At 39.3% G+C, this 113,797-nt stretch overlaps 3 protein-coding genes and 1 long non-coding RNA gene across 9 annotated transcripts; 2 read left to right on the top strand and 2 right to left on the bottom strand.

Annotated features, from left to right (window-relative positions):
• Positions 1-9,500: 9,500 nt before the first annotated feature.
• smox (spermine oxidase) lies at positions 9,501-25,876 on the top strand. 4 transcript variants are annotated; one of them, XM_081607967.1, is made up of 8 exons: positions 9,551-9,658; positions 17,088-17,263; positions 17,340-17,574; positions 18,144-18,370; positions 19,812-19,985; positions 20,957-21,695; positions 23,786-23,946; positions 25,346-25,876. In XM_081607967.1, the coding sequence occupies exons 2-8, from the start codon at positions 17,222-17,224 to the stop codon at positions 25,463-25,465; spliced, it is 1,698 nt and encodes a 565-aa protein (XP_081464093.1). In that variant the 5' UTR covers positions 9,551-9,658; positions 17,088-17,221; the 3' UTR covers positions 25,466-25,876. The 4 variants fall into 4 exon arrangements, with proteins under 4 accessions (XP_008410067.1, XP_081464093.1, XP_081464096.1 ...); XM_081607970.1 differs by lacking the exon at positions 17,088-17,263 and adding an exon at positions 10,924-11,083 and having other exon boundaries at positions 9,554-9,658; positions 25,337-25,876; XM_008411845.2 differs by lacking the exon at positions 17,088-17,263 and having other exon boundaries at positions 9,501-9,658; positions 25,337-25,876.
• Positions 25,877-28,256: 2,380 nt separating this feature from the next.
• On the bottom strand, positions 28,257-65,938 carry fbxo41 (F-box protein 41). 3 transcript variants are annotated; one of them, XM_017305978.2, is made up of 14 exons: positions 65,746-65,938; positions 56,470-57,240; positions 54,772-55,001; positions 44,759-44,966; positions 40,154-40,227; positions 38,540-38,769; positions 35,557-35,795; positions 35,354-35,469; positions 34,678-34,830; positions 34,412-34,507; positions 34,194-34,312; positions 33,518-33,676; positions 33,217-33,332; positions 28,257-32,437 (listed from the first exon to the last, which is right to left on the bottom strand). In XM_017305978.2, exons 2-14 carry the CDS (start codon positions 57,016-57,018, stop codon positions 32,375-32,377), a joined length of 2,352 nt encoding a protein of 783 aa, XP_017161467.1. In that variant the 5' UTR covers positions 57,019-57,240; positions 65,746-65,938; the 3' UTR covers positions 28,257-32,374. The 3 variants fall into 3 exon arrangements, with proteins under 3 accessions (XP_017161467.1, XP_008410095.1, XP_008410087.1); XM_008411873.3 differs by having other exon boundaries at positions 38,390-38,769; positions 65,746-65,936; XM_008411865.3 differs by lacking the exon at positions 65,746-65,938 and adding an exon at positions 65,535-65,661 and having other exon boundaries at positions 38,390-38,769.
• An 8,804-nt stretch (positions 65,939-74,742) lies between these two features.
• Positions 74,743-81,066, top strand: LOC103466376 (uncharacterized). The gene is made up of 3 exons (XR_014087851.1): positions 74,743-78,660; positions 79,546-79,634; positions 79,707-81,066. It is a non-coding gene; the product is annotated as an uncharacterized LOC103466376 (long non-coding RNA).
• Positions 81,067-93,896: 12,830 nt separating this feature from the next.
• Positions 93,897-97,653, bottom strand: LOC103466383 (uncharacterized). The gene is made up of 2 exons (XM_008411903.3): positions 96,865-97,653; positions 93,897-96,677 (listed from the first exon to the last, which is right to left on the bottom strand). Exons 1-2 carry the CDS (start codon positions 97,022-97,024, stop codon positions 95,386-95,388), a joined length of 1,452 nt encoding a protein of 483 aa, XP_008410125.2. The 5' UTR covers positions 97,025-97,653; the 3' UTR covers positions 93,897-95,385.
• Positions 97,654-113,797: the final 16,144 nt, after the last annotated feature.

Raw genomic sequence — 113,797 nt, 5'->3', positions numbered from 1 at the left:
AATGACAAGCAGAAAAGTGAGTATTTTCTTTGTCAGTTGCTTCAAATCTCTCGGCAACAGGGCTTTTTTGTTTTGTGTCATTTTGAATCTACATTGATGGTTATGTTTTGTGTTTGTTCTGTGAACAGTGTTGCATTCCCAGACTCATAAGTTCATGTCATGCTGTAGCTGTTCAATGGTATATTTTAATTGCGAGACTCCAAAAGGTCCCCGTCAGATTTTTCAAATATGTGGATTTGCTTCCCTCCAGTGGTGATAGTTTTGAATTGCATGTGACGTAGAATTAAAACCACAAGAGGGCAGCATTTCAACAGCGTGAAAAATCGAGCACTCTTTCAGAACTTTAACAGTGCGTGCCGACTTTACTCTTCCCAACAGAAAACATGAAGGATGTCACAGTCTAAGATAGTACCTTTATATGTAGCTGTTTGTTTTCAGATATCTTAATGGAACTGACTAGGCCTTTGTCAAATGCTGTAAATCCAAGGATAACAGTTTGGTGTTTTTAAGTCAGCTGAACTGTTATCAGCTGCTTGACTTACTGATTTTTTGCGGATATTATCCCCTTGCTCGTTGTTAACTTAGCCTTGTTTTAACTATGCAGTGAATAATGTTGTGCACAGTTCCTGAATGTAATCTTTTACTGTATTATCCCTGTTCCCTGTTAATTCATGAACATGTCACTGCCCTTTCCCCCTTTAACAACACTGCTTAACGTTCACAGGCCCAAAGGGGTCAACATTCCTTCCACTCCAAGTCAGCTCTTGCTGCTGGAGTTACACACCAACCACGGTTCAACTTTGTTTGGAAACCTGCTGCTGCCGCTGAAAGTTAGACGTCCTGCATGTACTGTATCCAAGAAAGTCAGCGTCTCCTGCAGGCCGCATGACATTTCGAGTCAGCAAGGTTGCTCAGCTGTAGTGTGTGTTTTGTAATAGGACCACAGTCATAACTCTGGCTGCTCTCCCACCGCGGCAAACATAGTAGAGGGTTCAGTGGAAAGATGGGATATCCAGTGACAAACACTGACCAGATGAGCATCGGAAGATTTCTGACTTCACAGGGCAGGTACATCAAATAAAATTCTGTTCTTTTAAGTAATTTCTTTTCAAAGGACTGGAGGTTTATGTGCAGCAGTTATTGCTGTTATAAAAACTCACTGTTATTGATCTTAATGAACCTTTTTTCATTAGTCTTAACTGTGATTGATATTGCTGTTTTATTGTAGTTCATATCCAACATATTTAACTTACTGCTGATTTAATCCTTTCTGTTTCCTTTTTCCACTACTGTCTTGACTTATATACTAATAGAAGTAAAATCTAAAGTAATCATCATCATAAGTGTTCTCGATTCTTATTATGATGATTACTTTAGAGGAATGTGTTACATTGCTAATCAGAAGAGCAATGTAACACAAACAAACACAATAAAAACTCATTCCCAAAGTCAAAGCTTCAGAAATTACACTGTCAAAAACATTGTCAAAATTCAAGACCACAAATCGCTTTTCCAATAATAAAACTTTGCTATTTTTGATTGCAAGATTGAATAAGATGATGAAGTATATTCTTTTTTCTTATGTTTTATTATTGTGAAAATGACTGTGGGAGTGAACATAAAATAATAATTGAGGACAATATTTTGGTTACACTGAAATTCTAAGTATTGGAAATGTTGCTGCTACTTTTAAGCCGTGCTTTTTATTGAGCTACCAAAATGGTAAAGTGTTAAAAGCACATATATACTTTTGGTTGGAAACGTGGCGGTAAATAGGTACCCGCTCTTCCTGTCCTTTAGTAATGGGTCATTAAAACGACTATCTCCAGCTGCAGTTTGCTGAATGAGTCAGTGACACAGTCACACATCCTCTTCCTGGACTTCTAAAATAAACCACAAACACGCACAGGTCGGGTCAAAGGGTTATCGTTCACCTTTCGTTCCTTACTGTGTGATCACCGGATGAGACCCAGGGAACACAGACACAAAAGAACTTAAAATACTTTTAAAATTTTTTTTTCAAAGGGTAAAACTAGCATCTGTATTTATTATAAGGCCCCTCCTGCTTTGGTCTATCTTTGTCTGCTTCCTCTTGTAATCTAAACATCCATTTTTATTGCTTGTTCTTCCTACTCCATCTGCTTTGGTGGTCTAACTAAAGCTCAGAGCAGGGTTTATGTTTATTTAAATCTTTGATTTTAAACTTTTAGAGTGATGTATTTGCTTGACTACCTATGCTGTAGGTTCTACGGTATGGTCAATCAGTGTTTACTAGCAAAAAAGACAATATTTATGTCAAAGACAACATGATGAAATACAAAATGATTTTAGGACACAATTTATGACTAATTATTTCAGTTTATTTAAAGTTAGTTTTTTCAGTGTATTGTGGCTAATGGTATAGTGGTTCAATTGCAGTTCTTAAATTAAATGTTTTGGTCAGACACCCTTGAGAAAGCCACAGTGTAATTAAACGCAGATTGACAGAACTACATTATATGCAGCAAACCTGTGGCATCTGTATGTACCTGGAGTGCTACACAGGTGAAGTTGTCATTTGTCACTCGTCATGTCAAATGACCAGCGACCAAACTCTCAAATCATCAGTTTTCTGTAGGTTTCTTCAGCACCGAGGTGTGTGACCCAGAAAACAGAGTTTAAGAACTGAAACTGAATTGTCCAACAGAAATTGAAAGCAGAATTTTCAATTTCTTGTGTATTTGCCCTCAGTCCATTTTTAAACAAAAACTTCACTTAATAATTTATTTTAAAACTATTATGAGATCTCTGATTTTGCATAGAAATCAAGCAGAATTTTTTAACAATCCAGGATGTGGCTGCAGTCACATGACACATACACATCAGGCTGAAATGAAATAGCTTTACTGCGAATTCTTTCGAAGCAGTACAACTCTTGCTATAGATACAAGATTACATTTATTTAAAGCATTTTTGATTTACACGGAGAAGAAAAAAAACAATAAAGTACTGCAGTATTCATAGTTTTAAGCTTAGATGAAAACAAAGTTCACTTTTTTTTTAGCGTGTTTGCAATTTCTTTTTTTTTGCTTCCTCCATCTGGCCAGACATGGAGGACATCTGGTGCCTATAGTGCTGATTCCAAAGGAAAAGAAGAAAAGTACTAAGGAACAGAATATGCTGAGCAAAAACAAGCAGCCAGATAAAAAGAACCACGGGTCTGCTTTGAATGTCTTACTTTGAATGTGTGTCATTTACAGTAACTGGAAAAAAAAAAAAAAGACATGGCTACGATGTAAGACAAGGGCTATCCATCAACCCAGGCAGAAATTCACCTTTCGGCTAGGCGCTCTCTTCATCACAGCAGAAGAGTCGCTGCATAAGTTCAGATGCTGCACCAACCCTCCAACTGATCTTCCACTCCATTTTTCTTTCATTTGTGAACAAGAAATTCTTAAACTCCACCAGTTGGGACAGGATTTCATCCCCAGAAGAGAGGAAATCGTTCCAAAATTATTATTTTTACCTATGTTGATAGTGACTTTTTTTTTTTTTTGATAAAATTGTTTTACATTTAATCATATTTACAAAATGTTTCATTTTAATCCCTTAGGCAAACATGTTTTCAGAACATCCAGGAACATATATTTCTAAGCACCTGCTATGGCTTTTTATTGCTATAAATGTAATTATAGGTTTCCATAATCCAAATAAAATGGAGACGAACTCCTTATTTTTAGGTACTGTGTTAGTTGCTGTCTAGTAGCTCTCAGTTTTAAGTGCCACACATTTTACGTCCTACACAACAAATGTTTACAGCATGTTAATACTCGAATAGTTTGCCTTCCGAGCCAAAGCTTTAAAAAGTGGCACTACAGCTTGCTGTGTTGCCTTTAATCGGGTTCTGGGACAAATAGCATGACTTATGTTTGACCTTCTTTCTTTTTTATTTTTTTTACAAACTTGGCTTTAATTTTGTCTTAAGATGTTTTATTTCTTTGAGCGTCTGAAAAAGGGAGCTCATGAGTTAACATGTCTGATAGAGAGACTTCAGAGTGGAGGAGGAGGAGGAGGGGTGAGAGAGAGGGAGGCATCTTTTTCAGTGAGGGAGGACAGATTTTTCCCCAACACGTTGTGACAGCGCTCCTTGTTACGATGCAGCAACAGAAAACGCAGACTTCTGGCCAAGATCCGTTGCGCAACACATGGTGTGATAGTGTAGAGAAAAGAGGAGTGGAATAGTTAGATTTATTAAATGTTGTTTATGCTCTGATAAATTATTACACAATTTCTGTGACATGTCCTTAAAATACTATATGAAGAGAGCGAACAAGGTGAAAGTGGAGATTTAAGGCTTTAAAAACATCTACAGCAGGCTGAGTATTGGAAATGAATATTTTTAGGAAAAAAAAAAAAAAAAGCCAAACATCAAACACTCAACTTTAGAGATACACCGGAATTCAACCAGGCTTGGTTGATTTGCTGGAACTGAAATAAAATTTTATATCTCTAAAATTATGCGTCACTCAGTACTTTTTAGGTTAGCTTCACAAAGGGTTCTGCTCCCAGTTGATGCCACTCTGAGTTGAGTTTAAAATCCTTTTTTAAGAAATTAATTCTTGGGAGGAAAAAGGGTATACAGTTCCTATGCTAACAGCATTTATCACTTTTGTAACTGTTTCAGACTAGAAGAGTTCAAAGTCCAGGGCCCAGTCTTCCTAGCATGGTTCAGACTGACATTAAGGAGGGCCAGAGAACAGAAGTGAAGAAAAATTACACATTGAACCCCTGTAAGTGGTACTAAATTAAAAGATTCCTTGGTAGTTGAACGCTTAACAGTTTTAATCACTATTACAGAAACAGAAGCTAATAACACTAATGAAAGAACATTTTAAAACATTTTTAAAAGCCTGGTTACAGTTCTTAGATTGATGTATTAGTTTATGTCCCCCAGTGAATACTGAGTGAACTTCAAACCTATAATGTCAGTAAATAAAAACATCCAATTAATACTGAAAAATATAAAGTAAATTCTGTCCAATTATGCAAATTCAGAGTCAGTTACATACACTCCAACTAAATTCTTGTTATAAAACGATGCAGTTGAGTTCGGTTCATTTTTCCAATTTGTTTTCTGTCTGAGGAAACTCAGCCGACTGCATCAAGTCACTGACTGCAGCAATAATTCCTCTTTAGTCATTATGTAGCGACGGTGGAGAGTATATTGCTCCGAGTTAGCTCCAACATAGGAAAAATGCTTTGATGAATTGATGGAAGGAATAATAGATAGATAATATGGGAATGTGTTAGTTGTGGAGCCTCACAGGGTTTAGGACTGAAGCCATTGTACTTTGCTTCATTTGTTAAAATTAATTAATTAGATTGGTTGGATTTCCCTCATTTTTCTGATGCTGCTGAACAGTATTTTATCAATCTGTTAGTAAGGAAGCAAGCATGTGTAAACTGTCTTATGTCTAGTCTGTCAACCCCAAGTTGCCGGACAGCCATCTTCCCTGAGCTTGTTTCTGCTGGAGGTTTCTTCCTGTTTCTAAGGCGTCGCTCACTGTGCTTACTCAGGACGGGGGACTGCATGGAAATGAGAAGTTGATGTCATCTACTTTTTTCCTTAGATAGACAGTTTCACTAATTAGAATGAGCAATTTGCTTAATCTTATTTTTCTTACAGTTCATTTGAGCACAATGAAAATACTTATAATTGTTACTGGCTTACATGAATATGTTTAATGTTTCTAAAAAAAAAAACAATATTGTGAAAGAACGTTGATGCTTTTTTGCATGCAGGTGACATGAGATTTGTAAAAATAAAAATAAAAATGAGCGAAATAAGCAGAGAAAACTTATTTATTCATTCATTTATAATTGTTATCTGCACATTCTGACATAATTTGACCTCTGTGCAAACTTTGAAAAGAAATGTCTCGTGCAAGCAAGGATGAGGAAAGCTAGTAATCATCGTTCTCTCGGTCCGATCAAAGGAATATGAAACTGGCCAGCAATTTGCAGCATCCTCATTGGTCCGCTGCTCCCTCCTCCTCAACGCTTCATGTCGGTACTTGGAGGTAATGAGCCATTCTGTAGTATTCATGATTGTTGGCTGTTGCTGGGAAATAGTTCAAGATAATGAAAGGCCATTGCAGCCAGCTGAGCGACCATCCCCCTCCCTCCTCCATGCAAACCCCCCCCACCTCGCCTCCTCTTGGTTCCTGTGCATGCTCCAACTGACCCATCAATGAAAAGCCACTTTCTTCCCCATCTCTGGTGCATGGCTGTGCAGGAGAATGAGAGGGAGGTGTGGACGGACAATAGCAGTAACCCAGGCGCTGGCCGGACACACAATGTGAGGTCTCTGTGCACCAAGGGAACAGCTAACAGAGGGGCCATTCTTAAATGCTTCACCGATCCCACGCCAGCATTTCTCCTCACTTGAATTACACAGCAAACACATGCATATTCACGTGCTGATCAGATCACCTGATCCGAAACACTCTGCTGAGTGATTAGAATAGCAAGGGAGCATGTGAAGATGGACATATGTGGAAGGTGGATTAATTATCTTGTGATTACATAATGCTGTCAGTGAACAATTGGCTGATTGTCTAATCTGTGCTGATGGTGCTGTTGGGCACTGTGCTGTTTTAGCTTCAAAAACAATCTGTCAGTATACATATTAGTATGTTGCATGTTTGCAATATAATGCAAATTTGATTGGTTTTGTAACTCCTGGCCAGCAAGTAAAAACGTTTTGGCATGTTTGTCTATAGATTTATGTGATGTTTAATACCTTTGGGTGAAACCTAGAAACAAAGATTATTTCTGCCTCCTGTGAATTTGTTATTTTTAATTTTCCTGACCTTTTGTTAAATGGTTTTGTTCGATTCTTCACCTCTAACCTTTGTGTGTGAACCAGTTTTGCAGTGGAAACATTATTATGTTGCTCTCAGAGGTAACAAATCTTTTCATAGTCAAAACATCTGAAGCAGAAAAGCATGTTTAGATGCAGTGCGTGTGGAAAGTATTTACGGTGTCTCACTGTTTCCAAATTTAATGCTACAGCCTGATTTTCTTGTTTTTAAAGAAATTCCCAAAACACTAAAAACATATTTTCTACATTGTCATGATGGAGTATTTATGTGTAGACATTTAAGGAACGGTTAATACAATTCGGAATAAGGCTGTAACGTAACAAAATGTGGAAAAATTGAAGCAGCATAAATACTTTCCGGATGCACTGCATCTAGAAATATTGTTCTGCTTCAGATGTTTTCACTGTGAAAAAGGTTGTTACCTCTGAGTGCAAAGTATTAGTGTTTCCACTGCTGGCAGTAAAACTGGTGCTCATAAAAGACTAGAAGTCATTACATTTATAGGTTTGATCTCTTGAAGCAAGGCTGCATATTTTAGGGCATTTTCTACGTAAACCTGTATATCCAGTGGTTATGTACACGCATGGTGTCATTCAATGACAAAACAAATGTAGGTCATCCTTCCTCAGCTCAAACATTGTCTTTTTATGCAGTATACATTCAAATACAGGTTTCAAGATTTAAATCAAGACCTTTTGATTGATTTGCATATGCAACTGCCAGATGCAATCAAAAATAGGGACAACGGAAATTAAACAAAAGCAGCACAGTTCTTTTTGCTTTTAATATTTATAATATATGCAATACATAATGTGTATAATGGCAAACCTTGCACTGAAAACATGTTTCTTTGAACCAACTTTTAAAAATTTGCTCTAATTTGTTACAGCTAGTTAAAATAGTTTTGCTCAAGCTGTAACTCTGATGTGAATAATTCTCGCGTGTTTTTATGAAGCCGTCCCGTTGATTGTGTCATTTTCTGCTGGTTATTTCAGTAACTTTAAACCAAACGACCTTGTTTTTTTAAGGGGAAGAGACAAAGTGGAGAGCAGGAAGGGAGGAAACCCAGCCTTCAGCGATTATTGTACACAAGCAAAAACGTTACATCCAAGTGGTGAGTCACCTCATGAGTCGTCAACATCAGTTTCCATTTCATTTCTGTGGAAAATGATGGCTCAACCTAACCATCACAAATATTTGCACTGAAAAAAATTCTTTATTTGAACCAACTTTTGGAAAGTACTCTTATTAGTTACAGCCACATTTATTAGTTTCGCTCAAGGTATAATTGTGATTTCAGAATGATTCAAATCAGAATTATACCTTGAGCAAAACTAAAACAGTTAGCAATAACAAACTGGAGTATTTTTTTTTAAGTCGGTTCTAAGAAACATTTTTTTTAGTGTGCTCTACCACATGAAACGACAGCCTGTGTGTCACTGAGAGAGAATAGAGGACACTCCCTACCCAATTCTCTCCTGGTTGAATGCACTGACTTGAGTAAAAAATAAAAAAATGCTTTATGGGTGTGACATCAGAATGAGCAAGTGAATACATGTGATTTTCCTTTACAATTTGAACCTTTACTTTGAGTGCTTTGGAGTCACATTGTCTTTGTATCTTTTACTTTGTATTCTAATTTGCCGTAGCTTCCTCTTGCCTAGCCCCATTGATGCTGGGTACTATCACAATATGTCCTTTTGTGAGTCATGTCCTGACACCCACATTTCTCATTGCATGGTGCAATTGACCATGAAAACTAGTGCGACCAGAAATACTTCCTTGTAGCATTTTGAATTAATTTACTTGTCCTCCTTTCTGTCTACTTGCTATTTCTTCTTTATTTCCCTTCAGTAAGTTTTATGAATTGAATGTTGCTTTTGCTTCCAGTAATTCTTAAATTTCTGCTTTTGCTTGTCATTCTCATTCAGACATTTCCAGTAAAATCCCCATTTTATATACAGCTTACCCTAAATATGTACTTCGATGTATTTTACTGTGATTTTATATAGAGCAACACAAATTAGTACATAGTTGCCTAGGATAAAGGAAAAGATTATGTGGTTTGCAAAATGTTTAAAAGTATAGTACAGTCTTCTCCATGCAGTCTACTTTCAGTACCACCTTTCAAAGGGGTTACGGCTCTGACTCCTTTTGAAGTTCTTTTCTACAAGCTTGTACTCTATGAATATCTTTTTTTTTTTTACCATTTTTTCCCTCCTTGCAAGACATTTAAACACAGTCAGGGTAGATGAAAATCTTCTGTTAACACAACTTTTCATTTGTTGCCTCAGTTGGATCAGGACAAAAACACAGATAAAGTGGTAAGTTTGTCTTTCAATCCTTTCATAGTTTGGTGAAATCCTTCATGAACCTTAAAAATGCTGTCGTCCGGGCCTGCAGATATAATAACCTCGGCACCTAAGGGTTTAGCGATCCCATGGTGTTTTGAAGCCAATGAAAACCAACACGCGGTGTCAGTCATCACACCATAATACCACGAGCATGATTATTGATCGACTGTGAAGCGAAGGGATTTGTTGTGGCTGGCAGGTCGTGTACCAGCAGCCAGCCCTGTGACAGCAGGCTTTACTCAACGGAGGGCTGGTCTGCGTCGTCATCGTAGCTCATGTTTAATTAATGAGGAGGCAGCGGCCACGAGAAAAACTGGCTGCTTCTGGTTTCCAGACATAAATACAAAGCCGAGCCGGTCGGTCAGAGAACCAGAGAGGCACAAAAGGAGAAGCGGAGCACTCTGAGGGGGATTTTATACAGAAGAAGACCAAGAGAGTCAGGTAAACAGCTGCTCCGCGTACAGCACATTCACTCCGGTTATTGTTTGCAAAGCGGGTCGCTGATGGTGAGAGCGTTCATCCTCTAAAACCCAGGCTGCGTGTCGCTGGCAAATAACGGGAGATAATCTTGTTTACACGTTTTTACTGAATGTCAGCCAGGTGTTTGTGAGGATAAACACTGGACAAACGCCGTACAAAGACAAACTGTACACAGGAGCGCCGCTCTGACACGCTGATGTGTGTCAAACAGAGCAAAAGTGGTTCTGGCTTTGAACGGAAATGGAGTTTTTCACCCTTATTTTTCCGCTTCAAGGCGCGTTTGTGTGTTGTCACGTCACCGTCGCTGCCCTGTCTTCACAGATGAACTCTGTGAAGTGGTTCGCTTTGTTAAGAGCTGCTGCCACTTTGGCATCACAGCCTATAGACGTGGCAGGCTTTCACGACACAGCTGTGGCGCGCAGCATAGAGGAAACATCTGATTTCAGCTGTCTTTGTTCTTACAGGCGACGAGCGGCTCTCACTTCTTTATTCTGCTAGGAAAAGTTTCAGCTTCCCAGTTTGGTGCGCTTGTAGAACTAGTGTTACAGTGACATCCTGAAAAACTAATTAGAACAAAGACAAGAGATTTCTTTGGTTGAAACTCCTGTCCCAATGTTCTGTTCTCATCGTTTACAACTAAGTAATATATTTACAATATTGGTCTTTGCTTTGGTCGAAATTCTGTGTATATCCACCTCGTAAAGTCATGCATTTGTTTCAAGCTTCCTGGCATAAATACATTTTCTCATCAGGAACTGATGAGGTGAAGGACGAACACACACAAGTGATTATCTCATTCTTAGATTAGATTAGTTTTACAAAGTAATTGAAATGAAATACAAGACTTTTTTTTTTCTAGTCAAACATAAGTTTACAGGAATCTCTTTATTATTATTATTATTATTATTATTTTATTATTATTTTTTTTTTTAGAATTTGGTTGTAAATACCATATTTTCCGCACTATAAGGCGCACCTAAAAGCCTTCATTTTCCTCAAAAGCCGACAGTGCGTCTTATAATCCCGTGCTCCTTATATATGGACCAATATTGAACCACAACAGGTCTAGCAACTACGGTAAGCAGCCGCCGACTTCATTTTCGCCCGTAGAAGAAGAAGAGCGCGGTGCATGCTGGGATAGTTGTCAGAACGCTGGTTTGTAATCAATTAATAAAGTTTGACTGACCTATCTACCTACCAACCGTCTATAATCAGGTCGTCTGCAGGTCATTTAGCACCACGTTCTCCACGAACATGCTGTGCGCGAACGGAGAAGGGTGACCATCCACACCCCGGCCCAGTCGTGGAAGGCTCTCCTCGCCGACCGGAGTCGGACTGTTTTGTTGACATTCCGGTTAGTGCAGCTCCATCAAGTGGATGCATAAGGTAACTCCAGCCTCTGCTGTAACGTCTATTCTATGCGCTTTATAATGTTTTTTATCCTCACAAATGCCTTATATATGAAAAAAGTTTTAAAATAGGCCATTCATTGAAGGTGCGCCTTATAATCCGGTGCGCCTTATAGTGCGGAAAATACTGTACATTTTACAGCTATTTGGATTTTGTTAGGTAACATTTTGTGATTTATGACAGTATCGATAAACTCTAATTGATGACATTTGCAAGCAGAAAAATATGAATAGTGTGCTGGGGTCCTCACTTTTACTACATTCTTCCACTGTAGGGTCCATAAGAGCATTAATAAATCATAATGTGTCCAAAAATCTTAGTGGTTCCTGTGTTCTGTTTTATGACAAAAACCTGTCTGTTACCCAGGGGTGAAAGTAGTTTTAAATTCTTAGGGGTACTATAACAAATATGTGTGTGTGTGTGTGTATATGCATATATATATATATATATATATATATATATATATATATATATAATATGCTTCTTTGTGTGCTTTGGAGTTTCTGTGCTTTTTTTTGTGTAGCGATAAAAGCTGGGTAGCTCTTGAATTGCTACAAAATAAAGCTGTATTTCCTCCTTCAGCCCACTGGCTGCAATGTTGACAACTTGAGATGCCATGAGATCTAAATTCTGAACATCATGGCATGGAGTGCATCCCAGTTTTCCATGTCTGGCATATAACCATTAATTTAGCTTTTAAACTGGTTATATTGATGCTGTGTCCAGACAGAGGGATAATCAGTAGCCTAGCATCATGACCTATTTGTTCTGAAGATCCTACAGCTTCCACTTCGTCTTCCTAACATGGTGCCTCCTCATCCTGACTCTCATACTGATAGGAGGAACCACAGAGCTCTGTTAGGTGAAAGCACATCTTCTGAAGTTGGGATATTTTTCCTCCATGTTCTAGAGGAATCACCTCAAACCAGGTGATTCCTCTTAATTGTCTATTAATTGTCTATTAATAGACAATTAATAGACAATTAATTGTCTATTTTTTATATTAGACAATTAATTTAATTACACATAATCATCGCGGTAGAAGCCATTTGTTTGTTAAATACTTAATGAAACATATTTACCGTGTTTGATGTTTGTTGTAAATGACAAATACTCACAAAGAATGAGGTAATTAGTCCAAGTTTGTCGTTTATTGAACGTTCAGAAATTACAGCGGCTGTGATGAGTCACAGCAAAGGTAAAACAACCCAAACAGGTGATCAACTCTAAACCACTCGCACCTTTTTACTCTCCGTCTCTCTTTGTCATTTAAGCACACCCGTTGCCATGGCAACCTCCTGCGCTCCACAAGCCGAGCACAGATTACTTTAAAAACATAACATTCAGTCCGTTACGATATTAGGTTTGCAGGCTTGATATTTATTTTGCGATCATTAATAAACGCTCCCTGAACACAGCGGTGATTGATTAGTTCATTTTAAACTCCTGCTCTGCTCGTTATTTTAGTAATGGAACCAAAACGCACAGAATTGCGCAACACCATGTCGAAACAATAATCACTGAGATTATTATTGTTGTTGGGTCATTAATTTGAACACGTTTTGTTCATTTTTGTTGTTGTTGCTCTTTAATAAAGTTACGAATGTTTTAAGCGAGCCAGAGGAGGACGTGCTGCTCACAGCGTCCTGGCGACGTTCAGTTTGTCACCTAATGCCGAGATCAACTCAAAACCTTCCGTGATCGACGACTCAAAACCTTCCGTGATCGACGTATTGCACCTCTGCTCTAGCAAAGCACAAACAGTTCAGAAACAATATGAAATGGAAAAAAAGTTATTTATTAACTGATTAAGTCGCATTTTAGATTGTTCTTGAAAAACTAATCAGTCACGGCTGATTAGTGAGTGCACTCACAGCTGCACAATGGACCCATTGATTTTTTTTTTTTTTTACAGCGGACAGCCGCTCCTCTCTCTTGCAGGTACTGCGTATCCCCGCTAAATCTCTTAGGGGTACGCAGTTCCCTAAGGTACCCCCCTACTTTCACCCCTGCTGTTACCCTGTAATGGATTGGTGATATGTCCAGCCGATAAAAATTGCCTCGTGTCCAATCACCCCTGGAGATAGCCACCAGGCCCCGTGGGGTCCTGCAAGGACAAGTGGGTATAGACAATGTCAGTACAATTTGGTTTAGTCTCTTTTGTAAATTAATACATTAGATTTTATAAGCAGTAGCTGTGGAGCTCAGGTTTCTGTGCAAAAAAACCTGAAGTAAATTTTTTTAATCACTTTTATCAGTAGCACAATACATACCACAAAATATTGTGATCAAATTCTAAATCCTCAGCACTCATCCCTACTTTTTTATGTAGAACAATAGAAAACACAAATTACTGGCACAGTAAAAAAAAAAACAAAAGAAAAAAAACAACTTTTTCTCATATTTGGACTGACTCCTTTTGTAGGTTAAGGACGAACATCAGGTTTACACGCAATAAAAAAATAGATGAGATTATTGTACAGTGCTTATCCTTGTTCAGTCTTGTCAAATCTTTTACAGACAGATGAGTTCTGTATGTCCTTGTTCATCTGTATTTGGTTCATGAGAAAATAATTACATCAGCGCACTTCAGTCTTCAGTGACCACTGAATCAAATGTCAGCGTAGTTTAAAACCTGTTTTTTATTATTATTATTTTGTTTTTAAAAAGCAAAACACAAACCAAACGTAAACCTCTGCTAATCTGTTTTTGAGGATAAAACAGCTCACATTTCATTTCAATCTTAAGTATTTGGAAAAATAAAAAAAATGAAATGCTTTTTGTTTATTCTCATGAGAAAATTTTGTTAGAAAATATGTTCAGTCCTTCAAAGCTATTTGCAATTTTTATTTTATTTGAGTTTATTGTTATTTATGCAGGTACATTTCTGTGATAAACAGATGAATGAAAGAAGCAACATAATATTGCTATAAAACAGCTGATGGTCCAATATGAAAACCATGTTAACTGAAAGCATAAAATAAAACCAGGAGTTGTCAGCAACACATACAACTTAAAAAAAAAAACACAAACAACAATTCAGTGCTTTTTCATTTTTATGATTCTGCTTTAGATTAAGACGACATTCTCCGTCAGGGAGCCAACCGGTGTGATGCGCTGCTGCAAAGCTGTGAAATGCACACGCGCATTTGCGTGCTTCCACTTGATCCCTGCAGCATGGGAAAATCAGAGTTGGGAGAGAAATGAGGAATGACTGACCCTTGGCATGCATTCGCAAGACTAAACTACAAGTTTTTCATGTAGAGATGTAGAAATGTCTGTTTCCCTGCCCCTGGTCTCATGGGGCTGAGAGAGGAAATGCAGATGTGTGCACACACAGCTGGAAAGAGCTGTGTCTGCGGGTGAAAGCAGGGAGGGGAAACGGTTATGACGAGATTCAGGAGCTCAGACACAGTCCTTTAAAAGAGTTCCTGCTGAAGGCCGGTCCCGCTCTTTGAGAGTCCGCTGGCAGACTCGCTTCTCTGTAAATTGCCATTTGTAGGTCAGCGTTGGCAAACTCCCTTCCCTTCATCCTCACTCCACCCCACCCCTCCCCGTAGCCACCTGTCTAACCAAGGCCAGCCCACACAGTAATCTGTGGTGCTAGGGTAAAGCATGGAGCGGCGACATGTGGTGACTGTATTAACCAGCCATGGAATTACAAGCAACCAGGAACGGATGCACAATCTGTCAGAGTAATGTGTGCGAGAGGCTCAGAGACGGTTTGTGTTGAATATTGATCGCCTTACATGAAATCACATGAGATCGTGATGTAGAGAAAAATTCCTTTACATGTATAGCACAGTGATAACGCCCCAGAGATATTGAATCGTTGAAGCTTGTTTACCACAAAATGCATGAAAACTGCAGCTATAGTGTTTTAGTTCTATATGTAAAATGCTGAAATGTTAGGAGTGGAATAAATTCCCTGCTGTACTTCTGTGATTTAAAGTCACATGAGGGAAGATTTATTGCTTTTAATTTTCCAGAAATACTCTTTATTTAATTGGTAAGGAAATTAGCTGGCTGTTTGGTAAACAGAAAATAAATGAAGCGTTATTGCTTGAATCCTTTTCATTTTTAAAATATACAGTTTTGTAGGAATTATTGTTTATGCACGGAATTAATTTCTGATTGCCCTATAAACCTGCAGGGTGTTTAAGGTGAAATTAGAGCCAACGTCATATGCTGACTCCTGCATATTATTGGGTTTAGCCCATATCTCCCTAAGGGGACAGCAGTCAACCAAAACTCTATTTCCAGTAAACGTCTGCATGTTCTCCATAAACAGACGTCACAGTCTAATTTTGACTTTACAGAGTGATTTTCACATATGTTTTCCTGAAGTCCTGGCTTGTGGTTTCCTCTGTCTTTGTTAGTCAGATGACGTCTGTGGACTCTTCTGCTGCGGGAGTTGGAAATCAGTCACGATGGCTGTCTTGCATTTGCAGTGATTGTATTTGCAGGCGCCCCTGTGAAAATTGACATAGCCTGAATCCGTATGTTGTTCCATGATGGTTCAGAAATTGATGAAATTTGGTAAGACTTCGTGGCGCCTTGAGCAAATTTGAATTTGTAGTCCCACTTGAAGTTTAGTTCAAATGCTAACAGATCTTTCTAACATTAACATCTCTTGTTTGATCATTTGTACACTGTGCCTGTAACACTACTTGTTTTATACTTGACTAGCGAGTCAACAACAGATTCTTTCATTTCTCTGTGTGAAGAACTAAAATGTAAAATGTATGAAATAAATATAGTTAAAATTTGATAGAAAACTGTTGTGAAAATGGGTTTCAAAAGTATTCTTTACTTTAACAGTCAGGTCATATGTTTCTTTTTGTGGATTTCTTGAATCAGTTTGCTTTAAATGCACATTAAATGATGTACATTTAGAACCATATTTAGACTAGGAGAAATATATTTTTGATTAGAATTTAACTCTTAGATATATTGCATATCTATATTATTTATGAATGCAATACTGTAATGGTAAACATTTTGGTCAAAATCATCAAACAGAGTAGAATTCTCTGTTATTTTTTGTATCAACTTTTAAAGAGGTACATCTTTAAACCAATAAACTCAATTTAATTCTATTCTATTCTTTGTATATTTTCCACTTACTGCTTACTGGGGTACATTTAGGGATCTTTGTGTACACATACAATCAGACAAAGCAGGATTATTTCGAAGAATTAATCAAACCATTTTACAATGCTTCCTTATAATGTAGGAGACGGTTTACTGTTAATCTTTGATAAAAGACTCTAAATGTTGGTGCTGAGTAAACGTCTCTATTATGTTTTCAGTCAAATGTCCTCGAGTTGTTTTTACACGCAGCTGTCCATACATTCACAGCAAAGAGCCTTGTGCTGAAGCGACAAGGTCGGCTTTGTGCGCTTTCTTCACCAGGGACTTTGCCATTTCTCTGTCTGAGAAATTCAGGAGGCTCTAATAAGAAATGCTTCTCTTTTGTGTACACTCTGTTCTCTGACAGAAATAACTCAGTTCTCCAAAGACCTTCTAATTTGGCCTCACGCTTAATAAACAGTAATACAGAGTCAGGGGACAAAGCAATATAAACATTTCACAAAATGAAGACTCTAAATTAAGTTAATGATGGTAATAAACTGTGCTGTAAATGTGGGTCATTGTAAGTTGACTGCCAACTAACAGCACAGGTCACCTGTTCAATAGGCTTTTGTAGTCGTGGCTTGATAAACAGCTCAGCGCAGCTCCAAATCAGGCCAGAATTATGTGTTGAGCCTACGGGTGAAAATATTTTAAGGATTTACTCATTTAGCAACAGTAAACAACAAACTCTTTGGTGCCGGTTTCAACAGGTTTCTAGATGCCTCCCCTTAATTTAGGTCCTAGTATGTAGGTCTTTGCAGCACTGATTTTACTCATTTGTAGAAAGAACATCAGCATCAACATCGCTATTGTTTAACAGCTCATCTCTCTTTTCCTTTTTTAGATAACGAACTTCCATGACTGAGGTTGAAAGGCATCCTTGCCATCATCCTAATCTTTAGCTCCGCCCACAGACTCCAGTCGAGACTCTGCCCGGTTAAAATAAAAGATTATTTTGACTCGTAATCTGCCAGGGATATGAGTAATTGCGGCCATACCTCCATATCTTGGCATAATACTGTGAGACAGGGCTCAACCAGATATAACTCAGATGTTGTGACTACTACTAACCCTGTTTTGTATTTGTCCCCTCCAGACTCAACCGAAGAGGAGTTTAGACGGCATGCAAAGTTGTGAAATTTCCTCAGACAGCACTGATGATCCTCTTAGTAGCGGCTTTCGCCCTCATCGACAGCCTCGAATAGTAGTAATCGGTGCTGGCTTGGCCGGCCTTGCTGCAACAAGGGTCCTACTGAAAAACGGATTCACGGATGTCACCGTCCTAGAAGCATCAGACCACATTGGTGGGAGAGTTCAGAGTGTTAAGAACGGTGAGATCATGTGTTGCTGTTTATTTAGCCAAATATTCTCGCTTTGAAAACTTACTTTTAAACGTAGAGCACGACTCAGTCAGTGGGGGGCTGGCTATTTTAAAAATGCTACATTTTTTCATTTTAGAGCCATCGGCGATGTTCAAATCTGGTCTTAAAGGGCCAAAGCCCTCAATCTTTGTTTCCTTGCTGAAATTAAATGAATGGCTCATTAGCAGAACTCAGTGATAAGGTGAGCAGCTGTTTGACACAGGTGTGATGGAGCTTTATTACACCCAAAACAAGCTGGAAGAACCGCACTTATGAAAAGATTACATAAATGAATTTAAAAACTGTATTTACCATGTAGTAAATCTATTATGTTATCGAACTTGACTTTCCAATTACCTGATTGAAGTGGAGCTACTCAGACTTTATATGCAGTGCTGTTCATTCAGACACATCCGAGTAAACAACACCAAACAGAGCTCATGTATTTCAGTAATCCAATTCAAGTGTTTTTTATTTATTATTATTATTATTATTATTATTATTATTATTATTTTATTTATTTATTTATTTTTTTGCAGGAGAAGCAACTTTGGAACTTGGAGCTACCTGGATTCATGGTGCCAACGGAAACCCAGTGTACCACCTGGCAGAGGAAAATGGGCTGCTGGAGCACACCACAGACGGCGAGAGGAGTGTGGGACGCATCAGCCTGTACACCAAGAACGGTGTGGCTCACTATCAGACCAACATGGGCAAAAGGATCCCCAAAGACCTGGTGGAGGAGTTCAGTGACCTGTACAATCAGGTGAGACTACACAGAGATGGATAGGTGCACATCTGAATTTGTATTACTGTGTAGAAAAAAATTGTGCTATGCATGGTTCAGCCTGTAAAGCAACAGAAGAAACTGTGTGCTAATCTCACAAAGACCATTCTGCAGGCAGTCACAGCACAGTAAGCAGGTTATACAAGGTCACCAGTTACTTTTTAAAGTAGGTTGCTGTGCTGTAAAAAAAAATAAACTCTAACCCTTTGCTTAAAATTCAGAAGGGGAAATTTCCACAGATGCAAATTGTGGGAGTTTGGGGAAAAAAAGGTACAATAGTAAAAACCTAAAAATGTAAATATAGTCATGTACTGGGAAGTAAGGAAATGTTAATACATAAAACAAAGAGGAGCTGTGATGTTCACATGATTTCTTTTATGGTTGTATATCATCACTCTTTATCCAGTTAATTAAATAGAGATATGAAAAACATAATAATAATAATAATAATAATAATAATAATAATAAAAAAAAAACCTCCTGGAAGCAAGACGTCATGCATCTGATGCGTCTGATAGTTCAGGATGTCTCCTGGTTGTTCACATAACGTATACATTTCTGTGACAAGATCTAGGTCTTTTAGGACAGAATCACTTCATTTGTTAACAAAGTGTTTATTATTATGTGTTCACTAGCAGCTCTGAGCAGAGTGAACTGGTGGGGGCGACACTGCAGTAGTGGCCTCAACATTCAGACTGATAATATCTTTTAACACAGTTTTGATGGTTATAATATCCACAATGGTTGTAACTTTCCATCCATTTTACTAGGCACAGCACTCGATATGAATATTTTACCTCCGTACGTCTGATGTATTCTGGAAGTGAGTAATGCAGGTTATTCTTTCCAAGAAATCCAGCTTCATTAACTGGAAGTTGAGACATTGTGGCATGGCACTGGGATTGTTTTTCCTTGAAATATGTTGAACCATAACTGATTGCTGTTCATGAGAAAGGTGTGTTTAGTGACACAAACCAGCTTTTTTTAAGAGTCAGTAGGTGTGATTTCTCAGGACTCCTGTCAAGATTTTTAAGCAACACTGCATGACACGACCCAATTACTTCTTTTTAAAACAGAGAAAATTGACAATCATCCTCACTTCTGTGAAAATAGCATACCATGTTGGTTTTTACAGTTAATAATAACGCCATCCATACCCTTTATTTGTTCTATTTCCTTAAAAAAAAACACATTGGTATACTGTAACCCAGGTAACCAGATCATACCTGGTCATGTTATATATATATATATATATATATATATATATATATATATATATATATATATATATATATATATATATATAATTACATCGTTTTGTCTTTTACAGTTTGACATAATTGAGATGCGTTTCTGACTTTCTGCCTTTACATTCCTCCTCTTTCTCTTGTTGTGAATGGCTGATTCCTCCCTCCTTTAGGTATATGAACTGACTCAGGAGTTCTTCCAGAACGGGAAACCAGTTTGTGCTGAGAGCCAGAACAGCGTCGGCGTTTTTACTCGAGACTTGGTGCGCAAGAGGATTATGGAGGACCTTGATGATTCTGAAAGCACCAAGAAGCTCAAACTCTCGATGCTTCAACAGTACCTCAAGGTATGTTTGGGTTCTTCACATCCATCTGTGGATTCTGACAGTGAAAAAAAATATTCAAACTGTTTTTAATATGTTTTTACAAATAAAAATTGTATTAAATAGTTTGTTTTGCATTTGTGCTCTGATACCATTTAATAAACAATTAAATTAATGCCTTTCAGTTTACTGTGTTCCCCTGTTTTAGCTTTTTTGGTCACATTCTGGAAAACATAAACAAAATTTTGTTTGTCCCCATTGTTAGATGGTGTTGTATTATGTGAAGTTGGTTAAAACATGTCAAAAAGTTGCCCCATTTTATGCCCCAGTCTAAAGAACTAAAAGAACAGATGAGGAAGGGTTTCAGGGACTCAACCAGGAGGTCACAAACAAATCCAGAACCTCATCTAAAGCCCTGCTGACCTCACTGGTCTCCATTAAAGTAAGAGTTCACCTTTAAGAACCAACTGTGCACAATGACATCATTGGGAGAGTTGAAAAAGAGCTGACCAAAATTAACACAAATGACTGAAATGCATCTTGATGATCTTCAAGATGTTTGGAAAATATTAAAATTCCTAAATGAAAATAACATTTTGATATTAGACCAGTTTGGTTTGGTAGGATTACATTTTTTTTTCTTTAATGAATGAAAGCATCATTTAAACACTCCTTTTTGTATTCACCCAGATTATATGTGCCTGATATTAACATTTGATGATGATCTGAAAAAAATAAATTAATTAAATGAGTGTGACAAGCAAGCAAGATAGAAGAAATCTGTAAGGTGATAAGTACATTTTCATAGCTGAATGTTTGCTTTTTTGCAGGCAAAATAGTAGTTTTGTTGTAAATCACAACAGCGTGCGAGTTCTGGCATGTTTGAAGCGATTCCTCTAGGCTAATTTCTGTTGGGGTAACAACTTAATTGCTTTTCAGTCTTGTTGTGAAAGGGACTTGATGTTTACACGAGTGATATGATGTCTTTCTTTAAGGTGGAGAGCTGTGAGAGCAGCTCTCCCAGCATGGATGAGGTGTCTTTGAGTGAGTTCGGAGAGTGGACAGAGATTCCTGGCGCACATTATGTCATTCCTGAAGGCTTCATGAAAATTGTGGACCTCCTGGCCCAGGACATCCCGACACACACCATCTGCCTTTGCAAACCAGTCCGCTGCATCCACTGGAATTACTCAGCCCAGCATCGAGAAGTCATCGGCAAGAGCAGCCATGTCAAGATGGAGGACAACCACAACGACAACAACCACCAACGTAACGAGGACCCCCTGATCCTGGGTCAGCCCATTTTGGTGGAGTGCGAGGATGAGGAGTGGATCTCAGCAGACCACGTCATCGTGACGACTTCCCTAGGCGTGCTGAAGCAGAACCATGAGGCCATGTTCTCTCCATCTCTTCCTGAAGACAAGGTGCTCGCCATCGAGAAGCTGGGCATCAGCACCACTGACAAGATTTTCCTAGAGTTTGAGGAGCCCTTCTGGAGCCCAGAGTGCAACAGCATCCAGTTCGTGTGGGAGGATGAAGCTCAGCTCGAACAGCTGGCGTACCCCGAAGATTTGTGGTACAAGAAAATCTGCAGCTTCGACGTCCTCTACCCGCCAGAGCGCTACGGCTACATGCTAAGTGGCTGGATCTGCGGCCAAGAAGCGCTGCACATGGAGCGCTGCGATGACGAGACAGTGGCTGAAACCTGCACCGAGCTGCTGAGGCGCTTCACAGGTCAGGACACACACATGCAAGCACAGGGAACCGGTCATCTGTTTCCTCACTTCATGAGCCTTCTCTAGACAATCTTTCAGTGAAAGCGATTGTCTGGAATTAACCTTGGATGACTAAGAGTGAGAATCTTTACGAAGTGAGTCATGAGTGGGTCATTATCTGGGAGTTGTTGCAGCATAATCAATGCTGTGATATAATTTGTGTTCCTAGAAAAACAAAGTTTTGCAAAGGAATCAGCTGAATGACTCAGCTGTACTACACCCTGAAGAAATATGTTGCTTCGTTACATTTTGTCACACTACATCCACAATCTATTTTAATGCGATTCCGTATGATCGACAAAAAAGGCAGAGGAAGAAAACTCACACACGGTTTCAGCATTTTTCACAACTGAAAAGCAGAAAAAATAAAGTGCTGTCTTTTGTATGGGACAACTGCAGATACAGAGCAATAATCAAATCAAAGCAGCCAAAAGTCCCGGCAGTAACTGGAGAAATAATGGAGGTCCACAGCTCAGATGGGGGAGTCTGTTTCTCTAAAGAACCTCTGTAATGATCACAGACGCAGAACTGAACACTGAGTAGATAAGACAAGCCTTGTTCATATTTTTAGACGGTGAATAACTCGGGGAACAGTAGCGTAAGGGCACCACCATGATTGCAACAGAACATGTAACCTGTTCTCTGGGCTGATTTACTGTGTGCTGAATGGCAGTAGGTCAGAAAGGAAGTACAGAACACGCACAAGTCTGGCTTCTTCCTCTGAACTAGGTCACAGTCCAAGTACAGAGGCTGTATGTGTCACTTCATGCTGAGGTCATTGTACTTCCTATTTATGTGTAATGTGAATTACACAAAAGTCATTCTCACACACACACACTCACAGACACACAGAAAAATGGACTTTATAATGTATCAAGTACAAAGCCGCACGCACGCACGCACGCACGCACGCACGCACGCACGCACACTCCTCAATTAGGTCAGTGTGTTTTTATTTATGCAGCTGTTGTTTAATTACATATATCCTCACAGTGGGGAGCCTCTGTTTGCACTCAAAGTTCTAAGCAAATGACTTCGACTCGTTGAACTTTGTCTTTCTTTGCCCACAGCGGTTTGATCATGTGATATGCTGGCATATAAGCGACAATATGGCTACAGCTCTTTACGCCACTTTTTTGTTTTTCTCATCTGACTTGTCTGTGTCAAAATACAAGATTACAGCATCAATCCCCCTTATATAACCTGATTTTAGATTAAGTAGCCAAAAACTGTACTCAAATAACTTCAGTAGAAGAAAAAGAACTAACACAAAACATTAGCAGAAAAGTATAAGGGTACTTGGGTATTACTGTGTAATCTGATTTAATTAGTAAAAAATACGTAATTATACAGAAATAATACAAATGTACTTGGTACTTAATTATAATAAACGAATAAGTAAATATAAATAACATCATCATAAGAGGAAAAAATGGGCAACAAAACCACAAACTCGGAATATATAAAATAACATGAAACTTTTTTAAAAACCTTAAGTCTCACCCTTCACAGCACTGTGATTCCTGGCTATATTTCTTGCTTTACTTTGCGCAACAAAATCTAAGAATTCAAATACATAGCAAATACACTTCATTTTAGTGCTTAAACTGTTTTTCTTGTACTTACATTCTTCCCTTTTACTGATCTGTACCTTGACTACAGTTAATGATTCAGCACAACGTCACAGTGAGTCATATGCTGACAAACCCATGATGGTAAACATGCGTATATCTACACATGCAGTTTTAAGAGAGATTAGCAGAATCTATGCCATCGTAACAGTCGTGTCCTCATTTCTTCATCACCCATCAGTGCTACAAACCTCGGCCCTCACTGCAGCTTCCTCTGTGTCAGGATTGATTTTATCACTATTGATTTAAGAAATACGATCTTAACATAATCACCATGCATATACCCTTTGTACATTTGAACCTGTCCCAAAACACCACCTGTTTGAGTTTTAGTATTTCATGGAAAGCAAACTCTATTTAATTTGAACATTCAGCAGTACATATGCTGACCTTTTCCCTTCATGTTGTTTGTTGATAGGGAATCCTGACATTCCAAAGCCCAAGCGTATCCTGCGCTCATCTTGGGGCAGCAACCCCTACATCCGAGGCTCCTACTCCTTCACCAGGGTCGGGTCCAGTGGACAAGACTGTGAAAGGCTGGCCATGCCGCTGCCTTATGCCAACAGCACCAAGGCTCCGGTAAGACAACTGCACAAAGTACAGCTCATGTTTTTCTCATTTGCCGGGCACTCAAACAAATTTTTTGTTAGGACTCACAATCTAAAAACATTTGACCCATTTGAAACCTTCAGCGTGTTTAATTGGAATTTTATGTGACAGGCCAACACAAAGTATTACATATCGTTGTGAAATGGAGAAAAAAAACTAACATTTTCAAAGGTTTCTTACTGAGAAATAAGAGTGCGTCACGTTTTCCGCGCTAAATAAATTCTCATGCAATCAATTGCCTTCAGAAATCTAAATACTACAGAATGTTAACCTGTAATTTAATCTCGGTCTCGATCCAGTTGTTTTGTGAAGGCCTTAGATGCTTATTAGAGAACATCAGTGGACAAACGGCGTTATGAAGACGAAGAAACAGCAGACAGGTCAGGGAGAAGTGGAGATGACAGCAACTAAACTGACAGACCAGGCAGAGACTCTTAATCAGGGGGTACCTCTGGAGGAGCTGCAGAGATCCACAGCTCAAGTCTAATTTTTTTTTTTTGATTGAACAACTATTAGCTATGCACTACAGAAATCTGGCCTTTATGGAAGAGTGGCTTTCTTCCACTAACAAAGACATTAGTGGAAGAAAGAAAGACTTTAATGTTTAATGTTGTCAAACCATCTGCAGGTGTGACAGCAGCAAAATGTAGTTCAGCTAATATTGATTCAGGAACACTGGAAAACTGAACACCAATTAAACACCAGCTGGAAATGCACACCACACCATTCAGTTTTTTATTTATATAAAAAAATTTAGAACTATGTGTCATTTTCCTAATTTTGCACCACTGGGGTTTGCAAAACAAAATGGTTGTAAAATACATAGAACATCGTGATTGTAATGTGTCAAGATGTGGAAAAGTTAATGTTCAGTTCAGTAAAGTTCAGATAGAGTCATCCTAAACTGGGTAAATATATGCATAGATCTAATATATCTTTACATAGAGATCAACAACCGTCACACTGCCACCCATTTAGAGCAATTGCTGATTATTATCCACAAGGCCAGAGCATGAAACCTGATGATTCTGGGTGAAGAGGAAGAGGAGCTAGAGGTGTGTTTGATTGGTGGGGAGTTCTTCGTGTACATTTGACACTCCTGCAGGAACAGCATGACCTCTCTTAGCTGAGAGAGTCCTTCAGGCCAGCCAGGCTAAAAATCACACTCAGGTTAGCTAAAGCAGCACTTCAACAAGTGAACCTCCAACGAGGGAAGGAGAGATAGAAGACGGTGCCTCTGGGAAGGCCAAAACCATGTCTATATGATACTGACAAATGTTGCTATTAATCTGAATTTGTTCTCTAACATGTTTTCCCTTTTGTCTCTACCCTCCCCCGCTTTCTTCTGCTCCTTTCTTAGCCGCTGCAGGTCCTGTTTGCAGGAGAGGCCACCCACAGAAAGTACTATTCCACAACACATGGTGCTTTGCTCTCAGGGCAGAGAGAGGCCACCCGCTTGATGGAGGTGTACCACGACCACAAAGCCTAATACAATCTATATAAAGTTATTGAGCCTCCAACTAGTGAAAAAAATTACAAACCATTGACTTAAAGCTTTCTGTCTTAACAATTAGGTTCCATGTGTAAGCATAGCTCGGGCATTATTACACTGATGAGTATTTTTCACGTACTGTAGGTTTTAAATCAGCTTAATTTCGTTTTAAATGTTTTGTTTAAACAGTTATCAACGGTGCTGTAATTTCTTGTCTTGGCCATTCTTTCATGATGCTGTTACTGTTTGTTTTTTTTCTAAATCAGGAATTTCATGTTTATAGCAGCAACATCTTTAATTTACCTTTTTATAAGTGCCTTCTGTATTTAATATCATGTTTCTTTGAAAATAATGGAGATAATTAACAAAAAAGTCAAATTTTAACAAAATAAAAGTTCTATGATCATTCTTCAGCTTCATAACTTTTTATATGAAACTGTCTCTGTTTACCGATTAACTGTTACATATAACACCCAAAACATCAAAAGAAGGTGTTTTAATTGACTGGAAAAAAAAAAAGTGACAAATACCAGTGGTTTTTCTAGAAATAATAAAATCACCTGAGAGTATTAAACATTAATACGACACTTTGTTGCTATATTTTAAGTTCCACTGAAACTCTCAGGAGTTTTACAACGTTCACCATTTTGCCTGAGATTGTTAAATCAGTCAGATTAGAGGATCGTTTGGATGAGTGTAAGCTGAAACTTTGTTTTGTGTCGGCTGTGCACCCTCCTCCTCTATTCAGACAGGGAGAACAAGGAGAGGAGAACCCTGGGACAAAGTTCTGGCATGAGTCCTGCTCCGGCAGAGGAACACGTGAGGCTGCAGAGGAATTAGCCATTCAGCTGCAGCTTCACCATCACCAGGCGGTCAAGTCTCCTGGCTTAATAAAGTTAAAGACACAGTTTTAACAGCTTCACTCAATGTCAGCTGAAAAAAAAAATTACAAATATCTGGGCTTAAAATGATATGTGTTTTATACTTAGTGAAACCTAAATGATAAATTTCTCTTGGTTAGTTTTTGTCTGAAAGGAGTATTATTCTACATTTTTTAAAACTGACACAATTAGATATTTTTTAAGACTTTGTTGTATTAAGACAAAAGTCAAGGAAAGTGAACATCTGTGGAATACGCCAACTTTTTGAAGCAGCAAAGCTTAAAAAAAGTGAACTTATTCACATTTATGCATTTAACATGTTAAAATAAGGATTTTTTTTTCGGCTCTTTGTTTGGTGGTGAAGCAACAGGAAAGCAGGTTGTGAGAGATGGGGAAGACGTGGCAAAAGTCAACGGGCGGGAACTCAAAACCCGTGACGGCATGGGTCATGGGTCATGGGTTTTTACCCTTGCGCCACCACCGCACCCAAAACTGTCATTTTTTTCTCATTTTTTTCTTGCTGCCCTGGTTTCATCACGTCATCTTGGCAAAAGTCATTTTCATTATTAGCTCTCTGTTGGAGGGCCATATAAATCAAGTTTATTTGTATCACAAATTTCAGCAATAAGGCAATTCAAACTGCTTTAAATGATAAAAACATGCAACGGCAAAGGGGCATTACACTCCAGTGGCAAAGTAAAGAAACTCAGCATTTTTTGCCGTTTCCTGGAAGTTTGTTCCAAATTAGAGGAGCATAAAGACTGAATGCCGCTTCCCCATGTTTGGTTCTGGCTCTGGGGATGCGTAGCAGACCAGAACCAGTAGACCTGATACAACTACAACAGATTAAGGTATTTTGGTGCAAAGCTACTCGGTGATTTATAAACCAGCAAAATAATTCTAAAGTCTTGAGTGATGAGCCCTATTTTTCTCGATTTCCTTTGCATGTATTACATGGATTACACTGAATTAAGTGCCTGAGGGTAAAGGGGACCAGACCTGTGTGGATGAAACTCTTTTCAGCCTTTTGTTTGTATTAATTTTATTTGACATTATTCACTAATTGGACCACTTTAATACCTCATAACGTTCCAACTAAATGCGTTGGTGTTTGCTAAAGCGTGACACAATGTGTATGTTCAAGTGCATGACTACTACTACTAAGGGAAGGTGCTGTAAATAGCAGAACTTTTGATCCTTTCACAAATGATTTCCTCACAAGAAACCAGGAAAAACCCCAGACAGGGCGGTCTTTGTGTGGCAAGTGACTCGCACAAGTCGAGCTCTTTGTTGTTTCCTGTGTGACATGCAGCCGGGCTTCCTGAATGCGGCTTTCAGGCACACCACCAGCACAACTGCCAAGACACATTGTTAACTTCCTGCTCGTCTGTACATGTCCACTTTTTTTTCTGCAAATAACCAGACTCAAATTAAAGCAAGGCTCACAGCTCAGATTTACTGTACACACAATGCTTGTAGCTTCAGGGAGCAGAGTTAGATTTAAAGTTAAATTCGGATCTCGTGTGGCAGACTTAGGTGGATGGTAAAGTTTTGGTGGGTTTGCAGTCGTGTCATGATCTTTCCATTTTCTGATGAAAGAACAGCACTCCTTCACGTGGTCAAATGTTGAGACATTGTTTTTTTTAAGGCAACTCCACTGAACATTTATTTACAAGATTTACAAGATTTAGCCTGATGTTTAAGATTATCTGATGGGGCCGTGAGTTTCATGTTAACGTCTACGTTCTTGTATTGCAGAGTTTCTACTAGAATCCCAGAAAGGTTGCATACCAAGTGTTTTTGGGTCAAATAACTGGAGTAATGCAGTCAAGGCCTCAGACATATATTAAATATAGTTAATCTCGGATAAATATATATGCATATATTTAAAGAACAAAAAGAGGAAGTACAATTTAAAGCAGTTTTATTGATGACATCAAATGAATGAAAATCCATCTATTGCAGTCATCGTAGAAGGCCGTTTGATCTTTTTGGAAAAAGTTTTTTGTTCTCATCAACAGAATTCATGTGTTCGCAGAAATTGGGATGAATCACCTGTCGATGGCAGTAAGAAACAAATTAGAAACTTAAAAAGAAAAAAAGAAAATGCATTAATAATTGCCCTGTTAAATGTTGAGGTAATGTGTAAAACACACTTCAGATGAATGGGCAGAGTACAATCATTCATACATAAAATATATACAGAAGTACATTAACACTCACGCAGCTTTCTTCTCCTATTGCACGGCATGTTAAAAATGTTAACAGAGGACACTTGAGTCAAAAATGTTACGGTTCAAGCATGATGCGTTGAGATAAGGTCAGTACAGATGGAAGCCAAAGATTCAGGTTTTTCCAGTGTCACTGGCACCTTTACACCATAGTTTTATGGCCTTACTGGGCCTGCGGCGTTTACAAAGAGTCCGTATTCACAACCAAGCGAGAGTACCGTTGAGTGTGAAATTTACAGGGTAGAAATAAAGTAAAGATGGCAACAAATACAAATATAAGGTCATACTGGCAACTTAAAAAGCACTTAAATGTAGTTAAACGAGAGCGATAGGTTCCAGTGTGGGAGATGTTGCCTGTTCTCAAACAGAGATAAGCAATTTTTATTACTGTTATTTCCAACAATCAAGCAACAGACATCCCAGAAACGTCTGTCCAAATGGATGACCAACGGCCATGAAAAGTGTTCAAGAAAGGAAAGTGCATCTTTTTTTTTTAAATACCCGAAAACATTCAAAACACTCTTATAATAAACATCTGAAATAGTGTTTTTCTCTATAGTGCAACAACAGACAGGATCAAATGAAGATTATTATTAACCTGCAGGCAATCAAAGCTCTTTAAACATCTAATTGTTTTTTTGTTTTTTTTGCCACAGTAGCAGAACAGTTAAAAAGGCAACTCAATGATTGATGCATGAACACAAACATGCCAACATTATACTGTACACAGCGCTCTTTTTATATAGAAATAAATAGCTGAAGTATCATCTTTAACCTTTTTAAATAATCTCCATCTCTATATGAATCTGATGCACATTTAATATAAAGTATCTAGTACACAACTGCAATTTTAACACTACTGTTAGACATAATATAGTTCTCTATGCGTAATTATTCATTGGACTCTAAATGAAGACCTGTAAACTTCAGTTTTTCCGCTCCGACTCATCACCTTATTATAATAACATCAAATGTCGGTCTTTTTTTTTTGTCAGGAGTTTTTTTTTCTTCTTTTTTTCTTTTTTTATATACAAACATTATATACAGAGTAGCTGATAATGAATGCAGGATTGTCTGAAACTCAAAATCAACAAGTGCTTTGTGGGGAGTTTTCTCTACTGTGAAGTTTATCTCATCTATGGTGAGCCTTTTCCCTTCAGGTTAGCCAGCAACCAATCCACATCAGAGTGGAATAAAAAGAGGGAGAGTCACAGCTATTATATGTGACCATACATATAATTTAACATGTGCTCGTGGTGAGCATGTCAGGCAAAGGGTTCCTACAAACTTTTCCTTTCAAAACTCCGGACTTAAGATGTTCAAATTTCTCATTTTATCTTCAGGCAGTTTTCCACAGGAAAATGAAAAACAGTGTGTTTGTTTTTTCCATTTAGAGAAGCTCAAACTTTTTGTAGCTTGATTGGTCAAGGTGAAAACTTCACCACCTCATCATATTGAGATAAAAATCTAGAGCTGATTTTATTATGTTCAAATGTTACTTTATCTGAAGATATCAAGATCCTGAGCTCAATATACTATGATAGAAATTTTTGTCTTGTTTTGATAGAAAAATGCCTTGAAGATTTTTTGTTGCGATGACAATATCAGTGCTTTATGCTCTTGTCCTAAGCTCTGTGTCTCATTTTCTCATTATAATGCTTTCAGTTTTTCATAACCTCAAGAAATATTGAGTTTTTTTAACAATTAGGGTTTCCCTGTCTCATTATCTAGAGATAATAACATTTTAAGCTTGTTTTTGATGCAGTAACAGTTTTTGTGTCTTTATTTTGTCAGTAACGAGATTTTAAACTCACTTCTCATTAAATATTTTTGATCCTACTATGCAGAGAAAAATGAATCTCAGGATACTTTGTGCTTAAGATATGGCAGTTGTGGTAACAGTTTTCATCACACCATTATCTTGAGATAATGAGACCATGGGCTTGATTTTGCTATCGTATCATTTACCTGATATCCAAAGCTCAAACGTTTGAAATAATTGGGTAAGATGTTTTTATCAATCCCCCCAAAAATAAGTCATAACATCTATTAGCGCCATAAGTTTTTGCAAATGTCATGCAAACTCCACACTTGTAAAGATTATGTCGGAACCCTCTAGGCAACCTGCAGCAAAGGAATGGGAAGGACTGTTATGTTCATCCTGTAAAGTGATTTCGTTTCAATCTGCAATCAGATTTTGTGCATGTTTTAGAGAAAGATAAAATATTGCACATTATTAAAGTTCGAGATAAGGAGAAATCAGTGCACCAGAATGCAAAACATTTTTGGTCCGAAGTAGGGATTACATTCTATCAAATAAAACAGTGAATCCTTTTTAAGGCCTGGCAAACACACACCTCTAACATCCAAAACTTTGAGCTCAAGACAGAGCCATCAGATCAACGGGCTCATTGTTTCACTGCAGTAAAGCGGCACTGGACCCAGAAAATGTGTAGAGCAGTGCTGTCTTCAACCCACCACCCCCAAAAAATACAGCTAATCAAAGTTTGACAAAATTTCTGCCAAATCAATTTCCTAACTTGAAGGGAAGTCCTGAAGACCTGAAGCAGAATATTTGCCCCGGATCCCTTATCGTACAGGGATCAGCTCCCTTCACTCTAGCTGTGATACCGTGTGGAAGAAAACATCAGAAGATGATTGGAGGATGTCACCTAAGGAATTAGAATGCAGAGAATAGCCCCTATGATGCAAATGGCACTGTTCAGTATGAATACAAACACTAGAACACCTGTACACACCTGGATAATTTGCTTTATAGGAAACACAAACACATTATATTCAGTTTGAGCTGCTTCTGCTCACAGCAAACTTGGGTCCAGTAGGGACACTGGTGACTTGCCTGGTCCCTCATCCTTTTATAATTAGCACACCGGAGAAGGAAATACTGGAAAAAAAGACCAACGTCGCTACAAAATGCAGCAGCGACTTAGGATACTCCGTACATGTCCTCTGACGCAAACAGGTCCAGAAATTACAACAAAGTTCATAAACACTGAATCCAGTTTGGTTGACATGGATATTCTCATACAAGGAAGCAGAGGACGGTACTGGAGGCAAAACCCCAGAGCTACCATGCACTTTCAAGATAACATGGTCTGTGTGTTGTTGCAGGGTGGGAGACCCCTCCCCCACCACCCTTTCTGCAGTGCTTGGAAGCAGTGCATGTTCACACACTTGGATTTGGCAAGTTTTGGGGACAGAGAGCGATAATCATTTATTTCCTCAACATCACACCTAAGCATAAAGCTCCCGTTGCAACCCCTTAGAAAAAAAAAAAAAAAAGCCTCAGCCTCTTGTGAAAACAGACGCTTGATGGACGTCTGTGGAAAATACGCACCCATCTTGTTTCTGCGGTTGACGTTGAAGCTAGTTTGCATTAAGCAGATGCGGAAAGTAAGAATGCAGCGTGGAGACATTCCAAGTGGCTCCACGTTTAGAGAGAGGTTGTGGATGAGAGACAGTTTTGAACGCAGCTGTGTTTCTTGAGTTAGTGAGGTTTATACAGGCTCTCGGTTGGGTATTTACTGCCACTGAAGATCACCAACACGTAGCACATTTTCATCAAATCTGGTTCTGTTTTATGATTTTTTTAAATTTTACTTAGTAAAATATACTTGGTAATCCTGGGCCTTTATTCATCAATAAGATCTTTCTTGGTTCTGTTTCTTGTGCTCCAAATGCGCAGAGCCACCAGGAGGTGGGCTCAAGCTACCTGTGTCTTGCAGATCAACTCATACTGTGGTCGCACTCTCCAGCAACCTGCACAAAGAATGTTAGCAGAGGCTGTCTGCTTTCACATGGAGGATTTTGGAGAAACCCGGTCTCTTCTTTAGAGCCTGAAAAAAAAAAAACAGAAAACAAAAGAGAGGTAAAGGATAAAAATAAATCCCTGTGAAATTTATGGAGCACCACTAAGAGATTCTCGAAATTTAGCTATGGTTTGCTGTAGCTCTACAGCTACCAAGGGCCTCTCGCCTGATTCTCTGTCCATTCCTGCAGGATATTCAGGATTATTGATGTAAATGAGACTGAGAATGATTTCCATGTCACAATTTATTTATATATATATATATATATATATATATATATATATATATATATATATATATATATATTTTTTTTTTTGTTTGTTTGTTTGTTTGTTTGTTAAAGCAATACAAAATCATGCATCATTCTTAAAATTATGCACTACCTTGTATCGGTCTGCTGCATAAAATCCCAAATAAGTTCACTGAGGTTCACTGAACATGACACAGACATGTGTCGACTTCTGTGGCAACACAGAAGCCAATGCAAGTAGGCATTGACTTCATTGCACCACACGTCAGTCTGACACATCAAGACAAAGTCTTTCATGTCTCTAGTCATGGGTGTTATGGAACCAGCTCACACAGTCAGTCCCACTCATCCAACACCAATAGATTCAACAATTGAATCCAGAGTCAATTCTGCCAAAAACAGATGTATAATTTCTAGTTTGACACAGGAACATTTTCTTTGCACACCAGGAACTATTCGCTGACACGTAAAAGGTCAGCTTCTAAAACTAAAACTACGCCATCAGTGTTTTGGAATGTACAGGGGAACCGCTGTGAGACACAGAGGTGTTGTTTACCTGCAGCTTGTTAACCATTTCATCAAACAGCTTTCTGGCTTCTGGGCTGTTGGGGTCCTCAAAGTAGTCTTCTATACCAATCTGAACCACAATGGATTTCAGGTTGCGGCAAACACCTGGTTGGAAGGAGGATTTGTGGATGTAATTCACATCTGAAAGTTGTGCTTGGTTGGGAATGTTTAAATGACTCAAAAGAGCTCTAAAGATAAAGCTTTGACACAGAAAAAAAATAAAAAATAATTATTGACTGCATAGTCCAGAATTTGACATTGAATCGTGTTACACATCAGTCTCAACTCACTGTTGAAGTGGAGCAAGGCTTTAGGGGTGACCGGTGTGGATGAAAGCACCAGCATCTCCAGACCCTTCAGGCCCTCCCTGCAAACCTCTGCTGCCACCTCCTGGTTGATTTCGCTCACATGGTCCAACTCCAACACCTGCAGGCGCATGCAGTTTCTCGCTGAAAAAATAGGAAAGAGGAACAGCCCACATTCAACACAAGGATCAAGTAGGAACACGTTTTGGTACAACACATTCACCCAATTTATTTTTATGATCTACATTTTCAAGAAATCATGAAACAACGCGATCCCTGAAGTCGGTTTGTGATTCAGCAGTGGATGGATTATTTTACACTCGGTGTAGATGGAACTGGAAGAATCAAAAACTAAAGTAAACAATATGTTGACACAACTCAAGTTCTGAAAAAATGAAATCAAAAGTAAAAGGCATTGGTGACATATAATCAAATCATTTTCTTTAGTTCAGATTGGATTTTTTTTATTTTTAAAGCCATATTTTTAAGAGTACACAACAAATGGTTGCCTTGTCAACAGATGCTCCCAACTGAGATCTCTGATTAATGTTCTCAGGGCAACCACAGAGGTCTTGTGAAAAGCATCACACTATAAGAATATTTTTCCAGGGTATTAAGTAAAACAAAAACACTGTAATTCTGCTGTATGTTCAATATTTACCCAGTGAGGCGAGTCCCTGAATCCCACATCCAGCTCCACCCACACCAAGAGCACGGAGATGTGGCCAGCATCTTCCAATCGTCTGCAGGCATCGGTTGCTGAAACGTGCTGGTTGTTGACTGAGAGAAACAAACACTCTAATGAAAACATGATCACCGGATTGGTCTTTCTGTTATTAATCTCATGTCTGATTACTAATTAATGTTCCATCATTTTACCATGGATGTAGGGGCGCCACCTGCAGAGAAATAATATCTCTACACCCTGCGCCAAGGGCCCAGATAACCTCCTGGCCAACTGGATCTGTGGCGCTCCTGCAGACAAAAAAAACAAAAAAAACCCCGATGTATGTTTGAAGATACAATTTGAAGAAAGCGGCTTCGTTTACCTCACGTGAAATATAAAACAAGTTTAAAAAAGACAATGAAGTGAGATTCATGCTGTAACATTTTAAGACAGCTGGGATCTGATGGCAACGGTTCACCTGTAGGTTACGGCCTGGAGGGCTCGGCAGTAGCAGCTGGCCAACCATAGGGAGCGATCAGTCAGAAGGTTGGGACAGTGTGAAATCTTTAGTATCAGCAGGTTACTTCCTGTGGCCTTTAACAACGCCTCCAAACCTTCCTCAAGACAGCCACTTTTGACCGAAATATAAGAGAAGGTTACGAGAGAGAGAGAGAGAAAAAAAAAAAAACAGACGTAAAAATAAAGGTCACTTTTAATCATACTTCACTTCTAACAATGTCAGGACATGCTCCTGGGAGCTCTGCTGCTACCGCCTTTTGTTTGCAACAATCATCAGATGCATTCAGCGGCATACAGCATTTAAGAGAACTTTATGCAACTAAACGCGTGTCCTTCATACAAACAACAATCCACTCGAATCAAACCTCGTTGCGTGTTTTCTTCCGGCAAATAAAAGCTGATATCCACATGCTGCGAATAATTAAACCGCACACAAACGTCAGCATACATCATTCGTGTTCTCTCTGCTGGCTTTCCTCTCATCAGTCACTGTTCAGGAAATCACTCGGTGCGTCGCTCGGCCACAACAGTCGGGCAAACAATGGGGTTAATCAAGTCAAGGCAGCACACAGAGCAGGAATAAATACCCCCGGAGCTGTAATCTGTCTACAACAGTGAACGTGTCGGTGTCTCACCGTGTGCTTTTAAGGTAGTCCTCCTTGGATTCTTTCTTGCCTCGCTGCCTTGGTTTAAGGTTTTGCAGAATGAGGGAGTGCGTCTGCGTGCACCACTGAGACAATGTGGTCAAAAACTAGAGAAATACATACACTTACAATAATTACACTGTTCCACAATGATTTCTCTTTGAAACAGAGGACAAAGCGCAATGACAACGCACCTTGGAAGAAATGCGAGCGTTTTCCAGCAGCACCCTGGTCCACACAGCTGGGTGTCGGGCCACGAACCTCCAGTTGCGGCAGACCTCGGCGGTTTTCAGGAGGGTTTTGGTGTCCAGGTAGGTAAAGATGCAGAAGAGCGCTGCACGCATCTTCAGGATTTCTGGACTTATCACCTCGTTGGATTTTGATGGGCTCTTTTCGTGGCGGCATGGCTTGCTGTAAACCACGTCAGACCGACCTGTAGCAACAACACAGACCTTTAACAGATACCATCCAGAGCCTCAGGAAGGTTTCCATACCTCTTGAAATTGATCCCATTTTGTTATTACAAAATAACACAAAGATCCATCATGCTAATAAAGACTGAAATAATTGTAAATCTACAAAGACCAGGGAGAGCATTACTCACTGCACACTAATTCTGGTGGGCAAAGATTTAGTCTGATTTAATGTCAGATAAAGAGGAAGAAAGGGCTATGTGGTTTTGTGTGTATGGAAATATCTGGTTTCAGGAGTTCCTAAAATAAAACACTTTTAATACTCGAGTTGCTTTGTAGAACAGAACATCTTAAAAGGTTAACATTCTGTGCCATAAAATATAGAAAACTGCTTCTCAATTTAGATTCCGTTTGACTATTTTATACATTTTTGCTTTAACTAGTGCTTTTGTTAATTAAGGTCGTCAGCATGTGAGACTTGTGGAGTGGCCCATGATGATTAACTGATGATGATTAACTAGCTTTAAGATGAACAAAGTCAAACTATTCTCAAATGAGAATTTGTTTTGTTTTTCTAACCTGGGGAAATTTAGACACATATTGCAGGTAAGATATTGACTGTTATAAGTCACTACATAGAACCCCATATATAAAATAATTTAATCTATTTCAGTGTAGTAAAACTGAGAGCCTTTTGGAAACAAACCATAATAATAACTCTGTTATATATTTTAGATAATGTACAGTTTCAAAGCTTGTTTTTAATTTTTTTTCCCTTTCTGGTACATTTTGAACTTTGCTGCAGTTCTAAAAGTTCCTTTTTTTATTATTATTATTATTTCACTCATTTGTTTTTAATGGGATCTCCTTATTCCTGAACATTATGAGTCGTATGCCCCTTAAGGTGTGCTTAAGCAATCGGCTAAATATCTATGAGATAAACGTTTTGTCTTCACCATCCTGTGGTAAAACAATTTTTGTCACATGGTGGCGCTAATCTCTAACTAAAAACAACAGAACCAGATTGCATAATTAGTTTTCAGCATTTTGTGCTTTTTATCCTATCCACTGCTGTTGTTACAATGTGTCCAATCCCAGCCTGCCATAACCCTCACAGCAAAATTTATCCTCCATGACTCACTTCATCTTTGGCCTTGGGAGGCATCTGCTTGAAACCATCAGGGCTGTGAACCAATGCATACTATTTGACTCTTTCTCTCTCTCCCTCACTCACGCACACCTCCTACACTCAAGACTGCCAAATGAACTAAAAAAACAAGCCTGTGTACTTGCAGATACATACCACACAAACAGCTCTGGCAGAGTCTCTCCTAATAGGGAGAACTACGTCAGAGTAGAGAGGCTAGCAACATGTTACATGAGACAAAAAAAAAAAAAGAACTTTTCAGCTAATGAGGAGACCAAATTTATACATGTGAATTTGTCACTGAGCCCCGGCCCAGTTTCTTTCAGTTCCAGACTGCCACGGTCCAACCTGATATATCCACAGCAGACGGGGAACGCAGAGTGCAGCAGCAGGGTTTGTAAGGAGGTTGGCATGGGATGATGCTAACAGAAAAATGCACAATCTGTTGTGCAGCTGAGCTGTGCAACAACAACTGGCTAGCTAGTCTCTTACATAGGAACTGTAAGAGATGGTTTATTGAGTTACTTCCTTGTGTTCTTGAGAGCAAAGCTGGTTAAATAATGGATGCAAAAGTTGGATCATGACATAAATACAGTCAAGTGCAAAAGTATACATACCTCTGTGACTTTTTTGTCAGTTTGTGAAGTTACAACCACAAACTTCAGTGCACAGCATTTTGATTTAATGTTATCAATTACACATGATTGAGAAGTGGGAGTAGAATGTCTTCACAAGTCATGTACACAGAGTTCACTTGTGTATAAGGTAATCTCAGTGTAAATCCAATGGTTTTGTGAAGGCCTCAGAGGTTTGTTAGAGAACATTAGTGAACAAACTGCATCATAAAGAACAAGGAATACAACAGACAGGCCCTAGAGCCCAGTTCTGGAAAGCTTCAGTCTGGGTAAGGTTAAAAAAAAAACAGTATTCTAAGCTTTGCACATCTGACATCTGCTTAACTTATTTAAAAATGGAGAGAGGGTGATGCAACTCCAAACCTACTAAGACAAGAAGAAGAGCGCTGAAAGTTCAGTCCATTTACACTAACTTGAAACAGATAGCCAGAGATACAGTGGAGTCGTTTAGGTCAAAGCATATCAATGAGACCAAATGGTCCAGTTAAAGTGCAGACCTAAATTAAAATGAAAATCTGTTGCAAGACTAAAAGGTAGATGTTGTCCTCCATCAAATCTGACTCAATCTGATTAAGCGAGAGGCAAAGGTTTAATCTCTAGATATGCAACGCTGGCAGACACATATCCCAAACTACTAAATGATAAAATAACATCTCAATACCGCTGTTAGTCAGGACAGCACAGCAACTGCCAGTTCTACGGTGTTCCACTAACCCTTCAAGTCAGAGCATCGACTTGTTTTAGCCTTTTATTGTTCGTATCATTAAACTCGCCTTGGTGACGGGTGAAGAAAATACCTCAAGATTGTGACTATTTTGCAAACAACTGTTACCCGTGTTAGGGCGATACGCTGCCCTGCTGTGGTGAGGATAGGGTACTGCAGACTGCTGAACCTCAGCCACAGCTCTCCGCTCTTGCTCCCACATCTCCACTTCAGACTCGGTGGTCCGCGAGCCCACGTCCGACACGTCCCCCTCCTCACCCTCGGTGCTGTTCCTGTACGGTCGCCGCTGCCAGTTCTGAATGGCCTGCTTGCGAAGACCCCAGTTTCTAGACCCGCATCCCGGGGAGCGCTCGTAGCCACCCTCGCCCATGCGGCACTGCATGTGATAGTATTGCGCCTCGGGACAATCCTCCATGGGATGCATCTCGACGCTGTCGCTGTCGTAACCTCCAGAACCCTGCGAGACAGACTTTATCCTCCCTGATGCTCTGCAGAGGAACACAGGGTATTTAAACATTAAACACCTTCCTGCTTCGAGCCAAACACATATATAACATCTCATTCTCAACGTTCACTTTAGTCTTACTAAATAACAAAATAAGCTTGACTGACCATTAGCATGATGAAAGTTTAAGAAACATAAACATGAACATGCACAGAAACGTATAAGAATCAAAACCTCTCTGAAATCTGCATTAGAAATATAAAGCCACAAATTAGAAACGAGAAAAATTTATTTCTTTACTCAAACCAGAGCATGTAAATCTCTGCTTTGCACAGAAAAATCTGTCTGAAAATGACAGATTGTGTTTTTAATGGGGATCAAGTGAAAAACGGTTTCTTGGACCAGCATCATTACCACAAGTTTGCTTGGCGACAAACATAAGGAAGCATTCCTCTAAACTGTGACAAAACTACCAACATCTACCATAATTTAATATGCGAACACAAAAACCTAATCTGGAATTAGAGGGCAAATGTAAAACACCTGAATAAGTACAGAAGACATGTTGTCTTATTTTGTCTTGGAAGAAAAGCCATGGATATAATCTGCACCACATGCCAAAATATTTTCCATTTCTCAGATTTATCTTTGCAAGCCATGCTTGCACTGATGAAGTCATATTGAATAAGTCGCAAAAACTGCTCCCTATTTTCTAAAATGATGCCTAACAACAGCAAGGGTATAGAATGTATTGATCCTTAGCGAGGAGCTATTATTAACCCAAGACAGGAGGCTCAGACGAGCGCTTCTGGCCACAACGTGTGTCTGTGTCTGTTCTGCTGTCAGTGATTCAACGGGGAAGGCCTGACGTCACGACAGGAAATACATTCACTACCAACTGGGAATGATAGTTGGGTTAGTCAGACTACTACGGTACAGCCATGTGTCTGAGGTTGGTGCCAGAGACCCAGAAATAGTTCAGTCACACCTCAAATCGGGACATCAACCCTGTATCTCAGTGCTGCTACTGAGGGAGATGCAAAAACTCCAGCACACTTCCCAGGACCCAACAAAATCCATCATGTAGACAACACAAAACAATAAATCTTAAAGGTTTATCACATAACAGCATTGGGTAATAGGTCGAAACCGCTGCACCTCCAATAAAGAGAGATTGTCCTTCTGACAACAGTGAACAGCTATGGTGTGATGCTGTAAATTGTATTGTTGTTTTAGATATTTTCAGTCTCACGTCAGATTTGGGCAAAAAAAACTGTCTATTGGCCAAATTTAGTACATTTAAAGGTTCTGACTATTTTCCTTATCTCTTTTTTAAATAAATAAATATATAAAGGAAGCATGAATTACCTATTGTTTACATGTGTAAAAAACAACCTGTTTTTCTTCTGTTTTTGTTTCTGACCTACCCTGTGCTGGGAGAAGATCGTCTCTCTGACACTTGGTACATTCCTCTTGTGCTACCAGAGAGGCTGGAATTTCTCTGAAGAAAAATGACAAGTAAGCAAGTGAGAACAAAGAGTTAATTTGTTTGGAAGAGATGGAAATCTGGAAAAAAAAAAAAAATCCAAAATGTTTGTTAGTTTTGGAATCTGGAAAACGTCTGAGGGGCAAGTGTATCGTTTTTCAGTATGGTGCTGATTCACAACTCAGAAGAAAGTGCTGACCAAGATGGAACACCAACATTCCTGGGGCTAAGCATTATTAATGCAGAGATCATTTTGAAAGAAATAACTAATCAAAAACAACAAACCCCCCTCCCCCTAAAAAATATGAGTATTGAATATCCAGCAAGAATCGTAATGAAGTGTGAAGGATAGTTTCAGTTTTAGGTGCCATGAAACAAAACCTCTTTACTGTAAAAACACTTATAAGACTCAGCTGACACCTGCTAATACTTTCTACTTTCTGTTATATTTTCCATGACCCCTGCCAGTAACAAACTCAAAAATCCTTTTTTTTTTTTTTTTTTGTATGCAGTGAACACACCAGGTCTAAGTACAACCAGGCTGTTCTAAACAAAACACCGTTTGTTGTGGGAGTTGCTACTGCAAGAAGACGCAAGCATAGCTTTTTCAGTGTCTGTGAGGTGTTTATAAATGAGGACAGAAAAAACACAAAGTGTCAGAAATTCTTTAAAAGAAAATTATTTTATTTGGAGTATGCCATCTGTTTATTCAGCTTCAACAGAGAGCTAGACTCTGGTGCTTTGAGTGTCTTTCACTTAGCTTTTTTTTTTTTGATAGCCTGCAACAGGCCATCAATTTACATCTAGCCTGGAGACATTAAAACTGGGGAGGGAGCGAACTGACCCAGAGCAAGGTTTGCCAGACAACAGGAAGGCTAAACAAGTGACACAGAAGTTGCTCTCTTTTGAACTCAGCCTCTGTCTATTATGGTGAAAGCTGAATTTGGAAATAGAGGCAGAAGAGTTCAAGTCAAGATATTGCTTCTCAAAAAAATAAGCATGGATACCAATGCTTAAAGTTAGAAATCCTAATGTGCTAATTATGCTAATTGCTAGTAAAAACAAAGCAGGGTTAAATGTCAACTTCCTTATCTGTTTGTCTTTGGATTAAAATGGCAAAACCCTGTTGTTCTCACAAATACAGTGTCCAATGTAATGAGCACTCATGGCAGGAAGATTAGGAAGAAATATTCTGAAGTTGGTTAGTATGTTGATGAAAAAGTTCAAAAGGAGATAAAATCTGTAATGGTGGATAAAAGCTCTACAAAAACTTAAAAATCTGCATACAAATTCTGATGGATGCATATTTAACTTTTTTTTTTTTTTTTTGCCTTTTTCAATTAACCATTAAGTCTGATTATCCAAAGGACATCCAACAAATGTCTACATCTGTTTGATTTTACTGAAGACCCAGGCCTGGTGTCTGCTGTAAATGGGTGCTGTGGGACACACCCTGGACAGGTCACAGGTCACACACACACACACGCACGCACGCACGCACGCACGCACGCACGCACGCACGCACGCACGCACGCACGCACGCACGCACGCACGCGACAAAACAAGACAATCAATCTCTTGAGCCTACAGGCAAATTTAGAATCTCCAATTGAACTAAAATGCATATTTTTGAACTGTGGGAAGAAACTGAACATGCACAGGTATGCAAACTGTAGACAGAAAGGCCCCAGAACCTTCTTGCCCTGAGAAATCTGACCCTCTATGCCACCCCATCAAGTACAAATAAGAAAGTAGGGCTAGCTGAAAATTTATGCAGCATACTGATCATCAAGACGGTAGCTGTTAGAACTCAAATTCTGAAAAAAAAAACAAAAACAAAAAACTGATCAATAAATATTTAAATCCATAAACTGTAAAATTTATGAAAAGCATATCTGAAAGCAGATGACAATTTGGCATGTTCACATATCTTAAAAGCTGATTCTCATGCTGTTTTCTTTGAAACAAATTCCTCTTGTCACTCTTTCACACATCACTCATCCCCAAAGCACTCGCTGTTTGCACGAGACTGCGCGTAGGCATGAGTGAAGCAGAGCCAGGTGTAGGTCTGTGTACTGACATGCCTCAGAGGCAGAGCAAACACAGGCACAATTTCTCCTTTTTTCCCCTTCTTCCCACTTCTTGTCAGTGGAAATGGTCTATACAGGAAATAGATCAAACTGTCTGAGGCTCTGAGTCCGAGACACACTGATGAAAAACAGAAGAAGGGCAAATCTTCAGAACATGGACGAAATAATAATGCATTCATCCATAGAGGTTTGGATGAAATTTGAGTAGGTTTCCGCTTCGAACTCTTGGTGTAACGAAGCCAAAGAAATTTCAGCAAACGCTGACATTTGATTCAAGCTGTGTTCCCTTTGTTTTCTGTGAGAAAACACTTCAAATCAGCCTGGAATTAAAATCACAGAGAGAGAGCCGGAAACAAGTCCACTCCGAGTGTCAGCCCTCAAATACGTGTTTGGCTGTGAGACCCGTCTCCGTGGAGATGAGGGCGACCCCGCTGCCACCGGATGGAGGGAGGAAGAGAGGCTGTGAGGGTGAGTGGCTGCCTGGGTAACATCTCCAGGCTTCCCATTCACGGCGCTACAAGGTGTCAGACAGTTTGAACTCTACTCTGCACTTGTGCTCGTCATGCTGATTTTTTCAAAGTCAGACAACACTGCACATGCATGCAAACACGAAGCTGAGATATCTCAACTTTTAACACAATGCATCTAAATGTAGGCAACAGTATTGATCAAAAATGGGTAACGCTGCATTTCTGAATGACTATTAGGGTTAGGGTTAGGGGTCCTGAAAATATAATTAGCAGGCATTTACAGGTTATCTGAGCTTATATTTAGCTGAAAATAGCACTATGCTCTCCTCTCTTGAGCTCACCTCACTAGTTTTCTATAACACCTAGGTTTTAGGACTTTCATGGCCTTGGAAAAAGGTTGACCAGTGAACCATAACTGTATTGATTTCACCATATGTTTTGGATCATAAACTTACTAAAAGACACGATAACATATAATAGCTTGCTTGTACAGACCATCAGATTGCGATTTAAAAGATTTCCTATTGTACCCAGCAATGTGTGCCACACATTCATCATTTATTTCATGCTAAATAGCCCTGGACCGTTTGTTGCAAAATAAATTGAATGTTACTCTCATTTGAGTCCCATTAGAGTTTAGCAAACTGCACATGTTTACATTCGTTATGGTAGGAGGGGAAAAAGCACTTTGCTAGCATATCTCCAAAACAGCTATTTGTCTTGTGTAAGACATCAATAAAAATATACATTTTTCTTAAAGGGACTCATAAGTATTCCACTAGTGACTTTTGTTAAATTATCTTTTAGAATATTTAACTAAAGAATGCAAGTATTGGTATGAATGCAAAGAAATTGTTTAACAAATTAAACATATATAGTGTAACCTTTTAATTTGAAGTGCCTGTAAATTAGTATATGGAGCAGTCATATGGATATTAGGATATTGATTGATCAAATGTACAAATTAAAAGTCAGGGGAAAAAACTGTGAAAGTATGCTGCAGCGAGAAAAGAGAAGCATCATTTTAGGATTAATTTGCACCTTTACAAGGGATGACAACAAATTTGTCAGTTTCTGTGCATCATGAACAATGGCAAAACATTGCACTGAGTGAGGGATTAATAATGCCTCTGTACAGTCGCTGATGGTCTTTGAAGAAAAGGATTTCCACATAGAGTCTAAGAGAAAATTTGGTCTCGGGCAGATCTGAAGCACATCTGATTAAAAATCCTGTTAAAACCTTGATGGAAAGCAGGAGTTAGTTTCCATGGCAGCACACACATTTGCAGAATATGAAGCAGGTCACCTCTTTCTCCACAGGTGTTGGATAATAATTTAAAAAGGTGTCATTTTAAGAACAACCTTTTGGATATTCTTTTTTTTCTCTCTTTTTTTATTGCATCGTTGTGTAATAAGGCAAAACACAAGGGGAGAGTGGCACAGTTCAAGCCCTGATCCCGGAGACAAAAGTGCTGGATGTCAGTCTAAAGCTGCAGAGGCTCCTCTTTGTCCATTACACTCTCCGGTAAGGATATATTGCAGCAGAGACTCAATGTTCTGACTGATGTGGTGCTGAATGATAAGCAGACAAGGATCATGCTTCCCGTTTATGTAGTCTCCTTGTTCAGGAAGCATCAGCTGATCAAAAGATAATAACTCCTGTTGGAGGAACTTAATCCAAAAACGTCACTGATCTTTCGCTTTAGGAGATCTGAAGACCTGCAGGTTTAAAAAAGCAAACTATGTCCGTGACTACCCTCATTGATTCAAATTGACATTGTAATTAGAAAAGGTATACACGTGTGTTTGAGGCAAAGACTGACAGTTCAGCATTCCCGATAAATTGTAGCAGCCTTTTGATCTCTATGACTCCAGCTGTTTTATTTACCCCTGAAGCACATTTAAAACGGAACCAAAACGATCCAACAGGAGTGCATGAATACTACATTAAGACCACAAACTAAAAATATGTTGAAAGATCCGAACCTGGCGCCCAGTGCCCTTCGAGGCCTGCAGACTGCAGCGTCCCAGGCTGCCGTTCGGTGTGGTGCCGCAGCTGCTGATGATCTGCAGCTGTTTCTCAGCACGGTCAGCTCGGTCCAGAAGCTCCTCAATGAACTGCTGCAGGCGCACCTTAGCGTTGGCTTCCCGTGCCGCCGTCTCCTGAAGGAACTGGTCGATCTGGGAAACCTCCCTGCACACACGGAAGGAGGAGGCAGTTTTATAAAGACAGTCTTTAAACTAGAAGCTATTTCCCAATGGGACAGGAGTGTGAGGACAGAAGCAGCTGTCCTAGTAAATCCCAGATTCTCTAAGTGAATGCAACTGGAGCAACAACCATTTGTCTTTGTGGCACCACATCATTTAAACATTTAGGTGACTCGTCCAGTGTGAACTGATGATCTTTACTTGTTTGGTATATTTTCTTTTAAGATGTTGAAATGTAGACAGGCGCATTTCTTTTCTGCGCAGAAGAGCTGCTGCAGAGAATTCAACTGAGGATGAAAAAGGAGTCACTGAAAATGTCCCAGCTATTAAATGAAAACTGGGTCAGCAGTCTGTTTGTTTGTGAGCATAATGGTCATTAGTTTGGATTGTTTATGTTTAGCCGAAATCCATCAGTCGATGCATCGAAACATCATACATCCCAGAATCTACTCCTCAGCAGCAGCAACACGCATAATGAAGTTTTCTGAAATGGGGACATTCTGAGATAAAAATAGTTTGGTGTCTGGCACAGTTAACTTTACTCCTCTCCAGGCACAGCTGACAAGAATTGTGAATCCAAAATTAGTCAAGGTAGCTGACAATCAGCCAGACGTAAAAGCTGCATAACAAAACAATGAATCAGCAAATGAAATGAAAGTGAACTGTTTCAGGAGGGGGTTTTTTTTCTTTTTGATTTCACTGAAATTTGCCATTTGAGGTTTCAAATGGTTAGAAAATACATATGCATTTTATTCAATTTAAATAAGTCAATTTATTTCAGTGGGTCAATTTAAAAACTGAAACTTAAATATTTATTTTAGGGCGATATATTTCAAATTATATTCATGGCAATTTTGATAGCTATGGCTTACAAGAAATGAAAATAATGTGTTGTAATTTTAGAATATTACATAGCACCAATAAAACAAAAAAATACAAAACAACATCTTTAACACATTAATGTTATGTTATGGTTGAGACAATATGGGAGAAAATTGCAATCAGGAAAAGGTAAATGTTAAATTAGCTGTCTGTCCATGTGATGCATCCAAGCATACCAAAGGAAACTTAAGAGGAGAAAAAAAGTTACGTTTGTCAGAATGCCTGTTTCAGAAAAATTTATCCTGAAGTCAGAATTCAGATTGGCCAGTCAAAGAGTCAGTCACAGCAACAACCTAAAAAAATCTAACATGGCTGCCTTGCTTGGTAGGACTAATGACAGCAGCAGTTATAACATTTTATAACATTATATAAAATATGTCAGACGCACAACACAATTCAGCCACTGACTGTTAAAAATATATTCGAGCATATAAATAACGGCCCCACAGTTTATCACAAATTCATCGTTACCACTGCACAAATTAAACATAGCGTGCAGAACTGCTTGAAGTTCAATAAATGTTTGCAAACTATTTAGGTACCATGCTTTCAGGCAATGACTGTAAAACATTGGTGAGGCGTGAGGTGGCCACATCATTATGAAAATACAACAGACATCAGTCAGAAGAAACTTTTTCAACAATATCTGATTGTTGAGATGGACATAATGTTTTTCTTTCTTTCCAGTGGCTGGACAAACTACTCATTACCTGCAGTCTATGTCTGCTATGAACCTGTGGCAGTAAGACTTTTTAATTATTTGTTTATGCATCCCAAGTCATATTGTTATTTGTATTTCACCAAAAATAATCACAAATTGACATGTTCCAAATTTCTGGCAATGATAGTTTGAAAATATAGACAAATACATTGTTATCAACTAGTGTTAGCTAGTCAGATTGGTTAGTGAGCACAATTAGCAAATCTGACTGCTTTTCCAACAAGCAGCCGGAATGAAGTACGTCTCATGTAGGTAAACAGAACACTGCGTCATTTGTCAGACATTTTATTATATGTTATTTAAAAATTCCAGTGTAAGAACAGGGACAAATTATTCACCCCATTTATGTGAACCAATGAAAGCAGCATAGAGGAAACATAGAAAAAGGTGTTTTTGTTAGCAACCAGTAAGTGAAAAAAGCATTTTGTGCTTTGGCATCAGCGTATTCATGCAGCTTGTCTTCATCAATTATTCAACTGTATCAGAAATTTGCTTCATATGACGATAACAGGAGTAGCCAATACTTTCCTCCCCTTACAGTATGAAAGGATGAAATGTCTGACAGACATAATATTTTAGCAACATAAAACTGTTCACAACGTTGACAATTTTATATTGGTTGACCTTGTTTATTGTATCCAGGAAGGGGGAAAATAGAACTTTTTTTTTTTATCCTTATGCAAGAAGAGGTTTGTGAGAAAGCAGAAGGTGAGACACAGTGGATTGTGTCTGTTAAAGCAAAGAGAACAATGACTGGGAAGGAGAAAAAAAAGAACATACTGCAGCGGCTGAAACAACAGGTGAAAATCTGCAGCCATGTGGAAGCAGAAAAAACAGGATGTTTGTCAGTAAAGGGGATGAAATGATGCAGTCTTCCTGTTTTATTCCATATTTTGCTCCATACAAGCACAGAGATTTTATGATGACATATGGACACTTTTATCTCAGCAATATTCACACAGATCTCTGAAATACATCTAAACACACTGTCTTATGCACCTGAAACACTTCTACATGTCAATCCTAACAATGAGAACTGAGAACTGGAGAGACAAACACCCCCAAAAAAGACAAAGTTACCCATTCTTTTTCTTTTCCTCACTTTTAAAATAGCTTCACAAAACTTGTAAGACACTCGTCTTAGCTTCTTATTGCTAACCACAGACACACAATGTCCCTCTGCTCATAAATCCTCATCTAAATGTAGCCCAATATCGACCAGGCCATCCATTCACTTCAGTCTGAGTTATCCATCAAATTCGATCATAAGTGCCTTCATCTCGACAGAAAGCCGGTCTGTACTGTCAGAATACAAATACTTGCTGTTCACAGAACATTCCCTGAAGATTTTCACGACTATTGCGCACTCCAGATACAGTCACATACCTGCAGATAAAAAGGACAATTAAATGAGGCCCGTTGATACCTAATACTTTATGCATGGTATTCTTTCACAAATGATTAATGACTAATATTTTTAATAATGAAAACCTTCCCAAATATTCCTAAAGAAAACAGTGCAGGCATCTGCAAAACAAATTTTTCTGCCATCAAAACCACTTAGGGACTATCTAGGTTTGGGCAATACTTTCCATAAAGATAAAATGCAGCATTTTATTCACTGCCATCCAGTAGTTATTTGTTATGGATAACTACTGAATTGCAGTGAATAATGACCCTGGAGCTAAAATTTTTCAATATCCATCTTTCCGACTCCAAATCCGTTCCATGTTTCTGAGGGAGAAATAAAATCCCCATATTATGGTGCTGCCACCACCACATAGCCTTTGACAAGATACCCAAAAATGTTAATTTGTCCTTATCTGACACGAGCACCTTCCTCCACACATTTACTGTGCGGCCTGCATTGTTTGTAAGCAGTCATTTTCTTTCAAGAATGGCTTCTTTTTTGCCACTTTTCCATAAAGGTCAGATTTCACAACCAGCAGAGATCTCTGAAACTTGTCTGGAGTTACCATAGACCTCTTGGCTGCTTCTCTTAATAATAATAATAATAATAATAATAATAATAATAATAAGAAGAAGAAGAAGAAGAAAAAACTCTTCACCTTAAGGAGTCTGTTAAGTCAGGCAGAGGATTATATCTTTGTGGATTGGAGCTGATATTTTTTAATAGTCACAAAATTGTGTTGTTTATTTATTGATTCCATAGCAAAGCAACGCAGTAGAACTAATTATATCCAATTATGACCAGTGATGGGTTTTGCTTGAACGGATTTTGATCATCCAGCAAATTGCAAAGACAGATAAAATGAGCTGATTTCCTAAAGTCTGAGGGAAAATTTTAAAGGCTGAAATTAAAATGTTCCAGCATTTTCATTTGTCCGCAAGCCGTAGATTTTTTTTTTTTAATGATTCCAGCTGTTCTTAATTTTTCCAGCTGCTATTAAGCCAGCTAACAGCCACGCCCGAGCAACTTCTGTTTGTTTTCATCCCAGGGAGTTTTATCTTAATTATGTATATACAGTGACTATTTAAATAGCTGTTTGTGGTGCATAATTGTTCTGTGAATGATTCTCTCCATAATGTCAGCTGCATACAAAGTAATAAATGAGCAACTGTGCGTGAGGCATTGTGCCTGCTCATCATCCTTACCTACAAAGGTTTTGAGCTCAGGACAAATGATCAGACGGGTGTCATTTTATTCTCAGTGCTGCTGAAGGCAAAATTCAGGTCCGGAAAGCTATTTGTGAACGTAAAAGTCACAGAAGTTAGACCTCTGATGTGAAACATTACTCCTGTCTGGAGTTTCTGAGGGCCTTAGCGGCCGCTGATGTCTTTGTGACCTTGAAAAACTTGGGGATGAGTCAAAGAAAATGTTTATTCAATGTGTTATTCAAAGGCAGTCAGCTCATTGGAGTCTGCCTAGTCATTGGGCTGGCAGTAAATGTTCTTACTGTGATGCCCTTTTTCCACCTCAGACCTATGATGTACTTTAGAGTCTGAATAAGCTCCCTGTTTCACTGCCAGCTTTTCCTCAGAGACACAGACACATAATATGTGCATGTGTCCGCATGCGTGTGCATGCGTGTGTGCGTGTGTGTGTTGTGTGTGTGCGTGTGCACGCTGGAGAAGAGGTTGCTTTGGATAGGATTTTAAGGAAAGGCTTTTGAGGAAGTAGTTTCACAATTTCATTCTCATTCAGCCAGGAAACACATGAGCAGCAATTTTTCATTTCATAAGAGAAATAAAAGAAAAGCAGATCTCATTCAAATACATAAGAAACGTCTATGTATTTCAGTGTCACTGGGTTTCCTGTATCTAGAAATTACAATTAGATGTAACCTTAAAGTGGCAGGTGTCTTTGTGTATTTTCTTTCTCACATTTAGTTTTGAAATGAAAAAATGCTTACGCGCTATTTAGGTCACCTATTGACGTCTTACCTAAAGTTTGCACAGGAACCATCCTGATGGTAAAGTGTTAGCAGGAGGGTTTTTTTTTACACTCATCTGTGCATAAAGCCAGGTCAACAGGTCATTTTTCAGCGTGCAATGGTTTAACAAGTTACAACTTCTAGAATTATTAAAAACAAAAATTTGGTGAACAAGCTTGGATTTATTGCAACATTTCTCTAATCCACACAGGATCCACACAAGTGTGCATTTTGAAAACATTAAGTTCCTTTCATCATTGTAACTGAATATTTGTCCATCATTTTTTTCTTTTGAAATGGTGGAATGTTTTTTAGCCCAGCAGAGGCAGAGTAATGAGCCATTTCAGCCTTCTCAACTAAACAGTCACCACAAACCAAAAGGTAATTGCCTATGATGCTCACAAATAACCCAGCAATTCCCAAAGCTCAAGCTGATCAATGTGTTGATGTAAATATTGTTTCTTAAAGAAACCAAGCTGGCTGGATGCTTCACACTGTCAAACAGCAACAGCCATTTTTGACTGCTGGCATTTTATAAACCAAACAATTTTTTTTGCAGTCAACAGATGACACCACTATCTGATACCGATAATTATAGCCTTCTATTAATCATCAATAGGCACTAATGCATTTAGTGTACATTTGAATGTCTGTTTGTTATCTACATGGTATTTAACAATGCCATTAGTGAGGGTTGGTAAATAGCCCGTGCATTATTTCTAGACACACAGAATAGTGATGTGTGGAGCTGTGTTTGTACAGAATGTTTCAGCAGTTTAACCTCTTTTTTTTTTTGCACTGGGTTTTTTGCATTAGTTTTGAAACAGCTGTTTGAATAAAAATGTAGCATTTTATGATAGAAAGCACTTCTATATTTAAATATGCGGAAGAGTCAAGAAAGAGATAAAAAAAAAATGAAAGGAGCCACAGTTTGTCGTGTAAAGACGTCTTTTTAGACTTAAGGCTTTTAGAAAAGTAAGACATTTCTTTTTCACTTAGGTTTTGTTTTTAAATGTCTCTGTTTCACAACATGCAGGATCTCCCTTAATTTATCAATAAAATAGAAAACAATATTTTATTATTACTATTATGAAAGTATGCTTTTGGAAACTTCTAATAGACTAACTGGTATGTGAGCTGATTGGACGCACAGCTGTGGATGTATTTTAAGGAAACACGTGCTTTCTTGTTTGACACAAGAAACAAACAAATCTGTTTGTCTTGTTGCGTTCTTGGGTAAGACACTTCACACAGCCGGTGGCACTGGTGCATGGCAGGCTGGTTTCTGTCAGACAGCCCCAAGGCAGCAGCTGTGGCTATAATACAGTACCTTATCATATTGTGTGCATGGTTGGGTGATTGGGTGAATGACTTAATACAGTGTGCAGTACTTTAGAGTTCAGTTCTCTGGACTACATGAAAGTGGCATTCAAATACATTGGCCATGTTCAATGAGAAAGTCAAAAGAAATCAGGCAAATTGTGAGCAAGAGTGAAGTCTGGTTCTGTGACCCAGAGATGAAAATGTTTTGGTCAGAAATGTTTAAATTGACTTGTCTCCTGTTGAAGCTGGAGACAAGGCACCGTTATCCACTGTAAAATGTGTCTGGTACTTACCAGAGCTAAAAGACCACTCAGCAAGGTGGAAGCCACTAATAAATAAATCTCTAACACATTATTTCTCATTATGGTGTCATTTAGAACATACAAATAATTTTGGTCTAATTTAACTTTATACAATGAAAAAAAAAAGTTTTTTTATTCACTATATGTAAAGTTCTGGTTTACTACATTCTGCAGGTCTTGCCATCCTCGGTTCCTTTCTCTGTGTTCATTATGCATTAGGTGTTGCCACATCAGTTCCTTCCTTTGTGTTTGGTTTCTTGGTTTATTCTTCTGATCATTTGGATTTATTTCTCTGAGGTTAGTGTTGTTTTTTTCCTAGGTTTGTGGCTCTTGTTGAGTCTTAGTCTTTTTTTCCTTCAAGTTTCCTGGTGTCATTCTACCACAGCTGCTTCACATACATCTCGATTAATTCGCCTGCTTTCAATGTCAATCTCTGCTCTTTCCTTCTGTATATAAACTCATCGGTTTTCATTGTTCTTCATTGGTTCCTTACTTTCCTCTGTCTCTTCTAATTGACCTGTTCTCTCCATGCCAGACCTGTACGTAACCCATGAACACTCCAATTTTTTGTCTGCATTTAAGGCCAACAATCAGCAAACAAAGGTGAGAGCTTTACTAAGATCAGTGTTTGGACCTCAGTCACGACATCTCTGATCAATTAGTCTAAATGAGACATAAATTTAATTTCGCTTGTTTCTTAACAAATGTAATGGATCGGACGGAGAAGGTTACAAGACTTACTCTCCGGTAAAAACATTTTTTTTTGCACAGCTTACAGGTTGCAACTAAAAATAACATCAGGGTCTGGAAACAAACAATAAATCAGTCTGGGACTAATTTCAATAAAAGCTCTGAAAGCGTTGCAGCTCTCACTTTCAGTGCCAGACTGCCAGACGGCTCCAAATCACGTTCAACTTGCTTCATAATGCCATGATTTACGTCCAAGTCCATTTACAGAGCAGAAGTGGCACTAGTTCATGAAGGAGCTTGGCAGCTTTATGGAGAGACTGGCAGGATGCAACGAGACGAGTTTGCTGCTACCTGCCCAGCTGCTTCTTTCCAACCATCCAATCAGCACCTGATCGGTCCTGAAGGGCAGCGGTGTACAAGAGGAAGAGGACAGATGCAACACTCATCTGCTGAATCAAAACATCAACAAGGGTGAGGTGAGAGAAACAAGGGTAACGGGTCTTTCTTTTGAGGATAATATTGCCTGAACCAAGGCATTATGGTAAAACAGAAAAAAAAAAAAGACAGCATGTTAAAGTTGTATTAGTGAACTGATTTGTTTATTTTTACCCTTTCTTTAAACAGGGTGCCAATAAAGGTGCAGCACATTGTACCATTATTGTTCGGCTAATTGTGCAACACAAAGCTTAATTTGAGCCAACACTTTACACCTTACAGAAGCTGTAAGTGTTTTGGGATATGTGTCTGAATGTTTTGCAGGGTTCTTCAATTAAAAAAAAAAAGCCAGACTGAAAGTTGAGCATCTGTGGACATCAATGTACAAGTCTTGCCACATATTTTTAATTCCTTTTGGATCTGGACATTTGACCAGGCCATTTTAACACACCACTATGTCTCAATCTGAACCACTGCATTGAAATATCAGCTGTATGATCAGGATCATCGTCAGGCTGACAGTTCATTTCTTTTTGCAGTTTCTATCAAGTTTTGTTTAATTCCATCTTAATTAAATCCACTGGGAACCTGGTCTCCACTAACACTCTTAAGCACATCACTCACTCACCTGTGACAAGTGAAACAGCCCAGCAAAAGTTACTGAGTTTTAAGAGTCAGATATATTATGTCTACTTATTTCTGAAGGAAAAAGGTTTGAATCGGGCTTTGCTTGGGTTTTGTGAAAACTACTGTTTGGCCTATAATCTTGCAGAAGGAGGAAGAAAAAAAACCTGAAAAACTTAGGAGGTTGCAGGCTGCTGTGCAACAGATGGACTCATGGAGTTGTCAAGGCACCATGATATGAGATCGCTGTGTGGCATGCAAAGAAATTGACAAACGTTTTGGTTGAAAATGGATACATAATGCAGCTCTTTGTGTAATGACTTTGACTCTGATCTCTGCCTGCTGTCTTTTAGGCTGTCTCCAACTTCATCTGCTCTTGGTCACATGTGCCGTGTTTATTTTAAGCCTAAAAAAAGCAGCCTGCGGTGAGGACTTTCTCTACCAAGATGTGGTTAAATGGCTGCTCCTGAGATCACTGGAAACTAAGGAAACTAAAGCCTGCTTGTGCACATGCAGGCTCATACCGTATCATCTTTCTGTTTGTTCATTTTTTGTTTGGCATTTAATAAACTTCTGATTTGTTCAGTTAGGTGTTGTCCAAGTCTCTGATTGTACTTAAAAAGTTAAAACGTATTACATATTTTATTATTATTTTATAGATTTTCATAATGTTATCTGTCTCGTTTGTCTCCCATTAACCATGAAAAAAACAAGAACATAACTGTATTATTATTCAAAATTAATGTACTGACAGAGAAAAGCCTGATTGGCCTTTTTTGAAATCAGATTTGTCCTGATTAACGTTCTGCTTTAATAAGAGCTTTCCCCACAGTAATTGTGCCATTTCGTGCTAATATGGCCTGTTTTGTACAAAGAGGAAAAGCTTTTATAGTGTTGTTGGTAAATTACAAGCTCCTGGTTATTAACAACTCCACTTGCTTGTGCACTAATTTGTAAAGCAGCAGTTTGCTTTGGTCTTCATTTGAAATGAGCAGGTAGCAGCTGTGGCTGTAAATCAGGAGCTCGCCCACACAACGGGTAACTCCCATTAGTATTAGCAATCATTTGAAAAATAAGGTGCCATTTTATCCAACAATTCTTAAAAATGTTCCTATTTACTCCATCCATCCATCCATCCATCCATCCATCCATCCATCCATCCATCCATCCATCCATCCATCCATCCATCCATCCATCCTCTGTACACCCTTGTCCCTAGTGGGGTAAGGAGGGTTGCTGGTGCCTAACTCCAGCGAACATTTCGGGCGAGAGGCAGGGTCACCCTGGACAGGTCGCCAGTCTGACGCAGCCTATTTAGTGCAATCCATGTAAAATTTAGAAAAAAAAATACTCCTGTACAAAATAAGACAAACTAACTTTGTTGCAAATGAAATCTTTGAAAACTGAAAACCCTCTCACTGCTGTTTGTGGTTTAGCTCCGCCTCCTTGTTCACCAGATCCTGCTTGAGGTTGGCCAGCATTTCCACGGAGACGTCCACCTGCCGAGAGAGCTCAGAGGCCTTGTCCTCCAGGTCCTGTTTCTCCTGGCTCAGCCGCTCGCTCTCCTGCTTGGCCCTCTCCAGCTCGGAGCTCTTCCTCTCCAGCTCCGCCTGGAGACGGCCTACACGGGCCGCTATTTTCTGCTCCACCTACAGAACAAGAAGGCCAACAGTTTCAGCTGCTTCATGTCCTTTTGAAATTTACATACTGGAGAGAGAAAAAAACTCGGCATGATATGCAAACAAACTTAACGCAAAGTAACTACCACATCAAAAATTAAGGGCTTCTGCTAGTAAGCATCTCACAAATATGGAATTGATTTACAGTTTTACGGTGTAATCAATTTAATGTAGTCATGCAATTTGTTGTTGAAAGAAAACCATAAATAGTTTTATTTCCTCAAGCAATTATGTGGAAGATTGTGTCCTGATCTGATGAGATCCAACCTTAACTGTATTGAACTACATGCATGTTTCAGACATGGTGGTGGCTGTATCATGCTTTGGGGATGTTTTCATTCTGCAAAGAAAGAAATGCTGGTTGGAGTTGATTTTTTTAAAAATGGACAGAGTTTAACAGAGGACAATCACGAGAGAAAACTTTCTAGTGGCTGCAAAACACATGAGACTGGGGCAGAACAAGAGTGGCAATTTTTTTTTTTAGATCAAAGTACATTCATGCGTTAGAATGGCCCCCATCACACTCCAGATGTAAAACCAAATAAGAATCTGTGGCAACACTTGGAAACTGTCGTTCGCAGGATTCTCCATCACGACTGACAGAGGTTGAAATATTTTGGAAAGAATGGGCAAAGATTTCAATTTCTAGATCTGCAAAGGTGAAAAAGTAAACAGTAAAAGAGCAGCTATAGTCACAGAGAATGTTCTGCAAAATAGGGATGTGAAATATACACCACACTTTTCAGATTTCCATTTGTAAAGTATTTTAAAACCCAATTTTCTTTTCATCTTACAATTCTGTATGTAGGTCTATTAAAGAAAAAGTTACTTTTTGGTTGTATGACAAATTATGGAAATATTGAAGCTGAAGGCTTCTTTCTTATGCAACCCCACACCCCCCCCAACACAGTCAAAAGTAAAAAAAAACACATAAATAATAAATAAATAGGAGTATTAGTATGCTCACATCGAAAATCTACTTTCCCACAGGCTAAGAAATATGCATTTCTGGTGGTTGGGTAACCTCCTCAAATTTCCTGCATATTCACTTTGTTTATGAGAGTTTCTGATTAAAGATGTAGAGACGCTATGCCTCTAACATGCAACATATTTGTACATGTTCCAAGATTGTTACCTTTAGAAGGACTGGATCACATTCAGATTGTGGCTCTAATGAGCTCCTTAGTTTCCTGTCTGCTGCTGAGCTCAAGGTTCTTTAAAAGCAGAAGAGTGTCAGGAGAAGTGTTGTTGACGGTTTAATGTCCAGCCTAAGGAGGGAGGGGTATAAGTATTTCCCTTGATTGCTTCTGCACTTTGCAATTACCCCCTCCAGAAATCAGGCTTGCACTTTGAGCAAGTACATGGCCACCAGAGTCAGCCTGTTAATACACCTCCTGCTGATAAAGTTTATTCTGATAACAGCGGCAATCCCACTTACCTCCTCCGACAACTTCTCCAGCCTCTCGTCCAGCTCCAGCCGCTCGAACGCCCGCGCCTTCAGCCTCGCCAGGCCCTCCTCGTAAGCCGCCTCTACAGCACTGGCAGCCACATTTGCAGCCACAGCCACAGCAGTGCTGGGGTTTCCATGGCTGCCTGGATCCGTGGATGTCATCGCTTTCTTCATGAAGATCTCCCCCAGGGGGAACTCCACATTAGGAATGTACCTGGCCGCAGAGTTGGAGTTAGCTGGGGTCAAGCTGAGGTCGTCGGCACAGGGAAGCTCCCGGCAGGGAAAGTGGCGCTCCTTCAGAGCCGAAGGCCGGAGCGCTTCGAAGGGGTCGTTGTTGTTGGCGGGCGTGAGGAGAGCTCCCTCGGCCACTAGGGGCAGCAGAGCGGCGGCGTCACATACACTGTTGGACTTGGAGAGGACATAAAGGGTCTCGTACGTGTGGTTGTACTCCAGGTGGGCTCGTAGGGACGAAAGGCTTCGGAAGCGCTTGTGCTCCCCGCAGCGAGGACAGCGGTATGGCAGGTCCAGAGAGGCCATTCCGTGCAGTAACTGCCGGAGGGGAGGGAGGCGCTCATGCGGCACGATGGCAGCGCCAGTATGAGGGCACGGAGGTCAGACCTCTCATGGTGAGAACGGGGCAGACTGGGTTAGTCAGCATGAGGAGGAAAAGATCCCACCGTAAAATGGAAGAGCCAGGTCAGTCACATGACTGCGCAGGGAGGGAACATTCAGTCTCTGCACTTTAGAGGTCCTGAGTACCTGAATGGAGGCAAAAAAACCCCAAAAGAACACAAGTCACAGTTTGAGTTTCATCAAGTCACATTCATACCGTTAGGCACAATCTGAAAATGTTCAGCTAGAGATGTCCAGATGACTGGACTGGTCAGAACCTTGGTATTCAAATTTTTTCCTAATCGGTAGATGTTCACCATTGACCATAAACTGCACAAACTGAAACACCGACTTGGAAAGACTTTTTGTCTGCTGAAAAAAGCTGAAAGGTTGACTTCAGTAGCTATCAGGTAAACTTTATGTTTACAGCAAAGTTGCAATTTTTGTCTTTTAGGTTTTCAACTTCTGTCTGTCATGAAGTCTTTTGGTTTTGTAATTGTTGGTATTTTATTTATTTATTTATTTTTTTACAAATGTGAGAGTTAAGGTAAGGGTCTGTATTCTGTAGGGAATAATCACTTGATGTTTAAAGCTGACTTGGACAAATCACACTCTACTAAAATAAAATGCTAAAGACCGTTTAAAATGTCAATTCCAAATCATTTCATTTTTATCTAAACCTCTCACGTATGGTGGGACATCTTCTGCTCCTGATATAGTAAATGACCTCTAACTGTAGGAAGACTAGAGGGTTTTGAATGTGACTAATTTTAATAAAGAACTTTTAAAAAGTACTCTTTTTTTTGTTTGCTTTTCTGCGACTCCTAATTGTTTCAGATCTGTCACACACTCAACACCTCAATGGTCCTCACAAAAGTTGGTGTTAAGGCCTTCCCCAAACTTCCACACCAAAGAGTAAATGCCTCAGGTAGGATTCCGGTATGAGGCATTCACTGACTGATAAAGATTGGGATTTTTGAGTTTCCAACCAACAAGTCAAATGTGAAATTGTCAATTTCTCTGTGCTTTAGTCTTAATCTTATAAAATATATTCTGTGGTGCATTTTAAATAAATAAAAAAATACTATCTTGCAACTAATATCCTTTGATTGGTGTTGCTGTCTTGTCACTTAAGATTATGTTATTATTGTTTAAAAAAACATAATTTCTGTTTTTATAAATAAACAAATAGTTTTATGTCCCTTATACTGTTACTGTTTCAGTGTTTAAACTCAGTTTTAGCAATTTGAATGCTATTATTCACAACACAAACTCAAGAAATATGCTTGCAAACAAAAGAGAAAATAAATAACAGTCCTTAACAGTCCTCTGGATGAAACTGCAACATCCAGAGGTCATTTAGTCACTGTTTATATCATTTCATGTCATCATTGTTGGTAAAGGTCCACACATTTAATAGAGCAGAAACATAAGAGGTTTAGTTCGAGTTTAACATCACACTCCTGAACTTTGTCCTCCTATGTAGAGGGAAAACTCTTAAGAGATCCAGGAAATGAAAATGGATCCATTAAGGAGAGTGCTCACTGGTGCCAACATATTTTTTCTGGGTTGCGTCTCTGAGGTCAAACAAGATAATATTAAGACCAAAAACCTAAATGTGTAAATTATCTGACTTGCAACCATCTGCTCTTCTCCGTGAGTCGCGAAATTCTACACCCTGTTTAAATTCCCATATTGAAAAATGAAAACGGACACAAATAACCTGACCAACTCTCTGAAGTATAAATACTGTCTTTTTCTCAAATAACACACACTTCTTCATTCACAAAATTTCAGTGGATGAAAATTACTTAACATTCTGTTCCTCCTTCTCATATATGCTACTTTAAATTAGGATTATTTGAAGACCTGCCAGAACATTACATTTCTGGTCTGTCTGGTAACGCTTGTTTTTCTTTTGTTGTAACAATGTCTCTTGACACTAAATATTGGATTTATTTTCCTGTATATGGCGCCGCATTTGCCAGGAAAATGCATCTGTGGGTCAAGCAGTAGAGCTGAGGTTTGGGGTTACGCCCATGAAAAAAAAAATCCTCTTTGCCAAACAGCTTTTGGTCGAGGTAGTGTGATAGTAGTGCAACCAAATAGTGCAGCATGCACTGTTTTTATTTTAAGATTGGCTACTTTACATCTGGGTAGAAATTACAATCTAAGACTGAAGCCTGAAGCAGTGGAGATTTGTCTGAACTCTTCTACATCCTACAGCAGCTGTGAATGAGGAAAACAGCCACCATTAGACATTTAATGACAAGTCACAGACGCAGACCATTCATAGGCTGGAAATCCCCTGAAATCACAGAGACTGCTATTAGACGTCTGGTGAGGCTGAATCGGGGAGAGAACTGGCAAGCTGTGCCCACTTATTAAGCAGGCAGAATGTCACAGACCTATTCACCAAACTCAAGTCAGCAGGCAAAGCCATTACAGAGTTGGATTGTTCACCGTATTCCTTTCTGTTATGACAAATGATGCGGAAGAAGCTTTTGCATTTCCCCTCACTGTTCCAATTATTCTTGCACAGATACATGAAACAGACATCGAAGTTGCATTCACTATCGTAGAACTGACGTAAAAGTAGGGAATGTTTAACTCGATTGGAACCAAATAGTCGTATTCTGGCTTTGAAACAAGTTGAAATCTTTTCTTTCCTTTAACTAAAGTGAAGGGAATAAAACCGATCCATGCTCATTTCTGCACTGATCACAGGCCGATTTGCAGCTACATTAAAGTGGAAGTTGTACTGCAGCACTAATCTGAGATGCAAACAAGCGCTAAGTGAAACAAACAATCTCCACAAAGCAGCCACCTGGTGGTGAGGCAAGACTCCCCTCTGTGTGCCACAGTGTGCAGCATTAGGAAGTGCACCATGTGTATTTTGTTCAGTTATGTTTTGTCTAATATTTGGATAAACATCAATATTCCCAACTTATAAGACTCCCCATTAGAAATGTCCATAAACTATTTTCCTTTTGGGGGGTCTCTTCTGTCAATATTTATTGAAAAGCTATTGTTCGAAGCTCCCTGCAGAGATGTAATCTCTTCTTCCTCTGTCGTATCTCCACATTTGCAAACTGTCTAATGGTCAAACCGAGCAATGAAATGTAGCAATATGTAGAGAGACTTGCAGGGGTAGCCTGTTCCCTGCAGCAAGGTCACAAGTGACACAGATAATATTAAAGGTTCAGTAAATGTCTCTTTATCAGCAACTGCGTACATGAGGGCTGTGACCTGGAAAACTGTCGACTCCCAATCCATTTATCACACCCAGGAAAGGTTTCTGAACATAAAAGAAGGGATCAAAGCTGGGTAGCACAAACAGATGAAGAAAACCGCAGCTTTGATAAAAAGAAAGTAAACCTTTGTCAATTTTAGGATTGTACATCAGGCCATGATAAATAAAAAAAGGGCTGCATGGTAGTGGAGTTGGTCACATTGTTCCCTTTCAGGGATCTCATCCTGACCAAGGTTTGTTCCAAATGTTCTTGATGGCTCATGACCGCTTCAGACAGACACGAGAGATGGCCACCAACTCCCCCATCATCCAGCAAGGTTCTTGTTTTTACCAGGTCAAAAGAATCACTGAGTATTCCACTGTGTTCTTATTGTTAAAGAAAGATCAATCTAAAATGGCTAGAGCTGTATAGAACAAATTACTCTCATGATATAACTTCTAAACACCTTCTAAAGGAAGAACATGAAGTTCCTGTTTTCTCAATGCTGTTAAAGCATTGCCTCACTTCATTTCAATGAATCCTACCAAAGGGAAGGGAGTTTATGGCAGTGTCTTGATTATTTATTTATTTATTTTTCTTCTTATTTTTTTCTTCAGCCTTGCTGTCAGAGATTTGGTGTTGAACTTGAGACCGTTGTTCTGTTGGTAACCCAATTCAGGCCAAGCTTCAGCAGACAATGTGTTTGGGGTCAAATCAATGGCTGCATGGTTCTCAAGTCCCATGATTGTGAAAGAGTCCCAAATTATTACACCTCCCCCACCATACTTGACAGATGAGAGTAGGTATTCTTGCTGATGTAGTTTTTGGTTGTTCGTTACAAATGGATTCTCTTGTTTTGTAAAGAAATCTTGCCTCTAATCCTAAAGACCTCGTTTTTGACTTAGAATCTACACCAGCATAACACTAAGATTTTTTTTTTTTTTTCTCAGCACGGAATGTAAAGTTATTTTTAACAATAAGTCTGGAGCAGTAGAATGTATTTACATAAGAGATGTACCCATAATCCAAATTAACTTGGACCAAATGTAAATTTCATGGCTAGCAAATTAATTCTCCCGAATTCTAGACCTTTCTAAAGAACAAAAACTGTCACCGTGAACAAACCTTACTGCATTTGCTTTTCACTAAAAAACTAAGCAGAAATTTTCATATTCAAACATTGAGCAGCTGAAAAATCGCCATGTCTTACAGGGCCTTTTTTCCTCGTTCTCAAGTGGTACAGGTTAATGCAAAAATCATAAAACGAAGGAGAGAGAAAACATCCAGAAGATTCCAAATCGCTTGTTAGTGCTACATGTTGTTGCTGTCATTGATTTGTCCCTACAATGCTTTCATACGTCTCGTCTGTGTCCAGTACATTTGCACTGTTTCTTTATTGTCTGAGTGATAAAGAAACACTGCAGGTTCTTTATTCTTGATAATTATCTGCATTGTGAAGCCCATACTATTCATCTCCCTCCACCTCCCTTTTTGCTGAAGGCCTAAAGCTTTGGCTTCTAATAAACTGGTAAAAGAAAACTATGCCTCTCTGTTTCACACAGCCTCTGCTCAGTATTCTCTCTCTCTCTCTATCTCTCTCTGTAGCTCCATCATGCAGTCCGGTTAAGATTTATTTCTGCGAGCCAGCGGTCTCTGACACAGATTTTTTTTGTTTGGGGGTGTGAGAAGGAGAGTGACTCAAGGTGCATCACAGCTAGCATGCCAGGCCTTCACCCAGACATGCTGCAGCTCTCAACTGGCACGTTGCAGTGCAACACCGGAGGTGGCGGGCGTTCATGAGAGGTGTGACACGACCATCGTCCCACAAATTGAGCCATTTTCTCACCTGGCATCTCCAGTTTCGAAATGAATCCCTTTCACAGCCCAATGATTTATTTTTCTAGTTGATTTCAAGTAAATAAAACAATTGGTCGAGATGATACAAGAACTGTTATCTTATCTATGTTCTTACAATAAACCTGATCCAATAAAAGCTGGAAAGTATCCTCCAGAGCAGCATTATAATGTCCGCATTATTAATGCCAGTTAATAATGTGTGCCTAAATGTAATCTGAATTATTTGCACAACATTTTCACCAACTGACTCTCACTGAATAGTGAATTTCCCCAGAGATATCTTGTCATTTTCTCTTGTGGGCGATATTAACTTGCACCACAGAAATAAACTAAAACGCCAATTCTGTGAGGTTGGTAGGAAAAAATTATAAGCATCTGTCCAATCAACATAGCTGAATCTAGTGTTTTTGGGCTGCTGAAAATTTCTGTCTGGTGTCATTAATTGATTTTCAAATGTTACATTATCATTGAATTTAGCCTGTTTGTTCATTGACAGGGACTACACAGTGGTGCAGTTGGTAGAGCTGTTGCCTTGCAGCAAGAAGGTTCTGGGTTCGATTCCCGGCCCCGGTCTTTCTGCATGGAGTTTGCATGTTCTCCCTGTGCATGCGTGGGTTTTCTCTGGGTATTCCAGTTTCCTCCCACAGTCCAAAATCATGACTGTCAGGTTAATTGGTCTGTCTAAATTGCCCCTAGGTGTGAGTGTGTGTGCATGGTTGTTTGTACTGTGTGTCTCTGTGTTGCCCTGTGACAGACTGCCGACCTGTCCAGGGTGACCCCGCTTCTCGCCTGGAACGTTAGCTGGAGATGGGCACCAGCAACCCCCCCGACCTCACCAAGGGACAAGGGTGTAAAGAAAATGTATGGATGGATGTTCATTAACAGCAATCATACAATAGCTTGGTATTTAGCGTTAGCTCTTGACACTGATTTATTGACTAAATACTGTATACTTTGCAAGTTTCTGAGTAGACATTTGTATCATTTTGTCGACTTTATGATTTTAAATTCTGACATGACAGAAATTCTTGTCTTTAGACCAGAAAGACTGAGAAATAAACTGCTTAGTCAATCACTGAATCCAGGTGTTATAAATCGGCCTTCGGTAACAAAGCAAAGTACCTCAGTGTTATTTTTGGATTTGCCATTCATGTCCCAAATGAAACAAGTTTCTAGATCGTCCTTTTGCCTCCATAATATTGCCAAAATTACAAATATTTTGTTCAGGAGTAGCGCTGAAAAACTAGTCGATGCATTGTTTTACTTGAAGGCTGTAATGTTGTAATTTTTTGCCATCAGGAAGTCCACAAAATTCAGTTAGAAGCCTTTAGCTGATCCAAAATGCTTCAGCAAGAGTTCTGCTGACAATAAAAATGGCAGATCATATTTCTCCTATTTTAGCTTCCCTTCATTTGCTCATTGTTAAATCCAGAATGCATTTTCAGACTCTCCCTCTTATAGCCAAGCTTCATTATACATCAAAGATCTGGTTGTTCCATATGTTCCTAATGGAGCAGTTCACTCTCTGACTGCAGACTTGGTGGTTCCTAGAATCTCTAAAAGTAGCTTAGGAGGCACATATTTTAGTTATCGGGCTTCTCTCCTGTGGTACCAGCTCCAAATATTCAGACTGTGAGGCAGAGTGCATGTCTACTTTTAAGACCAGACTTAAAGCTTCCCTCTCTGTCGATAGAGCAGCTTAGCTTGTCCTGAGCTGCCTGTGTAAAAAACACAAAATCTAACTAAGCATTCTTGATCTCATTTCCAGTGCAAATATCTTAGTAAACTTGAAATAAGACAAAACTACTTTAAAAGTAACTTTTCGGCAAGATGTAGGGGTTTGTTTTAAGTAAATAATTAAATAAACAATTTACCCTTTTCAGATATTTGTAAAGAATTTTGAAAATCCTTTATTATTTTCCTTCTATTTTACAAATGTGGATTACTTGCTTTGGTCTATTTTACACACACACACATATATATATATATATATATATATATATATATATATATATATATATTGGTCTGTCACATTGGTCTGTCACATAGCAGATGAAAAAAATTAGAGGGGTTTGACGGCAGAAAATAATGCCAATAATAAAATTATTAATGCAACAACTGTAGAAGGAAGTTCAGATCTTGCTTCTGCTATATTTCTCCTGTCTAAAGATAGAAAAGAGGTGGCTATGCTAGAGCAGCATCATAGTTTGATTTATGCAGCTGGCTACAAGACACCCAGCTGTTCGTGAAGAGAGAGAAATGTTTGTCCAAACGTGTTATTATGGGGAAATATTTGAAGCACCAGTTTTGATGGCACGGTGAATAATTCTTGATGTTAGCGTCTTTATGCATATGCTTGACTTTGAACCAAAGCATTGGTAGTTTTTAGCATGAATGCCGCCTTGGGAAGGCACTCCTTCTGCTGCCCCACAACTAATCTAAAAACTAGAACAATATACATTCTGAAGCAGGATAAAATGCAGTGCAGTCTAGGACGTCACATGTAAAGCACTCTCCCTATTCCTATCAGAAGGTATTCCAACTTAACATTGACTGTAAGTTCTGAAATAAAATGAAAAGAAACTGACAGCTTGTATCTGTCAGTTGTAAATAAATGGCCCAAATCAGATGCCACCACTGAACTGAAGCATGATTTGTAGGTTTGCATGCGTTTTCTGCTGGAATACTGCAACTTTTGTCAAGGGATTTTTTGACTGAGAGCTTTAAGGCCCACTGTTCCCAAAACTCCAGCAGCTTCTTCATTGTAGCGTAAGAGCCAATAGCTTAGCGGGACAGTGTGAAGAGTCCCAAGGGAGTATTATTGTTTGAATGTTAAGTCGTTTCCGCTCTTATTTTTATTCATGTCGATGATCTTGGGTTTACAGAGTAAAATAGCCTGTTTTACAGTGTACAACGTGCACTGTAAAACTGGCATATAAAACTTGCACATATTGTACAGAGGATGCCCATTATTCTAAATACAGCATCAAGTCCCGTTTCAGCACACACACACACACACACACACAGGCCGTGCAGACCGGCCACGGTCCCCCTCTGAACACACTGACAGCAGCTAAAAGGGCTCCCAGTAAACACTGCCACATCCAGCGGTAACAAAAATCATCGATCCTCATTTCTGCACTGCACACAGATCAATCACAAGCAGCGGCTCATGTGGGTGTGGACGAGTGGCATCACCAAACTGATGCTACAGCAGCAGCGAAAGCCGCCGTCATGACAGAACGCATAAGCAGGCCGGGAGGCAGGTTCATTCACACCCATGCTGATCGCAGCGGCTGCGCTCTCCCGGGAGAAGAGAGAGGCAGAGGGGAAAAAAAGAAGGGTGATAACCTGGCGTGTACACGATTCTCTCTCCGGGTCCTAGCAGCGGCTCTGGGCTCATCGCTGGACAGGACCACGCAAATCAGACCGCTGAGCAGGCGCACCGGCGGCGTCAATGAAGCGACACTTACAGAACCTGCACCGGTGTGAATGATGAAGGGAGGACACGAGGTTTTTTTAAAAAAGAAAGAAGAAAGAAAGAAACGTGCATCTTACTCACCTCACAATCTTCTCCCCATTTTTTTTTTTTGTCTTCTCCAATCAACGAGCCGCTGGAGCCGCCAGTGACGTCACGAAGCCCCTCTCTGCAGCAGAGAGCGGTAAGGCCTGCAGAGGAGGACCAGACCCGAGGTAAGGCAGACCGTTATGACATTTAATCTAACCCCACGCTCCATTCACACAACAAACTACAACACCCAGCGTTGCCCATGTAAAAAGTTTTTTTTTTTTTTTTTTTTGGTGTTGTCGTTAATTTGACACACCCGAAAATGAAATAATTCATGTTCATTGTTCAGTACTGTTAAGGAAGAATTTTTATATTACTGTTAAATTTAGCAAAACTCTGGCTCTGATACTTCCTTTTGATCCCGGGTTTTCTCGCGTGACCACGTGCGGGGACAAAAACACAACAATGCGTGTTGACGTCACAGAATTACAGGATTTAATCCAATCAGAAGAAAATATAAGATAGTACAGGAAACTAAAGAAAGACAGATACAAACATTGTTACCTGAGACAAGAAGACAAAGAAATATCAAGGACGTCCTTGGAGAAAGAGCTGGTGCAGAAGTAAAATAAATCAGCTTTTTTCTGAATTGTTTCCCTTGTGCACAAACTTTTATACCTGTAGGTGTGTTTACCTCTTTAATGTATTCAAATAAGGCGTATCTCTACTTGACCAATTGGAAGGCATCTCTGGCCCTTTTAAATTTTAGAAAAAGTCCCGCAGTTTGGTCGCAAGATCAAACACCTTTTGTTAAATAAGGTGGAAGCAGACTCTCCGAATTCATGGTGGTTTATGGCTTTTCACAGATCAGTGTGAAAAGCTAGAACTTCCTACTGATTCTTTCCCAACAGACAAAGAGCAGATCAGAAGATCTTGGCAAACAATCTGCTTTAACTACAGTAAAATATATCAATAGGTCAGAATATGTTATAATTTTAAAACTATAATTATGGTATTTCAATCAAGTCATGATAAATTCTAAAACTAACTTATTTTAAATTTATTTTCTTAACACTATCCGGCCTCCTGTGGCTCTACAGCCATCTGGGCAAAGAGAAACAGATGCAGGAACCTCACAGGTAGCTGTGAAATTCTGGTTTCTCTTCTGCTCTGCCAGGAACAAACCTTTAAATCTGTACTTTTAATTCAATGAAAAGTTCTCCAAAAATCCAATTTGTTCTTCTGCACTCAGCATCTCCAAAGTTTAGTTCTGATATCAAACCAAAAGCAATAGATAATAAACAGAAAATAATGAAGTACAATTCCTGTTTCTAATTAGGAATTAGAAACAAATAAGAATTAAGACATTCATTCACCATAAACCTAAGTATTTCTAATACTAAACAAAACCTTTTCATGTGACTCTAATATAGTCAGAAATAATACAATTTCAAATACATTCATCATTAACTAAATTAATTCTAAAACAAGATAATAGAATTTTTAGTCAAAACATGTTATTAATAACTAAGAAAAATGTCTTACAAATTAAATGTTAGTGATTTAAAACATTTTATGTTATATTCAGTTTTTGCACCATGTCAGATGTTAGTTCTGGAAGATTTCTCATCCTGGTTACGTGAACCGACCAAAGTTCCCTTTCTCACAGTAATTCAAGTGATAATGTCCTCTACCTTCCTGCATATGTTAATTTATGACCTCCTGTCTTTAATGATAAGACCCCAGGGGTCTGAGCCGAGGCTCTCCTGCAGATCTATTTCAATACTTACCCAGCAATAGTATTTGTTTCAAATCACTAACAGAAACCTGTTCAAACTTAAGAAATTGGTTCTAAAAGGTTTAAACTGTGTTAAACACTCAAAATAATAATTTTTCTCAACAGTACCTAATTCTGAACTAAGTTTAATGTCCAAATATGATCTTGTTCTCATTCAATTATCTTTTTTTAATATTATTAATTATTATTAATTCTTAAAATGTACATCTCTTTGGTTGTGAAGTTGATCCCAAGCACAGACAAGAGAATGGCAGTATTTTATTTTTTCTGGTGATGATTAATCAAGAAAAAGAAACTTTAAAAGGGAGACAGAGATAAGAAAGCACCAGGAGAACTCTGGACAAGTTCAGATTGAATAACAGTGCAAGGCAAGCTAACATGAAGACAGGCGTTTAGGTGAGACAGCAAATGGACATTAGAAGGATCTCACAAAGAGGTAAAGAACGTGACGGTATTTTAGTAGTGTTAAACTTTTGTGAAGTAGAATGGGTTAGGGCAGATCTCCACTGTGGAACCAGCTCTGTTTTGTCCATGATTCAGACACCTTTTGATAAAGCTCATAACCTTGTCTATTTCCTAAACAAAGCAAATGAAGGAGTCATTGCTTGGTCTAATTGTATGAGCTCCCTTTTATCTTACATACTAGGGTTCTCCAATTGATTACCTTAAGATCTATTGTCCAGCAAATGTTAGGCTAGGCGCTGCTCTAACACACCGGAATCAAGCAAACTGATCCTTTTCCACACTTGATGGCATGCTAAAAAGCTAATTTAATAATTTGATTTAGCTCACCCACTGCCTGCATCAGACTCCTCAGCAGTAACAACCAAAACAGATGCAGCTTAGGTGTTCAGCACTCAGGCCTTCAGTTTGTGTGCACACCTAGTCAACCTCCCACAGAAAAAAAAACTTTTTATTAATTTTGTAAAAATGTTGGCCATTCTGCTCTTTTTTAGAATTTGGTTGTAAATATCTCAAATATGAGTTTCTGCTGGTACAAGTTGGATTTCAGATATGTGTAATATTGATTATATACAACATGTACTTTAGAATATCCTAAGGTAAAACTCCAAAACACAGCAATGAGACAAAGTTATTCCCTTTGTCTCCTAAAGATTGATACTAGAGATATCTGAAATGTTAAATGTAGACAGGACAAATGTGAGATTGTCCTAAGAAATATATAATAAATCAGAATGCCCTAGACAGAAGAGGGAGGAGAGACAGAGTAAGGTGGAAGAGTCCTTAAAAGCAGCCCCCTTTCCTTCATCAGGAGGAGGATATTGTATCTGAGCGTTTTCATGTTGTGAGTTTGAAGGTAGATCGATTACATCTGCCCACTAAAGATAGAGGGAACAGACAAACTGAATTTCCTCCTGCGTTACATTACAAGCAGGTCAATTTGGTCTTGTCTGAGATCATTCAAAGTGGACACATATGCAAAAGGACCACAACTAAATGGTCATTACCACAAAGAGACACAAAAAACAGACTCAAAAGACAACAAAGGTGTAAAAATACATTAGCAGAAGCTTTTCAGCTGCTATTAAAATGTAATGAAACATATGAACTTCTGTGTACTGTTTTGAATATAGAGTTGAACTGTTAATGTGTTAATTTTGTTCTTGGCAATTATCCATGTCGTTTGTAACTGTCTTTTTTTATTTATTTATTTTTTTTGCTTTTATATTTTCTTGGGGACTTTCATTGACATGTTTGTGGGTCACTGATAGCAATTTTGTTTGTGAATGTCTCCATAAACAACACATCATAAAAGTATGCTCAAAGAAAACAAAAAGAAAAACTTAACATCAGTAGAAAACCTTTGAATATTGAATGTGTCTTGGGATACAGAGTGGAAAATTATCCTTTACTGCATCAAAGTTCAGTAATTTTTTATGTGATTTTGCTGTTTTCCTGTTTTCAATATATAATAATGATTTAAACATTTCAGAATAGAAGTCAAATCTTCTATATAATAAAATAGGGTCACAATTTGAAAGTGATCCCAGGTCATTAGTTCATTTTTAACTAGATTTATCAGGAAAGAGGTTACGTGCCTACATTATCCTATAGGTACGTGCTGAACTGCCATCAATTAGAGCCAACTTAAGCATTTGAAATGTTGAGGTGAGTAAATTTTATTTTATTTTTTGCGTAGTTTAGCATGTCTGTGGATTTTTGACATGATAATTGATTATTGTAAGGTGATTGATGCACAGTAGTGTAGTTTGAAGCACTGTTGCTTTGCAGCAAAGGCCCTGGGTTCAAATACTTACCTTGGATCTTTCTGCATGTAGTTTGTATGTTCTCCCTGTGCATGCGTCGGTTCTCTCCGGGTACTCCACTTTCCTCACACAGTGCAAAATAAATGACTGCCAGGGTAATTTGTTCCTCTTGGTGTGAATGTGTGCATGGTTGTTTGTCCTATATGCCTCTGTGTTGCCCTGTGATGAACTGGTAACCTGTCTATGGTGTACCTTGTCTCTTACAAAATGGCCAATGGAGACAGGGACCCTGCATGAACAAATGGGTACAGATAATGGATCCATTATTGTAACATTTGAGTAGCATTTGCGTAAATACTGTATCAAATTTGCACATATTTTTTTCATTTGTTTATATGCCCTCTCAAAGTTGTGATGTTCATGCCAGAGAATTTCATCACATTTCCAAGAAACTCTTCCCGGTTTACCTAGAGATCTCTCTGCTGAACCATAAGCATTAGTGTACAGTACTATGATGCTTGAGAAATTTTTACAAAAGCCAGTGGTTGTTTACGACACTCAAATATGCAACAGTGTAATGGGAGTGTAATGGTATTAATTTACCCTTTTTCCCCTTCTGATATTAAAATAAGGGTCCAGACATATGCTGATACAGAAACTGGTTCCTGCATGTTTTAGAAACATCCTAAGATAAAAGATATGATCTACATTGACAAAAAAAAAAGCTCCATACTGTTTCACGTCTTGGGTCTTAAACGCTATAGGTTGGATATGAAGAATATTCTATATAAGATAGGGAGAAGGACGTTTATTATCCCCAGTAATTATATGTAGGTGCTTAAGCACCACTTCCTGGTCAAAGAGAAGCAGTACAACTTCCACTGAAAAAAACATAACAGTTAAAATGCAGCGCAGACTCCAATGCAATGTGAACAACGCTAGTTTTTAAGATTTAAGTGTCATTAAGAAGTATGTAGATACATTTTATTCAGATATCACATTTTAAAAAACATTAAAACTGACTTGAAAAAACATGTGCAAACATTTTGTGAACATTTTAGCTAATCTTTAACAATGCACTTTATTTTCAATTACAGTTCAGCATTAATTAAAAAATAAAATAAACAACTAAGTCTCACAAAAAAATGTAGATTAAAATAATTTAATATTTGGTAGGAGTGGGGTGGGGTTCTGATGGTGGAACATATTTTTTTTTTCCTGATGGGGAGGATAAAACATTTTTTTTAATCAAAAGTGTTTCTCTAATAAACATTTCTGACAATAAATGTTTGTGTGTGTGTGTGCGTGTGTGTGCATGCGTGTGTGCGCGTGTGTGTGTGTCTATATATTTGTGAAACATTATTCAAGACAAATAGAAAAGTATATCAAGATATCTAGATGATGTCACTGGTATGTTTAGTATCGTTCTGTTGGGGAAATTCACTTATATCTAGTGTGCATTTAAGAAGTATTGACTTTTTCCACATTTTGTTATGTTACAACCTTATTATTAATTGTAGTAAATTAATCTCTGTCTTCAAAATTCTACAAATACCCCATTTTAACAATATGGAAAAAAAAACTTTTGAGATTTTTGCAAATTTAAAAGTACTGTATAAGGCCAAGAAATAACATTTACATAAGTATTCATAACCGTTGCTTCATACTTTGTTGATGATGTAATGGTTTCTAAGGATCATTCTTGAGATGTTTCTACAACTTAAATGGAATCCACCAGTGAAAAATTCAGTTGATTTGACTTGATTTTGAAAGGCACACACCTATTAATATAAGGCCGCACAGTGGACAGTTAAGGTCAGAGGTCAAACACCACGCATAAAATCAAAGAAATTGTCTGGGGACCTCTGAGACAGGACTGTTTTTAGGCACAAATCTGGGGAAGGAACCAAAAATATTTATGCTGCTATGAATGTCCCAATGAGTTCAGCGGCCTCCATCATTAGTAAATGGAAGAAGCTTGGAACCAGGAGGTCGTCATCATATCTGGGTGTTTATGTACAATTTTGACAAAAGAAATGAATACAATTTGCAGTAAAACTAGCTGTAGCATAACAAAATGTGGAAAAAGTAAAATACTGTGAATACTTTCAGGATTCATTGTATATTAAAAAAAAAACATGAGTTGGCTCATTATTATTTTTAGCCAGTTATTGTGAAAGGTTCAACGAGCCACAGGTAGCAGACCCCCTTTACAAAATAGATGGATGCCTATTCACGCAGAATCCGATTTCATGCTTTTTCTTCATTATTTTATGTATCTAAGCTTGCAACCAACAAAATATTTTTTTTTTCTTTTCTGGTGGTGTAAGACCTTTTAATGGAGAAAATTGGGTGTATTTACTTTCTTCTGTAACCACATGTAATTTCTTGCTATTGACAGGCAAAGCCAACAACTTCAGCCTCTATAATTCTTGCCATATGTTTTTTTTTTTTTTTTTTAAGTAAAACATCTAAACCTGTTACGTCTGTCTCTTACCCCTCTACGCCCTCTACATGCTGCACATATCCAGTCATGACAGAGAAAGACTGACACACAAAAGCTTAGAAATTCTCTCCCTCGGGAGATTTTGATAGGTTGAATGTGATGCCGGGCCGTTTTTCTCGCTCTCACGTCAAAAAAACCCTGGCAAATTTAGACCGAACACCTTTATCCGTCCCCCCTCATTCATATGTATGAGAGGTGACTGACAAATTCATTGTTGTGTAATTACAGTGTGGTGAACCTTCATTGTCTTTAGATTGGTAGAGACTGAGACATGCTGTGCTTTGGCTTGCTGCACTAATGCAAACCTCTTCCATGTAGATATTATTAGTCACTGTTTGCTTAGCAACCACAGCACATGTCTGCAAATGTTGTACAATGAAAGTGTTTCACCTAGGGTTCAGTTTATTTTTGTAGTGAGAAAACAGAACATATAAAAGATGATTAATATTTTCATATTATTTTTTTGTTGTTGTTTTGCATTTTTATGCCCGTTATTAGAGGAAAATCGATATAGAGATTGTACTCGACTCCACTCATTTGTACAGTGGATTGTAAAGCTATAGTCCTGTAAACTTTTAGCATTTCGTCACGTTACAACCACTTTCACTGGAGATTTATCAACATAAAGTAGAGTGTAAATGTGAGGTGAGGAAAACAACTTTATGTCGTTTTTTTTATGAATTGAATAAAATATGTTTTCAGTGTGGCAAGCAGGTCCATCTCTACATGTCAGAGTATCATCAAAAGTTTTTTATTTATTTATTTTTATTTTTTTTTCAGTTACATAATTTAAAAAGCGAAACTCATTTATTATGTAGGTTAATTACACACACTTGTATATTTCATGCACCAAACAAAAACAGCACTTTATGCATATATAGTTTTACAACATAACCCTTGTTTGAGGTAAACTAGCTTGACTGTAATCCAACAGACAATTACAGAAGCCTCCTACAAGAAGGGTAAGGCACAAAGGGTCACTGGTAACGATGTTCGTTCTTTACAGAGTGCTGTGTAATGTGTAAGTGTATTAATGGAAAGTTTGATGGAAGGCAAACCTTTGAAAGAAAAGTACAAGCAACAGGGTTGAGTGTAGCCTTGAGAGGTCTATAAAGATATGTTTATTTAAGAGTTTGGGGGAGATTCCTTTTGGTTAAGCCACTGGTGAAGCAGAAACAGCATCAGAAGCATCTTAACCTGCATAAGGAGAAAAAAGGGACTGGGCTGTTTCTCAGTGGTCCAACGCTTCAATCGGAAATCACGGTGTGAGATTGGAGAGGTTCAAAATCCAAATTCCTTGAGTGCGAAGTTTCTATCTACCTCCAGTGATTTTTTTCTGTCCGACAGATTCCTGTTTGTTCATGTGAATGGCAATCTAAGAGTGTACGGCCGTATCTGACAGAGGTGGGGGAGGGGAACAGTCTAGAAAGCTGGTTCTCCTTGGCTCTGCCTATTTCATGGCTCATTTTAAGGACTGAGATTATCCTGAGCTCTCTGTAGTTATGCTGTTACAGGCTGCCGGAGGACTTTCTTCTTCTATTACTCCTCGACTTGCATGATTTGCTATAATTTAAGCTGCTAATTTCTCTGTTTTTTGTTTTTTTCTCTCCATAGAAACTACTCCTGGTCTGGCATTTTGCTTGGTTGTGCTGCCTTCCTGGAGGAGGGTATCGGCTGAGATACCGCTGCCAACAATTAAACTTTGTCCAACTCCTGCTTCTAGCATTTTACTTCTGATGAACATAGAAATTACTCCTACATCAGTTCTTCTGTTTCTCTTATGTGTATTCTTCTGCTCTGTCTTCTGAAACTCCCAGTCGATCATGGCAGATGGCCACTCGCACTCAGGAAGGTTCTGCTGGAGGTGATTTCTTCATTTGAAAGGGGAGTTTTTCCTCCCCCTTACATTTGCTACATGAATGGTCGTCATAAGGGTTTTTAAGTCAATGACGCAGTCCAAGCGATTGCCTACTGTCTCTATATGTGCTCGTCCTGGAGGAGTGAATACTGCAAGTCAATGTCTCAGTGCAACCTGCCGGGTTTCCTGCACAACATTGCAGACAAGCTGAAGGTCGTTATCAAAGCAACCTGGGCTTCCTTTACGTTTCAGCAGAGACACAGACTTCACTGTGTTGATGGAGTAATTTATACAAAAGAAGCCCTGACCGAGTATTGAGCGCATATACAATGTGGAAATGCTTTCGGTTAGCTATATTTTGTCTTGTTTCTTTTGTCATTTTTAAAATGTTTAAGAAATTGAGTTTTGGGTTTTTGTGATTTCTAAGTCATAATCATTTGAATTAACAGAAATGAACACCTGAAATAGGGCTGCACAGTGGCGCAGTTGGTAGAGCTGTTGCCTTGCAGCAAGAAGGTTCTGGGTTCAATTCCCAGCCTGGGGTCTTTCTGCATGGAGTTTGCATGTTCTCCCTGTGCATGCGTGGGTTTTCTCCGGGTACTCCGGTTTCCTCCCACAGTCCAAAAACATGACTGTTAGGTTAATTGGTCTGTCTAAATTGCCCCTAGGTGTGAGTGTGTGTGTGCATGGTTGTGTGTCCTGTGTGTCTCTGTGTTGCCCTGCGACAGACTGGCGACCTGTCCAGGGTGTACCCCGCCTTTCGCCCGGAACGTTAGCTGGAGATGGGCACCAGCAACCCTCCCAACCCCACTGAGGGACAAGGGTGAAAGAAAATGGATGGATGGATGAACACCTGAAATATAACACTGCAATGAATTTGTAGAATATATAACTTTTGCATTAATGGACTGAATTATTTCTGATGAAAAGTTAATGTAATTGTTGATTAGTCATGACCAAAGACCCAGAAAGTTATTTTAAATCTTCTTCACATTCTAAAGTTGATCTTGAGATAATTTGCACTGAGAAGAACACAAGCTGTACTCCCCTTTGACTTATTACTAAATCAAAACTCTTAGGAAAAGATAGTTCTATGCTGTGAACAGCAGAGGGCACTAGTACTATATCAGTTCTCACAAGAAAAAAAAAAAGACTTTTCTGTTATCAGAACCAGATCACAAATTAAACATGTCTGAAACATTGTGAAGATACTTAAAATTATTTAAACAAACAAAAAAAACTAAAACTACAACTATTCAACCTGTATGAATGACTTGAAATCAATATCCATTAGCTATAAGTAGTGAGCAGATATTTTTTATTACAAATCAATGTGCTGACTGTACTCAGGGACCGCTCACTGTGCAAAATGACAGTCTGTTTGGCTTCTTCAGCGCATGAGAAAATTCTTGCTTCATCACAAGGTCAAACGGGCTTTTTTGCTGTCTGTTAACACTCAGAGTAACACAATGAAATAACACACAGCCCGTAGGAGCTTGGCCAATATCAATATATCACCTCGAGAGGCAATTATAGTCATTAAAGGGATAAAATGTGATGAAACTGCAGGCTAACAGCTTGAAAGTCATTATCACATTCACCACAAAACAATGTTGGTCCACTGTGAGTATGCCGTATATTACCAAAGCAATCCAGCAAGTAAAATGTACAATCTGAAGCAAGCGGTCAAAAACAATAAATCTTTAAATTACTTCTACTTGACTCATTTCTCACTGATTCATTGCAGCTTTGCCAACAGCAAGACCTATTTATGAACAGACACCAACAAATGAAATTCTCAACTTTGCGTGAGTAAAGTACGTTTTGAATTATTTATCCTGGGTAAAATTTGAAGGCGTTTTTCTCCAGCTCATTGTCAGATTTGTTTCATTCGGTTTGCAGGTCCTGTTGTGGGGAATCTTTTTTTAAAATCTGTTGTCACTTATTTTTAAAGCTCTACCCGTAATTCAGTTATTTTAAGTGACTCCACATTGCATCAAAGCTATTTTAAAGGCTTTTTAGGTCCAGATCCTATTCATAGGCAGTAGTATTGAAGTCACATAAGGAAAATGTATTCCAATGCAATAGTTACAATGTGACATACAGATGAAATTCAATATGATCATCATTATAGTACAGCGCTGTTAAAATAATTAGATTATATAATGCCAGTTAGTTAAAAAAAATAATTAACTTGTATTATTTTTAGATACCAATAAATTAACATGGAAACAATGTCGAGATTTTTTTTCCTCTGGTACAGAAAAAAACCGTCACCATTGAACTATTTCAGTGTGTGAGACATGCATCTCGCACCTGTGCAAGTAGTTCTATTAATTTTCTAAATAAGACCACGCTGAAAGGGGAACGTGTTGCATGCGGCTCAGTGTCGTTCATCCCTGCAGTCATTTTGAATTTCTCAATGGGATGCGGCCCTTTGGACATTAAACAAGCATTATTGTCCAAGCACAAACATTAAATGCATCACAGTGACAACGATTATCCAAATCTCTGCATTCTTAGCTTGAGCCATGGATGTTGTCATAGAAACACGAGTATGTCTTATCAAGTACGGCCCTTGTGATTTTTTTTTTTTCCTTTTCATTTTTTTCACTGCAACTTATTTAGGCTGTTCACTGTAGGTATGACAACAGGCTATTAGGAGGTGTTGCATTCATTTCCATGCTAATAGACTTAACAGCTATTGTGTGTTAGCTTAACCTTTGATCTTGCCTTGTCAAATTGTTGTCAGCTTATATTAAATTAGACCTTTTTATGTAAATGATGTAAAATGCTTTGAAAACTATAAATAGGCATAATTCAGCTGAGAGCTGATGCAACGGTCGCTCTGAAATCTAAACCTTGTTGGTGCACTTTAACGGTCAGATTGTGCAAATCCATTTATGGAGTGTTGTGTTCAGATGCGCTTGGGTTAAATGTTAATCTTGCACAGCATATTCACACTCACGCATTTGGCTTCTTACATGCTTAAAAATGTTCAATTGAAAAACAAAGGTTCATATTTTATTGTTTTTAATAATCGCACCAGACAGGGGATACACACAGTACCTTTCATCTCTGCAGCCTTTTGGTTGTATAGTTGTATAGTACAAGTCGAAGTGCTGATTTTTTTTTTTTTTTTTTTTTTTACTATTTGAACTTGGAAGTTACTTTGTAGCTCCAACTGGTCACACACTTGCGCTCCTTTCCTTGTTGAAAATAATGAGGCCATTTGATGTGTGATAACTATGGGCCATAATGAGAGGAGTGTACTGTTCAGGACACATGAAAGGCCTTCAGTCCATTTGGGGTGTGAACGGCCATTACAGAACGGGCGCCGAGACGCAACAGAGGTGCATAGACTTCATGAAGGGGTGCAGGTTTTAATGATGGAGGCAACAGTTGAGTCTTTTACCCTCTTATGATCTGGTGGAAGGAGGGGGAAAATATTTTGAAGGTGTTAAAACCACAATGATTACGAATACAGTAAATTATAGTGCTGTGCAAAAGAATTCATGGCCCCCTTTTTCACATTTTGTCACATTACAAATACAAATTTCATTTTGTTTTACTGTAATTTGATGTGATAGTCCAGCATAATGCAGCTCAAAACTGGGAAGTGGAAGGAAAATGATGCATGTTTTTCCAAGTTATAAAAGAAAGAAATCATTTGTATTCAACCTCCTGGGTTCAATGCATTGCAGATCCCCCTTTTGCCCTCAGTGACTGCAGCATTTATTTGGGGGTTTGTCTTTTTTTTTTTCTTCTTCTTCTTCTTTTTCCAGGATTGCTCTATAAGCAGCTCCTTCCTTCTTCACATCAACTCTGACCAGCTTCACTGTGTCTGTGCAGAGCCTTTAAAAAAATCATGATGCTGCCACCACCATGTTTCTGTCTGGTCAGGGAACTGTGTTGTGTTAGATTCCGAAACACATTCAGTTTGAACTCGTCTGACCAGAGCGCCTTCAACACATTTACTACGTCCTGTGTGTTCTGGGTAAAACACACTGTTGATTTTTTACCACCACCTAGCAATTTTGCATGCTGTGATGGACCGAGTTAAAACCAAGAGGAGTCATAGGATATTAATTAGAAAAATTGGGTTTTTTATTTTAACCCAAAGATTATAAAATGACAAAAAGATGAACTGAGCTCATAAAAGAGGGCAAAGAAACAAAACTGAACTCAGGCAAAAATGTGAACAAACTGGCTTAACAAACAAACATAACTGACCTAACAAAGAAATGACACACAAGGTTTTATATAATGGCTGATCAAACCAATTAAGACACAATAGGGGTAACTAAACAGAATACAATTACAAACACAAAAACAAATAACAGTACAGCTAAGTTTGGCTAAACTAAAGACTCACAAAATGAAAATCAAAAATATTAAAGTTTAAATACTAATATTCACTTAAATACAAAACTTATCTAAACAAAGAAACTACAAATTTCCCCTGCCAGCAGGAACTAGTGGTGTAGTCCAATCAGCATTTAAGCCTGCTGAGCCATGGCCCCCATCCTTTGTCTGGCCACTCCACGGCAGGTAAGTACCGGCAAAACACAAACAAAAGGTCAGTCACAAGCAAACAAATTAAACTTAAGTTGATATAAATACACATGTTAACTAAATGTGCGCGCCAACATAAAGAACAAATGCATCCAAATCAACTAATAAATGTTTTACTGAAACTAAAGTGTTGTGTTTAAATGAAAAAATTAATTGTGCATAAAAGAGTTACCGACTTCAGAGTGTGGCCATGGATTTGGCCATCACACATGCAAACCTGGAAATTTAATTTTGGTTTCGTCCGAAGCAACCTTCTTCCACATGCTTGGTGCGTCCACCGTGTTGGTTGTGGCAAACAGAACTTATGCTTTTCTTTCAGTGCTGGCTTTCTTCTTGCAACACATCAAGTTTTGTACGTAGAGTGATTCTGTCAGCAGATCTCCATTGTCTTGCAAAGGCAGTGAATACAACTGCATGCAAAACTGACACATTTTTATTTGCTTAGTATTTTGAAAACTATGTTTGATTTTTCTTCCACTTGGCAGTCACACACTGTTGATGTGACACATGCAATCACTTTAAATTTCACTTACATTTGTGGTGTTAGAGTACTAAAATGTTTAAAGGTTAAGGTGGTATGAATACTTTTCCAAGGCACTGCATGAATAAAATATATATATATATATATATATATATATATATATATATATAAAATGTGCGCACTACTGTACTGGAAGAAAAAAGACACAAATGTAGAGAAGCTGTTCCGTGAATTAAAACCCTTGATTGTGCCGGCTCGATTTAAGTGATTGTTCAACTTCAATCACTCTTCTGCATTCGTTCATAATGATAATTTCTTTGAGGGCTTTTCTTTGTTAAAAAAAAAAGGTGTTTTTATGACCCGCAAAGTGATGAGTCCATAAATTATCATTCTCTCATCTGTACCCAGGCGCAGCACATGAACCTCTCTTCATATCAATCTCTTCCTCCTTTACAAGACACCACACTGTCAAAAGTGCCTGAGGAGACGCAAGCTCTGTGAGTGAATGAGTGGGAGGAAGGAGAAGTTGATGGTGATGGAACGATCAGCAACTCTTCATTTATCTGCAGGCCGATGGAGGAAGAGCCCCAGCTGAGATGGGGTTAATATTTATCCATCCTAAAAGTTCTGCAGGGACTTCTGCGATTTGTCACCCCAGTGGTAAGGCCCGGCGTCAGGAATACAGTTAATGGTTAGACGCACGCCTCCCTCCGCACGCCGACAAAGGAAGGTCCGCCTCAGCCAGGAAGCGCCGTGGAGGAACAGGGATCCTGTCACTATCTGTCTCCTCAAAAAGATGGCAGTTCCTGACCAGTTAATGGTTAACAGACATGTGGACGTGTCAATCTTCGGGAGTGACAGGGAGCATAAACGCACAAACCCGCAGACGGTGGGAGCCCAGTGCTGATGCTGTAAACATATCTTGTTAACAGGAAGCAGACCCTATGCCGCAGCAGCACTGAGTGACAGGATCACAGATGACTAACAACAGCAGCACTCACTCCTTTTCTTTCCCCCTCTGCTGTTTTTACCTGAGACCTTTTTTGCTGCTAGGTCTTTAAAACATGTTTTGCGGTCATTAAAAATCAGAGGAGAAATGACTTAAGAAAATGATTTGTTTGGCCATTTGCTGATGACTGGTCTTATGCAGCTATATGCAACAAATGGAGCTCTAAAACCATTGAATCACATTACATATTCACACAGTGATTGCTTGCAACACAAGACAAGGGGATTTGGGGACCCATAGAGAGAGAAACTGTTTTGATTTTTAAATGTGCGCTGCTGATCTGACTCATCCATATGAAAGCCTGCATTTAAGAGTCACAGGAGAAAGAGGAGGGAAAAAAATCAGAAAGAAAGAATGAAAGCCACATCTCTTTAGATTTGCAAGACTCTGCAGGTTTGAGATCAGAGACAGCTCCTGTCTGATACCACCAGCTCTTCAAGGCTCGGGAGCACATACTGTATCTGATACACCCCTGTGTAACCTCTCCATGGTTCCTATACACTCAGACAGGGAGGGACGTTGTTCTCCGCCAGCCCCCACCGCTGGGGAAAGTGACAGTCAATCACTGGCTAAAAGCCACCTTGCTGGAGAAACGGTGAGCTGGCTATTATGAACAGCTGGGGGGAGGAGGGGGGTGAGAACTGAGGAAGGGAGGAAGGAGGTTGTGAGATGCAACAGCTCTGCTATACTGTTAAAAGACGGATACATGGAGACCTGCACAGAAATCGGAGCGCTTTTCCCTAAAATTATTTCCACCTGCTAATTCGCCTTCCAATTGTCGCTTGCTTATAATGTAAATGAGATCTTTGCTCTACTAATTTCAGGAAGCAAACAAAGGAAAGGGTGTGCCTTTAAGTTTCTATATTTAAAATGAAATACATTTGTCGTTCATACATTTAAATAAATACTCTGTACTCTTATTTGTCTTCAATCTATCTGAAGGAGTAATTGTACCCAGGTGAAAAAAAAGTATACTTTAGTATACTTCAAACACTTAAATTTGTGAAAGTACACTTCAAGTATACTAATTATTAAGTGCACTACCTATAAGTATATCTGAAGTATACGAAAAATACACTTGTACCAATTTCGAAATTAGTACTTTAAAGACACTTAAACATAATTGTACCAAAATACACTTTTAATATATTAAATAAAAGTGTACTTTAAGTGAACAAAATATGAATATGTATGAATTTTTAAGTGCCTTAATAATCTTTTACTATTTATTAAAATTGCATACAATAAAAAAAGGATAATCATGATGTAATTTTTAAGAAAGTATCCAATCAATTTTCAGATGTGTGATGTAAAACCTTTTAATCAACGGCATTAGCTCCAGTTCATACCCCAGACCAGATGGTGGCGGTATTGCACATTTTCATTTATTTAAAAAATGCCACAAAGAGAAGAAAAAACTTGAAGCACGGAAGATAACAGACGCTGTTCAAATTCGCCATTTTTGCTCGCATAATGCCTTAAAAGTAGAGAGGGCCTTGACAATAGTTACAAATTTTGGTAAATTCAAGCTGGTGACGTCCTAGTCCGAGTTAGACAACAACACAACGGGATAACAACTGAAGGAAATGAAATGTGTGTCACAAAAGGAGCCCGGGGGGACGAAGGCTGCTAAGTGCTGCTAACTGGTGGTAAGTTTGCTTATTAATTACCTTCATTTAATTATAAACAGTGCAGTAAAGATATATAACTTACATTGGTTTCTTAAATAATTATTTTATCAATTTTATTGTGACTTGTATGATTATTACTATAGCAATCATTCAGCTTCATGTTATAACTGCATGGAGGCTGTTTGTTGCGACTTAGACTTTAATTCATAAACTAACCTGGTTTTAATTAAACTCCATAAGACAGAGAGACTTTGATATTGTGAGGTTGTTGTTCTAATTCGTTCATTATAGGACAGAATATTAACAAAGCCACTCAGCTTTCAGAGTTTAATAGACAATGATAAATAACAAAATTATGAGATATACAATCAAAGCTAAGGAAAATCTCTATGTAGAGCATACAACTCTGCATATGTAAGATATTTTATTACTAATTTCTTTCTGCAGGTCTATTTTGTTATAGGAAAGTATTGCAATATTCAATTTAGCAAGATATGTAAATCAGAACTAGAAAACCAGACATATTTTGTCTTTACAGAATTACACTATTAAAAATATAAATAAGGGCACAATGTAACCTTTTAGTGTACTGTAATCTCTAAAACAGAGCTGCCTGTTTGCTGCACTTGCAGTGGAGATGAAGATGGTCCATCCAGGAAAGCAGAGCTGCATCAAACTTTAAGGTGGAACTGCAGAAAAAAGAGAAAAACAAAAGCAAAAATTTAATTGTTAATGCACGTCACCATTAGAAAGGCTTACTGAGTTTTGCTCAAAAAACTTTTTTCTCACATGATGTCGTAGGCAGGGCCCAAAGTCACAACAAAATATTTCTGATGTGTGCAAATAAATGTCTATGTTTGGCAAATAACTTTTTAAGTTCACGAGACAAAAATGAGTTATTTAATTTAAAAAAGTTATTTAAACAAAACATTTTGTTTTTGAAAAAGGAATCATTACAATTCCAAAAGTTTTGATTACAATTTTATTTTACTTAACTGAGGTTAGTTTTTTTTTTTCCATCGAATAAATGGGGGAAGCAAATTTAACTTCATACTCTGTGAACCAGACCCTAAACTTGAAGTCTGGATTGAGTTTTTCCCCTTCATTAACGACACACTTTTATTAAATACATTATATCTATCATGTAGTTCAGGGTGAGTTATTTTTAATTCTAAATGAATATCCTTGTTGGACTTTTATTTAAGTGTTATTCTCCTTCAGAATACATTTACCTATCGCTGTAATGAATGAAATGTATGTTATGCAGCAAAGGAAATTAGAAGATTGTACATATATCCATTATGGAGATGATCGGTTTTGGACGGGCGATGTGCCCTTATTGCATAAGCGATACTGAAGAATGACTGATATCATTAACGATACAGGGAAGAAGCTTTTTAGTTATCTAGCTTTGCTAGCAAAGTCGTTAGCTAGCAGCTAGCTAATAGCACAACAACAACAGCCTAATGTCTGTATGATAAAAATACTGAATCGATAGATAAGAACAGTTTCTCCTCACCTGGCTGTTTCCTCCCCTCAGTAGTTCTTCAGAGAAAGGCAGAGGCCTGTCAGTGTCTGTTGTATTTAATTACCTCTCTGCTTAAACCGCGATTCCGAGCTGAAGCAGAAACGATACTTCAACGTTTTCCATCATCTGACAAGTAGCTAGTATACTTCACTTTATTCACCAAAAACTGTTCTGTAATCTGGAACGTTTATTACGTTGAGCTCCAGTTAGCCGCCTTATCTCACTGCGCGAGAGGCAACTGCCATGCATCACGGGCAAAAGGTCAAAGGTAACAAGGTGAACAGAGGGCTTATGCTGTACAAAAAAGAAACAAAAAAGCAAAGAATTTTAGCACATGTTTTTATGTGTCAGAAGAGGGCTTAGGAAATAATAATACCAAAAAAATAAAATAGAAATGGATCAAAAGGGCACTTTGGGGCAAGAAGCAAAAGGGGCAGGTGCTCAAGCACCTATATATATATATATATATATATATATATATATATAGCTACCGCAGTGTACACAAGAACAAAGAACGGCTCTCAGTGAGGCTTCAGTCCCTAGGACTTAGTAAAGATCCGTCCAGAAGAATCGGATCGTTCCTGAATGTTATATCACTAGATTGCAGACTTTGGTCACAGCGTTGTCCCAAGCGACACCTCAGTCAACACCTCCACACAATAATTCAGCGCATGAGTGAACTTTTTTTCATCGCAGATGCAACATGTGTCTATGTACAGCTAGCTTAGCTAGCATCATGTCCACAGATCTTACCTTTCTTTAAGCTTTTCTTCCAAGTGACGCTAAAAGTTGGACGAAGTCCCCACCGTCTATGAAAGCGAAGCGCTGCTGATTTTACATGTCGCCATATATTATGATTTATGCAGCTATTATCGATTAAACAGACGTCTTCTCCCGCTCAGAGGAAACCACTGCGCATGTCTGGAGCTCCGCGTGCGAGTAAAGGTGGAGCCGATGGGTGACAACAGACACTAAGTCACGTTATTGCTCGGATTTTACGGCGCCACCTTAAGACCCTGAACTTCACATTTTAACGGGAAAAAAAAGAGCAACGCGACTTGGATGTAACGAGTAACGAGACAGTTTGTAGAAATGTAGTGAAGTAGAAAATACAGATACTTACTGTAAAATGTAGTGGAGTAAAAGTAGAAAGTACCCATTATTAAATCTACTTAAGTAAAGTGCAGATACACGAAAACTGTACTTAAGTACAGTCCCACCACTGGCCTGGACATTACACTAAGGAAATGAGGAAGGGAGGGTCAGTGGAGAGCACCGGAGGTGAGCCTTTTTTCATTCAGTGTCATCAATTCGTTTACACTAACATACGGCATTATATAATTGTGAAATGGAGCAAAAATGACACAAATGATTATTTTTTGTTTTTCTTTTGCAAATAAAATTCTGAAAAGTCTTTTATTCATTTGTGTATAGCTTCACTTGCCCCTCTGGTGGGGAAATCTTTTTGCTAGGCAACTATTTGCCATGTACTTCACAAACCTGGTCGATATGAAAGGACGGCAAGTTTATAGTCTTTGCTCATAAACTGGGATTGAGGTTTACCTGCTCATAGGACCAGGACCCATACAGCCAGAACTGAATTACAATGCTCTTATTAAGCATATTTATGGATTTGAATACCTCTTTGCGTTCCTAAATCCAATGGTGAATCTATGACAAGAATTGAAAATATTTCTCCAAAGAACTTCTTTAAACACACATTTTTAAGAGCTTGCTGAAAACCACGTATCTCCTTACTTCCTTTTTTTTCCAAGTATGTTCTATTTGTTTCACTCTATCACATAGCATCCCAATGAAATACACAGTAATTTGGTGTTGCAATGTGGCAAAATGTGAAAAAAAAAAAAAAAAAGTTCCAGGTGTGCAAATCCTTTTACAAGGCACAGTAAAGTGTGTGATTTTCTTTCTAATGAGCCAGTTCTGTGTTAATCTTCACTAATGCCTCCACTTCACAGCTGTGGTAATTCGGCTGGGGACTGAAACAACAGTTGTGGCGGAGGAAACAAGCTGCTGCTGAAGTAGCTACATTTTGCATACATTTCATGGAGCTCCAAAGAGCCGGCGCTTGATTTTCCTGGTTAATTTAGATGCAGAATAGGCGCTGGGGCTGCTGTTGCGGGCTGCTGTGCACATGCAAATCGTCGCCCTGCTTGACTTGACAGGAGGGTGGACTGTATGAGCGAGTTCGGCCCACTCATTTTTATACTCCTAGTCTTTATGTCCCAAGCCAGCCTCCTCTCCCAGTCTCTGATTCCATCTTGGCAATGACAGGCACAAGTATACACACGCACACACACACACACACACTAAAAAAACTTCACATAGGCTCTCGATGGGCCTCGCTCACTCACTTCCTTTCTAAAATACACATGCGCACAGTTGTCTGAGACTTCAACACGTTCCCGCTGCTTCTCCACTGGGTGAGCCATCATTATCTAGAAAGAATGCCAGTGTTTGGCCACACTGTGCCTCCCTACTCAGTGTTGAACTGAGCGGCTGAGACATAGGCTGCTGGTGGTGACACGTCTGTCAGAGACATGCCTCATTACAGCTGTTGCAAATGTCAAAGCACTAAAGTAATCACTCACAGCCCTACAGGATGCACGGTCACATACAGTAGTAATTTATTCTATGGTAAGAGGGGTTAACAGTTGCAAGTATATAAAATCCTAATAATATAGGTAGGTGGACGCGAGACTTTTTTTTTTTGTTTGTTTGAGATGCATGCTAATTTGACAGCAGATTTCTCGATATTTACAACAAGTAATAGCACTGTGGATATTTTCATGCAAGCACAAACTTCCGTCAAAGTTATTTCTGTCAACAACCCAAGATTTGCCCCAACGTTCCTGTGCAAAAGTTTTAAAGCACCTCTGAGATTTGTGAGTTTTACTTCCAAATGAGCCAGATTTCCTCATGATGCTTTTAAGTTAGCTTAAAAAACTGAAAACCCCTGAAAACTGGCCAATAATTTCAAATGTTGCCGAAGGTCTGTCGAAGGTTCTGTGTTGACTTTGTTGTTTTCAAGCATTTTAAGAGCTTCTGGTTTGCTAAAGCAATTCAATCTGACCTTTAACGTTGTTTATGTATGAAAGGCTGCTTGGCTCAATGAATGAACTAGTTGTTGCATCTCAAAAAAAACTATTTCAAATTTGATCTGTAGTCACTATTTTTAGTAGTCAGTCAAAAACATACAATATGTTCCTTTTACACTATTTTACACCACAAAGGATATTTTCTGTATCAAGACAGCGATTCCTAAAGCTCTATTTGTTGAAAACATGACATGTGTTAGATGACTGAAGGATGATGTATCTTCCAGCTCCTCTGACAGGTAAGTGCTCAGTTTTGACTGTCTTAGAGACATAACTTCCTGACTGTTCATGTAGACAGCTTTTCTGTCTGACAGTTTTTCCTTCTACGCTCTACTTCCTGTTCATCAAGACAAGGAGATCCACTCAAGATGAGAATGAACAATACTGAAGAAGCATTTTAGAAAGCCAGGCCTCAGGGGACCCCGGTGCCCCGCATGGCTCTAAAAGTATAAGAGAACAGAACAACAGCCTGCATATGTCACAATGGCAGCTGTTCAAGAAAATCATGCGAATTATGAGTTGAATCTCTCCAGGCTCTGATTTGACTCACATTTACTTACAAAAGAAACTGCCTTTGGTCCATCAACACCCAGAAGCACAATCGAGCATAACAGTTCTTGTCTTGAAAGACCCCTGAAAACTGGCAAATATCTCCTTGCTGACAAATAACATTCCTCTGCATAACATCTAAGCTTCTGTTAGGTCACCTAACAGTTAATGTGAGCACACACATAGGTCGAGAAACTATACGTTTTTCATTTCCTCGCAATCCTTGAGTACGTGGAACTGCACAATGCTACTCTGATGACCTTTACCAGGATCTCAAAGGAAACGTGGAGGCCATTTCAAGGAAAGCTGCAAAGCAGACGCACAAACTAAGTTTATGTTTTGTTATGTTGCTGTTCTCCAAGGTCCCTTTTAGGTCATCACAAAGACACAGATACAGTTTTCAGAGTGAAGAAATCATTTGCCGTCAACTCTACATGGATGACATGAAGATGCATGCCAGGAATGAGCAAGACAATTGATCCAGCCAGCATCTTTCTAATAACCACCCCCCAAAAAACCCTACCTGACTGCAACTGCACCCAGACAACAACCTCTGTAAAAGCAACAACACATTAAGCAAATCAGTGGCCCCTGCAGAATCATTGCCCAGAGTGGGCCAAAGTAGCCCACAGTGTACAGCCACCTGCAACCCACATAGCACAACCTCTCAGGTGACCCGCCATGCTGCTTCCCGCAGAAATCCACATAGAGCGCTTGTTGTAGGAGAGAGCAGAGCTGGAACACTACCCAACATACATTTTACAACATTTAAAGCAAAACTTTATTTGCACACGTCTTCGTCCCCAGAAGACGTGCAAATCAAATTATCAATGTGTAAGATCAAAACAGAGTAAAGTATTAACAAACACCTATGCTTAGATTGCTCTGATTGGTCATAGGGACCAAAATGTAATCAGGACACATTAAGTGCAACTAAATACAGAAACTGTCATTGAAAATTGTTTAGTATAATTTTTATTTTTTAATTATATGTACAAATACAGTTTTACTATTTTTTTTACACTACATTACTTTTCAGAAACACAATTTAATCTTCTTTGTTGTGCTTTACATGTTCCACTGTACAATATGTGATGCACATAAAAGACATTTTTGCAAGATACTGCAGACCAACCATTTATTCAGTTTAGGTGATCATAGACTTCCATATGCTCAAATCAGACATAACATTATGTCTGCTGACAGGAGAAGTGAATAACACTGATTATCTCTTCACCATGACACCTGTTAGTGGGTGCTGTGCTATTTTTGAGGTCAGTTAAAATGGTAGAAATCTCATTTTCTTTTTGGGCCCCACTCTGGTAAGGTGCTAGCTTGACTCTCTGGTGAGAACCTCTGAAAAAACGTCAACAGAGGCTTTTCAGACGACTATCTACTGCAAGACGTGTTCCTGGAGTCCAATTTTTTCTTATTGTGAAATCATAAACAATGGCTTAGATAAAGCCAGTGGGTTCTGTGGTGCTTTTGATGTTTTTGTTTTTTTTTAATCACCTCCTGGATGATTATTTGATGTCTTCTCAGAGTAATTTGGTTAGGTGAGGCACTCCTGGAAATGTTCACTTTTCGGTAAACTGTTTCCTTTGATAGGGGGAATAATCACTGAACAATAATGATACTAACTCAGGTCACATTGTCCGATTGTATGCGCCTTTAATAATCTGAAATACTTACATGCGCCAAAAATGCAACAACAGAAAAAAATCCATAAGTCGACACACACTGTTTTCACAAACATTGTGAACGGTGTTTTGTTGCACTAAAACGGCTGTTCACCCTGTTCATCTAGGATCCTGCAGATTGTCTGCATTCAGCTGCATAACTCTGCTGTGGCAGTATGGCCAGGAATCAAATCTACAATGTTTCAAGGGCAGCTATGAATTTTCCTAACTAGACGGCAATGAAGGTGCTCATTAAGCTGGGGCATATTCATAGTTTAGTGTTTACCTTAGCTGCGTCATACAGACAGCTCTAGTACACAAAGAAAGAAAGGGCTGCATGGACTCCTTGACCTCAGAGTTGAATTCTAATTTCTGAAGGAAAGAGGAGAAAGTTACTCTCAGGTTCATGCTTTGCCTGATCGGTAATACAAATGAAGAATTTGGGAGCGAGAACAAAAAGAAAGAATTAGGCACTTTAAAATGTTTGCATAACGAGCACCTTCTCGACGTTCTGGTTCTCTTCTTTTTTAATCACCTGCGCTCTCCAGACCACCTACACCCTTCTTCATGATCAGATACCGGACCAACGGGTTGATGCATGATCCAAGGAATTAATCTGCTAAAGCCTGATTGCCATTACTGCCATGCGATTATGCACCTTGATTACCGAGCCCACCCCAAGGACCATGACGTGCCCGGGTGCACATTTCAAAGGTGCGCATAAAATTATGCGGTGATTACCCCTACAATGGATCAATCCAGCACGAGAATGAGACTGTGCAGCCATATAGACTGTCTCAAGTAGGACTGTGATTATTAATAGGTGCTTGAGGTGACCTGATATCTGAAGCTCAAGCCGTTAAGACTGCCTATGATCTTTCCGCATAAGCAAATAAATTCATTTTCAAACATTCTGAAAAAAGTCATTATTGGATTATTGTTGTAGAGGTAGAATTGTTTGGAGTTCAAGCATGCATAAAAGGGATGCTTCACCGACAGCTGAAGATGCACTTATCATTCCTAAAGTAGACTTCAGAGGTTTTAAGGCAGAACAGTTATGGACGGACTCCAAGGAGAACAATATGAGTTACAGGTGCATTTCAATAAGTCAGGATACCACCGAAGAGGTTGCTTATTTCAGTAATTCAGTTCAAAAATGGAAGCTAATATATTATTCAGATTCATTACACACACAAACACACAGTAATATATTCCACGTCTTTATTTTTGTGCTTATGGACAGCAATTGATGAGCTGTAATGTTTATGTACTCAATATTTGATCACTTCCACAGAATAATGCATACGTTTGGTGTGGCATGAAAGCAGTCGGTCTGTGGCTCTGCTGATCGAGGTGTTAAGGAAGTCTAGGTTGCATAAATAGCAGCTTTCAGCTCATCTTTGTTGTTGGATCTGTTGTGTCTTATCTTCCTCTCGCCAGTGAACTATAGATTCTCCATGGCGCTCAGGTCAGGTCAGCTTGCTGGCCAATCAATTAAGCACAGTGATATCATGGTTGTTTGTTGCAGCAGATTTTTGTACCTTTGGCAGCGTGGGCAGGTGCCAAGTTCTGGTGAAAATGAAAACAACATCTCCATAAAGGTTCTCTGCAAGAGGATGCATGAAGTGAGCAAACATTTTCTAGTTTCCTCCGCTGACTTTAGACATGAAAGAACACAGTGGAGGATCACCAACCAATGTCATGTCACCCCCAAATCATCAGAGCTTCCCACCAGAGCTCCAATAACTTGATGTATGGGTCTCTCCACTATGCTTCCTGACTCCAAATGCTAAATTTGCTTTCATTTGGAAAAAAGTTGACTCAGAACCACTGAGCAAAAGACCAGTCCTTTTTTTTTTTTCTTGGCCCATGTAAGAACCTAAAACGTTCTGATTCAGCAGTGGCTTAACACAAGGGGGGAGGGAAGGGGAGAACAGCTTCATATCATGTCTTGGAAATGTCTGTGTGGTGACTCTTTAAGATTTGACTTCATCTGAAGTTCACACTATGTTTGTTTCTTCCTCTCAATTCTCCATTAAAATACATGGATACAGAACTAAGCAGCTCACTTCTTCAGAAATGTGTGGCTCACACTTCTTATGGAGAGTTTTACTGCCTGTAGCAGTTTTACCCATAATTCCTTAATCTAACCTTTTCTTTATTAGAAATCACATTTTATTAGCATCATTTATTAGCATATATATTCAGGTTTTCTTTAGATGTTAGCCGCGTGAATCATCTTGTGTGTAAAAATCCAGTATGACGTATAAATGTCACGATTTTAATTAAATTAGGAATAATAAACTTTTGGATGATATTCTAATTGACTGAGATGCATCTACAAGTGTCAAACTGTGCTATCATTGATATTTATTTTTATATTCAGCCAGAGAGCCTGCTAATCACAAAATCCCTGAAGATCAAATTTCCAGTGTCCATTCAAATGAACACATATTTACAATATTTATATCCTCTCTATTTTTATGGGTTAGTTTTCCAAATGTGTATAAAGCAAAACATAAAGACGTGGCTGAATTTTTAATAATTTAAGAAATAAATGAAGCAAACATAACATGCAAGCACCCATCACTTTGTAGTGACACTTATCCTCTGCTATCAGGTCCATGTAATCCTTCTCTGTCGTGTTTATGAATTTAAAAAAAAATAATAATCCTGAGGGAAAGTGGTGCAGTAGATAAAAAGGCCAGTTGACTAATTCAAAAGCAATCCAATATCAAACGATTTCTGTGGATCAGGCAGTACAGAAGTGAAATTACATCTGTTCATCTGTTTCTCCCTTGTTGCCTGTGAAACATATGATTCAGACAGACAGACTACCTCGGATAAACACCCTGTTGCAACATCTCTAATGTTAACATCTTAGCATTAGTAATGCCTTGGCAAAGGATTTAATGGACTTCATATGCCACCGTTCGCAGCGATCCACTTTCTTAGAGAGCCTGGTTCTCAGCGCTCCTGCAAAATTACTTAATGGCCTCAGGTATTTTGCATATCTACAGGAGCAAAAGCCATAAATGTCACTCTGCTGAAAGGAAATGATTTATGTCTTTTGTCTCTATCAGGGGCTTTTGTTAAAACAGGGTAAACATATACTGCCGTGCCGCAGATACATCAAGGACCATTTACTGTATGCAAATGTGAATTTGAGCTCACCAAATGTACAATTGCAGAAATTCCATCAGTAGCCAGAGTTCAATGCCTCTTCAGTCTTCAAGTGTGCAGATAATGGTCACTGTGACTGCACATCGCTGCAATTCAAAATCTCATCTGCTCCATCACTGGGAAATGTTTGCCACTAAAATAACACAGATAAAGGCAGCGCCTGTTGATGCCGGTTGGGCTCTGTGCTATTGTAGGAGATGATGAATGATAGACAGCAGAAGATGGGTACATACTATTCACAGTGCTCCATGTGGCAGCTTGCATTTTCACACTGGTACAGTATGTTTGTCAGCTACAGACAGCTCAGGCACTTACGCACTGACGTGGGCAAGCAGTGTAGTGTTCTGCCAGCCGACTGCGTCACGGACACATGCATGTCCTACGTACCGCCGTGGAGACCCTCTTATACATGCCTGCATGAGCTGCAGGGACAGATTGGAAGGTCTTGGCATCGTAAAAGAAAAACGACAAAAAGATGCAAAACAAAACAGAAGCCCCTTCAAATAATTGCCCTAAAATCTCCTGCAGGTACACTTTACAATAGAACTGTGTGCTGAAACACATACAGTGCCTTGCAAAAGCATTCCCATAGCTTTAACTTTAAACTTTACCTCCTTTTAACTGCCCTTAATAGACACAAAGTTCAGTGTGTGGCTCTTCAGACACAAAATTTCCCTGTATTATTTAAATAAAGTATTGGACGTGTACACACAGTTTTTCAAATTGTTTCTAAAAAAATTTTTTGCAAGCTGCACATAGAGTCTGTGAGCATAAGCTTTCATGTGTAGTAAGATGTTAACTTTAACTTGACCAGTGTGTAAGACAAACATATGCTTTGATTTAGACTGTACTGTTTTAGATCTGGCATTTTGCTTGGGGACATTGTTTTACTACAAGGCTAACCTTAATGTCCTAAGTATTTTGCAGCCTCTAACGGGTTTTCTTCCATGACTGTCCTGTACTTTACTCCATCCATTCTTATGTCAAGTCTAAAAAAAAATCTTTTTTTTTTTTTGCACTAAAATACAATCTGTCAACAGAACCTAAACTTGTTTTCAAAAAATGAAAATGTGACAATGTACTCTGATATCCGAACAGCTGAAAAGTGATTGGGGTTCATGAAATAGGCCAGCCAAACTAGACTTGCGACACTTTTCTTGAGTTTAAATTTGGACAGAATCTTTGAGCTAAAATGTCTCATTAATGACCTGAACTGGCCAGTCTGAAATAATTTTTACAAAGACATGCATGGATGTTCAATGTTTGGAGGGTTGGCTTCAGCTCTACTCTTGGCCAGGCTGTCAGTTTCGGTGGACGGCCATTTCTTGCTGGAGTTGCAGTTGAATGGGTAAATCAGATTTTATCCCCGGGTATCAGAGTAAAGGTTACTGCCACACTTTTGAGATTTTAATGTATCAATTTCCTTCATTTTTATAATGATGCACTACTTTGTGTTAGCCTATCACATACAACTCTGGATTAAATACAGTAAGGTTTGTGGTTGTAATATAGTAAAATTGAAAACGTATGCAAGGCCTTGTAGCTTAAATACATCAAATAAAAGCCCACGGTGCTATTTTTTTTTTCTTCTTAATTTTCACTCAGCTTTTAAGCTCCAGGAGAGACCAAAGCACATATATTGTTACCTGCATTTACAGGAATCCAAGTGCAGTTTTGACAAGATGAGACAAGGAAATAAATCGAGCGGGAGCTTCAGATCGTTTCCCTGACAGGGCAGGAAAACGACCTGATTAACAAAATCACAGAGGCAATCACGGTGTTACACCAAGAAGAGAATCTTTGAGAAATGAAAATGAATTCACGTGAAATACGTCCTCGCTCTCTGTGAGTCACAGAGAGGAGTAGTGATGTCTAACGTTGGGCCGGCAGTGAGGAGCCACAGGTGGCCTGTTCCAGTGTGTATTTTGGGGGAGTGACACACTCATGCATGGAGCTCGAACAGGGGGGTCTCTGAGCGGCGTGGCACGGATTGGAGTGAAGTGATAACAGGTAACTGTTTGCAAGCTTTTGTTTTGCTTCTTTCAAGGCATACACACAAGAAACTCAAAGCTTCCAGAATTTTTTATTTTTTTATTTTATTCATAAACTTTTAATAAAAATAACAACATCAATATTAATGTAATATATTGTAGAAATCATCTATGTACAAAATCTTTTCTTGAACAGTTAATATAACTTAAGGCGAGTTAAATTACTTGTTTTTGCAATAACCTGTTGGTGACAATTTCACCAAACAAACGCTTCAACATTTTTATTGTATGTGTTTTTTCCCCCTCCTTTTTTTTTTTTTTGCTAAAGTGAACATTTCAGCAAAACAGTACCTTCAGCAAAAGATACCAGAAGTCAAAAACCCTTTACTCTATAGTCTAACAAAGACTCGCAGCAATGTGTGCTACCGGATTACTCAAAAGCAATGTTTATGTGGTTTGCTAGGAACTTCTAGCCTGCCTGAACGTAATTCTGTACAAACTGTAAACACGCCTAATTTACTGGAGTACATATCCGCATTTGAAATCAAGATCAACAATTCAGTGAGACAACGCTCTCTATCTTACCAATAAACGAATGATGTGTGAAAAGGGTTTCTCTCATATCAAATTGTAACATTTAAAATGTTGTTACTAAATAATAGCCCTCAAAAAAAAAGGAAAAAAATATTATCAAGACATTATTTATGATTGAGAATACATTTCACCTTAGGATTAATTGTCAAATATACACTTAATCTATAAAAATACAAAGAGGTACAGTGATACAAATATATTTATTTCCCATTTATGATATATCTTTCACAACTGTAATAATCCAAACAATTGTAACACAACACAAAGACCAGTGACAAAAGAAACATTGACGGTAAAATGATAAGAATAAGTTAAAAACACTAAACTGATCAAAGATGAACAGCTTCATGGTCAAAACCATACATTCATGTAAAAACAATAATAACAAAAACAAAAAAAGAACCCTTCACTTTACTGCGATATGTGAGGGGCTGAGAGTGGCTGATATTCCAGTCAAGGGAAAGAAAACATTGAAACAAACATGCATTTTGTTTTTGAAGAAAACATAGGTTAAAATCATTGCTCTACGAATGCTAAAAGCAGAAAATAAGGAATCTGTAAATGGAGATAGTCATCATGTATAATCTGTTAAGTGCAATCCAACCATGGCTCTGAGGCAAATGGAGGCTGGAGCTGTCCAGATTCAAGAGGTGCTGAAACAGGCCAGTCATGCAGTGCAGAGCACAGAGGCTTTGGCACCTCTGAAAGTTGAAGCAACAAGTCTCTGTTGGTCTGCTAGCCGACCTGTGCAGCTTTGGCTTGGCTGCAGAAAGTCAGCAGCAACATACTGTAAGGCTCTTTTCCTCCTCTCTGCTCCTCTTTTTTAAAAAAGCAACCTCTGAGGTTACAGACTGATTTGCAAAGCAAAACCGACTCAGGCTGGCATCTTCTTTCAACATCTTATTCCCCCCCGAAGAAAAAGAAGAAGAAAAAAAAGCAAGGGGGTTGGGGGTGGGGGGGCGCAACTTTCATATCCCCTCAGGAAGACTGAACGGCCATGCCCCGGCGGTCACCTGCGGCTTTATTTCCATTTTCTCCTTCTGCTTCAGGTGAACGCGTCCGTGCCGCTTCCTCTCGTCGCTGCGGGCGAACCTCTTGCCGCACACGTCGCAGGAAAAGGGTTTCTCCCCGGTGTGAGTCCTGGTGTGGGTCGTGAGGTGATCGCTCCGGCTAAAGCTGCGCAGACAAATGCGGCACTGGAATGGCTTGTGGCCGGTGTGGATGCGGATGTGCCGGTTGAGCTCGTCGGAGCGGGAGAAGCGCCGGTCACAGCTCTCCATGGGGCAGGTGAAGGGCTTCTCCTTGGCCGGGCCGTTGGAGGAGGCCGCGGGGCTCTTCCTCGCCCTGCTGCCGGGGGGCTTCGCCGTGCGATTGGTGTAAGTTTGCGGGAACGAGTCCGGCAGCAGGGAGGAGTACAGGATGGAGTCTATGGTGCTGGGTAAGGCTGGAGATGTGTAGAGAGGGTCGCACTGGTTTGATGGCTGTGGAGGCTCTGGGAAGGGCTTCAGGCCCATGGTTGGTGGAGGTGGAAGGTAATTATTGTAAAGGGGGCTGGAGTAACTCTGAGAACAGGTGTCAGAGAAACAGGGCTCCTGCTTGATGCCCCCCTCCACTTTAAACTCCATGTCTGGATTGGGGCAAATTGGGGGAAAGGTCTCCAAGAGGTCCTTGACGTCCATTTGCTGGTCAGGCGGGAAGTCATTGGACATGGGGAATGTTTCTGTGTGGAAAGTGGTCTCCAAACAGTCAGACTTATTGTTAAAGCTCCCCCACTCATAGCAGCTGCTTTCAAACTCATTCTTAACCACAACGGGGAAGGACGCGGCTTCCGACTTTGGTTCTGGCTTCTTCTGAAAGCCGAACTGGGAGGTGGACGGGTCTTGGTGGGCCTGGCCGTCTTGCGGGGTTTGGTCTGGATCGGGTCCAGAACAGGTGTACGGCTGCCTCTTCGAGTCCCCGAAGCCGCCGGAGCTGCTTTCCGGCGGCCCGGGCGAGGGGTAGGTCCCCCGGCTGCAGTTGCCGTTCTGTTGCGCCTCTGAGAGCGGCAGCGTGGATATGCCCACGATCTCGGTGATCATGTTGAGGAGTGTTTCGGTGCTGCAGGGCGCTCCCTGAGATGCCTCAACATAGAAGCTGCCGGAGTAGGCGAGCGAGGAGGAGGAGGAGGAGGAGGGGGTGTATGCGTCTTTTGGGCACTCGCAGTGGTTGAAAGCGTACTCCGAGTTGGAAGCCTCAGTTTTTAGGGTTGCAGGGGTTCCTTCTGTTGAAACAGAAAAAAAAGAAGAGAGAACTTATAAATAAAAAAATTAAAAAAACGCGTCTTATATAAACCTGTTTATGTCTCATTATAAATCCCGACTAGACAAAAGTCTCACTCCTCTCTGAAAATACTCACTATCTACATATTTACCGCCATGCACAGAGGGGTTTATGAACCAGCAACTCACCGTGGCCAAACTGGGCAGGTACCCCCCGTTCTGCATCGACGAACACCTCCTGGTTACCGTCTTTCCGCACGCTGTTTTCCATTCCCAGGGAAGAACTGTTGCAATTCTCAAATTGAGGATAAAAAGAATCTTTCGCGTTCAAATCCATATTGTTCAACATAATGATGCACTTGAGAAGTCCGTCTCTCCCAGGGAATAAAAAAAGGGTGGAAAAAATAACAAAAAGAAGAGGAAGGGGGGGAACAAATAATGTAGATCACCGTTTTATGTCCACCCACCTTTTAAATGGCTTTCAAAACAAATGATCCAAAGCAGTGAGAATAAAAAAGAAATTCAATTAAAAGGTATTCCGTTTCGTCTCCGGTCCTCGGTATTTGCTTGCTGTAGGTTTCACATCAGCGACTTCCCCTTTCTCTCCTTATATACACTTTGGCAGCTCCCTCGGACCCTCCTCCCCATTCATCGGCTCCAGTGAGAGGATTCCCCGCTGCGTGTAAACTTCATGCCCATATGTGGACAGAGGATGTGACGGAGTCCCCCACTTCTCCCTCCCTCCTCCTGCTGTACGGGGAGATAGGAGAGAGATGGAGTCTGACGTTGCAACAAGTGGCGGCCACTGTTGGTGTTTCTCTCCACAGAAAAGACGAGTCTTCTCTAATAAACGACCACTATTTGCCTTGTTACAGCATCTGAGGCAATGAAATACCTCAGAATATCATTCTAAAAAGCAGGTTATTTAAAGCGAACGTCTCTTCACTCTTTTACACTTAGATAACATTACCTCTCAGTCGTCATCTGCTCAGTAGAGTCCACTTGCTTGTAATGTGTTCTCTGTACGAGTTCAGTTGTTCTGCGAAGGCCTCAAAGGTTTGTTAGAGAACATCAGCGAAGAAACATCATAAAGATTAAGGATCGCAGCAAAGAGGTAAGAGACAACGTTCTGGAGAAATTCAAGGCAGGTCAATGATAAACCGAGCTTTGAAGATCTCACAGAGCTCTCTGTAAGAAGGTAGAAAAGAGTGGGGCACAGCTGCAAAACAACCACGATTTGAAGAAGCAGACAAGAATCTCATGTCATGGTCGAGTCTGCTGAGAATTTACGCGCCGAATTCTCAGTTATTTGAATACAGTTTGAAGGGAAACCTCTGCTCCAGATTTCATAGCCTCTTTCAGGGCTTTTTTTTTGTCTTTGTCAGGATTACTTTTTATCTAGCTTGAAAAGTTTATCTTAACTTTTAGATGACATGAATCCTTTGAGCAGAACCCTTTAAATATTACTTTGATGTCAACACATTATTATTATCTGCTTAATTTTTCTGTTTTGATCTTAAATTACTATGGTGTGTGTTGTGGACCTCTTGGCCAAGCCATCTTTCTGAAAGAAACTTGAATCTCAATGGGACTTTGTCAGGTTAATTTATAGTTTAAAGAGGAGAAGACAAAATAAAAAAAATATATATTGTGCACTCTTTGAATCTGGACATGTGTAAGAATTGCAAGAAAAAAGCCATTGGTACAGAAAACTTGCTGGAGGACCTAGAAGGGAACACATCAAACGCGCAAGAAGGTGCTCTGATCAGACAAGATGAAAACTGAACATTCAAAAACCTGTTCATGACAGAAAACCAAGGCTGGACATCTTCCTGAACACACATCCGCCCCCCCACCCCTCCACAGTAAAACGTTACAGCTGTGGCTAGATGCTTCTCTTCTTCTGCTGGGATGGGGAACCTGGTCAGTGTTGATGGAAAAATGGTGGAGGTGATTACACATGAAAGAATGCCTGTTAGTTGCTTAAAAAAAAAAGAAAAAACAACGTGAGAATAGCAGTAGGCTTCACCTTCAATGAGGACAACAACTCTAAACATATATAGCCAGAGCTACAGTGGAAAGGTCAAAGGTCAGATAATAATCTAAACGTGAAAATTCTGGTAGAGATATGCTGCTTTGATGGCAGCAAAAAGGTGCTTCTACATAGTATCGGCTGCGTACGAATGCTTGTCCCACTGGCTCATGGATCCCTTTCCTCCCACCTCAGAAGTATGTCACACAAAATCCCAATAAAACATTAATGGGGTCCAGGTAGATGTCAGCCCCCATAAGCGCATCATAGTATTTTAGTGCTGATTGCTCAAAGGCATCTAATCATTACTGAGGAGACGGATGGGGATTATAGTGTAAAGATTAGCCTCCAAGTTGTATTTTTTACAGTTCTGAAATGACTCAGCATCCAGCCTTCAGTTCACAAAAACAGTTGCCAGGTTGCAAAAGGACGGCAAGAATAGAAAAGCGAGATTAAAAGTCTCACTACAACTGAACCATGACGCCACTGAGCTGACTATTATTTTACATGTCATAAACATAGCACATACAAGGGCAAACTAAAGCCACTGGGTGTGAGACATGGATCGTCTTTATCTGGACTGTCAGAAATGTTATGGCAAGCAATATGGAGAGAATCTCTGCAGTTGGGTTTGCCTGATATTGCCTGTAGTTTTAGAAATATGGATACCGCACAATGAATAGATACATAAGTAATTTTACTGAGGAATCTGCAGAGGAAACAAGCAGAATGTTTAAATTCATACCTTCAGATGTCTTAAAATATAAAATAAACCAACTCAGAAAATCTCAAAACATTGTGTTCGGTGCCTTGTAGAAGTATTCATAGCCCTTTAACTTTCTCCCATCCTGCCACACATTTTCAGTCAAATGTCAGTGCTGTCTGGCGTAAGGTGAAGCTCTGCCTCAGGTAGCCTCTTTCAAGTTTTCCTCGAGTATTTGACTCAATGTCCTGGGCTGTGGTAAATGTCTGTCCCACATGTAGAGACACTGAGTAACAGTTTAATTGCTTTAAGGATTTTATACATGATAGTAAATGTTCTCTGTTCTGCACGTTTTATTGAATCAGTTGGTTTTTCAGGATGTGGCTCTGAAAGGAAGAAAAAGGGACAATGTTAATGGGGCAGTATTATTTTCCAGGCCCGTTTTAAAGCACAATCAAGTTAAATGCGTTATCTTTCACTCTGTACTGAAGGTACTATAGACCCCTAGTGCCTTCACTAGGCACTAGTGAAAGCCTAGCAGAATGGCTCCTTTACAAAAAGGAGCCATTCTGCTCCTTTTTGTAAAGGAGCAGAATGGCTGTTAAACCATAAACAGTCATATCAATACTTAAAATGTTTTTGAGGAAAATATGTTGCTCAACCCTGATCTACATGCATGGCTGCCAGGGTCATTTTTACCATAAAAGACTTTACACTTTAAAAAAATCAGAGTTCAATGAGATCTTCAGTTAAATTAAAGCTGAAGGGAGTAAATGGAGTGAGATAGATTAATAAAATAAACAGATAAAAAGACCAACTTCACAAGAAAACCCGAAGCTATAATTATATTCTAGGGTGTTTGTAAGCATAATAAAGAAAGAAAAAAAAAACATGTTGGCACCAAATACACATTTCAGAATCACCTTTAGTCCAATTCACAGTTTCTCTCCTCTGTCTTTATTCCTACAATCTGTCAGACTTCAGTTCCTAGATGCATCTCAGCACTCTCCCACTTCAGACAGTCCACTGCCTAAATTTATTTTCTCCAATTCATTTCCCCCTCAAGGTGCTGCTGGAAATTGTGGTGGCCTTCGCGATCAGGGAGAGTGGCTGCAGAGCCAGTCTGAATGAACCCTTGGCCTTTAAAAGCATGGAAGGGAGTCGATAACACCCCTGAGGTGTTCAGTGGTTGAACCCAACTGTTCACATGACATTTCAACCCCCCCAAAGCAGTTTTTTCCTTTCTATTTAGCATCTGTTGCCAGGTGCACTCCGTGGTCACACTTCCTATTACAAAAAGTCGATACTCTTTCATAGGATGCGGCTCTCTGCAGCAGACCTCTTGCACCGGCTGGAGGTTCAGGACCGCGGATAGCGCCGGTGCTGCATTCAGCCGTGTAATCACACATGAACCAGCAGGACACAGACCCTTTGCTTCTTTTTTTTTTTTTTTAAACTGAATGGCTCCTGTCATTCTCTGCTCAGGCAGACTGCATTATTCTGTGTTAAATCAATTCAATCCAAAAGTACAAAACAAACACATTCCTGGACTCAACCTGTGAGCAAGTACTATATATACATTCAGATATATCTATCTATCTATAAACACATATATCTGTATATATAATATAGATAAACAGATTTGTAAACAGGAGATATATATAGATATTAATTTTCCAATTATATTGCGTAAAAGTAATTAATTTTTTTATTTTTTTATTTATTTGTCTATTCATCAGTTTTATCTACACGTTTTTAGAGCCTCCAAAAGGAAAACTGCTCACAATAAGGAGGAGAAGTTTTAAATTAAAGTGACATGAAGTCTCCATAAAATAATTACACTACTGTCAGTGGGAATGACCCCATCACATTGTTTCTTAATTCTGGTCCTCAGGGACTAAAACATATTTTAGTTGTTCCCCCCTCTGCCACACACCAAGCGTCTGGCACGCAGACCAGCTCATGCAACCATTTAAACCAGTGGTACCTGAGGATGGAATTGAGAAACATGGCCCAACAGAGATCATGCAAATAATCCTCACCACAGTTTTTCAATAATAGACTATGTGTACACACTGCACTTAAGACCTTAATAGTGAATCACACAACTTTAGAACAAGCTCAACTTGGTGTTACATCACTTCCAGAAACAGAGATCCAGCGTCAGAGGCGTCATAAATGCTATGCTGGCTGATTTAGTCGCTTTAGCTTTAATGTTCTCCTAACATAATATATGGAAGACTTTGTTAATGAAAACTGAAGAAAGTAGAAGTTCAGCTGAGCAGCTGTAGTTGGGGATTAGCTGTATTTAATAAAATAAAATGAAATAACAATCATATGACATTGACTTGTGATTTTTTTTTTTAATCAGTAAAAGAGATTAAAAACCTGAAACATTTGGTAATGTCTCAATGTGACCCAGTTAAAGTTTGAATGGTATTTCTAGCTGAACGTAAGGGGAAATATTGAGCCTTTATAAAGCACTAGGAGCTTGAACGATTTGAAAGCTTGTCACATTCAATTCAATGTGGGAAAAAAGCTTAAAAACATTTATAAAAAGTAGAAGTCACAACTGTGTATGTCCTGAAACAGGCGCACATTTTGATATTTGAATGGCTGTAGCAAAAGGTTACACATAAAAAATGTGTACAAAAAGTATTAACAGTAGAGGGACTACAGCAGTTTATAGCAAAGACAGTAAAAGACAAAACCTTAAAGTAAATAAAGTTTGCAAAAAGCAGTACAGCAGTAAAATAGAAAACGAAAACACACTAGAAATATCTGCTTTCAATGTGAATAAAAAGCAACAAAGACAAATAGATTTTCCAGGTTAGATTTTTGTATTTCTGACTGCAAAGGTCCAGTCTCTCCTGTCTAGATCTGGAGACAGCGCTAAAAACAGATGATAAAACATGATATTTGGGGCCTGGGGAGCACATAAGGTGGCTGCAGGTTAGATAAATACAGAGGAGCTTCCTCCTGTAGTGCCTTATAGGTCAGCAGAAGGAAAAACAACACAAGCTCCATATGGAAAAGTCAGCCAGCCATTAAGGTAGAACTCACTGTTCTAACTTAATGGCGACAGCGTTTGGTGCTGCACCACCAGCAGCAGAAAAATCCTATCAATTAATATTTCATCAAGGTTGACATTGTTGAGACAAACTATTGTTCCAGAAGTCATTGTTGCTGAGTGCATGCAGTTTCTGCTTTTTAGCAGATCAACAATAACTGTGACCTCTTGAAGTTGCATAAAGTAAACTAATCCTACAATCACGAAACCGTAAACCAGGGACAAATTAGTGACTAGTATTAGAATATTTTAGGGAAGAATTCATGTTTTCTGTCGCAAATGTCTTGCAGAGGATTTTCACACTTATTGAACCCCCGACATGTTTAACTGGGATTTTGCCTGACAGATCAGAACAGTGCGTCCTTGTGAAAGAAATTGCAATGTTTTCATTACATTTGCAAATACAAATGTAAAAAGTGCTGCCTGCATTTGTGTTCTCGCTGATTCAAAACCTTTCACGTCTAGGTTTTTGCACGTTCTCCCTGTAACTCAAACTCAGAGAGGATCAAGAGTGTTGCAGTATATTACTGTTTTTGATCTTTATCACAGTTTCTCATTTGGATTTAGGTCTGGTGATGCTTGTTGTTAGTGTTCGGCCAACACAGTATTTTTGTGTGCATGTTAAAATTTTTCCACATATTTTTTGAGTCCCTTTCGACGAGCTTTTTATCGTCATATGGCTTTTTATCAACAATGGGTTTCTACCTCCCACTCTTCTTGAAAACAACCAGTGGAGTGCATGAATAACAACTGTCCAGTGAACTGATTTCTGAGTTACAATGGACCTCTTGGCTGCTTCTTTGACTAATGCTCTCCTCTGTCCATTTAGGTGGATGGTTGTAACTTCATAGGTTTCCACTTGAGCCGTACTCTTTATTTTCAGATGATGGACTGAACAGAGATCTGTGGGATGTTCAATGTTTAGGATGTTGCTTTATATTCTAACCCTTCTTTAAGTCTCCACAACTTTCTCCCTCATCTCTCCTTATCTTATTAAAACACTCTTGTTCTCTAATGTTCTCCAATAAACATAGAAGGCTGTGGCCAAACAGCTAAATTGCTCACAGATGGACTCTATTTAATTAGAGTTAATTAGTTTAGTTCTTGGTGATACCCCAGTTCTAAACTGATCAAGATAGAAACATATTTTCACCCAGAAATTGTTGTGAAAAGTAAAATAAAATGGAAAAACTGAGGTTGCACTTCACCGCAGCCTTCACAGTAGCCATAAAACAGCAAACTGCACGTTCACAAGAGAACATGCATCAAGCTAAAAGAACCGTCAACAGAAATTCACTTCTTCAGGCCTCTGTGGGTGCAGGTTTTATGCTTTGAGCTAGAATTAAAGGACTAATGTTAAAAAAGATCATTGGGAAGATGGACTAAGGAAAGGCTGTCTGGTGCACCTGACAGAAACAACTTCTCAAATTTAGCGCTTTCCATTAATACTGAGCAGTGGAAAAAAATGCATCAAAGGACCTCAAAGTTCCTACTCTGTCATCTTTTTTTTTAAGGCAAAGTATGATAATAGCACATAAGCTCTTTCACTGCAGCTGTGACATTCTCCAGAAAAAATGGTTTTCACCTCAGCCTTGCACTCTAATTCCAGCCCCAGAGATGTTTAGCTTGGAGGGACTGCCTCCAAGTAATCCAGAGTCTATTAAAACCAATCTGATCACACAGAGTTCAGATCACGGGACGCTGTTATGATAACTACAGTGTGACTAACCTCTCTCCTCTATGAAATGCCACAGTGCTGGGACTAAGTAATGGATTTACGTAATGTTAGCACTTACTGACATTATAGTGCAGGGCTAACCGGCACACCTGTGAAAGCCAAATGACAGCTTTTGTCTTGTTGCTTTGCATTTGAACAAAATGCTCCTATTTCTTAGAGAACAGCTAAGATGGAACGCATTGCCACGCGAAGCCGACTCCATCTTTCAGCAAGCTCCCCTTCAAAAGAGGTTCAAAGCGTCGGAATGGAGATGAAACGTCGCTTTAAAGAAAAGATGTCTTGACACTTCTACTGAACAGAGGTATTTTCAAGGAGGCACAATATGGATTTATCTGTTTCTCACGCTGCAGCGTGTTTGAATCTGTCTGTCAGTCACTACGTGTGCTGAATATGATTTACAGATTTTTAAGAACCAAGAACCAGGGAAAACCAAACGTCTGCATGAATCTCTGCAAAAATAAAAAATAAGAAAAAAGCCGGCTTTATCACAAAGATAAATATTTTTTTTTTTTGCCACAAAAAAAGGTACATACTTTTCATTACCCTGCACATGTAACCCACTGACCATGATATTTTAAGGTTCACTTCTGTCGAAGGAGTGGGAGGCTGTTTTTTTTTTTTTTTTTTTTTTTTGCTTGCGGGCAGCCTATTAGGATTAAAGCTGCAACATGAAGGATCCGGCCCAGAGATTTCTGCATGTGAGATAGAACTGGGTTTTTGTGCAATCACTATATTTGTTAGTTTAATGACAACAATGCATTTCAATGGATAATCATAAGCTATTTTGAGTTTATGTAAACAACTACAAAAATGTGGCACCTTCAATCTAAAATCTGAGCTGATGTGCTGATTCACAGCTCTATTCAGGTAACATGGACACATGGATGAAGATTTCTAACTAATCCAATGTGACTTCAGGTTTCAAACAAATTAAAGTTAATCTAGTTAAATCCTACACTGTATATATATATATATATATATATATATATATATATATATATATATATATATATATATATATATATATAGCATAACCTCATATCAAAAAGAAAAAAAGTGAAAAATCCAGCTTTTGATTTGAGTGGCATGGTATCTTTGGGTCACCAAGTCTCCATAACAACCATAACATACTGGTTGTTTGTATGACAGCCAGTTGATTAAGAAGTGATGTTAGAAAAAGTATTTTCTGACTTAACATCCAAAATGTAAACATGGCTGCCCCTTGTTCTACATTACGATCTTGAAAATTGGCTATTGAGAGACTATTATTTGCTGGAGGCGTGGACTCTGTTGAAGTTTTAAATGATTTGATCTGATTAAAATAACATTTCTTAAACATTCCTCTTGCTCCCACTTTAATTGCTCAATATTTGGAAGCGTGACCAACACAGATTTAATGGTTTGCTCACTTTCTCTCCTGCTATAATCAAACTAAAATCAAATTTTAAAAGAGTGTAAAAAATGTACTTCCTTGTTTACAACTTCTCCTTCTATTTGTTGATTGGCAATTGAGGGAGAAGAGAATCAAACGGAATTACATGGGAAGCTAATGGCCAGAATAATCTTAACTAGACATAAGTTCAGTCTTTGAGATGAAACTGGGACTAAACCTTTCCAGCAACAAGCACTTGCAAACAGGTAACACCAAACTGTCTGCCGAATACTACAAAAGTCAACCGAAATGCCACCGAATTACCTGAACCTCTGTTTGAGAGTCATTGTCACGGAAATCTATCCCACTGGCACACAAAGTATTAACAGCAAGGGTGGATTTTGTTTTAAAAATGAGCCATTTCTCAATTTTTTTTCCCACAGAGGGAAAAAAAATTATATCCTGGCAACCAGTGACTGGAGGCGCAGCAGAGCTTGGAGAGAGGGATCTTGAGGGGGCCTGGAGGTGTTCGGTGGTGGAAAGGGGGAGGAGGTGGGTTGAAGCATAACTGAAGCGGGTGGATCTGAGGTTGCTTCGCCTTTTGAAGGAGCTCTTGCCAGGTGATTGGATCGAAGTGGAGCGGTGGTGCGTCCTGGTTGGCTGGGGTGAAGGCGTGGTGATAGGTGATGCCGTAAGAGTCTTACAGGTTGAATTTACGCCTAGGGCTTCATATTAATCTAAATTATGAGCATTTAGTTGTTACTTCAAAATTATTTTAATGTGCAGTCAGTTCTGAATATTCCCATGCCTTGGCTTGCTGTCAACCAGCTTAGCAGCCCACACTGTTTGAGAGTAAATAATGAAAAAATTGAATCCATAAAAAAAAAAAAATCCAGAGATGCAAAAGATGACATTGTTGTTTCAAATAAAAAAGCAAAAATAAAACCGCACTTCAAGCACACAATCATCTTAAAATGACTGGACTTTATCTGCAAAACATTTACTACTAGAATATGTAGATAAAATTAATTTAGGAAAATACAGCCAGGACCCAATAATGAGCGCACATGTATTCACATGTAGCAACCAGTGCTAGTATGCACTTTTGACTAATGTCTTACAAAGTACATTTTTCTGGATCAGTCCTCTGAAATCAGGTCTGTTCAGAGTCTGAGAAATCCATCTGCCTCCCCCAAATCACATTCTGACACGTCTAGCAGTCAAATCTTGCCCCCAAGGCGTAAAACGAGGGAACATCTTCAATCTCAGCCTGAACACAATAGGAGCCTGTAAGGCACCGCAAAAATGGATTGGGGTTGCTAAAACCGCAGAAACCTCTGCCGGAAACACGACTTTCTATAAATACAAGGAACTCGCCTCAGCTGCCAAGTTCGTTATTCTCTCTCTCTCTCTCTCTCTCTCTCTCTCTCTCTCTCTCTCTCTCTCTCTCTCTCTCTCTCTCTCTCTCTCCATCTCTGTCATGGTGGGCTATGCACAGTTATTTATACTGCATCATCATTCAAACACTGGGCAATCGAAAGGAATAAAGCACAAACAGGAAAAATAAAAGCAGCGGAAGCGTGGTTCTTCTGTTCAGGGAACATCTCTCTCTTCCCGCTCTTCCTCTGAGAGTGGGAGTGGGTTAGGGAAGCCCGGTACCAGGCCCCGATGCTTCTGCTGCTGCTGCTGATGATGATGATGTTGGTGTGGCAGGCTTCCCATGTGTGCCAAAAATACTTTTGCGCTCGCCCACTTTGGTCCCCAGCCGCCTGTGCACTGTTTGGTTCTACAGCACGGATGAGTGAGATTCGTAATTCAGCTGTGGGATCGTGATGCTGGAGTGGCCCAGTGTTTCTTTAACCGTGCCCCCCACCCCACATCCCCCTCATCCTTCCCAGACTCCTCCACACACTCACATTGCTCCCACCTTGCCCTGTTTTCTGTGCTGGATCCACCTTGCAGCACTTTGACAGTCCAAAACCTGGGCCCAGTCCAACTGCTGCACCTGGTGTTATCTAACTGCCTGAACAACTTGCAGAGAAAACTCGCAGAAATAAACACGGCATCTGATTTTTTTTTTTTTTTCCAGTTTTACGAGCTGCACAACTGATTCAAACGGAATAATTTTTACTATTAGAAGACTGACGGAGCAGTGCTTGCAAAAATATTCATACCACCTCAGTGAAACTTCAATGTGACATCAGAATTTGAGCAGCATAATAAAGTGCATGTTTTTCAAACGTTAAGGAAATAGTAGAGGGTTTAAAAAAAAAGACACAACCTAAAGCCATCGTATTTGTTACAGAGAACAAACAACATGATGAAATTCGGTGAGCATATACTGTGTGTGTGTGTGTGTGTATATATATATATATATATATATATATATATATATATATATATATATATATATATATATATATTCAATTCCCTTCTCACACTCCGCGAGTGGTTTTCTTACATCCTCTGAGCTCGGGTCCTCTGCCAGAGGCCTGGGAGCTTGAGGGTTCTGCGCAGTATCTTGGCTGTGCCTAGAACTGCACATTTCTGGACTGAGATGTCTGATGTTGTTCCTGGGATCTGTTTTAGCCACTGCTCTAGTTTGGGGGTGACTGCCCCGAGGGCCCCGAGGGCCCCAATGACCACAGGCACCACTGTGGTCTTCACCTTCCAGGTCTTTTCCAGTTCCTCCCTGAGGCCCTGGTATTTCTCTAGTTTTTCGTGCTCCTTTTTCCTGTTGTTGTAATCACTTGGTATTGCTACATCCACCACAACGGCTTTCCTCTGTTCTTTATCGACCACCACAATGTCCGGTTGGTTCGCCATTACCATCTTGTCTGTCTGGATCTGGAAGTCCCACAGGATCTTAGCTCGGTCATTCTCCACCACCTTTGGGGGTGTTTCCCACTTCGATCTCGGGGCTTCCAGTCCATATTCTGGAACATATACACCAGAGCAATAGAGGCTCAGATCTACCACACCAGACAAGACCCAAGGTGTAGGTTGTGCAAGGAGGCCCCTGAGACAGTCCAGCACATAATAGCAGGAGGGTGCCAGATGCTGGCAGGGAAAGCATACATGGAACGACATAACCAAGTGGCAGGCATAGTGTACAGGAACATCTGTGCAGAATATGGACTGGAAGCCCCGAGATCAAAGTGGGGAACACCCCCAAAAGTGGTGGAAAACGACCGAGCTAAGATCCTGTGGGACTTCCAGATCCAGACAGACAAGATGGTAATGGCGAACCAACCGGACATTGTGGTGGTCGATAAAGAACAGAGGAAAGCCGTTGTAGTGGATGTAGCAATACCAAGTGACTACAACAACAGGAAAAAGGAGCATGAGAAATTGGAGAAATACCAGGGCCTCAGGGAGGAACTGGAAAAGACCTGGAAGGTGAAGACCACAGTGGTGTCTGTGGTCATCGGGGCCCTCGGGGCAGTCACCCCCAAACTGGAGCAGTGGCTCAAACAGATCCCAGGAACAACATCAGACATCTCAGTCCAGAAATGTGCAGTTCTAGGCACAGCCAAGATACTGCGCAGAACCCTCAAGCTCCCAGGCCTCTGGTAGAGGACCCGAGCTCAGAGGATGAAACAGACCACCCGATATATACAACTCATATATATATATATGAGATGTATGCAGGTGTTTAGACGTTTAAAGCAGGGTTAGTTAATGAAACAATGTCCCAAGCTTTCAGCATCTCAGAAACCAAACTTGAGTTGTAGAAGTGTTTTGGCACATTGGCAAACCTACTATAAAGACATTTAAAGTAGGTCTAAACTGGCAGGCTGGACAAGGAGAGAAAGCAAAGCAGCTAAGAGGGCCATAATAGCTCTGGGGGAGTTGCAGAGATTCACAGCTCAAGTGGGAGAATCTGTGGAGAGGACAATTACAGGTATTAGTGCTGCACTCAAAAAAATCTGCCCTGTACAGAAGTGGAATACTAAAAGCCGTTGTCAAAAGAAGACAGTAAAAAATCCTGTTTACCTTTAGTCACAGTCCACTTGGGAAACACAGCAAATTTTGTGGGAAAAAGCTGCTTTGGTCAGATGAGATCATAATGTGGCTGTTTATTCTAATAGCAAAATGTTATAAGCAACACTGCCCATAACCCCGAACACGTTATTCTTACAGCAGAACATGGCGGTGCATGTATGATGTTTTTCCTTAGGTCTCCATCTGATCAGGTCCAGCTGGTGTATACCTCTCATGATTTGTCAAGGTAGGAAAATCCTGAAAGAAAACCTCTTAAGGCTGGAACAGACAGGATGGAGATTCACCTTCTGCGCGACAAAAAAAATAAATAAACAATACGGTCAGGATTGCAATGAAATGATTTATATCAAAGCGTTTTCATATGTCATAGTGAACCTGTCAAAGTCCAGACCTAAATAAAATGCCAAATGTCTAGACAAATGCACCCCACACGTTTCAGATTTTATTTGAAACAAATGTCGGAAACCACTGTGTAGTTCTGTGCTACTTTGTGTTGATCTATCACAAATCCTAATAAAATACAATGGAGTTTGTAATTGCAATGTAACAAAAATGCAAAAGGGTTCAAGAGGTATTAATACTTCTGCGAGGCACTGTATGTTGGAGACATATGCAAATATCTGCTTCATAGCACTTGAGGTGATATGAGTGAATCTCGCACCACATGCAGCTAATTGCATGTACTTTTGACCAGCAGAAGTTAATAGGTCTACATATTCTGGTCTCTGACTCATCCGCACCCACACTGATTTCTATTTGTTGCTCTTTTCTCTCAGAGGGTGACACTGCAGTGTTTATAAAAGATACGTTGTTAATTAGAAAGAACTGTTTCTGCTGCTGCTTTATTTGCTGCACGTCCACTCATTACGCAGACATGCAGTACAAACAGATTCAAACAAATAGCCAACAGTAGGCATGTGAGGAAACAGATGAAGAATGTTAAGAGCTCGCAGCTAACAAAAGTAACTATGGAAACGGCCGGCTCTACATTGCACCGGCTTCCACAGCTCTCTCCAGAAATAAAAACTGTTGGGCTAAGAGCGAATCAGGTAAAGACAAAAGATCCTGGGTGAACCTATTTATAGTGGGCCTTACATAACATACATAGACCTATGTTGGCTGAGGCGAGTTTGGTACTACACAGAAAGCTTCCACTGAGGGGCGGGTGGGGGTTGTGAGGGGGGGGGGAAGCAAAGGCAGAGTACACAGATCCAGAGATGCTGGATCCCTGAAGCACATTTTGCAAGCAGGCACATAGTATAAACAGCTACCAGCATGGCATGGATCATGCTGTCTGATGTCAGCAGGGCCGGTGAGGTCAGTGATGTCAAAGCTGGAGTTTCACTGACAACATTAACATGCAGTCATCTCATTAAACATGGATCCATGAAATAGCCAATAGCCACAAGTCTTCAGGTGTAGCCCACACAAGCACGGGGAAAAGAAACTGCACATTCAAGGATGCACAAGTTCATTGGATCATTCGTATCTGAGGCAAAAAAGTTGTGTCACACTCGAAAAACACATATTATCACACGGCCTCGGGACACAGAATCGGACATCTGAAGTGAGACACTGTGAATGCACGAGCCCACATATGCAGGGAGCCAGTCCGAGAGCCGAGCAGTGATCGCGCAGAAATACAGCCTGCCAACATATCTTAAATCCTAATTGAGCTATTAGCATAATTATCCACTTATAACTGCTTTAATTCTAAGTAGCTCTCTCTATTGTGCGTAAAATGATAGCCAAGCTGTAGTGAAAAATCCACTTTTCCCACTCACAAATGCCTTATTAATTAGCTCCCTCTAGCATACCTTCCCAGTAATTACATTCATTACAGCAGTCAGTGCTGGGGACTGGGGGGCCCACTTTTAGACAGCTTTATAATAACTGCACATCTATGCTGATTTCCATTATTAGAGGCAAAAAAAAATAAATATCTACGGTGAACAGCAGCAGTGATTTTTTTGGTCAGTGCATCCAAAGCACATTTATAGCACTCGCTAATATTAACCGTCCAGAAGCTCTGATCAGGTTGGGATGGGATGACATGATATGCAAATGAACACTGACTCATCTGTTTATTATGCAGTCACATTAGTTAGCTCTGATGCCGTTTGGCTATTATCCCATCTCCCTGTGAAAAAGGGGGTCTCGGGTGAGGGGGATGGATTGCGCAGTGAGTGTTTTAGTCACACAGACTGTGTACACTCTTCAAAGAAATGAATCCAATGCAGTTATAATCAGGAGAATCCATTTCGTACGAGTAAGGAGCGGCAAAAACGGAGCGAACGGATGTGTCTCATCCACGGTGGAAATCCCTGAATACTGCTCCCTGCGTCACTGGGTCACAGGGTCAAATGCCAAGCTTTGGTCCTTTCCGACCTCCCTGAGGCATGTCATTTCACTTCATACGTGTGTCTGTTTCATGTCAATTAAAATAATAACAGTGGAAGCGGGGAAGAGTTAACAACCAGTCTCTGGAACTGGGAAATGTAAAACATTTGGCAAAACTACCAGCATGCAGCTTCACAGCCTACTTGCTGTTCTGCTAACTGGCAGAGGCCCTATTTTTAGCTATGCAACCTTACAGCACCATGCTAAGCTTTCAGCGATACAACTGCAAATCTAGTCCATTCAAAGGATTCATGAAAGTCTAGAGGCTGGAACCCGATGGTCACATCAGCATTCTGAGTGCTGCTCAGTACCACAGGTTTTTTTTTTTCTTAATACATACGATGGCGAAGCATTAACAAGGAACACTGCCACTGTGTGCCCTGCTGTGTGAATGTATGCCAGCACATGTCAAGGAGTGAAAAGAATTTGCCATCAATGTACTCCATGCCTTTTGATGTGGGGTAATTAAGCACCAGGCCCTCACAACAACCGTGCTCCATGGAAACCAATAAAAAAAAAAACAGAAGAAGAAGAAAAAAAAACTGACGTCAGCTAGAGGCCTTCAAATGTGCCATTTGAAAAAGGAAAAAATTATCAGGCTGCTGTACTTAAGGTCACAGTATTGAAGCTACTGTCTGCCTCAGCTGAAATATTAACAGCTGCCTTCTACATCGGGGGGAAGTGTACAATTTCATTTCAAGGTTTGAAATGGGAAAACAACAAAATTAAGGAAACAGAACAGCTATACTTGTTAATTTTTATTTTCTAACATTCAAAAATGTAGAATCTGAACTGCAATCCAGTGCTTTGCAACACTTCAGCTGAACTCTTTACAGCTACAAACCTTGATGCATTTTCGTTTTATGTAACAGAACAATATAATCCAAAACATAACGGCCAAGTGAAGGGAAATAATACAGGGTTTTCAACTCTTTTCTTCTTTTGATGAGAAATATCAAGTGTTACATATTCTCCCCCTTTACACTGACGAGAAGAAAGCCATAAGAAGTCCTGTTTAAAGTTTGACTTAAGTCATGTAGGAGACACAGCAACCAGATAAGACAAAATTTAACCTTAATGCAAATTATGCATGGTCATGTTCAGGTTCATGCTGAACCCATCGTTTCTGTGGCTAAGCATTATGTTCTGGGTGCATTTCCTCAGACGGAATAGGAAAGCCTGTATGCATATTTAGCCCGAGACACAGTTTTATTTAAAACCTTACATCACATCCTTAAAAGGAAAACCTGCAAAAAGTGTTTCCAGAGTGAAAATGTTTTTTTGGGTAAAACTGCCTTTTTCTGAAATTACTGCTTATCACTTTGAAAGAGTTTTGGTGTGATAGTGAACCTTGGGGCAGGTTTGAAAGAGCTGTCTGAGGCCTTCAAAAAGAAAATTGTAGCAGCCGATGTAGCAGTCTATTAGGGGTTTAACCAGGTCTCAACAGAACTTGAAAGCAGCTATTCAACAATATGGAGAATACAAGTGAAGGACATTCAAAACTGCCATCGTGCTCCGATCTGACTGTCCAGGTAACTTTACCCTAAAAGCAAACCAACAAGATGCCTAAAAAAAAAAGTCTCCAAAAACCTTAAAATGTCATAATGGGTCCTACAGCAGCCTCTTGCTACTGTTCATATAAATGTTTGATTAGACAACCAGAAAGAGGAGGAACATGTTTGGGAGTTGTGCAAGGAGAAAACTTTTCCTCTTTACAAAAAGACAAAGCCCAGTTAGTCAATGAAAATGGACAGGCATCAGGACTTCCGCAATAATGCTCTTTGGTCAGATTAATCTAAAAT

Source organism: Poecilia reticulata, chromosome 1 (assembly GCF_904066995.2).
Source record: "Poecilia reticulata chromosome 1, P_reticulata-male-v2, whole genome shotgun sequence".
NCBI lineage: Eukaryota > Metazoa > Chordata > Actinopteri > Cyprinodontiformes > Poeciliidae > Poecilia > Poecilia reticulata.
This window is presented reverse-complemented; position numbering and strand designations above follow the sequence as displayed.

Bases quoted from the DNA above. Each gene is read 5' to 3' on its own strand.
- fbxo41 (XM_008411873.3), bottom strand. From the start codon at position 57,018: ATGGCCTCTCTGGACCTGCCATACCGCTGTCCTCGCTGCGGGGAGCAC. The intron at 35,796-38,389 runs GTAACAGTTGTT...TTGTTGCTACAG, and splicing joins AGCGTATCGCCCTAACACGG to GTCGGTCTGACGTGGTTTAC. The intron at 32,438-33,216 runs GTAAACAACACC...TTTTTTTTTCAG, and splicing joins AAATGGTTAACAAGCTGCAG to GCTCTAAAGAAGAGACCGGG.
- LOC103466383 (XM_008411903.3), bottom strand. From the start codon at position 97,024: ATGTTGAACAATATGGATTTGAACGCGAAAGATTCTTTTTATCCTCAA. The intron at 96,678-96,864 runs GTGAGTTGCTGG...CTGTTTCAACAG, and splicing joins ACCTGCCCAGTTTGGCCACG to AAGGAACCCCTGCAACCCTA.
- smox (XM_008411836.3), top strand. From the start codon at position 17,222: ATGAGTAATTGCGGCCATACCTCCATATCTTGGCATAATACT. The intron at 17,264-17,339 runs GTGAGACAGGGC...TGTCCCCTCCAG, and splicing joins CCATATCTTGGCATAATACT to ACTCAACCGAAGAGGAGTTT. The intron at 21,696-23,785 runs GTCAGGACACAC...GTTTGTTGATAG, and splicing joins GCTGCTGAGGCGCTTCACAG to GGAATCCTGACATTCCAAAG.